The sequence below is a fragment of the Zea mays genome, chromosome 3 (genome assembly GCF_902167145.1).
Source record: "Zea mays cultivar B73 chromosome 3, Zm-B73-REFERENCE-NAM-5.0, whole genome shotgun sequence".
Classification (NCBI taxonomy): Eukaryota; Viridiplantae; Streptophyta; class Magnoliopsida; order Poales; family Poaceae; genus Zea; species Zea mays.
Window position 1 is genome coordinate 8760512 of NC_050098.1, and position 143258 is coordinate 8903769.

Consider the following 143258-nt stretch of genomic DNA (forward strand, 5'->3'; position numbering starts at 1 on the left):
GTATACCTGAGGTCGCGGTGGAGTCAGACAACCTCCTATCTACGAAAAATAACATAGCAATATCAGTAAAAAAATCGGTAGCACCTTCCCTATATGGCAAAGTTTCTAAAATCTGCAAAGAAATGAATAACATGATGGTTGACATGCACACTCACCAATAGAGAAAACAACACGATGACTGACATACATATGCACATTCACTAAATATACTAACAACTAAATAGCTAGTTAACTATATATACTAACAACTAAATAGCTAGCTACTATACTATATTCACTAAATATACTAAACAAACGAAATAACAAAATGTGCTAACTAACTATATACTAACCTAAGTAACTAAACTAACAAACTAAAATAACTATATACTATACTAAACTAACTAAATACTAACTAAACTAAGTACTAACTAAATCTCTACTACACCATATGTATGTAGCGAGGGCGTTCACCCGGCCTCACCACGCCCCCACCCCATCCCCGCATAGGTCGCGTCTGTGCCCTCGCCGCACGCCATCACGTCCATGGCCCACATGCTCCGCCATCGCCCCCTCCCCGCCATTCTTGACGCACCGCTCGCCATCCCCGTAGGCCATCATTGCTAGCGCGCCCATGCCCCCCGCCTCGGTAGCCCCCCGCCCCTGTCATCGGCGCCAGAAACCGCCCCCCTCGCACGCCGGTCCTAGCTCCCAAATCCACCCCAGATCCCTACGGCGGGATGCGAGGGAACGACAACCACGCGGCCTCCCGTCCTTAGCGCCTCAAATCTGATGCCCCCTCCCCAAGCCATTCCCTCGGCCACGACATCGACGACAACGAGCATGGCCCCTCTACCTCCCCCGCCTTGCTGTTTGTGGCCTTCGCACCGCCCCAACGTCGACCCCTCCGTCCCCCCCCCCTCTACTCCCAGCGCAGCGCCACCGCGTATGCGCTATCCCACTCGATGGACGTGTTGCCGCCTCTGCAGCACGCCCTGTCGCTGCCGACCCCGCCCAGCCATGCATTTGGAGTTTACAATGTGGAGACATGGTTTATCCACCGGACGGCGAGGTTGGTGCGTGGATGGCGAGGGAGGACCTCCATTGGGCCTACTCCGCACCTCTTCGTGTCTACCGAGGCCGAGCACATGAAGGACCTGCTCCGCTGTCGGGCACTCCTGAGCCAGCGACTACAAAATCCACTCTAGCTCTCTACTTCACCCTCCATATTACAATATGTACTCTATAGATGTGAGATGAGACACTCAAGCAGTCAAACTAAACACTATTGTCCAATCCCCTCTTCCAAATTCATTACAATCCTATTAGCATGCAGATATTTAATTTGATGCAATGTTTTGATTTGTACTACGTTTTTACTAGCTTTGCAGATGCTTCAGAAGGTTATGGTAAGTGACTTTTTCTTTTCAAATTTGTTAGAATATACACGTAAATTTGGATTTCTCTCTTGTAATGTTGTTAGCATTGGTCTTAATTTTATTTGCTGTTGTTAGGAGAGGATTTGATTATCATGATCAGTACAAGATATCAATCATTAAATAGCAAATCCACTCTAATTTCTAGCCCCCATTTTTCTAAGTACCATGTTGCTGCTCTCTTTCCGCTGGATGAACATTTGAACAGTGCACTGAATAGTGATCTTATAGTGCTGGCCCGCAACACATGGGGTGATTCTGTTCTTTTACCCATTGAAATGTTATGGATCTTTTTCTAATCTAAAATTAGAAGTATGGTCGTGATACTATTTCGCTATAATCTATGAATGTTTTTCTGTAAAAACCAATCTGTTTTTGCTTTAGATTACCAAACTAAACCACCTCTATGCTTTTCTGTGGGTGATTTTGTTGGAACCCTACAGCCGTGATGGCATGGGAGGCTGGCAAGCCGATTCTTTGTATATAGTTAGTAGTACAAAACTACATGCTATGAGGGTCCGGATAAATTGACGATGAGGAGCAGCTAGAGGTCGTGGTGGAGAAGGGCTAGAGAAAGGGATGACGAGGGACAGTTGCAAGTTGTGGTGGAGAAGGGCGACGACCCCATGACAACATGAGGTGAATTTCTATATCAGTTGCCAATCATAAGAAACAAATCTTATTATTGCACTCTAGGTATTATGCACAAGCTTTGGAGTTCTTGATGTTTCATGTTTGTGTAAACTCAAACGTCGAGGATTTTATTGAAGCAATAAAAGGGCCAGATGCTATTATTGATGGCTATATGAGACAGTTTGTCATCAAGCCTTTGTTTGGATTCCTTTTTGGCACTCTTATGGAGTACTAAGCCACACTGAAGAATTTGGGCTTAAGGTCAGCATTAGTCCCATCTTAAATGCTTATGTTCACATTGATCTTTATGGCTGTATTATTTCAATTGACAGCCTGCACCTAATCTTCTTTAATCTGTGAACAAAAAGGTTTCTCATTGACTATTGTCTACTGCAGAGTGAGGTTTTGAAGGTGACTCTTGCAACTGACGTCGTGAACTTAGTGTGAATATCTGTTGGATGGGCAAGCAAGTTTCCAACCCCATGCCCTCCCATCGATTGTGCTGCCTGATCCGGCTAGAGTTTATTAGGACTCGCAGCTAACTCGGAGTTCACTGCTGTAAATATGGGTAACACCCTGCCAATGCACGATATGTCGGAATCCACAGGTAAAATCGAATCTATGTTGCTTCAAAAGTTATTCCCTTTTGTCTGTTCTCGGCTAGAACAAGGTCTGGTCAAAATAAGAATGTTTTTTGTTCCATTTTAGTTGGAGTTTGGGTTTTCAAATCTAGGCCAGATTAGTTGGATTTAATAATTTGGTTTCTAAGGTGCAGCAGCCATATGATCTCCCAACAAGGAGGATCTTGCAACAACGACATTGATCAAGAATTGGATGTTGGAAATTATGGTTTGGCATTGTTACTTCTCTTACTCCTGTTTCATGTCCCAATCTGAGGTGACTCGTGTTGGTAATCATGTAATTTTTCCTTCGTGCTTCTATTCTTCCTATACGCTTTAGGCATGGCATGTTGTGCACTAACATTTTGATTAACAATACAACACATGGTCATACATATGGTATTGTTGCACTATTTTTTTGTTGCAACGCACGAGTATTCAACCAGGGCATCTTAGATTGGGAGTGGGAGGAGGACGAGGAGATGATTTGGTGCTACCAGGGTCAGGCCCCATCTCCTAGAAATGGATCTTCCTCCTTTGCATGGGCAGCTTGTGCATCGGGCTACTCTTCACCAACAGGTACCCTCATCCTCCCCCTTCTTGTGGCTCTTGATTTAGTGTTTTCAACTCGTCTCTATGGTTTGTTCTTGCAAAATCTCATAACACATGGTCACAAATACACTGACATCAATCTGTCATGACATGCCTTTATTTGCTAGACAAAGATCGTTTTATCCCGTGTGTTTGCAGAGCGGGCAGCCCGTCTCCCGCTGACAACACAACCACAGTAGTAGTGCACTACGCCCTGTGCTTTTTCACTCTCACCGAGCTTGCTCAACGACTGAGTCATCTACAATTGAGTGACAAAATAAAATCAGTAAAATTGCAAAAGAGCATTACATCCATATTTTTAGATAAAACATGTTACCAAAGACATTATTGTATTCAGGCGTTAAACAACATGTATCTTGCAGATTTACCATTATCCAGGCTTAATCTTTACTACTCTATAAGAGAGCAAACTAGGCATCCACCTACTTCACCGTGCCTCCGCTCCCGTGATTCGCGTGCCCCCGCCCCCGTGATCCATCTTCGCCCGATGCCCGCATGTGCTCCTTCGTCCTCGCCCGCCGTCCTTCCGTCGTCCTCCCCCGTGATTCATCTTCGCCCGCATGTGCTCCTTCGTCCTCGCCCGCGCCGCCACACCTCCCCCGAAACCTCGCCGCCACCCCTCCACACGCTCCTTATCACCCACATCCTGCCTCCCTCATCTCCAGTGCTTCTCTCGCCTCCTCTGTGCACACCTCGCCGCAGGGTGCGTCCTCAAGCTCGATCCCTCCCCGGCCTGTTCGTCATGACCTCTCGCCCTGCCGGCAACGGCGCTGGCTCCCCGCGCACCGCATCCTCATCATCCCGAGCCTCGCCACAGGGTCCTTGTCCTTCGGCTGCGTCCTCTCATCGCTCTCCTCCCGCGACATCCACACCGTGGCTCTCGACCTCCCCGGTCAAGGCCTCTCTCCATCGCCGACTGCTGCGCCCGGACAAGCGCGCTCCACGGCATCATGAACTGTGGCATCTTCCACGCATGTGCGGTCTCCTTCCTCGCCCCCGCTCAAGCCCAAGCCCACAGCAGCATCGCCCCCGACGCCCCTCCCCCCGCCCTCGAGCCCCGAGACGCCATCCTGCCCCCACCCACCACACCCGCCTCCCGAGCATCGAGGTGGTGGTCGAATCGACAGAGGTCGTGTCCCCGCCGCCCGCCTCCTCGCTAGCTCCATCCGCCCCTCGCAGCCCTCTGGCCTCGCCCAGCCGAGCTCCCTCCTACTCGTCGCCTCGTCTAGGGCTAGGGTCGTCGTCTCTGCCCTGCGGGCACTGAAGCCCTCTGTGGTGCCACTCAGCGCCCCCATCGACCAATAGTGTTCCTATAAAGCTAATCAGAAAGATGTAAATGTTGAACAGAGGCTGTCTTTGGAGATCCGGGTTCACAGGGAGCGCTGGTCCGTGCTTAGTTTATCCATTTATTGTGTAGTTTACCTTTGAGAGAATCATGTCCCTCCTTTTTGCTACTTAATATTAGGTTCATGTTATTTTGGTATTGTTAGATACTTGGATTGGCCCTTAAGGCAAAATCGTGTGTTTGTGATACATGATGTGTGAAAGCAGTTAGGCAGTTCAATTAGGCACAAGTTTTTTTTACCTAAAAAAGTTAGCCCTTAGCACGATGTGACAAGCTACGATTGTGCATTTGTGCTTCTTCCATATTGTTCTCGATAATTTAGCTCTTCCTCAATGAAGTGCTGCAAATTATTAGATTCTTGTGGCAGTGTCCACAATGGGGCTTGTGATTTCTGCAGTGTGAACTGATTCCACATTTCTACTAGCTTTTGAGTTGCAGAAATTACAGGTCAACTAATACAACAAGGTTTATATGAAGCTTAAACAGCCTCATAAAAAATCCATTGTAGGCTTGTATACAAATTAATGCCACAGTTCAGGCGACATAGTGATTGAGTGAATGGGGATAGAGGAACCACGCCGACGTCTAAAGCCTAGTTCGGCGTCAAGATCTATGGTGCCGAGCTAGGTGCCACGTCAGTGGGGCCAGTATTTCGGCATCATGGATTGTGGCGTCGGTGTGTTCGGCATCAAGGCCATGACGCCGAGCAGATGATCCAAAACTGAGAAATAATTCTTTCAGGAGGCTAGATGTAAAATTTCTTCGAAAAAGGGCTAAACTGTAAAATTTTGGGTCACGGCCTCCCTCGAAACCCTAGGCCACAAGCAAAACTCTGCTCCTCGCTTAAACCCGCGAGCCTCCGGACCCGGATGTTGTTCCGGTTCCGCCCGGCCCCCTCGTAGCCATCGCCTCCTTTTAGCGCCGCCATCCCACCTCGCCGGCGGCCATGGCGACCCCGTCTTATGCGGCGGTGAAGTGCCTCAACACGTCCTCGTCCAGCCGCAAGCGTTTCTCGGTACGCCTCTTCTCCGACTGCTGGCTGTTCCGCTAACACAGAATCCAGCTCGCGGAAGAGTTTTATGGATGCTAATGAGCTATGTGTTTCTTTCCGCAGTTTAAGAGCTTCTCGCAGCGGGTGGAGGAGATCGACATCGATGTGTACCGCAGCCTCCACACACTGAAGGCGGAGCCATCCAGCGGATCGTCCTTCTTCCTCGACGCAATTGTGGAGTGGAGGGTATGCGACCTTTTCTTTTTCTTGCCTCGTTTATTTCAATCTCTGTCATCTCTAGATACACTTTGGAAGTAACATGGGAGCTTAATTTGGTGCTTAGAGCATCAGAAAGGGTTTAATTGCCTTAATCGTTGTCTGCTGTGTTGCCCTGAGTGTTATATTGTGTAATATAGTCAGGATTACATCCAATAAAAATGGAAACATCTTCGAAATTCCACTCAGTGTGGAATGGACCTTAGTTCCATCTATTTTGTTTATTTCTTTTGATTGAAGAATTAACAGAATTCAAGGCTGTTCACAAACTGCACAAGGCCATGGGCAAAATTTTGTTCACAAATCGCACAAGCACAACTTTTGCTAACTCTATCTAGTAGAAGCATAGAATACCTAAAAGTTTGAGGGCATGTTTGGTTTCCTACCTAAGGCGCCACAATCTGCCTAACCTTAGGCGCTCGAATTGAAGAACTAAGGTTAGGCAGAAAAGTTTGGCACATTGTGGCGTCTTAGGCACCAAACCAAACAACCCCTGAATCCATCCTGCTGCCACGCTGCCACCCCCTCCCAAACAATTGATTTACTTAACTTTTTTGTACCTCAGCATTCCCCAGCATTCTCTGTTGCCATGCTTAAGCTGCATCATGCCTCAATCACCTTACTGGCCAATGCCTGCTCCATGGTTGGCTAGGTTTTTTTCTGCCCCGTGTCTTGGTCCACCACTATGCATGGCTTGAGTGAAATGCAACACTCTCGACTCGAATTCCACCATTGGATTGCTCCCACCATCGTACTCACCTCGCATCACCTGCTACTGACAAAATCACACCACCATATATGTTTTCACTTCATACTTGCACTTTGTGTGTGTGTTACAGTTCGATCAACTTCTGTGGCTTCCATCATATTTGATGCAGGGCACAGAGGTGCCAATATGGAAAAGGGCAGTGAACTCAATCATATTGTTAATTTCTAGCCAATAGATTAGTCTTCCTAGCTGTCATCAATGTACTCTCTCCGTCCCAAAAATAGGACACATCCCACTTTTCGAGGAGTCAACCAATCTCAAGTTTGACTAAATATATGCAAAAAGGTACTGATATTTATGATATCGAGTAACTATTATTAGATTAACCATGCAATATATTTTTCATAATAAACCCATTTGGAGATACAAACGTTGAAAATATTTTCTTTAAATCTTGTCAAACTTAAAATTAATTGATTCCTCAGAAAGCATTATGTGCATTCTTAGAGGGACATAGGGAGTATGAAGTTGCAGTAGGTTCCTTCCAGTGTTCCTTTTAATTCTTATATAGAGTTATATAAATATGCCAACCCCCACTCCAGAGTCGATGCTAATTTTATATATATAGAGCGGGGAGCAAAACTGGGCTTCCCGCCTGTCCACGTCTACATTTTTTTCTCCACCCCAAGATCAAGATCCGACGGCGCAAGCGTCTCTGCCCTTTTCTCTGTTCATCTCTCAGCCAAGCGCTCCGTCCGGAAAAGCACCTTCTAAAAGCAATATAATATATTATTCTCTGTCCGGTCTCCATCCATAGCGTCACGGGAATTAGGATGGGCTGTGTCTGTACCACACGTGCATGCAGCTACTTCTATGATTATAAATGGTGTGGTATGTGGTATGTGGCATAATCATGGTGTGGTATGTGGCTTGACATTGGGCCAAGGGTGTGATGGTGCTGAAGGTCCAACACATGCACCAGCACAACTCTTTTGGTCTTGTGATGGAGTCCTGACTGGGCTTCGAACTTAGCCAGCTAGGTGCTAGGGGGTCTGATCTGTTTTCTTTTTTCTCTTTCTGGCTGGTCCTATTGTTTTGATCTGTACTTGGGGAGGACCTCTTGGTCATCCTCGTTGGTTCCTCTTCTTTCTTAATGAAATGACACACAGCTCTCCTGCGTCGTTCGATAAAAAAGATGGAGTTAAGCGCGTGATATAAGCTGAGCAGTTTCAGCAAATGCATGAAGTGGGCTGTGTGGGGGCATATCTGGAAGGAGTTTTGAGTTAAATCGTTGCTAGTTTTCTGGTGTTGAAAAATGCACTAGCAGGTCTCGCTTTGGATAGTGCCATATTGATGGAAGTTAGGGTTTGAAGTAGACCAAGTACAACGGCGGAGGCCGGGATTGTGCCCAGCATGGGCACATCTAGAAGTTTTGTTATCTTATCTAGGCCATGTGGGAACTCAGTTCTTTCTATTGCAAATAGATTAGCTATAGTTATATGCAATTATTTGACACTTATTTCTTTTGTTCCTTTCTTATGTTAATCCAGGAGCTTAATACTGCAGAAGACTTCATCTCATTTTATGAGGAGATGATACCATTGGTACAAACACTTCCTCAAATTGTCTTGCACCGGGACAAGCTCTTTTCCGCACTTCTACAAAGGGTAAACATGAGTGCAAGATTGTCCCTGGAGCCAATACTCATGTAAGTATATCACAGATTTATGCACTTAGTTCAAATGTGATGACTTCAACTCTTCTTTGTATGGTATGTGTTATATGCTGTCATTCCTTTCCTTATTTGTCTGACCTACATATGCGAATGATGCATGATCACTCAAGTTTGGGGTTTGTGTAACAATTTTCAAAAACAATTTGTACAATATAATAACAATAAAAATTGGAAACAAACTCAAGTTTGTCATTCTTCATATCTGATCATCTGACAAAACTTGCTGTGCAGGAGATTGTTCTGTTGGGCTGTAAACGAACCTACCTATGTGTGTACTTGATTCTAGATGTTTTGTTATATCTTTGTTGGAATGGCTACTGGATCAGCATACAACTTTTAAGCAACCTTAATACTAGGCGATCCCATAGTGTGTTGCTCTCGACAATTGTTTTTTGTGTATGGAGGCACGGGGAGTTGAAGAGCCTCAGTTTATTGATGTGTTGCACACATGCCCTATTTTCTATTTGTTCTATTATATGTACTCAGTTCTATTTTGCCTATTGCAATCCTTGGTTTTGAATTAAATGTACTGTTGAGTAATGGGCTATAGTACATTGTAGCATCAGAATTTCAGTTCCACTATGTCACTAGTGGAATCCTACTTTATGTTTAATATTCAATAACTCATGTTTGGTTTGTGATGATTTAGCAACTATTGCTTATCTAACTGATTTCTTTTTGAAATGCAGGTTGATTGCAGCTTTCTCCAGGGATATTCTAGAAGATTTTTTGCCGTGAGTTTCGGAGCTCCAATTCAATAAGCGCTCCTCAGCATGGTTGTTGGTCTGTAGCATTATAGTGTTGTGTAGGCCCTGATCGTTATGATTTGCTTGTTTTGTTTTTGTTTTTGTTATCTCAAAGATGATTACCTTGGTCCATTTTCCCCCAATGAATTAAATTAAATCAACCTAAGAGGATTGTAATCTCTATTGTTTTGCTGCAAGAGTTGACTGAGACCTCATTTTCATACAGAATGAAAGATTTCAGAGTCCCTTATCCTCGTTATGCTTGACTTTTTTTTTTACTGATTACAGTTTTTTAGGAAGACATGCTAGTGCACTTTTATCTCTTCTTAACGACGGAGGTGATCGCGACCCTGAAATCTTGGAGCAGGTTGGTCTGCTTTTTGTGATTCACAAGTCTTGCTTGGGGTTAAGTAGAACTGTAGAAGTCAAATGATCTGTTGTATTTCAGGTCTTCACATCCTGGTCGTATATAATGATGTACTTGCAAAAGTATCTAGTGAAAGATACTGTCCAAATTCTTAGGTGAGTTTTCATCTTTAAAAATGAGGCCTATGTATGCTATTGGCTCAAACCTTGTTTAATGGCCTTTGCCCCATGATTAGCTAAACCAGTTGCATTTGTTGTTATCCAATATAAAATCAGTTGCATTTGTTGATAATTTGATATCCAAATTCAGCTATCTAACTGATTGCCAAATGCCAACTCATTATCATTGTTGAAGGATCACAGCAGCGTTGAGATATTTCCCGAAGGACTATGTTAGAGAATTTATGGCAGAATCTGTTTCATTTTTGCTGAGGAATGCACCTAATAATCAGCTAACGCAAGGTATTTTTCTTTTCTCACTTGTGTTCTTTTACTATAGTATATTGTATATATTATGTTTCTGAAAGGTATGGATCCTTTTTGTTCTCTTCAACTTTTGGTGTTAGTTTCAATGATGCTTTGGAGCCACTAGCTTTCATATTTGGTCCAAAATTAACCTTTGTGGTATCTGGCTGTGGGCTCAACTTAAATATTATTTTTCTTGAAAATGCAGGAGAACTGCTCCTTTTTATATATTAAGAAGAAAGGTAACAAGGTCTTAAAGAAGGCCGAAGCAAATACAAGGCACTCTTTACGGAGGCCAAAACATGCATACAAAAAAGAGTCCATAGAATCCTGAACTGCCACTGCTACTCCAAAGATAGCATCCCTTAGGTATCAGGCAAGGAAACTGCCAGATATGCTAGTCCCTTGGTGTCAGGGCCTAAGGAGGCCCACGGAGGGGCTGCGGTAGCAGCAGCCATAGGCTCTCCAAGGGGATTAGATAAGGATAGTTAGAGATAAGACTAAAAGATTAGTTGAGATTATTTAGGAGATTAGTTGAGATTATCTAGGAAAGTTATCAGTTAGTAGTTTGTTGAGAGTTTTTAGGAGAGTTTTAATGAGATAAGGATCTCTAGTTAGATAGGGGCAGCCAGCTGGCCTATTTATGTAATCAATGGACGAGAAATAAAGTAGGCAAGAATTAGAAGGGAAAAACCCTCCTCTTGCTCGGCCGTGGGCAGAGGCCCTCGGCCGACGTTCCTGCCCATCGATACCCCTCTCCAATCCCTCACCGATCTAGCGACCATAACACTTGGCCCCTGCAATTTCCCACATTCTCCTCTCTTCATCCTCAAGCCTAAGGATTAGAGGCAAGCTGGGTGTCCAGTTATCAAAAACACATCTATTACGGTGTTTCCAAATCATCCAGGCCCCTAGAATGATGAGGGAGTCAATACCTTACCTGACAGGCCCATTCACCGCCTCTGAGACTTTTTCCCACCACTCAAGAAAGGATGTGGCACCTGGTTGGGGCTAAAGAATGCATGCCAAACTTCCTCAACATCATGTACCAGAATGATCTTGCAAATACGCATGACACAAGCAAATGATTTATAGTTTCAGCTTCCTGGTCACATAAAGTGCATTTGCTTGGATTATTCAGACCTCTTAGCCAGTCTGCTAGCCGTCCAAGGTCCAACACGGGCAACCAGCCAAATGAAGAATTGACATTTTGATGGGGCCCAAGATCTCCACACCCTTCTGTAATGTCCAAAGGAGCTTGATCCCAAGAAAAGACTCTTATAAGCAACCTTTGCAGAGTATCTTCCATCTGAAGCAAAGCTGAAAATATGCTTATCCTCTATATTGGGCTGCAGGTCAATATCTGAGAGAGCTCCCCAAAGATGAAGATAGTCAATTAGAGCTCCAACTGTGAGAGCCCCTTTAATATCTGAAATCCATCTCCTATTTGATAAGGCATCTTGGATAGTTCTCTTGTTACGAACTCTCTTTGGTATTAGGTCATACAATCGAGGTGCCAAATCAGAAATTCTTCTCCATGAAGCCACTTATCTGTCCAAAACATGGTGTTTGCTCCATCCCCAATCTCAGAGATCAAGGCCCTGGAAAAGAAAGCCCGAGCCTTACTAGGAACATAGATAGGTAAGCCAGACTAAGGGCGATCAAGGCCAGTTTTTTGCAACCAAAGCCATCTCATCTTGAGAGCCCAGCAGAGCTCCTGGAGATTAGAAATACTCAATCCACCCAGCTGTAAAGGTCGGCACACCTTTTTTTCTCGAAAGCAAGGTCGGCACACCTTTCCCCATGACACCAAACAGTGACCTCCTCTTGCTTCCTTTCGACCCCTCCAGAGGAAACCTCTCCTTATCTTATCAATAGCATCCAAGACCCATTGGGGGATGTCAACAGCCATCACTACATAGATGGTCATGCCTTGAGGACATGCTGCACTTGAATCCTTCTTCTTGCCGTGGTCATTAAATCAGCCTTCCTGTTTGGAAGCTGATCATCAACCTTTTCCACAAAAGGCTGAAAGTGTTGCCTGCTAAACTTACGTAATGATAATGGGAGCCCTAAATAACGGCAAAGGAATGCTGCAATCCCACATGGCAGCAAGGTCTGAACCTCCAGTAAGGTCTCCTTAGGGCACTTGATTGGAAAGATGTTGGATTTATGTGCATTATTATAAACGCCAGAAGCATCACCAAAGAGCTGGAGGATGTCTAGGGTCACAGAGATATCCGATGTTGTTGGATGCAAAAATAAGACCACGTCATCTGCGTACATAGAGATCTGTTGTAGCCTTTTTCTGCTTGATAGCTGCTGGAGCAGACCTGCGTCCTCTGCCTTGTTGAACATAATTTCCAGAATATCCATTATAAGAATGAATAACATCGGGTGTAGCCTTTTTCTGCTTGATAGCTGCTGGAGCAGACCTGCGTCCTCTGCCTTGTTGAACATAATTTCCAGAATATCCATTATAAGAATAACATCGGGAGAGAGGGTCTCCCTGCCGGAGTCCTCTCCTATGCCTGATGTACTCTCCTGGGAACCCATTGAGTAAGGCTTGAGTTGAAGAAGAAGCCAACAAACCACTAATTATATCTCTCCAAATCTGTCCAAAACCCATCTGCTCCATGACTTCTATTAGGGGAAGGGACATGAAACCGAATCAAAAGCCTTGGTTATGTCTAATTTGAACAATAACCGAGCCAATTGTTGCTGGTGCAAGAGCCTTGAGGTTTCCAACATAAAATTGTCCTAGATAAACCTTCCCTTTATGAAGGCACTTTGATTAGGGGAAACCATCTCGTTGAGCTTTTTGGCTATCCGGTTAGCAAGGATCTTTGTGACCAGTTTAGCAAATCTGTGCACAAGACTAATTGGTCGAAAGTCTTTTACCTGATCAGCCCCTTCATGTTTGCTGAAATTCCAAAACCTCCTGCTCCAGACCGCCGATGCTGCAGCCATGACATCTTTTTTCATAATGTTCCAGCAAGCTTTGTAAAACCTACCTGTGAAGCCATCTGGCCCTGGGGCCTTATCTGGGGTAAATCTCTAATGGTCTCCCACACTTGTTGCTCTGAAAAAGGGGTGTCTAAATTGGCCCTGTTGTGTTTAGGTACTGCAAGGGCTTCCAAATCAATCACCCTGGTTCTATCTCTGCACAGACCAATGAGTTTGGAGGAATAATCATCCACAACTGCAGCTTTCTCACTATGATTGGTAAGGATATGATTACCATCCACTAATTTGGCTACAAAATTCTTTCTTTTACGGTGTCGGGCATGCAAATGAAAGAATTTTGTGTTAGCATCGCCCTCTTTGAGCCATGAAATTCTAGATCTTAATCTTGCCATAGTGCGCTTGAAGGAGGACAACAGCAAGGTCTGTTTCTTAAGTCTGTTCATGAGCCATAATTCAGCTGGGGAGAGAGATCTCTCATCTTGTGTCATCTCTAACCTGTGTAAGATTTCTTTTGCCAATGCTAACTGTGACTTCACATGGCCAACATGTTTTTCACTCCAAGCTTGCAGCCTTTTAGCCGTTTCCTTCAGCTTCCTTTCAAGATTCAGAAAAGGACAGTTTGCCACTTCTATAGATTCCCAAGCTGATTGAACTAGCTCGTGAAACCCGTCAAGCTTGGTCCAGAACTGCGCCTTTGAGAGAACATCTCCAACAGTGTGCTTCGGTGAACACTGTGGCGACGGCAATTTGCCTTGCCATGGTTTCACCTTGATCCTTGAAGAGGACCTCAAATATGGAGGATACAACATGTGCCTCGGCGTTGGCCCTGGTCCCGACCTGCAGACTCCATGGGCACTCTCACCTGCCTCCATCAACATATCTTCCCACTGCGACTTTGACGGAGCAGAGACAACCAGGCTGTCTGCCGACTTCTCCAATCTCGGAACCAGTCCTAAGAACAGAGAACCGAGACCCGGAGCTTGACGGCGCTGAGCACGCACTGGTTGTAGTTCCATGTTGATTACTTGCCAACAGGTTCTCAGCCTCCAGTCCTCCACCGACAAAGCACGAACGACCTCCACCTCCGTAGGTGCAAGTCTTCCGAGACGACCCTTCCTCGCATTCAAGTGTTTTTGATGATTTGCTCTCTGCTATCCCACTTATGAGGCCCTAGGACACACATGCATTCAAGTACTAATGGATGGAGTTTTAACTGCACAGATTGATTTTGCCTTTCCCCCCACTGGCTTCCTATCTTTTGCAACTATGCAGTGTTTTCTGTTTGCTGAGGCAGAAACCCCTTATGCAGTGTTTTCAGTTCCATATAAAGTTGTGTTATGTAGCTTCATCAATACTCCCTCCGTTCCAAATTGTAAGTCATTTTGGCTTTTCTAGGTACATAGCTTTTGCTACGCACCTAGATATACATTATGTCTAGTTGCATAGCAGAAGCTATGTATCTAGAAATACCGGAACAAGTTACAATTTGGAACGGAGGGAGTACGGGTACTAAAAAGGTTTAGGCTGAGCTACCATCAATGGTAGTGGGAAGCTAGGCTGTCATGCTTGTTTAAATGAGGTATCTAATTTATTTTAACTTGCATTTTTCTTGATTGGCCCTTAGGTCTACTGAAAGTTCTACTTGAGGCTGCTAAACAACCATCACCTGCACGGATAGACGGGGTGGTCTCTTTGCTGTGGCATGTCATGAAAGGAACTTCCACAAAGCTACACTCAAAAGCTGGGCAGGTCTTGAAGTTCTTGTTGAGCAAGTCAATTGTTTCCACTCTCCGTGATAAATTTCCTGATGGTCAGAACTTTCTGCGGATGACACATTTTTTTTTTGCATTGCCCTTATTTATGTTCCATATGTTCAACTTATTGCTTGTTTTCATTGGGCCACCTCATTTCGCATTATGGTTTTGCTAGATTGATCAGTGTCTCATTATTATAGTTAACAAGTGAGTTTTTGTCCTCCACATTTTATCTATTCTCTGATGGTGAGACGACTTTCTGCCAAATTCCCAATGGCATTTACTATTGTGATTTTCTTAATGTTAGTTGCACTTGTCCTTATGTTTCATTTGTTCTATCATTGCTTGTGTTCATTGGCTAACCTCATCATGTATCACCATTTAACTGAATTCATCAGTGCCCCATCATAATTCTTGAGATTTAGGCCTCTACATATTTCAGAACCATAATGCAAGTTCTAACATCATTTTTTGTGCATAATCATGTCAGGAAAAATATGTTTAGAAAGCTGCTCTTTTACACACTTCTTTTTGTTGTTCAATAATAATCACTGCATAGTACAAAACACAGGGTCTTCTACTGTTCATGCCGTCATGACAGGGCTGATTCAAAGATTATGCGATGAAGTGGATCCAAAAGAATTACCATTGATGTATACTTGTTTATGTGAAGAAATCAACTGCTGTCTTGAGGATGGCTGTTTGGAGCATTTGAAGTGCTTGATTGTTTTTCTTGCATTTGCTTTACAAAAGAAGCAAAACAATGCATTCGGTCAGATTTACCAATTCATTGTCAATATCCTTTCGCTGCTTGAATTTATTGTTAGGTCAGATTAGATGATTAGTAGATTCTTCTCTATTTTGCCACAGATAAGGTGAAGATGATTAAACTTGTTGAGTTGCTGGTTAGTAGATATGTGTTCCCTGGTAGCAACATAACAGGATCTTCTTCAATTGAGGTTCTTGGAAGTATTCTTGACTTTATGCTTTCTGTTCTGGATGTTCCAACCATTTTGGGCAATTTGTCCATCATATCACCTTTCTATGCCCCAGTGTTCAAACTTAAAAATCCGAGGTAAATTTGTTCTTGCTGATGGTGTCTGTTTACTTTGTTAACTCCTGGACATTTTGCTTCTTACCAAATGGTAGTGATCTAGCACCTAATGCCCATTCAACTTTGTATCCAGGGTGATTGTCTTTATAAAGAAACTTTTGGTAAAAGGTCCCCAAGTTGCACAACATTTTGAAAGTCAAATATTAAGGTATGCAATATATTTTCTTCTATTCCTTAAAAGAGTTATGTGTATTAACAGTTCACACCCAAAAGGTTTGACCATGCAATTTTATGCTTTGCAGTGCAATGGATAATTTCATTGTAAGTTCACCCGAGGATGTCATATTTATCCTTTTAAATTTCTTTAAAGGATCAAAGAAGCAAATATTTCTTTGTAGCACTGATGGAAATCATCTGGATTCAGTGGAGAAAACTTGCAAGTTCTTTGAATCAAAATTTTCTTTGTGGATAGAGTTATTAGATGATACAGCCGGCACTGGTAATCGATCTAGTAACCAGGTCAGTGAGAAGGAAGCTGCTATACTGTGGGGATCTTTTTTCTGCTACCCTAACATGAAAGGTGTACATCAAGATAGTTTGTCACTGCTGAGGAAGTTAATCATCAACTTTGATCGGTTGCTTGAAGTGGGAGAAGGTGATTTTACTTGAAGATTTCTTTATATTACTATCACTGCAGTTGGTTTTTCTAAATGGCATAAATTCAAAGGATTTACATGCAGGGAACATGAATGGTCTTCCAATGACTACCTGGAGAGGTCTACTTGGTGCAGCATTGTCATCGTACCACAAACTACTGTTGGTCAACACCAGCAGAAATTCAGAATTTAGTTTTTTCTTATCGCTTGCCAAGAGTCACAGTACATGCCCACAAGTACTGTCTGCTGTAGCTGAATATTTGGATTCCCTGCAAGGGTAAAGCTAGATATACTTTTTAGTTTTTACCCTGCACTTTTATCATTTGTCTCCTTAATATATTTGATTAAGGTGATTCTTCATTTTTTTTTGTATGCTTCTATGAGCAGAGTATCATCCATGGAAGTGACAAAAGAATTTGATCCACAAAATCTCTTGGAGCTGTTCTCCATCTTTGCTTTCAATTTGAGCAGTCCAACCAAGGATGTTCGGATTTTAACATTGAGGATTCTATCATATTTTGTGAAGATGGATCAACGTCTAATCACAGATGAGGAGCGACCACACAAGAGGCAGAGAACAGAAGTTTCTGGAGAGGAAGCTGTTGCTAAATACGCTAATGTATGTCTTGTGAACTAATACTTTTATTTGCTATTTTCTTGGCATGCCTCTAATGTTTCATTGAAATCAGGTTGTGGATATTCTTTTGATTATTGAGTCAATGCCAATTTCAGTATCTACTAGCCGTAAAATTGCTATCTTCATTTCTCGGATACAAATGAGTTTATCTTCCAAGATGGTTCATGATGATTACATACCTCCTCTCTTACATGGTATTATTGGCATATTGTACAATAGATTTAGTGATCTATGGCCACAAACACTGGATTGCCTTGCTGTTCTCATTAGAAAACACAAGGAGCTTGTTTGGGGTCAGTTTGTTCCGTTCATTGCAATTCACCAATCAAAAGGACTGACTGTGAAAAATCAGGAGAAGCTGGAAGCTGCAACCCAACCACAGTGTATGTATCTTCATTCTCAGTCAGACAATCCAGAGTTTGTAGTAACTGGTAACCGTTTATCTAATGTGTTTTTGTCATTGTTCTTCTAGAAACCCACATATTAAACAATCCAGAGCCTCTAATAACCGTTTGCATGTGTCTTCATCCTCTACATGCACATATTTGTGATTTGAATTGCTCTTTTCATGTCCTTTGCTGCTGTCTGGTCATATTCCTAATTCTGCTTAGAAGTTCTTGACACTTTATGGGTATTTTGTATCGTATTTCAAATGGTGCATTTGCAGGCTGTGTGAATGTAATATTATTGCCAAACTATTGCCAGAAAATTTGGCAGATAAGCTATGTCTCTGATGGCAAAGTTCTGATGTAATATGCTTTTAGTTACAGCTGATGGTACTTTTGAGGATACTGAAGTAGTGAAGTCTAATCTAGTAATCTTACCTTCTGAATTATCTACCTGTGCTGACTTTCTAACTTAGTGTTTTTCATCCTTTTACATTAAGAACAAATGAACAATAGTTTTGGGGTGAATAGAGAAACCCTGATTCATAAATGAACTGCAGTATTACAATTGTACATATAGTCTACGCCTAATGGGCTGGGCTCGAGGCCCATAACACACACAAGCAGCAAATAGTTCCTTCTGTTCAACTCGGTTTACATATTGAAAAATTAATTTGTTGGTTTTCACATATTTGTGATTTACTTGTAATTGGCCTACATAAATGCTTTTTTAAAAATGCTTAGTAGTAATTTTGGAAAGCAACCGATTTGAAGCAGAAAGAGTTGATGATGTATCTTGACAATATTCTGATATTATCGAGTATTCTTGTATCCATCCTCCTTTGGCTCTGTTTTTTTTTTCTTTTGTACTGCTGTTTCTTACTCCATGTTTGGTATTGCAGCTATTTTTGACTGCTTCAACTTGTATCTTGCTATGGACTTTGATTGCACACCAGCTGTGACCGTGGCTACCTTATTGCTTCAATCGCTCCAAAGGATTCCTGATGTTGCTGAATCCCGCTCTCGACAACTTATACCGCTATTTCTCAACTTTATGGGCTATGATGATAGCAGCATCTTTAGGTATTTAGATGCTAAACTATCTTACTTATACAATTTCGAGTTTTGGAAGTTCGATCCTTTTTTGTACATTTTCTGAACTCTGACTTATGCAGTGCTGATTCATATATGCCTGAAAAATGTAAAGGCAAACAATGGAAAGCGATTCTAAAAGAATGGTTAAACTTATTGAGGTTAATGCACAATGCAAGATCGTTATATCAGGGCAATTTTCTCCAGGAAGTACTAACTAAAAGGTCTGTGAATAAATAGTAATATATGTGCTGCTGCGACCTGCAGGTGAATTAATGTGTTTTGTGTGTTATAAATTGTGTATTAATTGACAATTTGTTCCCAGGGTTCTTGATGACAGTGATCCTGAAATACAAGCAAAAGCATTGGATTGCCTTTTGAACTGGAAGGATGAATTCTTGATCCCGTACAGTCAGAACCTTAAAAATCTGATTGATGTAAAGACTCTTCGTGAAGAGCTGACCACATGGGCAGTTTCACATGACTCCTTGTCAATTCTGAAAGACCATAGAAGTCGTGTGGTTCCTCTGGTTATCCGCGTGTTGGCACCGAAAGTAAGGAAACTGAAGCTACTAGGTTCTCGAAAGGTTTGTGTTTGGTTACTGCTTATCTATCCACCATAATGACATTTGTAATTTTTGATTTGCTTTGTGCTTGACCTCATCATTATTTTTTGCATTCTGCCAGCACACAGGTGCCAGTCATCGAAAGGCAATTCTTCGTTTCCTTTTGCAGTTTGATTCAAATGAACTTGAGCTTTTTTTTTCTTTACTTCTGAGGTCCTTGATCCCTGGCAGCCTCCAGCTTAAAATGTTTGGTTCTCAGCCAGACAACCTTCTTGGAAGTTTCTCTGACATTGTTGGAACTTCAACAGAAATTTGTGTAGAGAATTTTACATGGAAAAAGGCAAATGGTTTCATTCATCTGGTTGAAGAAATTTTTGGTACTTTTGATATGCCACATATAAGCCCATTTCTTAATGTTTTATTAATCATTGTCGCTCGCTTGCTGGAGAGTTGCATGAGGAATCTTAGAAATGAGAGTGATGGGAAATATCCTTGCAACCAAACAAATGACCATGGTAATGGTTGTTCCATAAATTCTGAAGTGGGCAATTCTGTGAACGTGGATGAATGCTTTAAAGAAATGCATCTAGAAGGCCATATGGAGGTGCGCCACATTATCACCTTTATGGATGCTCTTATCTTTCAGTTTTACTCTAGTACCATATGTGGCATCTTTTGCTGAACTCCCAAAGTAGCTTTGTGTTACTCTGGCAGTCAAGCTCAGAATGCCAAATTACTGAAATAACTAGGATATCTGAAGATATTATAGGGAAGAACTAGTTACATATAGCAAATTATGTAGATGATTGTGTCAGATTTTTACTTCAAGTACTTATTTGTAAGCTTGTGTCATTATTTATTATCATGAAGCTACTTTGCATTTTATTCAACAACAACAACATGCATTTTATTTGCCAAATGTTTATATCTTCTCTTAACTAATTGCAACAGCAACCTCACTCTATCACGCAGACAAGTGTATCCATCAAGCAGTTGAAGGATTTGAGGTCTTCATGTATTAGAGTTGTCTCGTCAGCCCTTAGTCACTATGAAAGCCATGAGTTTGGAGAAAACTTCTGGGGTGTTTTTTTTTCTTCTGTGAAACCTCTGATAGACTGCTTTACACAAGAGGCTTCCAGTAGTGAGAAACCAAGTTCATTATTTGCTTGTTTTATGGCTATGAGCCGGAGCCCAAAATTAGCACCACTGTTGGGGTCAAATAATCTTGTACCAGCTATTTTTTCTATTTTGACTGTGAAGACAGCGTCAGGATCCATCACCACCTATGCACTTGAGTTCATTGAGAATCTGTTGAGGTTGGATATTGATTTGCAGCAGCAAGATGAACATTTAGTGAAGAAAGTTCTTCTTCAACATATGGATGTTCTTATCCATAGTCTCCATGATTTTGTTAATCATCGCAAAGAGCTCAACAGGTTACTCACGCCATCACTATTGTAATACTACTGTGCAGAATGCAAAACCTTGACCACTTCAATATACTAAAATACTTCTTTCACTGTACTTGTTCATGACACCGGGGGAATGTGATTCGGTATATTTTTAAAAAGGGCAGACCTAGTGCTGGAGGCTCTCATATGAGTGGGATCTGGGGAATGGTAAGCCAAGGCAAGCCTTCCCTCCGCAAATGCGGAGAGGTTGCTTCGAACCCACAGTCTGGTGACTAAGTGAGACAGTTCTCACCACTGCACTATGCCTGCCCTACTATTGAAGAAATCAAATGCATAGTTATTGTGATGTTTCCACTCTACCCCCAATTAAATGCCTTGAAGGAAGAAGATTATTTGTAGCATTCTATTTAATTGGGTTATGGATGGTGATTTCACAGTGAGTTTTGCTTTGAACTATTTGCTTGGTTAGTGCACATTTTTTGGGCTATGGACAAGCACAGTCTATCAAATGAGAGTGATCTTAAAAATTACCAATATGTGAGTCATTTAATTTATTGTCCATGGATATAAAATGTATTTGTGGATCTAAAACTGTTAAAAAGAATCACACCGTGGATATTAGCCTTTTATAATGTTTTGTTCATCTATTATGGTGGTTAAACATCTCTTATGAGAGACTCAGGACTTCAGTGACATTTTTTAGATGTATCTGTTTTATCAAGCAAGCGTATAAATTTTCTTAGACTCTTCATTGCTTGGGCCGATCCTCTCTTTAAAATTTTTGTTCCACATTGCGTCACATTAATCTCTTCGGACATGTTTACAGCATATTTGGGAGCATATGCATGAGACTTAATAAGCTTGAATGAATTTCCTGCATTCTTAATATATACAGGAGATCTGGTACATGGCTTGGGCAACGTGAACTTAGGCTGTTCAAATTATTGCTAAATTACATCACAGATCCCTCAGCTGCTGATAACTTCATAGACCTTATTCTTCCATTTTTCAGCAAGAAAGATTTGAACTCCGGTAAGCCTTTTATTGATTAGCCTGCATATCAAATTATTGTTCTTTTTTTTTTCTTTGCAAATGCCCAACCTTGACATGGTATGGCCTTTTTGTCTCATCTTTTATATCACAGACGATTGTTTGGAAGCACTATGTGTTGTGAGGGGAATAATTCAAAATCTGAGATGCAAAGTATCTGAAAAAGTTCTAAATGCACTGAACCCATTACTTGCAATTGTTGGATTGGAACTGCGACTATGTATCTGTGATATTTATGCTGGGTTGTCATTGAATGATCCTTCGATGTTGTTTCTGGTAATTATCACTCTATTTGTGATGTCAATTATGTAAACTTCGCCATGTTGCCTGTTCCTGTTTCACAGTTTCTTGTGGCAATTTGCATTTTTAACAGGCTGGGTTAATAGGAGATCTGAATGCAGTTTCAGCTTCAGAACTTGGTGAACTAGATTATGACACAAGACTTAACACCTATGATAAGGTTAGGCCACAATTGTTTCTTGGCTTGACAGAAGAGCATGTGGGCGCCATATTATCTCATTGTGTGTATGATATGTCATCTGAAGAATTAATTTTGCGGCAAAGTGCATCTAGGGCTCTGCAGTCGTTCCTGGACTTTTCCGCCTCAGTTATGAATAATGATGTGTCCAAATACTCTATTGATGATAAATTTAGAGAGAATAATACCAGAAGCATTTGCACGATGGGCTGTATTCAGAAGATATTGGAAAAAACTTATCTGCACAATATGGGAGTAGCAATGACTAAAGATGTATCAATTCAAAAGGTGCGCATATATATATTTTTTATTTTGTAGTCTATCAAACTGTTGGTTGAAGGGCTGCAATTGATGTTGTATTCAGGAATGGATTATTTTACTTAGGGAGATGGTCTCCAATTTTAATCATTTAGCATCCTTAAGCTCATTTAGGCCTCTCTGTAAGGTGGATATAGAAGAGGATTTTTTCCACAACATAACTCATTTACAGGTAATGTGCTTGGTTCACTTATACCAAAGGTCAGATGATGGACTGTAAAGCTCATTTATATTTACTAATGCAGGCTGGTAAAAGATCAAAAGCACTGTTGCTTTTTAGACAGGGAATCAAGGAAAACAACTTTTCAGAGGTAAATGATGAGAGAATACTCTAGTTGATGTCAGTATGATATGTGCATATTTGGAAATTAATTTGCTGACAGTTGATCATTTGTTTCATCTGTTGAATTGAAAAGATAATACTTGTTTTGTGGACCCGTGATGCTAGTACCAGGTTTTTTCTTTAAAAAATAGATACTTTGTCTCTTTGCTTTGTCAAGCTAGTATGGCTTCGCAAATGTTTATATAATATTGCTGAAGGGATGTGAGCCTATTTTCCCCTTTACCTTAAAGGTCCTAGGAGATTGGTGTCACATGCCAGCTTTTCTTTGAAACTGTGCAACAGTGTACTGATCTTGCATCACAGGCAACAGAAATTTGTCTTCTAAGGGCAGTACAATTCTGTCTTGCAATACTGTGTTAACAAAGGAAATCTTAATAGTTGATGACTACGGGTGTGTTTGGTTGGATGTACATGGTGGGATGGGAGGGGGCGGCCACAGTTTCTATAGTGTTTGGATGAGAGTCACGTAGGGGCGAGGTAAACACAAGAGTAGTTTTTGGTGGCGACGTGATCCCAAAAAATCGAGGGACGGTGTCGCCCTCGTCTCATCCCACTTTGACCTCAAACCAAACACATACTACAAGAATGTTAATGTGTTATGGCCATCTAGTTTGTTAGCACTCAGCAGTCAGCACTTAGAAAAATGAGATGTTCAAAGAGTACATTTTTCTGTAAAGAAAAACACTTGCTGCTACAGTGTATTTGTTTCCACCATTGTTTCTTGCATTTGCAGAAAATCTACCAGCAAAATTGATGGCATTTTCTTTTTGTTTAGATGCATTTTTTACTTTACATAAAAAGCATTCTGCACATAAATCACAGCTCACCAATCTTCGTTTCATGCACCTGTTGCATAACTAAATAGTAACTTGTGCAGGTAGTGTCCAGTGAACTGAACTCGTTATATTCTCCGGTTTATTTTTTCATTAACATCACTTCTTGTGCTTTCATTTAGGATATCACTATGAAAGTCTTTGTTCCACTATTTTTCAATATGTTTTCTGACGTAAAAGCTGGGAATTGTTTCTTGCATTTGCAGAAAATCTACCAGCAAAATTGATGGCATTTTCTTTTTGTTTAGATGCATTTTTTACTTTACATAAAAAGCATTCTGCACATAAATCACAACTCACCAATCTTCGTTTCATGCACCTGTTGCATAACTAAATAGTAACTTGTGCAGGTAGTGTCCAGTGAACTGAACTCGTTATCTTCTCCGGTTTATTTTTTCATTAACATCACTTCTTGTGCTTTCATTTAGGATATCACTATGAAAGTCTTTGTTCCACTATTTTTCAATATGTTTTCTGACGTAAAAGCTGGGAAAGGCGAACAAGTCAGAGATATATGTTTGGATACACTATCTGCTGTTGCTGCCAAAGTGCAGTGGGAACACTATAGAACAATATTGAAGAGATGCTTCCGAGAATTAAACCTTAGACCTGATAAGCAGAAGATCATATTGAGGCTGATTTGTTCCATATTAGATGCATTCCATTTCATGAAACCTGCAAATGATGCCTCAGGAAATTCTGATGCTTTGAGTGAAGATATTGATTCTTCCCTTACATTCTCTTTGGTCACAGTCTCTTCTGATAAGCAACAGTACATGCAAAAGGTAGTGTTTCCACAGGTTCAAAAGTTGTTAGGATCAGATCCAGAGAAAGTCAACGTCAACATAAACCTGGTAGCACTGAAAATACTTAAGTTGCTACCGGTGGATTATTTTGAGTCCCAACTTTCAAGCATCATTCATCGAATCTGTAACTTCCTCAAGAATCGTCTTGAAAGCATACGTGATGAAGCTAGGTCTGCTTTAGCTGCTTCTGTTAAGGAACTGGGGATTGGGTATTTGCAGTTTGTGGTCAAGATATTAAGAGCTATACTTAAAAGAGGTTTTGAGTTACATGTTCTGGGCTACACACTTCATTATTTGTTGTCAAAAAACATTACTGCTGATATGTATGGTAGGCTTGACTACTGTTTAGAAGATTTGTTGGCAGTGGTTGACAGTGATTTACTTGGAGATGTTGCAGAACAAAAGGAAGTTGAAAAACTTGCCTCCAAAATGAAAGAGACAAAGAAGAGAATGTCGTTTGAGACTCTTAAGCTGATTGCTCAAAGTATTACATTCAAGACCGATTTACTGAAGAAGATAATCTCACCTGTTTCTTTACATCTTCAGAAGCAACTTACTCCAAAGTTGAAAACCAGACTTGAGATGATGCTACACAACATAGCCTTAGGGATTGAGTGCAACTCATCTACTGAAACATCAAACTTGTTTATCTTCGTATATTGTCTTATTGAGGATACTATTACAGGAAGCAGATCTGAATGCAAAGAGAATACACAATCTAGTCCTGATCAAGACAGTACTGTAAGAAAGACCTTCCTGGGACTAGGTGAGAGTGGATCACAGAATTCTTATATACTTACCAAGTTTGCACTTGACTTACTTCGTAATCGTCTGAAGAGCATCAAGCTTGACAAGGAAGATGAACAACTCGTGAAGATGTTGGATCCTTTTGTTGACCTTCTGCGAAAGTGTATGAGTTCGAAACATGCAAGTGTCCTCTCAGCCACATTTAGATGTTTTGCCTTGTTGGTGAAACTTCCGTTGCCATCTCTGAGGGACAATGCAATTACTATAAAAAATGTACTTATGGAGATTTTACAGAGAGCTGGAAACTCCAATGGTCATTTAGTCACATCTTGTTTTAAGCTACTTGCTGATCTACTTAGAGGATTCAGGATTTCACTTTCAGATAATGAGCTTCAGATGCTTGTTCATACCCCTATGTTTGTAGATCTTCAGACAAACCCTTCCCCTGTTGCCTTATCGCTTCTCAAAACAATAGTCAGGCTAAAATTGGTTTCTCACGAAATTTATGATATAGTTGTTAAGATAGGAGAGTTGATGGTAACAACATTAACTGAATCTATACAGCAGCAATGCATTCAAATTATGCTACAATTTTTTCTGAACTATCCACTTTCTGAGAAGCGCTTACAGCAACATATTGACTTTTTCCTGGCAAACTTAAGGTATGATGAATATCCATAGTTACTTTATCATGATATCTCACTGTATGCTAACACTCTGGAAAATTGCAGTTATGAACATCCTTCAGGAAGAGAAGCAGTGCTTGAAATGCTCCATGACATTCTTACCAGATTTCCCCAGAGGATTATTGATGAGCAGGGTCAAACCTTTTTTCTTCATCTTGTAGTTGCTCTAGCCAATGAACAGCATCAGAATGTGTCTTCAATGATCCTTAGAGCTATTCAAAAGCTGTTAGGACGCATTGGTGGTCAGGGAAAGAGTTACATTTATGAGTATTCACTTTCGTGGTACACTGGTGAGAAGAAAAGTTTGTGGAGTGCTTCAGCTCAGGTTACCATTTAGTAGCTTTGCTATATTTTTGCATATACTAAAAAAAGATATATTGTACATCAGCAGTGGACTGGGTTGGTGGTTGCAATTTGCTTTTGCATTTGGGTGTTATTGAAGTACTTACTACTTAGCCCCTTTATGCTTATGTTTCAAAGTACTATTGTCCTTTTACATCAACTGTTGAAGTGGTTCTTGTGCTTTATAGGTTATTGGTTTACTTGTTGGCGATCACACATTACAAATGGGCAAGCACCTTAAAAGTATTCTGGCTGTTGTTAAGAAAATAATGGAATCATCTATTATTGCTTCTGGAGCTATACAATTAGGCTTATCTGATGAAGCTGCCCTGCCATTGTGGAAAGAGACTTACTACTCTGTTGCCATGATGGAGAGGTTACTTCTTCGCTTTCCGGAGTTGTATTTTGAGAAAAACATGGAGGTATGATTACCTTCGTGCACTACTACTATATCAAATTGCAGATGTATGTATTTTGTTTTTTTATCTAGATCTTGCCATGTGAGGGGCAGGCCTGGTGCAGTGGTGAGGGCTGTCTCACTGAGTCGCCAGGTCGTGGGTTTGAAGCAGTCTCCATACATTTGCTAGGGCAAGGCTTGTCTTGGTTTATCCCTTTCTCAAACCCCACTTGCCATGTCTGCCGTTTATCTCGATCTTGCCATGTGAGAGCCTTTGACACAGAGTCTGTCCCCTAGATCTTGCCATGTCTTTTATGTTGCTTTATCTCATGCCTCAGTTGCTTAAACGTAAGGCAATAGTCAACCGTCACGCCTCGCTTTACTGCTTTGATAATGTTGTCAAACAATCATATTCTTTATCTCCAGCATTTTTTTTGCTGCCATGTCTTTTTACCAATTTAATGAGATTTATACTAGTTGACTCAAGTATTCAAGGCACTTGTTGACCATTTACTTAAGTATTGGGGCCTCAGATTTATTTGTTCTTAAACATAGTATTTGTTTCAAGCCTTGAACTGGTCATGTCGGTTGCAACATCAAGTTTATGACACCAATTGTAATTTGCAGGACATATGGATAATATTATGCAAGTTGTTGATCCATCCTCATTCGATGTTGCGTAGTATTTCAAGCTCTCTGGTAGCATCATATTTTGCTACAGTGGAGAAGAGGAAACATGAACAGAAATTGGATGCCCCATCATGGTTGCTTGTTCAACCGAGCAGGCTATTCATAATAGCTGTTTCCTTGTTGAAACAATTGAGGAGTGAGCTGAGTGATACTACGGCAAATAATCTGATTGTACAGAATGTTGCATACTCAGTCTGCAACTTGCATATGTTGATTAGGCAATCGACCTCCACACATCAGTTTTGGTCTAGCATTAGTTCTGATCGTGGTGCTTTCCTTGAGGGTTTTGAATTGCTTGGTTCAAGAAAAGCAAAAAATATATTTCTCCTTTGTACTTCAACATCTAGTGATGTATCTGGATCTAGCCTCGACACCAACGAAGAGCCTACATCTTTGTTAGTTTCGTCAATCCTAAAGAAGATGGGAAGAATTGCAATGCAAATGCAGGATACACAGGTAAGCTCCATTACATCAGCCAAGTCATTCCCTTGTATGTTTCTCAGGATGGTGGCTTGCAATTCATATGTATTACTTATTTTTCATCCATATGCAGATAAAGAACGTGTTCAATTGCTTCAATATGATTTCATCAGCTCTTGGTCCTGATGAATCACTAACCTATGCTGATCACCTCTTGGCCCCATTGTATAAAGTTTCTGAAGGATTTGCTGGGAAAGTTGTTAGTGGTATGTTAATATTCCTGTCTTGGTATTGTTCATTATTTGTTTTCAGCATATCGGAGGTGTGTAGGCAAGTTCAGTGCTTGGGCTTGCCATCTGTCTGAGTACCGTTCTTTTGTTGTGGTTTCAGATGAAGTGAAGCAACTGGCCCAGGGGGTCCAGAACAAGTTACGTGACCTGATTGGTTCCGAGAAATTTGTTGAAGTCTACAAGAGCGTTCGGATGGGCCTGAAACAGAAGCGGGACGGTAGAAAGCAGGCACAGAAGATTGTTGCAGCCGTGGACCCAGAACGCAATGCCAAGCGAAAGCAGCGAATGGCAGCCAAGCACCGGGAACACAAGAGGCGAAAGATAATGGCGATGAAGATTGGCAGGTGGATGAGATAGCTTGGTATTTAGGCTCTGCGGAATTCGGTGAATCATATAATTGTAGAGGATAATTTTTCGTGCTACAAGTGCTGGCATAAAATTATGTTTCTGTTTTATATGCTGTCTCACTGACTTACTGCCCGACGTAATTTTATTGTTGAGTTACCGAACCATACCGTAAGTAAAAATTAAGAGGCATAAGCAATGAAGACATAGAATTGATTGAATTATATTTTTTTGGGGTGGATGGATAAGTAACAATATATTATTAAATGTGCAATTAAGAGTTTTCTGGCTGAGGTTTGCAACTCGCGCCATCTGACACTCCGGTTCGATCAATCGGTAAAAATGCACCGGTGAAACTGATACAAACGAGGATCAACGTAGTCTGCTGCATCCTCCTTGAAAATATCAAGCCGTACCGTACAAAATTACTGTCCGGACTTTTAAAGTTCCCTTTCAATGATGGATTTTCATGTGACATGTAGACGATCCAGGCCTATTAAAAGTAGATCATGATTTAAAAGTTTTTTTTTATAAAATGTTGAGTTTTAAATAAATTTTAGTTTAAAAATTAATAGAAATTGAGCTTCAACTTAATCCGATCCTTAAATCTTAGGGTTAGTTTGAGTCATAAAATCAGAGGGATTGGAGGGATTAGAATCCTTTTCTTATTCAATTTTGAATAAGAAGAGAATTTTAGTCCTCCAATTCCCTTCGGTTTTGTAGGTTCCAAACTAGTCTTGTCGGCGTTTCGAGACAGGGGGGTCCCTAAGCCGACGAGTGAGTGTGCTGCGTGCCCCAGCCCAGATGGGTCGAGCGCGTGGGCGAGCGCGAAGGGGGGAGAGGCGAGGTGGCCGGAGCCGAGCGTGAGAGAGGTGGAAGTCCCGCGGCCTTCGTGTTCGTCCCGCGCCCAGGTCAGGTGCGCTTGCAGTAGGGGGGTTACAAGCGTCCACGCGGGTGAGGGAAGCGAGCGGCCCCAAGAGAGCGCCTGTCCCGTCCTCGGTCCCGCGCGGCCAACCTTCCCTGAGAAGGCCCTGGTCCTCCCTTTTATAGTCGTAAGGAGAGGATCCAGGTGTACAATGGGGATGTAGCAGAGTGCTACGTGTCTAGCGGAGGGAGAGCTAGCGCCCTAGGTACATGCCGATGTGGCAGCCGGAGAGATCTGGGCACCCTGCTGGCGTGATGTCGTGGCTGTCGGAGGTGCGGCGGAGCCTGATGGAGGGACAGCTGTTGGAGCGGTCGAGTCCCTGCTGACGTTGTCCTGCTTTCGTAAGAGAGCTGGGGGCCGCCGTCGTCATAGAGCTTGTGGAGCGCCATCATTGCCCCTCCGGCAGAGCTGGCCGGATGAGACGCCGGTCTTGTTCTCCGTGACCCGAGTCGATTCGGGGTAGGATGATGATGGCGCCTCCTGTTGACGTGGCGGTCTGTGCCCTAGGCAGGGCGACGTGGGGGTTCCTCCGAAGTCGAGGTTGAGTCTGCCTTTTGTTGCCGTGGCCGAGCCCGAGCCAAGGGGTCGGGCGAGGCGGAAGTCGTTCGGCCGAGGCCAGGGCGGAGTCCGAGCCCTGGGGTCAGGCGAGGCGGAGTTTCGTCGTCTTCCGGGCGTTAGCCCGAGTCCGAGCCCTGGGGTCGGGCGGAGCGGAGTTCGCCGTCTTCCGGGTCTTAGCCCGAGTCCGAGCCCTGGGGTCGGGCGGAGCGGAGTTCGCCGTCTTCCGGGTCTTAGCCCGAGTCCGAGCCCTGGGGTCGGGCGGAGCGGAGTTCGCCGTCTTCCGGGTCTTAGCCCGAGTCCGAGCCCTGGGGTCGGGCGGAGCGGAGTTCGCCGTCTTCCGGGTCTTAGCCCGAGTTCGAGCCCTGGGGTCGGGCGGAGCGGAGTTCGCCGTGGCGCCTTTGGCAAGGCCTGTCTGCCTGTCAGACTCACTCTGTCGAGTGGCACTGCAGTCGGAGTGGCGCAGGCGGCGCTGTCCTTCTGTCAGACTGGCTAGTGGAGCGGTGGAGTGACGGCGGTCACTTCGGCTCTGCCGGGGGCGCGTGTCAGGATAGAGGTGTCAGGCCACCTTTGCGTTAAATGTCCCTGCAATTTGGTCAGTCGGTGTGGCGATTTAGTCAAGGTTGCTTCTGAGCGAAGCCAAGGCCTCGGGCGAGCCGGTGATGTGTCCGCCATAAAAAGGGGGCCTCGGGCGAGACGGAAGTCTCTCGAGGTCGGCTGCCTTTGGCCGAGGCTAGGCTCGGGTGAAGCGTGATCGAGTCACTCGTGTGGACTGATCCCTGACTTAATCGTACCCATCAGGCCTTTGCAGCTTTATGCTGATGGGGGTTACCAGCTGAGAATTAGGCGTCTTGAGGGTACCCCTAATTATGGTCCCCGACAGTAGCCCCCGAGCCTCGAAGGGAGTGTTAGCACTCGCTTGGAGGCTTTTGTCGCACTTTTTTGCAAGGGGACCAGCCTTTCTCGGTTGCATTTCGTTCCGGTGGGTGCGCGCGAGCGCACCCGCCGGGTGTAGCCCCCGAGGCCTCGGAGGAGTGGTTACACTCCTTCGAGGTCTTAATACTTCGCTTAACGCTTCGGCTGGTCTGGTCGTTCCCTCATGCGAACTGGCCGTAGCCCGGGTGCACGGTCGGGGCCCAAACTCTCGGGCTGGTATGTTGACGCTGTCAACGATTCGGCCGGAGCCGGTTTTTGCGAGAGCAGCCCCCGAGCCTCTGCACAGGGCGAGAGGACGATCAGGGACAGACTCGACTTTTTACATACGCCCCTACGTCGCCTTTCCGCAAGGAGGAGGGGGGGAGTGCGCCATGTTACCCTCGATGGGCACCGAACATGGTGTCTCCGGTGAGCTGCAAGCGGGTAATCCGAGTGGACGTCCGTGCCCCGTTCGTTGGGGGTCGGCTAGGGGCCCAGAGGCACGCCCAAAAGTACCTGCGGGTGATTTGCCGGACCCGGTCCCCTGGCGACGGGGTCCGAGGGCTCGATGCCTCCCTCCGATGGGATTCCGTTACAAGATCGTTCCCGCTGGTCTCGGAAATGTCCTAGGGTACCTCGGGAGCGCAGCCCGAGCCTCGGTTATGTATCGAACGTACCCCTGGTCATCCCTCGCTCGGTGTCTGAGGCGACTGTGAACCCTTCGGGGGCCAGCCTTCGAACCCCTGATCAGTAATGGGCGCGGAGCCCGAGTAGCCTGAGGCGGCCATGGAGCCCTTCGGGGGGCTGGCCTTCGAACCCCTGACCAGTAGTGGGTGTCGGGCCCACGCGATCTGAGGCGACTGTTGAACCCTTCGGGGGGGCCAGCCTTCGAACCCCTGATCAGTAATGGGGGGCTCGGAGCCCGGTTCCTTCGCGGAGAAGGATCCCTTTCGGGGTATCCCCCTTTCCCGGTCCCTGTTGCAAGAGATAGAGAAAGAGGAAAACGGAAAAGGATACGAAATAGGACGACGTGGCGTACCTTTTCCGACGCGTTTATTACGGCGAAGGTGAAGCGTCGCGCGCTCCTCCTGCCAGAGGCGCCGCGTGTCCCGCCGCGGAGTTAATGCGACGGGGCGAGTGGTTGGCGGGGCGGCCGTTACGCGTGTGCGAGCCGTTTCGAGGAACGGCTGTGCCGCTTCGCGCTTTTCGAATCCTGCGTCCGGTCCAGGCGGCGTGCTGGAAACGGTTTCGCCCTGGCCTTCATATACTTGAGAGGGAGTCCGGTGACGGTTCTTCACTCTGCTCCCTTCTTTTCCCTTTAGGTTTTCGCAACCCGGGAAACTTCCGTCGGAGGAGAGAGAAAACCGCCCTCCCTGCCCCCCGCGCCGCCATCCTCTCCATCTTGGTGATGGCGGACCGAGTGACCATAATCCCCCGCGCGATTCGTGGCCCTTCTCCACGGTGACGGCGAGTGATCTGGAGGAGCTGGTCGGCGAAGGTTTGCTCCGCCCCCTCACCGACAAGCAGCGGCCAGAGTGGATTCCTCCCGTGGGCGGAGCCGCTCCGTCCCCGCCGCCGGGGTATGTCGTGAGCTTCGTCTCCTTCCATGAGCGGGGATTTGGCGCGCCGTCGGGCCGCTTTATGCGGGCCATTCTATTCCACTATGGGGTGGAGTTGCACAACCTCTCCCCCAACTCTATCTCGCAGGCCGCTATTTTCGTAGCGTTATGCGAAGGGTACTTGGGGATCGCTCCTCATTGGGATTTGTGGACTTACTTCTTTCTCGCCGAGCCTTTCGCCTTGTCGACGGGGGAGAGGAGGATCCGTGCAGCGGTGCGGGCCGGCGGCTGCATTCTCTTATTGAGGCAGTCGCGGGCGTTGCAGTACATTCCTGCCATTCTCGCGTCTTCGAACAAGGGATGGCAGCGCCGGTGGTTCTACCTCCGGAATGACGGTGAGTTGCTCCCACCGTTTTCCCAGCGAGTAGTTACGGCTGCCACCGACGCCTGGCGCCACGGGACCCCGCACGAGAGGCAGAAAAATCTCGAGCCCCTTCTCCAGGCTCTGAAGGAGTTGCGGGAGGGGGGACTTACCGCTGCGGGAGTGATCGCCGCCATCCACCGTCGGAGGGTGCTCCCATTGGCGGAGCGGCGGCTGTCGCTCTGGGAGATGACCCCGGAAGCCGACTGGGAGGGCTCACGAATGTCCCCTGATCCTCTCCCCTTCGACGCCCTCCAATGGCGGGTGTCGGCCGCGATGGGGAAGCCGGACCCCCATGCATACTCCCAGCTTCGGATGCGCCCCGACCAGGGGTGCGTGACTTTGGTGAGCGTTTGCTCCTCCCTTCTTCGTATATCTGGTTGCTCCGGGTCCTTATGATCGGGTTCCTTTCTCCCCTCCTTTTAGGATGTGGGGTGTCACAAACCCTCCCTGCCACGGGTCCCGGAGGACGCGGTGGACCGTGCAGCGCGGCGGGTCGCCGCGGAGGAGAAGAAGAAAAAGAAGGACGCGGAGAAGGCCCGGGCCCGCGAGCGGAGGCGGGCTCGGGACGCCTTGGAGAAGCGCCGCCGCCAGCAGGAGAGGGACGGTCTCCCGAGGGAGCCGTCGCCGGAGACGCCCGACGACGATGACGGCGATGATGATGATGATGATGATGATGATGATGATGACATGGCCGCCCGTCTCGGCCTCAGCCTCGGCCTGGGGTGTGGCCAGGAGCCGTCGAGCCAGCCCCCGAGCGGACCGACTCCGTCAGCCCCCGAAGTCGGGGCGTCGGGCTCCCGACCCGAGGCGCGGGGGCGAACCGAGAGGCCACCTGACCCCCCGCCGGAGGAGCTGAAGTAGCTCCGGAGGTCCAGACCAAGGCGTCTGTTCCCCAGAGGCCGCCGCTTGTGCTGGAGGCGGATGGGAGTGACCCTCAGGTCGTCGCGGCCGCGCCCGGGGAACCTGCCTCCCAGGCGCCCCAAGCGCCGGCGAAGCGGACCTCGGCGGCCGTTTCGAGAGCCGGGATTCAAGAAGGCTCTCCCCAGGCGCGGTGGATCATGGCCCGGAGTGGGTGAGTACCTCGGAATGTCTTCGTCTTGGCCTCCCATTCGTATGTTTCGGTTGTGATCCCCTTCCTTTTTTTTTATCCAGCAAGCGAAGTCACGGCCAGACCGACCTGGCACCCCGGAAGGCCCTCAAGACGGCGCCGAACCGTGTGGCCAGCGCCATTCAACCGACCCTTTCGCGGGGTACTCCGACATCGGGGGCTCGGGCGCCGCCAATCTCGGAGGAGCGGGCTCCCGAGGCCGGCTCTTCAGCCGAGGCGGCGATCGTGGTTGAGGAGGCGGCTGACGCCCACGCGGCTCTGAGTTCGCCTGTCGTGCCGGTCATGCCGGCGCCTGCCACCGCCGAGGTTGCCGCCGTCCTTGTCGAAGGGTGTCCAGCCGCCGCCAGCGCCGGGATGGCTGATGCGTCGGTGCCCAAGACCCCAGAAGAGGTGGGCGCGGTCGCGCAATCCGCCCAGCCGGGCGACAGCCTCATCGCTGTGCGGCGGAGCCCCGAGGCCCGGCGCCCGTTGCTCCGATTCCGGACCCGCGAGGCCTCGGACCCCGTCTTCGTTCTCGATGATGAGCAGGAGGACCAGTCCTGGGGTGAGCTCCGCGAGTGCGCAGAGGCGGCGGTGGGGTCGCTCCGGTCGTCGCTGGAGGTTTTCTGCAGAGACGTCCCCAAAATCCTCCAGGTAACGGTTTCGGGCATACCTTTTTTCCTTCTGTGTGATACTCGCTGTGACGCCCTGTTTCCTTTTCCCAGGATCTGACGGACCGGAGCGCCGCTAAGTCGTCGTTCATCCGCCGTGAGGTTGATGTCTGGGGCTCGCTGCGATCCCTGAGGTCTTCGCTCGCCGGGGCTACCACGCGCCTTTCTCAGCAGGATGCCAAGGTGGCGGACCTCCAGCTGCTATGCGCCGACCTGAGAGCCGAGGCGGCAGCGGCGCGTGCGAAGGCGCAACAGCAGCGATCGGAGCTCGCCCAGGTCGTCGAGGAACGGAACCGACTTCAAGGTCGGGCTGCCGAGGCCGAAAGCTGAGCCGAGACCCTCGCGGCTGACTTAGCTGCGACCCAAGTCGCGGCCTCGGAGCACCGTGCCCGAGCCGGAAGTATGTCTTGGTCCTCCCCAGTTCTTTTTCTTGTCCGTTTCCCTTGCTCGTGCTTGAGGTATTTCTCCTGGCTACTTGCAGAGCTTGAGTCCGCCCTTGACGAGTCCGCCAAGGCGCTTGCTGAGGCGCTTGCCGGAGCCGCCGAGCAGAGGGAGGCGGACCTCGCGGCCATGTCCGAGGCCGTCTCGGACTTTTATCGTGCCCTCGGCTCCAATGACGTCCCTTCAGGAAGCTCCCCTCAGAGCCGCCTTCGAGCCTTGGGTGGTCACGCCCGCGGCAGAGTCCGCGAAGCGCTACACCACGGCGTCAGGCGGGCCTTCGCCGTGCTCGCTTCTCACTACGTTGTGGACCTGGAGCGGGTTAGTGAGGGGTACTGTCTTCCTGACGAAGACGATGCTGCTCTGGCGGAGGTGCAGCGGCTTGACGCGGTTGCCGCCGTCCCGAGCGCAGTGCTGGCGACCACCTTTGAGGCGGAGGTCCTTCCTCCTGCGACGTCACCGGAGGCTGAGATGGACCCCACCGATGGCGGGGGTGGAGCTGAAGGCGCGGCTCCTTCCCAAGGCGGCGCCTGATTCTCGTTTGAACAGTTTCTTGTTGAACGTGTGTCTCACCACGGCCGCTGAGGCCTAAACACTTTTGTCTTTCTTGCATGGAGTCGTACTCTCCTTTCTTTCCATCTGCATGTTCGTCCTAGCTCGTCAATAATAGAGCGGCTTCTCGAGTTGGGCCATTCTTCGTGGCAGGTGATGAGTGAGGTATCCCTAACCCGGAGGTACGGGAGTTCCTCGGCTCAATCGGCCTTGCCATTTTCATGTACCCGCGTTCGCTCCTCGAGACCCGGCTTCTGACATAGCCAGGAGAGCGTAGCTGGGAGAACGTAAGAGGCCCCCTTTTTTGATTTAAAAAGATCTTGACACAGAGGGGTTCCCCCTTTTTAGCCCCCGAGGGAGGGTCGGGCTCCGCCATGGCGAGGCCGACCCTTCCTTGATGATCGAGGCGCAGAGGCTGCTTGACGGATCGGGCCCCGGCCCGAATATCCAGCGAGTGTTTGGCGACACCCCTCGGCACGCCGGGCACGTCCGAGGGACTCCGCGCAAAGACGTCGGCGTTTGCGCGGAGAAAGTCGACGAGCACTGCTCCCTATTTGGGATCGAGCCCGGAACCGATCCGGATCTGCTTGGTGGTGTCGCCACTGGGGTCGAGGGGGACGGCCTTGACCGTCTCCGCTGGCTCGAAGTTGCCGGCGTGGCGCTTCACGTCTGGCACCTCCTTGGAGAGGTTCTCCAGGTCGGCGATGAGGGCCTCGGACTCGGCGAGGGCCTCGGCGTACTCCACGCACTCCACGTCGCATTCGAACGCGTGTTTGTACGTGGGGCCGACGGTGATGACCCCGTTGGGGCCCGGCATCTTGAGCTTCAGGTAGGTGTAGTTGGGGACGGCCATGAACTTCGCGTAGCATGGCCTCCCTAACACGGCGTGGTAGGTTCCTCGAAACCCGACCACTTCGAACGTCAGGGTCTCCCTTCGGAAGTTGGAGGGTGTCCCGAAGCAGACTGGGAGGTCGAGTCGCCCGAGGGGCTGGACGCGCTTCCCAGGGATGATCCCGTGGAAGGGCGCAGCGCCTGCTCGGATGGAGGACGGATCGACGCGCAGGAGCTTGAGGGTCTCGGCGTAGATGATGTTGAGGCAGCTGCCCCCGTCCATCAGGACCTTGGTGAGCCTGACATCACCGACAACGGGGTCGACGACGAGCGGGTATTTCCCCGGGCTCGGCACATGGTCGGGGTGGTCGGCCCGGTCGAAAGTGATGGGCTTGTCGGACCAGTCTAGGTAGACTGGCGCCGCCACCTTCACCGAGCAGACCTCCCGGCGCTCTTGCTTGCGGTGCCGAGCCGAGGTATTCGCCGCATGCCCTCCATAGATCATGAAGCAGTCGCGGACCTCGGGGAACTCCCCTGCTGGGTGATCTTCGTTCTTGTCGTCGTCGCGGGCCCTGCCACCCTCGGCGGGTGGCCCGGCCCTGTGGAAATGACGCCGAAGCATAACGCACTCCTCGAGGGTGTGCTTGACGGCCCCCTGATGGTAGGGGCACGGCTCCTTGAGCATCTTGTCGAAGAGGTTTGCACCTCCGGGGGGCTTCCGAGGGTTCTTATACTCGGCGGCGGCGACAAGGTCCGCGTCGGCGGCGTCGCGTTTCGATTGCGACTTCTTCTTGCCTTTCTTCTTGGCGCCGCGCGGAGCAGACGCCTCGGGAGCTTCTTCCGATGGGCGGCCCTGGGGCTGCTTGTCCTTTCAGAAGATAGCCTCGACCGCCTCCTGGCCGGAGGCGATGTCCATCAGCTCGCTCGCCCTGGTGGGGGTTTTGCGACCCAACTTGCTCACCAGGTCGCGGCAAGTGGTGCCGGCGAGGAACGCGCCGATGACATCCGAGTCGGTGATGTTGGGCAGCTCGGTGCGCTGCTTCGAGAATCGCCGGATGTAATCCCGGAGCGACTCCCCCGGCTGTTGCCGGCAGCTTCGAAGGTCCCAGGAATTCCCGGGGCGCACGTATGTGCCCTGGAAATTGCCAGCGAAGGCTTGGACCAAGTCGTCCCAGTTGGAAATCTGCCCTGGAGGCAGGTGCTCCAACCAGGCGCGAGCAGTGTCGGAGAGGAACAGGGGGAGGTTACGGACGATGAGGTTGTCGTCGTCCGTTCCACCCAGTTGGCAGGCAAGGCGGTAGTCCGCGAGCCACAGTTCCGGTCTCGTTTCCCCCGAGTACTTCGTGATAGTAGTCGGGGGTCGGAACCGGGTCGGGAATGGCGCCCGTCGGATGGCCCGACTGAAGGCCTGCGGACCGGGTGGCTCGGGCGAGGGACTCCGATCCTCCCCGCTGTCGTAGCGCCCCCCACGCCTGGGGTGGTAGCCTCGGCGCACCCTTTCGTCGAGGTGAGCCCGACGGTCGCGTCGATGGTGCTCGTTGCCGAGGTGGCCCGGGGCCGCAGGCGCGGTGTTGCGCGTACGCCCGGTGTAGACCGAGGCTTCCCGCATGAATCGGGAAGTCGCGACATGAGGTTCTGAGGGATATCCTTGCCTTCGGGATGCAGTGCTCTCGGCCCGCCGGGCCGCAGCGCCTTCCAGGAGATTCTTGAGTTCTCCCTGGATTCGCCGACCCTCGGTGGTTGACGGCTCCGACATCGCGCGGATGAGCATTGCTGCGGTTGCCAGGTTCTGACCAACCCCGCTGGATGCAGGCGGCGGCCTGATCCTGACATCGTTGGCGGCGCGGTGCTGGAGACCTTGGGGCAGATGACGTATTTCTCCGGCCAGGGGTTGGCCCACCCATGCCTGTCCGACGTCCCGACGGATCGGCTCAAGCGCTCCTGTTCCCTCGTTGAGCCTGGCCTGCGCCTCGCGGACTTGCTCGAGTTGTGGGTCGTAACCCCCCGCCGGAGCGGGGACCACAGCTAGCTCCCGTGGGATGTCGGCGCGAGGCACCGGCCTAGGGAGATCACCATCCTCCGGCATGCCAAGATGGTTGCCTTCGGTGGGATCCCCTAGCTCGATGTGGAAACATTCGCGGCTCGGGCCGCAGCTCTCGTTGCCAAGGCTGCGGCTTCCATCGGAACAGTCGGATAGGCAGTAGTCACATGCGGTCATGAAGTCCCGCACGGCACTGGGGTTGCCAAGTCCGGAGAAATCCCAACCGATGCTGGGATCGTCATCTTCCTCGGACCCAGAGGGCCCGTAGGTCGAGACGTCCGTCAGTCGGTCCCAAGGCGACCGCATACGGAACCTCAGTGGGGTTGCACTCGCCTCAATGAGAGCGCCCGCCAAAACGAGGTCGTTTGGCGGGTTGAGGCCGAGTCGAAATGACGCAAGATGGGAGTTAGTCGGTACCTTTTGGTCGACGAGGAGCGACGTAGTCACATCGGGGACTGGTCGCACCGTCATCTCTGGTTCGAGGGCGACGTCCTGCAGGCTTTCCGCGAGCGCGCCGGCGTCGTCTTCTTGCTCAGGGTCAGCGTGCCGCGGGGGGACGGCGCTTGCCTCCGTCTTGAACGCGGGGTCGACGTCCGGCGTGCCTTCCGTCGGGGCGTCGGGGGCGTCGATTCGCTCGACGGCCGACGAAGCGCGGCCTCCCGTCCGGCCTTGACGGCCCGGCCTCCTCCTCCGTTGGCGGGGGAGAGGACGGAGCGAGCCCGAATGTTGCTCTTCCACCACGCGGGGAAGACATCGTCGATTCCGCCGCCGGCGGGCGGGTTGTCGGCCGCCATTGTCGTAGTCGCGCGGCGGTGGAAGGAGTATCATGTCGTAGCTGCCATCGAAGGACATGAACTCAAGAGTCCCGAAACGAAGCACCGTCCCAGGCCGGAGAGGTTGCTGGAGACTGCCCATCTGGAGCTTGACGGGGAGCTATTCGTCAGCACGCAGCGTGCCCCTACCTGGCGCGCCAACTGTCGGCGTTTCGAGACAGGGGGTCCCTAAGCCGACGAGTGAGTGTGCTGCGTGCCCCAGCCCAGATGGGTCGAGCGCGTGGGCGAGCGCGAAGGGGGGAGAGGCGAGGTGGCCGGAGCCGAGCGTGAGAGAGGTGGAAGTCCCGCGGCCTTCGTGTTCGTCCCGCGCCCAGGTCAGGTGCGCTTGCAGTAGGGGGGTTACAAGCGTCCACGCGGGTGAGGGAAGCGAGCGGCCCCAAGAGAGCGCCTGTCCCGTCCTCGGTCCCGCGCGGCCAACCTTCCCTGAGAAGGCCCTGGTCCTCCCTTTTATAGTCGTAAGGAGAGGATCCAGGTGTACAATGGGGATGTAGCAGAGTGCTACGTGTCTAGCGGAGGGAGAGCTAGCGCCCTAGGTACATGCCGATGTGGCAGCCGGAGAGATCTGGGCACCCTGCTGGCGTGATGTCGTGGCTGTCGGAGGTGCGGCGGAGCCTGATGGAGGGACAGCTGTTGGAGCGGTCGAGTCCCTGCTGACGTTGTCCTGCTTTCGTAAGAGAGCTGGGGGCCGCCGTCGTCATAGAGCTTGTGGAGCGCCATCATTGCCCCTCCGGCAGAGCTGGCCGGATGAGACGCCGGTCTTGTTCTCCGTGACCCGAGTCGATTCGGGGTAGGATGATGATGGCGCCTCCTGTTGACGTGGCGGTCTGTGCCCTAGGCAGGGCGACGTGGGGGTTCCTCCGAAGCCGAGGTTGAGTCTGCCTTTTGTTGCCGTGGCCGAGCCCGAGCCAAGGGGTCGGGCGAGGCGGAAGTCGTTCGGCCGAGGCCAGGGCGGAGTCCGAGCCCTGGGGTCGGGCGAGGCGGAGTTTCGTCGTCTTCCGGGCGTTAGCCCGAGTCCGAGCCCTGGGGTCGGGCGGAGCGGAGTTCGCCGTCTTCCGGGTCTTAGCCCGAGTCCGAGCCCTGGGGTCGGGCGGAGCGGAGTTCGCCGTCTTCCGGGTCTTAGCCCGAGTCCGAGCCCTGGGGTCGGGCGGAGCGGAGTTCGCCGTCTTCCGGGTCTTAGCCCGAGTCCGAGCCCTGGGGTCGGGCGGAGCGGAGTTCGCCGTCTTCCGGGTCTTAGCCCGAGTCCGAGCCCTGGGGTCGGGCGGAGCGGAGTTCGCCGTCTTCCGGGTCTTAGCCCGAGTCCGAGCCCTGGGGTCGGGCGGAGCGGAGTTCGCCGTCTTCCGGGTCTTAGCCCGAGTCCGAGCCCTGGGGTCGGGCGGAGCGGAGTTCGCCGTGGCGCCTTTGGCAAGGCCTGTCTGCCTGTCAGACTCACTCTGTCGAGTGGCACTGCAGTCGGAGTGGCGCAGGCGGCGCTGTCCTTCTGTCAGACTGGCTAGTGGAGCGGTGGAGTGACGGCGGTCACTTCGGCTCTGCCGGGGGCGCGTGTCAGGATAGAGGTGTCAGGCCACCTTTGCGTTAAATGTCCCTGCAATTTGGTCAGTCGGTGTGGCGATTTAGTCAAGGTTGCTTCTGAGCGAAGCCAAGGCCTCGGGCGAGCCGGTGATGTGTCCGCCATAAAAAGGGGGCCTCGGGCGAGACGGAAGTCTCTCGAGGTCGGCTGCCTTTGGCCGAGGCTAGGCTCGGGTGAAGCGTGATCGAGTCACTCGTGTGGACTGATCCCTGACTTAATCGTACCCATCAGGCCTTTGCAGCTTTATGCTGATGGGGTTACCAGCTGAGAATTAGGCGTCTTGAGGGTACCCCTAATTATGGTCCCCGACAAGTCTTTATAATGTAAAATTTATAGGGTGTTTGGTTTGAGGAATGAACTAGTCCATCATCTTCTCACTCCTCACTATTTTTGTTTGGTTTGTGGAATGGAATGAGTTGATCCATCACCACCTCATTCCTTATAGTTAGTTAGTTAGTACTAATATGAGGAATGAGGTCATCCCACTAAATTTGAGGAATGAACCTATGATGCACCACCTCAATTTGAATGTATTGATTCCTTAAACCAAACAACCCCTTAAAGTCTATTGTAATCCCTAATTGGAAGATATTAGGTTTGTTCCAAGTCAAACATTACTATCTCTAACCACGTATACCACTTATTTTGAAAAAAAATCTTATTGTTTTACAATCCATAAACCTTATATTATAAATGTATTTCAATAGTGAATTTAAAGATAATAAATCTAATGTCATGAACCTATCTTACTTTTTAAGAATCAATGATTAAATATATAAATATTAAACTTAGGACAAAACTAATAAAATTTGTAAATAAAAACTAAGGGAGTAGAAGAGGGTATCTATCATTGCAGCACAATTCTGTAGAAAATTACTAGGTTAGTTTGTCTTTTTCTGAACGAAAAAGTTGATTTAATCTATGAATATAGGTTTTTTTCTAGTTCCATAATTTAACACTACAAGTTTGGCTATCGGAACGTGATTTGCACGTTGAAGACATGACATTACTCTCTTGGTACCAGAAAGAGGATTATTAACTTCAACCAAATATGTAGTGAGTATTAATATTTCAAGTATATATTAGTGTTATTAGATTAATCATTTAATATATTTTTTTATAGTAAAGTCATTTGGAGGCATAAATAGTGCTACTATTTTGTATAAATCTAGATAAATTTAAGAAAGTTTGTCTTTCTATTTGTCTTTCTCTCTTTTTTAAAAACAACATCATATTAATTTAATTATTGGCTACAATTTATGGCATATTTGATTTCTAGAGGCTCCTAACACCAAATTGCCATTAAATTAATGGGTTCATCTGGTTACACTCAGCTCCAACCAGATTTATAATTCAGCATGTCTAGAGTTGTTATCAAGGCACTAGTTAGAGTTATACAGCTTTATTTTAATTATTATGTAATTATTGTTTTTTAAAAATATTATAATTATCATGTAATTTATGGGTGTTTGAAATTTAATAAAAATATTTGGTCTCACCATTTTACGTGTTTGAAATAGAGGATATGAAATGGTTAATGAAAGGAAAATGAGCTTAAACATTTTCTATAAACATTTTTGGTGGTTGACATCTATCACAAACCACGTGGACTAACTAGTTTGTCTAGTTGTCATTTATCTCAGGTGCATAAAGTTCAACATAAACCAACAAAGAAAATAAGTTGGGGGACTCTACAAGTTTAGAGCAAAGACAAGCATTGGTGCTGCTAGTGGCGCACCGGCCGGTGCCCAGGCCAAAGCACCCACGAACTGGCCGCTCACGGGTTTTTTCAGAGTTACTCCGCTGTTGGGACTATGCTTCGTCGCCGAAGGTCTTGTAGGAAGAAGCAGTTTTCGGCTGAAGCTGTTCGTATGAGATGACTGAAGGTTCCTCTTCATGAAGCTTCGGAATTTACAAACCGACATAAAAGTAGAATGACCTTTTAGTCCTTAAATCTTTGAGTCACCGTTGTAATCCCTTATGAGGGGCATAGTTGTAATTCCTCACAGGCTACGCCCTGTGCCTATAAATAGGTGAACAGTACCTCTGTACTGTCCACGCAATCTTGTAATCACTGGCACATTACGCTGGAATTATTGCTTTCTGCTAAGACGAAGGTATAAATGTACCTAAATATTATGTTTCAATATTTAGGTTCATATAATAAAATATATGTGAATATTGTTATTCATTTTCGGTATGTCTTTCTATAATGCCTTATGTTTTATATTTTATTTCATATTGTTTCTCAAGTCTGATCACGAAGGTATGACCTTCGTGATATTTTGTTTATGGCCTTCGTCCGAAGCTCATTAAATCCTTGGGGAGATAATGCTTCCGCGGACGAAGGACATTAATATTTAACATTTTTATGTTGCCTTGTTCTTAATTCATAGCATTTGAGAACAAGTCCCCAACATTGGCGCCCACCTCCGGTGAACTCACTTCCACTTTTTTGAGCTGATGGCTTCGTTCAACGATCGAGCTGGAGCTGCTTCGGCTCCGAAGCTGGTGCTCCCGATAACAGGTGGTTTGTGCTCAGAACCAGCCAACAAAAAGCAAAAGAAAGAGGCGCAGAGAAGGGTACAACATGTTGGAGTGCAGGGACCCTTCATCAAGTCAAGGTGGTCCCACATTCCAATCACCTTCTCCCAGGAGGACCTTCAGCTCAAGGATTTTCCTCATAACGATGCTATGGTTATTTCTTGCGTTATCAAAGGGTTTCTGGTCCACAATGTCTTGGTTGATACAGGCAGTGCGGCTGATATCATATTTGCTAAGGCCTTCAGGCAAATGCAAGAGCCAGAAGATAAGATTCATGATGCTACACACCCTCTCTGTGGCTTCGGAGGAAGACAGATTGTAGCACTGGGCAAGATCACCATGCCAGTGACCTTCGGATTCATCAACTACACCAGAACTGAGCAAGTTGTGTTTGACATTGTTGACATGGAATACCCTTACAATGCAATTATTGGTCGTGGCACCCTCAATGCTTTCGAAGCAATTATTCATCCTGCTTACCTTTGCATGAAGATACCTTCGGATCAAGGACCCATTGCTATTCATGGGAGTCAGGAAGCTGCCAGAAGGGCTGAGGGAAACTGGACTGACTCAAAAGCAATCCATAACATAGATGGAGCTGAAGCTTGTGAACAGTACAAATTCAGAAGGGAGAAAGCAGCTTCAGCAGATCAGCCGAAGCCCATGCTCTTATGTGAGGACATAGCAGAGCAGAGGGTGCTGTTGGGCTCTCAATTATCCGAAGAGCAGGAGAAAACCTTGATAAGGTTTTTGTTCAACAACAAAGATGTTTTTGCATGGTCAGCCAATGATCTTTGCGGAGTTAACAGGGATGTTATTGAACACTCGCTCAATGTTGACCCATCCTTCAGACCCAGAAAGCAGAGGCTTCGGAAAATGTCTGATGACAAGGCCGAAGGTGCTCGTAATGAAGTCAAAAGGCTCCTCAGTGCAGGAGTTATCAGAGAAGTAAAGTACCCAGAATGGCTAGCTAACACTGTTATGGTAAAAAAGGCCAATGGCAAATGGCGAATGTGTATCGATTTTACAGATCTCAACAAGGCCTGTCCGAAGGACGAATTCCCATTGCCAAGGATAGACTCCTTAGTTGATGCAGCAGCTTCGTCAGAGCTTATGAGTCTTCTCGATTGTTATTCAGGCTATCATCAAATTTGGATGAAGAAGGAGGATGAACCAAAGACCAGTTTCATAACCCCTAGTGGAACATATTGTTACCTTCGGATGCCTGAGTGGCTCAAGAACGCTGGAGGAAGTTTCAGCAGAATGACTGCGAAGGTTCTCCAATCTCAGATAGGCAGAAATGTGCTAACTTATGTTGATGATATCATTGTAAAAAGCACGAAACAGGAAAATCACATTGCTGATTTGCAGGAGACCTTCGCCAGTTTTAGACAAGCTGGCCTAAAGTTGAATCCAGAAAAATGTGTCTTCGGAGTAAAGAAGGGGAAATTTCTTGGATGCTTGGTTTCAACAAAGGGAATTGAAGCTAACCCAAGTAAAATTGAAGCTATACTTCAAATGGAGCCACCAACTACAAAAAAGGGGGCCCAAAGATTGACAGGGAGGCTGGCATCTCTTAATAGATTTATATCCAGATCAGCAGAAAGAAATTTACCATTCTTCGAAGTGCTGAAATCAGCCGAAGTCTTTCAATGGGGACCAAGCCAACAAAAAGTCTTCGAGGAACTGAAGCAATATTTGATAGATTTAACAACATTAACTCCACCAACGCCAGGGGCTCCTTTGTTATTATATGTGGCAGCTTCGCACTCAGCGGTAAGTGCAGCACTTGTTCAGGAGAAGCTTGATGGCCAAGTCAAGAAGCAGGTCCCAGTGTATTTTGTATCTGAAGTTCTTAGTATATCAAAGAAAAACTATACAGAATTGGAGAAGGTGTTATATGCTGTTTTGATGGCATCCAGGAAGCTTCGACATTACTTTCAAGCATACAATATTGTTGTTCCTTCTTCGCAGCCGTTGAAGGATATTATGAGAAATAGAGAAGCTACTGGGCGGATTGGAAAATGGGCTGCATAGCTCAATGAATTTTGCATTGATTATGTGCACAGATCTTCGATCCAGTCTCAAGCGTTGGCAGATTTTATCGCCGATTGGACGCCAGGGGCTCAGGATGAAGAAACAAATAAAGATGCCGAAGTATGGACAGTGTTTTGTGATGGGTCTTGGGGAACCTTCGGAGCAGGAGCAGCTGCTGTGTTGGTCTCACCATCCAAAGTTAAAACTTGTTATGCGGCAAGACTCGATTTTAGTTGTACAAACAATATTACTGAGTACGAAGCCTTGCTTTTGGGACTTCGGAAGTTAAAAGCAATGGGAATCAGAAGGGCCATTCTTAAAACTGATTCCCAGGTTGTTTCGGGTCATATCGACAAGAGTTGCAAGGCTAAAGATCCGAAGCTTGAAAAATATCTAGACACGGTCCGAAGAGTCGAAGCTTCCTTCGAAGGATTTTCTGTCAAAAATATCCCTCGAGGACAAAATGAGCATGCTGATTTGCTAGCTAAGTCAGCAGCACAGGGGCTGCCCTTACCTTCGGATGTGTTCTTCGAAACAATAACAGCACCTTCAGTAGAACTTCTTGAAAGAGCAGTCCTCAATATATCTCCTGTTTATAGCGAAGACTGGAGAACTGAGATCATCTCTTACCTCCAGGGTAAATTCCTTTCAGATGACAAAACTTATAACAGGAGGATAGAGGCAAGAGCTCGTCCATATGTCATGATAGAAGGGGAGTTGTACAAGCATGGAGTTTGTGCTCCACTACTCAAGTGTTTATTTAGAACTGAAGGCATAGAATTGATGAAAGAATTACATACAGGCCTGTGTGGATCTCACATTGGATCTAGGCCGTTACTTGGAAAAGTTTTCCGTCAAGGGTTTTATTGGCCGAAGGCAGCTTCGGATGCAGCAGAATTAGTTCAAAAGTGCGAAGGTTGTCAGAAATGTGCAAGAGATCAAAAACAACCTTCGTCCTTAACCCAGCTCATACAACCCATCTGGCCATTGCAAAGGTGGGGCCTTGACTTGTTAGGTCCGTTACCACCGGCCCAAGGGAACTTAAGATATGTTGTAGTGGCTGTGGAATATTTTTCTAATTGGATTGAGGCAAAGCCTTTAGCCACAATAACTTCGGTCACCATTCAAAAGTTTTTCTGGCAGAATATTGTTTGTCGTTTTAGGGTACCAAAGGCCATCACTGTAGATAATGGAACACAGTTCGACTCCGAAGCTTTCAGAGATTTCTGTGATCAAATTGGTACGAAGATCCATTTTGCATCAGTCAGGCATCCGGAGTCAAACGGACTCGTTGAAAGAGCCAATGGCATTATAATGACAGGAATAATGAAGTTAATCTTCAATCAACCCAGGGGAAAGTGGCCAGATCAATTAATCAAAGTGGTATGGAGCCACAACACAACAATATCAAGGTCAACAGGCTTTACTCCATTCAAACTATTGTTTGGTGACGAAGCAATAACTCCGGAGGAAGCCAAAACTGGATCAATAAGAGTAGTAGCTTCGGCAGAATCAGATTCTGAAGCTGTTTATTCCGTGGAAAAAGATGTTATAGAAGGGATCAGGCTTCAAGCTGTGGAGAACATCAATAAGTATCAAGCCGAAACAATCAAATGGCGTGATAGAAAGGTTCAGCTAAAGAATATTGAGCCAGGACATTTGGTGCTTCGGCGAGTGGCTAACCCAGATACAGTGGGCAAGTTGCAGTTGAAATGGGAGGGACCTTTTTTGGTAGCATCTTCGTCAAGACCCGGTTCATACAGATTGAAGGATATGGACGACAACGACATTCCTAGATCTTGGAATGCGGATGAGCTTCGGCGATATTATGTGTAACTTGATGTAATTTTTTATATTTTTTCTTTCATGGCACCTTTTTCCTTTCTGAAGGGGGAGAAAGGTTTTTAATGGGGCCATCATATGTAATTTCCTTTTTTAGTTCTATAAGAGCAAAATCCCCCAAGGATGTAAATGTAAAAAGCTGAGAACGCACCATCGAGTGCCGAAAGTAAAAGGCGAAGAAGCTCCAAAGTCGTTCCTAAGGGAATGCAGGGCTTACAGCGAAAAGTTGAAAGTTGCCTAGAGGGGGGGGGGGGGTGAATAGGCAAGTTAAAACTTTTTCAACAAAAACTAGAAACAAACTAGGTAAAACCGTCCGGTGTCAAAAACCGGTGCAACTGGTTTGAACGAGCTCAACTAAAGAATGAGATATAAAACTGAATTGATCTCGAAATTCACCTAGTTAACTTTGGAAATGAGATGTTCTAAATGATCCACAGGGTTCAAAGTAGTAGATCTGAGAAGGGCACTTCTCAAAATCCACACACCAAAAAGATATGAACAAATCTTTCATGGAAGGGTGAGAGAACGAAGAACACAAACAAACACAATGAACAAGAACACAAGAGACACAAGATTTATCCCGAGGTTCGGTCACACCACCAAGGTGCCCTACTTCCTCGTTGAGGCGCCCACAAAGAGCCGGGTCTCTTTCAACCCTAATCCCCCCTTTGCCGACCACAAAGGTCAAGCTCACACACTAATCTTTGCTCAAACGAGCGGGTAATACAAACTTTCTTGTGGTCTTCCACAAGATTTGGAGACTCACAAGAGACACCTAGTCGTCTAGGAGCTAGAAGCTCCAAGAGTAATGAATCCACAAAGAACTCGATGTAGTACCAAAGCTCGAATGAAGAAGAGCAAGAGAGATTTGGAGACGAAGCATAAAAACCACAGATCTCAAACTCACTCAAAGATTTCTCTCCAAAGATTTGAAATGGGAGAGGCAAGAGATGTGTGAGAGAGAGTGGGAGGTGTTCTTCAAGTTAGAAATGGAGTTTGGGTCGTGCTCTCGTGTGTGGGGAGAGAGGTAGGAGTGAGTATATATAGGTGGAGCTCAAAACTAGCCGTTGGGCAGATTTTTCTGTTTGAGACCGATTGAACCGCCCCCTAGGGCGGTTGAACCGCCCCTGGCAGGTCAGGCAGACTGTCTGCCAGTCTAACTGTCAGACTGACTAGCAGATTGACCTGCAGACTGGTCAAGTTGACCAAGACCGGTTGAACCGCCCCTAAGACCGGTTCAACCGCCTGGGGCAGGCTGACAGACAGTCTGCCAGTCAGACCGGCAGACTGCAGGTCAGACTGCAAAAATAGGTCCTAACACCGGTTGAACCGCCCCTAGGGCCGGTTCAACCGCCTGGGGGTCACACTGGCAGTCAGTCTGCCAGTCAGGAGGTCAGACCGGTCAGGTGACCCTGACACCGGTTGAACCTCCCCTAGGACCGGTTCAACCGGTTTTGACCAGTGAGGTCCGGGGAAAATACCCTGGTTGAACTTTCCCTGGACACCGATTGAACCTCTCTGGACCCCGGTTGAACTTGCCCTGGACCTCGGTTGAACCTGTCTGGCCCTCGGTTGAACTTGAAGTTCAGCTGGAGTTGAGAAAGCTCAACTCAGCTGAAGTTCAGCTCAGCTGCATCTGAAAAAGCTCAACTCAGCTGAAGTTCAGCTCAGCTGAAAAGCTCAGCTACAATTGAAGAAGTTCAGCTGCTTTTCAACAAGAACACTCTAGGTTTCTCAAACCTAACCGCGGTCAACCATAGAACGTTCAAGAGATTTTTGGTTTTCAAAAATAGCTTTTGAATATAGAGGCTTGAGCTTTGGCAAACACCAACCTTCTTTTTGGATCCCTCTTTATAGTACGACGATTCCTATACTCAAGTTAAATAAAATATAATTAAGTAAACTCCTTGAGTAATTGGCATCTCATGTGTGATTTCTCCATGGCGTTGCTTCATAAGGATCACAAACATCTTTGTCTCACCTTTTGAAGCAAACATAAATCAAACCCTGTGACTTGTACCATATCACCATGTATGAGTTCAAATCATGGCTTCAAGTCACCTTGCTGATGCATCAACATGTTATAACTCTTCATAGCTGATTAGTTCATCGACTTAGTGCAAGTACTCTCTTCTTCACCTTAGCCATGGTACCTCGGTCCACAAGCCGTCGCTTGGCCTTCACCTTCGCTTAGTTCCTCGAAGCCCTTTCCTTGCTATCTTCACCCTATCAAGCCATTCTTGAGTCACATCATTTTGAGCATCCATTGAGAGAATCATTTCTTCAATATTGTGAACCTTGCTTGAATGTCTTCTAGATATAACTGTTAAGATTAATCAAGCTCTAGTTTGATTCTCATAGAAGCATATATGGATCGATAGTAATATGGTCAAGCCAATTCACGATTCCTCATATCTTATTCACTTTGGCTTGACCTATCCTCTTAATCACTTCATCCTCTTTTCTGATCATATGTATGTAGTGATTTCTCAGGTCTTGTCCATATATTCAAACCAATGTAGAGATCATATTATATCTATTTGCATTGTCTCATTGGTTATTTAACCTCGTGTTGAACCTTTGTTCACTGATCATTATACACTATTCAAGTATGTTCATCATACTGAATTTCCTGTTCAACACTTAGCAAACTCGTTAGACCTTTAAATGTGTTGTTATCCAAATCACCAAAACTCACAAAAAGGGATGAATGCACTTTCAAAAGTCAACGCTGATTCCGCCGAAAGTAAAAGGCGAAGAAGCTCCAAAGTCGTTCCTAAGGGAATGCAGAGCTTACAGCGAAAAGTCAACGCTGATTCCGCCGAAAGTAAAAGGCAAAGAAGCTCCAAAGTCGTTCCTAAGGGAATGCAGAGCTTACAGCGAAAAGTCAGCGCTGATATATGATTGTTTCTAAGAAAATAACGGCTGTGATTATGGCTTCGGATATGTGTTTGGACATTCATTTGCACATCACATTACATCATAACATTTGCATTCATAAACATTCATCCAGGCATATGTAGGATAACCATCATCATAGCATAAGTGGTTGCTTCGGCAAAAAGAAAAAACTGTCTTTTGTACTTCTTCGTGTACGAAAAAAGAGCTTCGGAAGAAAGGGAAATGTTGTTTTTTATGCTTCGCTGTGTACGAAAAGAAGGGAAGGTGTTTTTTCGCTTTCGGCTCAAAAAGATAATTTCATCCACATCAAAGCACCTCTCATACATTAATGGAAGGGTAAGAACATATTACAAGGTATGAACATAATTTATTAAGAACAAGTTTAGTCACATTTACAAAAGTTATCTCAAAAGTTTCTTGAGTCTGTCTACAGTCTACTCCTATTTAATCTTCAAGGGACCTCAGCTTCGGCATCATTCTCTTTAAGCATCGGCCTCGACTTCGTCATCCTACATGAATTAAGTTGTTGTAAGTCAAAATCGAGCTTGAAGGAAGAGGTAAGCACAAGGTATGATTTCTTACTGGTTCAAGATGACTCCGAGCTTCGTCTCCAGCCTTTTCTCGCCCGCCTTTTGTCCATATCATCTTTACAAATCTATTAGAAATGCTTCGGGCGAGATCAGGAATGTCATCTAGAATTGATGGTGATAGAGTGAAATTGGGCCTATTGACAATTTTTCCATGATCGCAGCTAGCTTTTAGGAAAGCTGCAGCAGTGCCCCGAGAAGCTACCCAGGCGCAGAAGTCACCGTGCCCGGCTATAACTTCGTCAAGCTCATCAATTTCACCTTCAATATGTTCGAAGGTCTTTGGTAAATCTTCAGCTGACGGGGTGAATTTCTCACTGCTAGCTCCAACTGAGTGGAAAATTTTTCTTAGTCGTTGAATACATTTGTTGCTAAATTCCAAACATTTGTCTTGAAAGCCCGCCAATAGTTTTTTCAAATCTGAATTTTGTTGGACTTCGGCTTCAAGTTTTGCATTAAGTTCTTGCTTTTCTTGTTCAAACTGTCCAGATTGGCAGAGAAGCTTCGTGTTCAGTTCTGATATTTTAGCTTCGGCTTCCGCCAATAAGCCTTCAGTTGCTTGAAGCTCGAAGTTCTTCTTTTCAATAGTAGCTGATTGCTCTTTTATTTTGCTTTCTAAATTTTCAATTATAACCTCGTGTTTCTTGTCTTCCAGATCTTGCTACATTTTCAAAGCTTTGCTTAACAGCATACTCTGCACGAAAACAACCTTCGTTAGACATGTCTTCATTATTAAAAACAATAAAAGTCAAGGGAAAAGTAGTTCACCTTGAAATTTGAATAAAATAAACTACCAACGATATGTTGTCGTCGGTAGCGGCTAATGTCCGTTTCTAGCTTCGGAAAACCGATACTCTTTGACAGAGTACCGATAACCTTAGCTCCAGTTTGATCCCGGATACAGTCTAATTTTTCATCATCAATACCTCCGAAGAGGAGTGCTCCTGGTTTATATCCGCAAGATTTGGCATACTCTTTAAGCTCCTCTATTTCGGTTCTTGACAATTTTTCTCCAACTAAATTTTGAAACATGAAGGCCTCGTCCTCTGAAGCTTCGTCAGCAATTTCCTTTTCTTTCCCCGACACTGCGGCCATGGCCTCTTCGGCGGCAGTAGTAGCTTCTTCTGTGGCCATGTCTAGCAGCATTTTGTCGATGTGTTCGATTGTGCTTTCCAAGTTCAAATCTTCAATTGAGGTAGCTTCGGCAGCCGCGACCTCCGAAGGTGTGATTTCAATATTTGTTATTTCCTCAGCCGCTGGTATCTTCTGAGCTGAAGCTCTCGGTGGTGTCTTGTCAATGACCTCTGTCACAACGATGATTCTTTGTCTCTTTGCTTTAGTCGTTTTCTTCGTTTTTTCGGGCTCCTTTTCCTTCTGAAAAAACTTTGTCAGTTGAGGCCCCAATGGACTTAGCTTCGCAGGCAGGGATTCAGTCATTACCTTCAAAATTTCCTCCACGTCAGTGGCAGAGCGTGATGCGGGACTTTCTTCTTCGTCGGATACTTTTTGCTTCGGAGAAGACACTTTCCTCTTCTTCGGAATTTTCTTCTTTGATGGTTCTTTCTCATCTTCATTTAAGGCTTCGGTTATCCTTTTCCTTTTCCGGCCTCCGACACCTTTATTCAGATTTTCGTAGTCAGGGTATTCAAAACCTAAGGCGTCCAGCACTCGATTCAGTCTTCGCTTCGGACGGGTGCCGAAGGCCGCAGTCATCAACTGATCTTCTTTTTTGGAGTAATTGCCAAGTATTTCATTGCACATTATTTCAATTGTTTCCAACCACTCTTGGCAAGGTGTTTTAAAGTATTTCTTAAACTTGTAATAGTAAGGTAACCGCACAAGTTCACCTTCTTTCTTCTCCCCCTCTAGCTTCGGCATTTCCCATTCTTTTAAACTAGGAAAAACCCTGAAAGCCAAAAACTCCTGAACCAGGTCTCTTGTACTGATATGCTCTGCAATAATTCTGAATTCATCCAACGCTTGTTGGGTTGGACCTTCTGGTGTCATGTTGCAACGAGGTCGGGTTTCTCCGAAGATTAGTTCAAGTGGACTTTGCACAAGCTTCTCCTTGTCGTCATCAACCTTGACATAGAACCACTCCGACTTCCAGCCTGCTGCCCATTTGCTTCGGTAGCTGATTACAGGAAACTTTGTGGTTTTCCGATAAGCAAAATTATAGCAACCAAAATTGTCATGCAATCCATCTTTTCTAGCCTTCGTCTGATAGTGCAGCTCGTGAACTCGACAAAAGCTGTCCGCAAACGGCTCGACCGCTTGGCTTCGGAGGGCCCAGATATAAACACTAAGCCTAACGATAGCGTTAGGAGTCAACTGATGAAAGTAGATACCAAACCTCTTCAGTACCTCTGCAATAATCCCATGTAGGGGGAATCTTAATCCAGCCTTTAGAAAGCTCTTGAAAATAACTATTTCATTCTTCTCCGGCTTTGGGGTAGTTTCTTCCCCCCCGAAGCGTAGTAGCTTCTTCTGACTTTCACTGAAATAACCCGACTTTACCATCTTGGAGAGATCAGCCTTTGAAACAGTAGACTTTCCGAAGTCCAAGTGGCTGGGTTTACTTGGCATGGCAATACGATAATCATTTTCGGGATCAGTTTCCTCAATGTTTTCTTCTTCTGCTTCAGTAGTTGTTTGTTCTGCTTGTTCTGCATCAGCACTGGGGATTTTGTCTGAAGTTACCAGCCCGGATCGTTGCATCGCTTCGGAGATGGGAATAGTCTCCGAACCTTCAGCTTCGCCTCCCTCACGCTCAACCCTAGCGGTAGAACGCACTCTGGCCATTTAATTCTGAATTTGTGGGAATTAAATACTTTTTCTTCCGAAGTTTTTTCTTCTGACGAAGCAGGCTTCAAGCTGGAGCTTCGTTCGATTCCGAGAGTCAAGCTTCGGCTATGGTTAAAAATTTTGGCAGCAAAACAGTGCAAATAGCAATGAATGCTGTGGTAACTTCACACCTACTCGTCTGTTTATATAGTACTGCAGGTAAGAAGGCGAAGCGCCAGGATTTTTACACCAGGCGGACAGCCGCTTGCACTCGCTGCGCGGTGGACCGCAGAGACCAAACAGTAACTCTGCAAGGTGGGACCGCTATGCGCTGGGAAACTGAATCGTTTCTCGACAACGAGCTCAGGGAAGGTGTTTTTTGGACCTTCGGCTTCCTGAAGCTTAGGAGACTTTTTTCACGGATCAAGCTCGTTACGAAAAACGATCTAGCGCCGCGAAAGGGGCTACTGTTGGGACTATGCTTCGTCGCCGAAGGTCTTGTAGGAAGAAGCAGTTTTCGGCTGAAGCTGTTCGTATGAGATGACTGAAGGTTCCTCTTCATGAAGCTTCAGAATTTACAAACCGACATAAAAGTAGAATGACCTTTTAGTCCTTAAATCTTTGAGTCACCGTTGTAATCCCTTATGAGGGGCATAGTTGTAATTCATCACAGGCTACGCCCTGTGCCTATAAATAGGTGAACAGTACCTCTGTACTGTCCACACAATCTTGTAATCACTGGCACATTACGCTGGAATTATTGCTTTCTGCTAAGACGAAGGTATAAATGTACCTAAATATTATGTTTCAATATTTAGGTTCATATAATAAAATATATGTGAATATTGTTATTCATTTTCGGTATGTCTTTCTATAATGCCTTATGTTTTATATTTTATTTCATATTGTTTCTCAAGTCTGATCACGAAGGTATGACCTTCGTGATATTTTGTTTATGGCCTTCGTCCGAAGCTCATTAAATCCTTGGGGAGATAATGCTTCCGCGGACGAAGGGCATTAATATTTAACATTTTTATGTTGCCTTGTTCTTAATTCATAGCATTTGAGAACAAGTCCCCAACATCCGCTATAATTTATTGGACTGTCCGGTGTGAATCGGACATGTCCGGTGAGCCAACGGAGCAACGGTCAACTGCGCCCAACGGTCGACTGCTGTGAACAGTGAACAATACACAGTGCAGACGTCAGAAGTCAGAGCTGCGAAGTCAGAACGCACCGGACTGTCCGGTGCCGCAAAATGACAAATGACTTCAACGGTCAACCGCTCTAAACCCAAACGATATGCTGATATGGCAGGCACCGGACAATGAACAGTGTCATATCCGGTGCACCATCGGACTGTCCAGTGTGCCCATCGACGACAACAGTTGGAATAGTGGTTGGGGGCTATAAATACCCCCAACCACCACCATTCAAGGCATCCAAGTTTTCTGAACTCCACATTCAATACAAGAGCAAAAGCCTACACTCAAAGCACAATCAAAAGATCAAATTCTCTCCAAGCCTCAAAATCAACTCAGATGCTTAGTGAATTGAGAGAGTGTGTTTAATGTTTCTTTTGTTGCTCTTGTTGCTTGAATTGATTTCTCTTTCTCATTCTAATTCTTCTAAGTGTTTTGTAAAGCTAGCAAGAGACACCTAACTGTGTGGTGATTCTTACGGTGTCTTAGAGATCCAAGTGATCAAGGAGAAACACTCGACCGGTTTGTGTGACCTATTGAGAGAGAGAAATGGTTGGAGTAGACCCCTCTAGGCGACTATTGAGTGTTCAAAGTTTATAATTTTCATGTTTCGTCTATTCACCCCTCTAGGCGACTTTCAGTTAAATCTAGAGGAGAAAAGTTGGCGTGGCTGTTAGACGAAAATGCAGATGACTGATGACGTGACAATGACTTGGACTAAACAATAGTGAATTAAGCGGGTGATACCAATGCAAGCGATCCGTTTTTATTTCTCCTTTTAAAATGAACTAGGAGCCCGTAACTTGACCAACCACACACTATAGAAGAAAAGAAAAGCAAGAGATGTTTGAAACTACGCTAAACAATTTTATCTTGTTCCTGTTAGCAAGGAACAACGGTGACAGTCTGAATCTATAGCATTTCAGATAACGTGCCGTCAGCAAACACAAACAAAATCCGGTGATAATTGGAATCGTTAGCAAATTCCTACATTCTAACATGGTTGATATGGGAAAGTAAGTACATAAGAAACTGGCGGCAGCGTGCTCTCTAGCAAATTCATGGAGCCCTTGGCCGCGTCCTGGCACGAGCGAAGATGATGACGGCGCTGAAGAGGATCCACGGCGCAAAGATCCCGTTGGCCAGCCTCGACGACCGCAGCGGCTCCGGCACCCCGTTGGCCGCAACCGCCGCCATCACAGCGAGCACCAGCAGGCCGGCGACGATCACCGACACCGGCTTCGTCCACGACTCCTACGGCAACGAAAAGGGAGGCCGTGGGGGTTGGTTCCGCGAAATCCACGTGCCGCGAGGTGCAAACCGTAAAAAAAGGAATGGAGAGGAACACGACCAACTCAACTCACCCCGGGCTCGCCATCGAGGGCGATGGCGGCGCCGTCGCGGAAGGGCAGCGCGGAGTAGCCGGCGGCCGGGTCGCACCTGATCCGGAGGCCACGGCCGCGGCGGGATCCCTCGGGCCTGAAGGCGAACAGCGCCCGGAGGCCGTGGCTCGCCTGGATGCGGCGCACGTCGAGGCGGTCCCGCCGAGGGCCCGCCAGGTCCGACCGGAAGATGGCCACCGGGCCGGCGCCCCGCCGGTACAAGTGCACCTCCACGGACGGGACGCGCTGTCTCGCCGTCGCGGTCGACTCCAGTGGCGGCGCAGCCAGCGATTCCTGTTCCGCACGCGCCATCGCCACCCTCTAGCCGCCGGCCTCCTCCGCTGCTCGCTTGGCAACTACTGCGATGTCTGGATGCGAAAAATTTTGATACCCGGACATAGCTTTGTACGGCAGCTTGGTCAATATTCAGTACAGCGAGATATATACGTGAACACGTTCATGTCTTGTGGATTCCAATTGAGAAGTGGAAACACGTTCATGTCTTGTTGATATCAAGTTCAGTCACTAAGGTCATATTCGGAAGCAACACAGTCTTTAAGAAATCAATTTTTATCTTTCAGTTATGACAGATTAGCTTCTTAGTTTTTAAGAAACTGATAATCAAATTTCTATAAACTGAGATATAGATCAGTACTAGTCGGTTGCTCATGCGTTGCGACGGTTCACAATAATATTCATGTAAACTATTCACCAAAAAGATCTCAAGTTTTTTTATTGATTGTCTTCGCTCTCTGCATAATATTTTTTTGGTTTGACTAACTAATGTTGTTGTTTACCACATACAATATGTCTTGGTACAACACGATCAATAAAGAGAGCGATTATAAGAGAGTTCACAACGACTGAATAAACGATCAGAGATTATAAAATGACATAATTCCACCATACAGAGACCAAATAAGAGTAAGTTTGTGAGCTCAAGTTTCTAAAATAAGTCACATGAACTCAAACTTATAAAAAAGATAGATCAAAAAATGGAGTGATTGCTAAATTCAGACATCAATAAAAAATGGATGTGCTCCATACAAATTATGGTAATTAGTAGCAATTACTAACGTTTAAAACCAACAAATAACATTTCTTTTACTGTTAGCGTGACAAATCATTGCTGCTCCATCTAATTCAGCAACCTCAAACACCATGGAGTCCATTACGCTAATGTGGTCTCAGAAATGACCTAACCTAATACATGCAAGAGCCAAAATACAAGGGGCCAGCATCTTATGGTAGTGCCTGCATGGATCTCCAAATCTTAACACATATTTTGTAGGATCCATGAGCCATCATTAGAAGAACACAAATCACGTGCAGACAATAAATAAAGTACTAACACACCTAAATTATGTCCGGTCCTTAGCACAATAAAAAAGTAACACCCAAAATAATAGAGGAACAACACAATATTTTTTGCAATGACAGAAGGATAGGTGACATGTACATAGAAGTGGTAGAAGCATACCGAGTCGACACCGTGGTAAGAAAAAAACCATGTAGACAGGCGATGGCGAGCCATCGAACAAGTACCATAGGCAGCAAATCAGGGACCTCATCCCTCGCCTTCCACACTTCCAAGGTTTCGTAGAGCAGGAAGAGAAGGGAAGATGCGGACATACCTGTTCGTTGCCGGAGAAGGACATGACGAAGATCTGGGCATCTGGAGGTGATATAGGTAATATACCGCTAGATACATATATAGAGAGAGCACACAAGCGGAGAAAAGAAGTCCAGCTGGAGCATCTCTAAACCTAGAGGCACCCGCATCCGGCGTTAGTCCGAAAAGGGCGAGAGAATGCGAATGCCTTCACAACCCTGAACCCATCGAGGCGACACAACAACAACACCAACTCCGTAGCATATACTGACTGTTGTCGTTTTATAGGCCTTGGTTGTCTAATATCTCAGACATGGACTCCTCGTCGCCAAGATAACCTAAGCGCGGTAAGTGCCACCGTATCCTCCTCGGCGGCACGCATGGAGAAAGCCAGAAGCAAGACCGACTCGCCTCGTACTCGCGTCGACGAGCGTCAGTCGGCTCGTGGCTGCGACCATGGGCGGGGGTAGCAGGTTGGATAGGAGGCCGGGAAGACGAAGGGGACGTCTGACGATGACGAAAACGATGGTGCATGCATGCTGTGAAACATCTTCGTAGACGTGCAATAACTACTACATGGGTCGGTGTCGGCACCGGTGTCAGACGAATATGGGGAGGAAGCGCCTGCTCCCACACCCTCTGCCGAGAATGTGGTGGCACGGAGGCGGAAGCATGAGACGCCTGCTCCCACACCCTCTTTCGGGATAATTCATAGTTTTATCTCTTCACAGTCATAGGGATGAAATTCCTTTTTTTTGTCTTATAACTACACATCCGAAGTTGTACTTACACCCGGTAACACTCTCTGTTATACGATTTATTTACTTGGATGAATTTGTTGGGACCATCAGCTTTAATTTGTGTATATTTATGCCAAAGTTTACTTTAAGAGCAGCTGTTTGGTCACGCTCACCATCGGCCTGATTGGTTGCCTGTCCTTGAGGCGCCTGGCTAGTGCGGGCCTAGTTCCCCAGCGAAGATCATTTCCAGCTTCTCCATGTATGCAGGCTGAGCAGTGGAAAAAAACTAAAGTGCGTGCGCGCGTGCAGTTCGGGAGACGTGGGGCACGACAACCAAACACCCGCTCGCACCTGGTCAACGCATGCCACAAGCCTGGACGGTTAGGATCTGGCAACCAATCATGCGGCATATGTCCACGTCGACTCGTGCTAGGAATGCTGACTGCCGTGTCTGCCTCAGAATGGCTCAACCATCCGCTCCGTCCATTATCTCTACTACTCTATCTTTTACTACTTTATAACGCTCTACAATGACACAATATAAAGAGTTTATCTAGGATTTACTACTCTATCTTTGGAGAATATTGAATATGAGAATATAATTGAGGAATTCATGTTAAGAAACACTAGAAGAATGATGTTGTTCAAATAAAAGAGTTTAATAAACATGTGTGTTTCGTGATATATCCAAAGCATTACAATATTTTAAAACAATTATTGCATTATTAACATTAAGAGCTAGTTTGAGAACTCTATTTTTTTCTAGGAACTTTATTTTTCCAAGAAAAAAATGAACTAATTTTTCTCTTAAAAATGAAAATTCCTTAAAAAATATAGTTTCTAAACTAACCCTAACAGTATATTGTTCTATCTAAAGAAAGGCCTCATTTTAGTTTTTTTTACCGGGCCGCCCTGCCGACGTGGACAGGGACACAGATGGAACCAGCAGGAGGCACGTGGCTGTAGCCACAAGATACTGACATATGGGCCCAGAAAACCCCACTGTCTGTGCAGAAAGAGCACCCAAGGTACAGTGACTCTATTTTATTCCGGACTCTTCCGGAATCCCAACAACACAGGGCAGGGACGCCTCCGCCTCGCCGCGCCAGGCAGCCCGAGCACACTCCACCACCTTTCAGAACCTTCCATCGCCTTCCAGAAGCCCATCCCTCACCACCCATATAAACCGCCCCCTCCGGCCTCGTCACTCCCCACACCAAGAAAGAATCACACAACAGCAGCTCAAAAACCTAACACACCTCAACAAGCAGAGCAAAGACCCGGGATTCGCCGGCGCGGTAGCGAGAGCGAGAGATGGACGGGAGGATGTTCGGTCTCGAGACCCCCCTGATGGTGGCGCTGCAGCACCTTCTGGACGTGCCCGACGGCGACGCCGGCGCGGGCGGCGACAAGGCGAGTGGTGCCGCGGCGGGCGGCGGGCCCACGCGCACCTACGTCCGCGACGCGCGCGCCATGGCGGCCACCCCGGCCGACGTCAAGGAGCTCCCGGGCGCGTACGCGTTCGTGGTGGACATGCCGGGGCTGGGCACGGGCGACATCAAGGTGCAGGTGGAGGACGAGCGGGTGCTGGTGATCAGCGGCGAGCGGCGCCGGGAGGAGCGCGAGGACGCCAAGTACCTGCGCATGGAGCGGCGGATGGGCAAGTTCATGCGCAAGTTCGTGCTGCCGGACAACGCCGACATGGACAAGATCTCGGCGGTGTGCAGGGACGGCGTGCTCACCGTGACCGTCGAGAAGCTGCCCCCGCCCGAGCCCAAGAAACCCAAGACCATCGAGGTCAAGGTCGCCTGAGGTGGGACTAGGTCGACCGATCGTGGCTCTGAAGATGTGGGAGCAGTGCCAGCGAGTTGTGAGGACCTCTACCTGTGTGGAATGTGGCGAGGAATAATCGTAGTCTGTAGTGGGGGTGCTTCTGGTGTGCGTGTTTGCGTTCCTTCGGTCTCGGTGTCTGTCTACCAATTCCTATCTGATGTATCGGCTTCGGTTTCGTATGAACCATGCCGGATGCTTTCAGTATGTTCATCTACCTGTGTCTTTTGTCTAAATAATCCGTAGTCTTCATTGACAGAAAGACTACACACGTTATCCTGACAAGACACGAAATCCCAATAAAGTTTAAATTCAGGCTACTACCAAGAACCCAAAAAAATTATAATCAAAATTTCAAGGGCAGAGTCCGGAAGTGCAAAGCAAAATGAACCAATAGTTCAAATTCAGGCTATTACCACCAAGGATATAAGTTTTACAAGCAAATTGTTTAAGTGCAGAGCAAAATGAACCAACAATTTAAAGGCGAAGGCAGGAGTAACTTGCTGTAGGATTATAGAATTTCAATTCAACGAAGGAACATGAGTTTCGTCTACAGCTATGAGAAACAGTAATATGACTAGAAAAAATCATTCTGGACCACAAAGCCACACAAAGGAGTATTGAGTTCATCCACACAGCTGCCATTGCGATAATGTTGGCGTGGACGCCGGTTGCTTCCAAATACGGAGTATTTCTTATTCAACAACTGTATTCCTAGCCAAGCGGCTTGCACACGCTAGAACTACGTATACATGTATCGTATTACAAAACTGGTCAAAGAGCTTGAAATAAGCGATCCTCCATGTCTTCTTGAACAACATGGCACAAAATACTATCCAGAGGCCCACCACAAGACCTAAGACAAGACCAATATAAAAAGGCAACGGTTCATTTTCTTGCTTGTAGCCTGTACCGTTGCCACTGATGGTACTTCCGTTTCCTGAACATTTCGTTTCAAGAGGAGGCCCACAGAGTCCAGTGTTGCCTATGTACATCATTGAAGGGTTGTCAGCACTGAGGGTGTCAAGTTGGCGCCCCGAGGGTATCCTTCCTGACAAATTATTGTAGGACAAGTTCATGTAGCTCAGAGATGTCAGATTCGACAAACTTGGTGGTATTTCGCCTGAAAGCCTGTTCTCGGATAGATCGAGGGATTCTAACGCGTTCAATGCGCCAATCTTGTTAGGAATCCTTCCTCTTAGATGGTTTGATGATAGATTCAAATTTATTAATGCATCCAGAGATGTGATGTTACTTGGAATTTCGCCTGATAAGGAGTTTTCTGATAGATCAATACTCACGAAGTAATCCAACCCTTTGCTATATTTCAGTTTCTGCCCCTTTGTGATTACCAAGAAGACTTCCTCGAACTGTTCGTCTATACTGATATCATTCTCGCCGTTTCCCCTTATATAACCCAATGGTATACTTGATATGTCCTGACGATTGCCCATCAGTGTCGTCATACCGGTTAATTTCTCCAGATGCCAAGGTACAGCACCAGACAAGTTGTTGCTGGACAGATCCAAGAACTGGAGGCTGCTGAGATTTAGAATTTCAAGGGGGATATTCCCAGAAAACATATTGTGGCCAAGTCGCAGGAAACTTAATCCTGTTAGCTCTCCTATCCATGTAGGTAACCGTCCGGAGAGCTTATTCCATGAAAGATCCAACATCTTCAGATTCGTGCTGTTTCGTAGAACCGTGGGAAAACTTCCTGCCAAACTGTTATTGCTCAGTAGAAGGAAATCTAGTTGCATGGTTGCAAAGCACCGAGGAATTCCGCCCTCCAAAAGATTGCTTGAGATATCCAGGTCCGACAATAACGGCAAATTGCACATCGATTCTGGAATGCTGCCACCGATCTTATTTGAGAACAAAAGCAAGACGTTGAGTACAGGAGCTTCCAAGGACAATGGTAGTGTACCAGAAAATGAGTTGAAGGATAAGTCTAGCATTCCAACGTTTCTTGGAAATGTCTGTACTGGTCCAGTGAGATTGTTTGAACTGAGATTGAGGTGTACAAGGGCCATGTCACCAAGATGTGCTGGCAGATTGCCAGTTAATTCGTTGCCAGACATGTAAAGATATTTGGCCTCCGAGAATGTATGCCAAAACCAATCAGGAATCTTGTCCTTCACACCTGTTCTTGAAATGTCTAGATAGATAATTGACGCTTGCTGCTGAAGCCAAGCTGGAAACCGAGGGCCAATCTGGCAAGATGCGAGAACTCCGTATTCCAGTCTGAATGGAGGAAGCCAACCATCTTCCACGGTAACCTTCAAATCATTATTATAGGACAGTCCTAGTTCCTTTAAGCTTGTTAGTCCTTTGAAGTGTTCTTTGGTGATCACACCACTGAGCTGGTTGTAGCTTAGATCCAATGAAGTTAACTTTGAAAGGACACCGATCTCAATTGGTACGCTTCCATTGAGGTGGTTGCTTCTGATGTGAAGGGTGCTTAGACGTGTACAGTTTCCAAGCGCTGGTGGGAGTCTTCCACCAAGGCTGTTGCCATCGAGCTCAAGTGTTCTCAAGCTGGTAAAGTGCCCTATCAAATGTGGCAAGGCCCCCGTGAAACTATTGCCACTGAGATGCAGCTCCTGCAACTCACCCCATGCGCACTGCGGCAAACTCTCCATGAACGCGGTTATGTCACCACTCTTATAACTATAGCTGAGGTCTAGGATTTGCAAGCTACAAAGATTCTTCAAGTTCCCTATCATCTGCAATGTGTAGTAATGATCCGTCACCTTTTCTGATGTCTGCCAACGTGACAAATCCAGGGCTTGAAGGGATGTCATGTTTTCCAACGCGTCGTTGAGCTGGCCGAATAAACTGGTCTGCCCAAGACTGAGGAACTTGATGCTTGTTGCTTTCCAAAACCAGCAAGATGTGATTGTATGGTTAAAATCGTTCTCATAAAGGTTAAGCTTCTCGAGTTTTGTGAGATTAAGGTACGGAAGCGACTGGTCTGCTCTTTGAAGCTGACAGTAAGAGAGATCAAGGGCCCTTAGAGATGGGATCATATTGATCTTTTGAGGCCAGTCGACTATCAGCGAGAGATCGATTTGGCTCAGGGTAAGGTATTGCAGCATAGGTAGATTTCGAAACAATGTGAGGTCGTCGACCGTGTCCACAGTGGCACTAAGGTCGAGATACTGCAATTTAGAAAGGTTGCCAAGTTCTGGAGGCACACTACCAGCAAACTGTATGCCAGAGAGGTTTAGATATCTCAAGTTTTCCATGGATCCCAAGAACCGAGGCATAGGGCTTCCTGTTTCCCCTCTTCCTCCTCCCAAGTAGTTCATGCTGAGGTCTAGGTACTCAAGATGCTGCAGGGAAAGCAGAGAGGGACTTATCTCACCAGCCAGAATATATGACTCAGCATGGTTTGTTCTGGAGTCGATGTCTGGATCTGGATTCGCAAGATGAAGCTTGAGGACGTGGCCGGTCCGGTTGCTACATGAGACGCCTCTCCAGCTGCAACAGTCCCAACCACGCCATGAGGAGAGGAGGTTGCCAGGATCACTCGTGATGCCCTTCTTGAAGGAGAGCAAGGCGGCCCTCTCGGAGGGCCAGCATGCTCCGCCGCCTGGTTGCTGCAGCGCGCCACCTCTGAAGAACGAGGTGACTACTATGATGGTGAAGCTCAGTATCAGGGGAGGATTGGTTGGTGTGCGATGCATGCCTCAAGATACAAAGTGGTTGTTGCTGCCAATCAACCATGCAGGCTCAATGAATTTATAGCAAAAGCAGCTTAAGTCTACGGTCCAAGTTTCTGCCTTTTCCATCCTATTAGATAAGTGATCACGCCACGCGTGTTGTGATTGACCTAGGCCTAGTCTCCTTTCTGAAATGAGGAACAAATACAACAGATTCAGACTAAGTAGTTGTGGAAGGTGACATTCAGGACATAATTTAAAAGAAAACAAAGAGAGAAAATGTAAGTGTAACAACCAGTTTTTTTCTCTCAAAAGTTGGCATCAAAAGCTTGCCGTGCTAATTTTATTAATGGTATATCTCTCATATTAGAGAATACAAAAAAAAACAAGCTATGTAAACAACCAGCGGAAAACCTGCAAAGAAAGAAAGAAAAAAAAAACACAACTAGGACAACAACTAAAACAATAGAAAAGACGACACAGGACTACCAACCGACCAACAGCAAAAGATGACAAAACAACACCGTCACATCCTGCTTGAACAGGCATCTTGACTCTTTCTACTTCTCTCCATCCAAAGATGCCACCAGAATTACAAGATCACTGTTTACATCGAAATTCCTGCTTTGTTTTAAATGGCTCGCGACCCACGTGAGTCCTTGTCCGCGGCGTCTATATAGTTAAAAGATCGCCATTGTGAATATATAGGAGCAACAATATATATAGATATGTGCGCATAGAAGTGGTATATACATGTACCAAAGCAACAAAATATTAGTCTTGATGACCACAAAATAATGATGTGTTTTAAAAATACTAAATGGTTCGTAGTAATTGTATTTTTTGCACTAACAAATTACTGTGCTTACTGATAATTACTGAAATCGAGCGACAAATGACTAAAATAGCACAACAGTTACTATGCTTATTGATAATTACTTTCTCCATGAACTTGCTCATCCTATCTCCCATCTCATCTATTATTTCAAACTTTATTATGTGAAAAGTGCAACATACAGTGCAAAACTGTGTTTTACAAGGCCATGTGGCCATATACACGACCTACTGGAGGCAGCCTTACTACTATTCTCCGTCTGGTCACACACCTCTCATGTAAAGAGAGGGACAACTATTCTCCTGTTGAAGAATAGTTATATGTTGTCAAAAGTAATCTTGTCTTGTAGGGGGTCATATGGTTCATGTGATGATATGTGGTGGTTGTGAGTTTGTTTAGGGGGGGTATGAATTCATAGAAGCTATGATTGTCAATATGTGTGTGTTTTGATGTCTTTAGTTTGTTAAGGGCTTGTTCAGAAACATATAACTTTTTATTAATTTATGTTTTTGAAGTAGTTTGATATATAATTTAGATGGAGATGCATAAATATAAAATGAGAATGGTGCATAAAGACCCAAAGAAGACCTTAGGGGGCGTTTTGTTCCCCGATGCTAAAATTTAGTCATTGTCTTATTGGATGTTTAGATGCTAGTTAGAACCATTAAATATAGTCGAATTACAAAACTAATTACATAGATGGAGACTAAACGACAAGACAAACTTATTAAGTCTAATTAGTTCATGCGCCCATGTGATGCTACAGTAAAAATTTGCTAATCATGGATTAATTAGGCTTGAAAATTTTGTCTCATTATTTAATCTTTAGCTATGTGATTAGATTTATAATTAGACTATGTTTAATAGTCGTAATAAGAATTTATTTAAATATTCGATATGACATGGGCTAAACTTTAGTCTCTACAACAATACACCCTGTTAGGTGGGGTTATAAATTAGTGGTGATTATGATTGTGACTTGTGGTTTTACGACAACTTTCATATATGCTGTTGAGGAAACCCAGTCATGATATCTCATTACTATCCGCACGATTGGTTGCATGCTCCTCGAAAATCAGCCTCTACGCGTGCGTTAACTGCTCCCCAACGTTTGATTGGAAGCCTGTATGTGAACGGTGGCGCCTGTCTGTGTGGATGCAGTATAGGCTAAATTAAAAAATTTCGGTTGCACACACGCTAACAGAGAAAAACTATGTTTGTGGAGGGACAGACTCGCAGAGCCATGTGCTGGTTGTGCAACCAACCAATCATGCGGTATGTGTACAATACATGGGATGCCCAATAACAAACAGTGGTGTACCAAGATATAAAAAATTATTGTTTTTTTAAATTACAATATACACGCAGATACTCATATAAGTATAGTACATACATACCTTTGTAATTACATTAAAAAAACTGATTCAATTGAACCTAAATTTCCACGTCACCTATCACTACAAAATAACACCATTAAATCATAAAAACACCCAAATAAATCTTATACCCACGTCTTTGCCAATTATTTGTCTAATTCGGTCGGTAAGCCCAATTATTAATTGTTATCGCACTTACTCCGTTTATCTATCGACCAGCCTATTCACAACTCATTATTTCTGGTTACGATATCCAAAGTTACCATATCATATTGTACTATAGAAGATATAGTTGTTCTAATGTATACTAGGGACATTTCACTATATATCATTTCTAAGGAGGTGGACCTAAACAACATCATTGGTAAGATGAGGGGTCTAAGATATACCACTCTTTCTTTAAATAATACCAAGATACCAATTAATCAATATCTTTCTCTATACTAATCAATTCAAAGGCAAAAGCAAAGGGAGTAACTTGCCACAGAATTATAGTATTTCAATTCAATGAATCCAGGAAGTTGCATTCAGATCTCCGTGACTACTAATTTGACAGAGGAGTTGCACAGCACAGGTTACATATCTAATCTTAGGAGCTGGAGGCAACCGCTGGCAGCCTGAAACTACAGTCCGGTTCATGCTCTCCGGGTCAGAAACCAGCAAACACAGGTCTATCTCCGACACTGCCTGCGCCAACATCACCCAGCATACAAATCCCTTTCTGATATCTTGTGAAGCACATTCGTCGACATGTAGGGGGACACACATCCGCGGACCTGCATTGGAAGGGGGACGAAATCTGAAAGCTTTGCGTCTAAAACGAGTCTCATGTCTTTCGTCTACAGCTATGAGAAACAGTAATTTTATCGCTTGAGAAGCCTCCTAACGTTTCAAACAAGTCTTATGATTACAGCTTCCTTCGTAAGCAATGTCTCTCAAAACACATGCAGGCCATCCATTACCTAAACACTATAGAATATGTGATCATTATAACATGCATTAGTTACTGGTCTCCTTGACAGAATCTCGTTCTGCCTTTCTGGAGAAATCCAAGCCTATTAGGTGGTGAAGCTAATAACCAAAAAAAAGGGGGGGGGGGGGGGCATGTTGTTACCTGCAAAAGAGCAGTAGGTATCTCAATGAGACCCTGTTGCAAAAGATCAACGCATTGCAGGCGCTGGAGAGGAACAGGAGTTATTAAATATAACAGGCCTTTTTGAATATCGACGCCCCTTATGATGCCTGCCCAAGTACATAACATCATCGTTAGTATTTGCGCACACAGCTCAACACAGATATCAGAGGATGCATTATGGGCTGCTGAACCCACATTATTCTGAATAAACCAGACTTTGGACATGTTTGTTTCCTTGCAGGATTACATAATCCAGCTTATTTTATATAGATTATATAACCTGGATTATATAATCCAGTTTATATAATCCTATTAGAGATGTTTGTTTATACAAATTATTAGATGTTTGTTTACACAAATTATTAGTGGGTAAAAATCCTAACAATAATTTAAAATAAGCACCTAATGACCTGTTTATGGATTATCATAATCTAGGTACCTAGATTATATAATCCGCTCCAATAATTTGCATTGTTTGTATGCCTCTTAATTTATTTAAACTGGATTATGTAATCTAGAGGGTAAATAAACAGGGCCTTTATTCACAGACATGCATGCTCTATCAAGATGAACTTGCTCCAGCTGAAAATTACATAACACTTAGGGCTAGTTTGGGAGCAAAGGAATTGAGGGGGTATGAAGGGAATTTTAGCCCCCCCCCCACCGTGACCATGGAATTGGAGAGGATCCATGGGGAGGAAATCCCTCATGGATCCCCTCGAATTCCCTGGTGACCAAATCAGCCTTGATCCCCTCCAATTCTCTTGCTCTCAAACTAGCCCTTATGGGTCCAACTCCAAAATGAACTTACTGCTAACCAGATGCAGGATGCTTTCACAGTGAACTAATACAACAACAAAGCCTTTTAGTCCCGAACAAGTTGGGGTAGGCAACATTGAAACTAATAACCAAAAAAAAAGGCAGTCAACAGAAATATTACCAAGCCCAACACAGTAAGGGATTGATCTGGTTCCCTCAGATGCATTGGAAACTGCCAAACCAACTATGGTTGCATTCAGACTATGCCATATCTCACCAGCAGGTACCTGGGCAAAGAGTAACCATGTTTATGTTCAGGATTTTCACTAACTGTTGAAATACAAGCCAAACTGCAACCACATTTTCTGATTACTCCCTCCGTTCATAAATATATGACACCATTGACTTTTAAAAAAAACTTTGACCACTCGTCTTATTCAAAAAAATAATGAGTTATCATTTATTTTGTGATTTGTTTTATCACTTAAGGTAGTTTGTAAGGTAGTTTGTGCTTGACTTAAAATTTTAAGTTTTTGAATAAAATATTTTGAATAAGACGATTGGTCAAAGTTTTCGAAAAAAATCAACGGTGTCATATATTTGTGAACGGAGGTAGTACTATACAATCTCATGGAAATTTGAGCATGCTATCCATGATGCTGATTATATCATACCAAAGGCTGCACATCTAATCTTTGTCAATCACTAATTGGTAATAAATAAAACTTATGGCAAGAGCATATGTAGCTGCATGTTTAGAATGCTATATAAGGAATGCTATGTTATAAATTTGCACCTGTCTATAATCATTTGTTTGAAACTTGGTTTCTATGTAGAAAATGATTTATAAGAATTGTCCACATAATTTTCAGCTTCAGGTGCGTTAATCCTTGGCATTTCATCATAGGAATGGAAGGCAGGAGACTAAACACGTCGTTTCATTCGAAATCTGAATTCTGAAAAATGTGGATAGCAAATATAGAAGCAATGGGAAAGACAACTGACCTTACAATGAAGATGCACAATTGCAACATCTGAAAATGGTACTTGATAAGGTGGAAGTGAAGCTAGGGCATAAGCAAGCTCCTTATTAGTTGAAAGAGAGATGTTGCTTGGAAAACATTGTTTCAAGTACTCTACAAGTCGGCGTTCACGCATTCCACATGAATCTTTCTGAATTAACAACCTTGCCAATAGGAAGATGATGTCAGAGTTTGTTTCGTTAGAAGCTCCTGTTAGCACTTCTTTTCCCCAAAAGAAACCTAGAGAACATGTAAACTTCAACTTCCCAAATGCAACTATCTACGAATGGTGCAGATACAGGTCTGAGTATAAACAGAGATAAAAATGGCTTCATGTTCTTAGGTATGAGATTGCATATATATATTTCCAAGTACGAGGATGATAACTATTGAATTTCTAACTAAATAAGTTACTTACGATCTATTTGAGGCATCATGAAATGCAGCATCGATGTTAATCATCATAGGTCCTGTTTGCCCACCATCTAACCAAAACCCTCCATCAGGGAGATTTTTGTTCTTGATTGTGATGCGTATCTGAACAACTATTGTGGGGCAGATATACCTTAGCATCTCTACGAGCATATCAAAGCCAGCACCTGCATTAAATAAAGAAAAAACGCATAATATTTTCAGTGAAACAGGCATGTGGTAAGATAAATCAACTCTGCAATGACTAACAAATACCTTTTACCCATCCAGGTGTATTGACAATTAGTGGCAGCATTTCATTCTCATCGCATCGATATTTTCCAACAAAGTAGTCATACGAATGGAATAGACAATTCAGATATGCTTCTGGATCTCTTTTCGATGAAATGTCACCAAAGAAGTAGCACCTGATTGAATTTGTAAATGGCACTAGTGAAAGCCAAGCAGGGATGACATAAAAGGTTGCAAATATTAAACAAAACATCTGCTCCAGCAAAAATTAAAAAGTTACATGATCGCTAACACACTGACTGACGCGAGTCTGCAACTGTTTCAGTAAACAAACAAAGAAATTCCACAATAAAATTGTGCATAAATTCCTAAAGTGGAGAAACAAAGTGAAATAACCACACTACAATCAGAACTTCAGTATGCAAATAACAAATGAGAGGAGAGATTTTACACCTTTCAGCTTCCCGTAGGCTTGGGTTCATCAAATCTGCACAGAAGCCCCCAAAAAATCATCTTGTTACTTGTTAGTGACGAATGAACAAAAGACTACTGCCGCATTTGAAACGAAAAAACACCAGCACTGACGCCCAACCAGCACAAGCGTATGTACTAACCTGCAATAGCTTCGTCGAGGACATTGAACGAGAGGCATCCCGGCGGCCCGAACTCTGGCTGCCCCACGTCGGTGTCCAGATAAGCAACCTTACCATGCCTGCAAAGCACCACGACACTATCAGTTTATGAGGACCACCAGCATCGCCAACAGAGTCGTCGCTCGTCAGGGTCAGAGGGGCTTGGCTCTGTGGTGGTGGCTTGCCTGGGGAGCAGCGCGTTGAGGAGGACGCGGGAGAAGGTGGACTTGCCGCTGTTCTTGGGCCCGCACACGACGACCACCGGGGGCGAGGGGTGGGAGGAGACGGTCGATACAGCGGAGTCCCAGTCCGGCGGGACTACCGCCTCGGTGCGGGGCGCCGGGGAAGACGACCGCGGAGGTGTTCGCGTCGGCGTCGCGCGGCCGCGGGCGCCGGCCATGTCAGGAAGACCTCGTCGTGGTTCGCAGAGGGCAGAGCGCGGAGCGGCGCGAGCCCAAGTTCATCACTCCTGCTTCCTCCGGCAGCAATCTGGTCCGTTCAGATCAGGATCGGATGGCGTCAGGGCTTGCTACTTGGGCCCTTCCTCTTTTGTACGGCCCATTAACCCTTGGGCCTGAAAAGGCCCTACGTTACTATACTAGTGTCATGGGATGCATATAGCCCGACGATATACATCCATGCATACGGAAAGGTTCGAAAAAAACAAAAATAAAATGTTACACATAAAGGACCGGTTCAACACTAATTCGTACTCTCCAAGTAAGGTGATGAGGTTGTCTCCAGCAACGTCCTCTAAATTTCATCCTCTAAAGAAATATTTTGTGTCCTTTACAACACTCTCTAAAATATTTCGTCCTCTATATCTTTTTCTACTCCAGCAACGTCCTCTAAATTTCATCCTCTATATAAATAGTGTTACCAGACTTTATTTTCTACATTCTTTTTTCCGCATTGGACACGCACAGAAAAATATCATTTGTATATCTCGTATTAAAATACGATGTATATTAATTTTTTTCTTCACCTAAAATAGTATACCTTTTTATTACAAAGTTTCCTTGGCAAATCTTAAAAAATTACTATACATATTTGAGCAGACACCTAATAGTATTGCTTGCTGCTACTTATTCTTCATTAATTCAGCTACAATACTTATTCTATTGCATGTTGTTGTACATTTCTAGCGGACCTGAAGTAGAGAGACACGAATAGAGGAGCCGCTGCATTTGGAGGTGGTTGAGGACGTCCTCTATTTTATCAGACCCTTTAGCGCACGTTGTTGGAGAGAAAAAGTTGATCACCGTGCGCTAAATATAGAGTAGAGGAGCATATAGCGCACCTTGCTGGAGAGAGTCTGAGAAGCAGATTGATGGATACTCCTTTCGATGCAGAGTTACTGAGTTAGATGTCGTTTTAGACGACATTTTGGATATCAAGGAATGAGTAATAGAGGGTTAAATTTCCAGTCATACCCATATTAAATAGGAGTCCAACATCCTCTTTAGTATGCGGGTAGCGAGCCATGCATGCAGAAGCTAGGAGTAAAATTGGACAATACTACTTTTATATCTAGAATGACATCTTTTATTATACTATTCAGACAGAATGACATCTAATACTATAACGGACGGAGTACATGCAATATGTTCAGTGCAGCAACAGCTCGAGAGAGAGAGGCTGGAACTATAACGCAGAGATGATGTGAGCTAGATGTGATTTTAAATTCTGAAACTAGGGTTTACAATTTCGGACGGAAATTTCTGAAATTTCCTTGATTTCGGTGATGTCCGAAAATTATATATTTCCAAATTTGGCATTTGTTATTATAAATTATATCATTTTTTGTTTAAAAAAATAAATCTATTTGATTTTGATCTAGAATTCCCGAAATTTCCTGTTTTCCGTTGGGGCCGAAATTTTTTCTTTTCTGAACTGTAAACCTGGTAAGACAACCCCAAGCATTATATTAAGAAGGTTTTCTCAGGTAGGTCGAGAAAACCTCTGAACCCATGCCTCACCCATACAAAGAGTCATCGTAGCCCATGTGAAAAACGACCGATTTTTTTAATCACAGTCTAAAATTCGCTCTCACAGTGAGTCAAACCTAGGACCTGAGGAGTGCTACTTAGACCACCTAACCAACTCGGCTAGAGATCTTTTCGTTGATTTTAAATTCCGGTTCTTTTTCTTTTTTATAATATATATAGATAACGTTGGCCTCGACTTGGACAACATTCTCTCCAAATCCGTCCTTATTTGTGTTTCTCCTTTTCTGTGTTAGGATCCATACTTGTATAAACAAATGACTAAAATAAGGAAAAATGTGTTGTGGTTGTACATACAGCACCAAAAAAACAGAATATTTATCAAATTCTTAAAAGTTTATGGTGATCGGATCATCTTTGTTGGAGCTTCAATTATCATTAAAGAGTTTCAGCTAACATCTGGTACCTAAGCAGTACGAGTCAGTCGTTACTCTGCTCCACTGTATGGTGGTCATGGAGGGCAACGAGATCACCATATCTCGTCCTCGCCAACTCAGCGTAGAGGGCGTCGTGAGGTTATGATCTATCGGGCATCCGTCATATCATAAGCAGGCAATGTCGATGCATATGATAATATGAACTTAGAGGCGTCAGGGTGTGGCACACCGTTGAACCAGAGGAAGGCTAGCATATTGTCTACTGCCACGACCGTATAACGCTTGCTCCACCCGATATGTTGGCTTGTCTTTGGGAGAGAAAACCGACATCAACAAAGTAGGTAATCCCTCCGTTTCGTTTTAGTTGTCGCTGGATAGTGCAAAATTTAACTATCCAGTGACAACTACAAAGAAACAGAGAGAGTAGCAATTAAGCAGGTCCATATCAGGGTCCAGCGAATGCGTGAAGCGGGGAGAGTTCATCTTCTTAGTATGGACTTAGATTTGCGCCGTCCTCAACCTCCTCAAGAACTCGGATTATTATTAGACTAAAATTTTCGCACTATGTATGTTTCAAATTTGTGATTATACTTCTAGGCTATAATAATAAGACCATGTTTATGTTTGAGATGCATATGTGTATATCTAATATCAATTCCAATAAAATATTGACAAACGACGGATGAAAGAAACAATACAATTTATTCATTACTATTGTTTGTTTCACGATAGCAGACAGTTCGAATGGAAAAAAAAAGAATGACGATATTTGCCTAATCTATGGTGTTGCAATTGCAATACATACACCGATACCCGCGGACATTGGATTCACTAGACCTTCTCCTCCGGGGACACCCGGCCGGGCAAAGCCGACTCGGGTTGGCGAGCGCGGTGTTGGCGCCTTTGCGGAGGAAAAGGAAGTAGAACCCGAGCCCGTGGAGCACGATGGAGACAGCCCACACAACCAGCTTCAGCGCCAGCCCGTGCACCGCGTCGGCGACGCGCAGCGTGGCCGCGATGCCGAGCGCCGTCGAGACGACCCAGGCGGCGATCCTGACACGCCGCATCTGGGCCTCCGTGGCGGCCGGGTCGCGCCGCAGCTGCTGGAGCTTGGCGAAGCAGCACGCGAACACGACGACGAGGAAGTAGGTGACGATGGCGAACACAAGGTCGCGCTTGTTGTGGTTGTGGCACGCGCGGTAGATGGCGAACGCAAAGCCGACGGTCACGCCGAGGAAGAGGAGCAGCCGGGCGACCACGGCGCACGGCACCCTGCCGACGCGCCAGACCCGACGACCCTGGCCCTCCATCTGCCCCGGCCCATGCTGCGGCGCCGGCGCCGGCGCCATTACCGGTGTCTCGTAACCATGCACGGCGGGCGAGGGGATCTTCAGAGAGCGAGGTCCAGCTGCTTGCTGCAGCTGCGGGTGACGTGGATCGACGACCGTGTGTGTATTGCGTTCGCAGGTGTTTCTTTGTTGCATGCACTGCACTGTGAGCTCTACAGGACGCCCACCCTATCTTTTATATAGGCAGCACCGCAGCAGCCAGTAGGCCGCCGGAATCCCTGAACAGGCCGGAGAAATTTCGGAAAGTGCAGAGCAGCGTCGCGTCCCGCCGTTGTAGCCATGCAAGCGCGTGTTTTCCTGCCTCCGTTTCCAGTTTTCTACGGCAGATACTTCTTAGTTCTGACCAATTCATAGAGCAATTGAAAGCGCTTGAATTTAGGTAGAGGTGAGTAGGTGACGACGTGTTTGTATTTTTTTAATGGTTGACTGATCTCCGCAGAAGGATGAGAGAAGCATGTTCATACAGGTCTAAGTTCTAACGTAAATTAACCGCGTTTTTCTGTCTTACTGTCTAGTTGAGTTTGTCACTCATAAACGACATGCTTGATTGTGGAGCTAGCCTAGCCAGGCGATGCTAACCTTGCATGCATGTTGAGGTCTTGATGATAGTTAGTCTGGCTAGCTCGAAGCATCTCCAGGAATTATGTATAATAATTCAATTGATTTTTTTAGTGAAAAGCCAAGAAAAAAAAGTGTCCTCCAAGGCTTCAACAGTTTGCTAAAAGAGTTTCTTGTGTCAAATTTTCTCCTCAACTAAATAGATAGTGTACGATACTAAATAAGTGCACCATGAAGATATATTTCTTCATTCACCAACCATGCCCTTTCTATGTTTACATTTGTCGGGGACCATAATTAGGGGTACCCTCAAGGCTCCTAATTCTCAGCTAGTAACTCCCATCAGCATAAAGCTGCAAAGGCCTGATGGGTGCGATTAAGTCAGGGATCGGTCCATTCGAAGGACGCGATCACGCCTCGCCCAAGCCTAGCCTCGGACAAGGGCAGCCGACCCCGGAGGATTTCCATCTCGCCCGAGGCCCCCCTCCAGCGGCGAACACATTTCCGGCTCGCCCGAGGCCCTGTCTTCGCCAAGAAGCAACCCTGACCAAATCGCTGCACCGACCGACCAAATCACAGGAGCATTTAATGCAAAGGTAGCCTTACACCTTTATCCTGACGCGCCCCCCAGCCGACAGAGCCGAAGTGACCGCCGTCACTTCGCCGCTCCACTGACCGGCCTGACAGAAAGACAGCGCCGCCTGCGCCGCTCCGACTGCGGTGCCACTTGAAAGAGTGAGGCTGACAGGCAGTCAGGCCCGGCCGCAGGCACCATGGGAAGCTCCGCTTCGCCCGACCCAGGGCTCGGACTCGGGCCAAGCCCCGGAAGACGGCGAACTCCGCTCCGCCCGACCCAGGGCTCGGACTCGGGCTAAGCCCCAGAAGACGACGAACTCCGTTCCGCCCGACCCAGGGCTCGGACTCGGGCTCAGCCCCAGAAGACGACGAACTCCGCTCCGCCCGACCCCAGGGCTCGGACTCCGCCCTGGCCTCAGCCGACGGTCTCCGCCTCGCCCGACCCAGGGGCTCGGACTCGACCTTGGCCACAGGAGACAGACTCGACCTCGGCTTCGGAGGAGCTTCCACATCGCCCAACCTAGGGCGCACACCAGCCACGTCGACAGGAGGCGCCATCATCACCCTACCCCGAGCTGACTCGGGCCACGGGGGACAAGACCGGCGTCCCATCTGGCTCGCTCCGCCAGATAGGCAATGATGGCGCCCCGCATACTCTGTGACGACGGCGGCTCTCCGCCCCCTTACAGAAGCAAGAGGACGTCAGCAAGGACTCAACAGCTCCGACAGCTGTCCCTCCGCCAGGCTCCATCGCTCCTCCGACGGCCACGACATCACACCAGCTGGGTGCCAAAATCTCTTCGGCTGCCACAACGGCATGTACTTAGGGCGCTAGCTCTCCTCCGCTAGACACATAGCACTCTGCTATACCCCCCATTGTACACCTGGATCCTCTCCTTACGCCTATAAAAGGAAGGACCAGGGCCCTCTTAGAGGAGGGTTGGCCGCGCGGGGACGAGGACGAGACAGGCGCTCGCTTGAAGCCGCTCGCTCCCTCTCCCGCGTGGACGCTTGTAACCCCCTACTGCAAGCGCACCCGACCTGGGCGCGGGACGAACACGAAGGCCGCGGGATTCCCACCTCTCTCACGCCGGTCTCCGGCCACCTCACTTCCCCCCTTCGCGCTCGGCCTCGCGTCGACCCATCTGGGCTGGGGCACGCGGCGACATTCACTCGTCGGCTTAGGGACCCCCCGGTCTCGAAACGCCGATAGTTGGCGCGCCAGGTAGGGGCCTACTGCGTGTTGCCGAACAGCTTCCCGTCAAGCTCCAGATGGGCAGTCTCCAGCAACCTCTCCAACCCGGGACGGTGCTCCGTTTCGGGAGTCTTGAGTTCGTGTCCCTCGACGGCAGCTACGACATGATACTCATTCCACCGCCGGGCGACGACGGCAATGGCGGCCGACAGTCCATCCGCCAGCGGCGGAATCGACGACGTCTTCCCCGCGTGGAGGAAGAACAACCTTCGAGCTCATCCCGCCCTCTTCCCCGCCGACGGAGGGGAAGGCGGGGCAACCAAGGCCAAGCAAGAGGCAGCGCCTCGTCGGCTGTCGAGCGAGTCGACGGCACCGGCACCCCAACGGGGGGCGCACCGGGCATCGACCTCGCGCTTGAGACGAAGACGAGCGCCGTCTCCCCGCGACACGCCAATCCCGAGCAAGCGGACGATGCCAGCACGCTCGCGAAAGGCTTGCTGGACGTCACCCTCGTACCTGAGACGACGGTGCAGTCAGTCCCCGACGTGACTTCATCACCGCCCGTCGACCAAGAGGTACCGACCGATTCCCATCCCACGTCATTTGGATTCAGCCTCAACCCGCCTAGCGGCTTCGCTTTGGCGGGCGCTCTCGTAGAGGCGAGCCCAAACCCTCTGGGGTTTCGTATGCGGTCACCTTGGGACCGGCTGACGGACGTCTCGACCTACGGGCCCTCTGGGTCTGAGGAAGACGATGAGCCCAGCTTCTGTTGGGATTTCTCTGGACTTGGCAACCCCAGTGACGTGCGGGACTTCATGACCGCATGCGACTACTGCCTTTCCGACTGTTCCGACGGTAGCCGTAGCCTCGGCGGCGAGGACTGCGGCCCAAGCCGCGAATGTTTCCACGTCGATCTAGGGGGTCCCTCCGAAGGCAACCATCTCGGCATGCCGGAGGACGGTGATCTCCCTAGGCCGGTGCCTCGCGTTGACATCCCACGGGAGCTAGCTGTGGTCCCCGTTCAGGCGGGGGGCCATGACCCATAGCTCGAGCAAATCCGCGGGGTGCAGGCCAGGCTCGACGAGGGAGCAGGAGCGCTTGAGCCAATCCGCCGGGACGTCGGGCAGGCATGGGCGGGCCAACCTCCGGCCGGAGAAATACGTCATCTACCCCAGGGCTTCCAGCACCGCATCGCCGACGACGTCAGGGTCAGGCCGCCACCCGCATCCAGTGGGGTCGGCCAGAACCTGGCTGCAGCAGCAATGCTCCTCCGCGCGATGCCGGAGCCATCAACCACCGAGGGGCGGCGAATCCAGGGAGAGCTCAAGAATCTCCTGGAAGGCGCCGCGGTCCGACGGGCCGAGAGCTCCGCCTCCCGAAGGCAGGGGTACCCCTCGAAGCATCATGTCGCGACTTCCCGATTCATGCGGGAAGCCTCGGTCTACACCGGGCGCACGCGCAACACCGCGCCTGCGGCCCCAGGTCGCCTCGGCAACGAGCACCATCACCGCAACCGCCGAGCCCACCTCGACGAGAGGGTGCGCCGAGGCTACCACCCCAGGCGTGGGGGACGCTACGACAGCGGGGAGGATCGAAGTCCCTCGCCCGAACCACCCGGTCCGCAGGCCTTCACCCGGGCCATACGACGAGCGCCGTTCCCGACCCGGTTCCGACCCCCGACTACTATCATGAAGTACTCGGGGGAGACGAGACCGGAACTGTGGCTCGCGGACTACCGCCTGGCCTGCCAACTAGGTGGAACGGACGATGACAACCTTATCATCCGCAACCTCCCCCTGTTCCTCTCCGACACCGCTCGCGTCTGGTTGGAGCACCTGCCTCCGGGGCAGATCTCCAACTGGGACAACCTGGTCCAAGCTTTTGCCGGAAATTTCTAGGGCACGTACGTGCGCCCTGGGAATTCCTGGGACCTTCGAAGCTGCCGACAACAGCCGGGAGAGTCTCTCCGAGACTACATCCGGTGATTCTCGAAGCAGCGCACCGAGCTGCCCAACATCACCGACTCGGATGTCATCGGCGCGTTCCTCGCTGGCACCACCTGCCGCGACCTGGTGAGCAAGCTGGGTCGCAAGACCCCCACCAGGGCGAGCGAGCTGATGGACATCGCCACCAAGTTCGCCTCCGGCCAGGAGGCGGTCGAGGCTATCTTCCGAAAGGACAAGCAGCCCCAGGGCCGCCCATCGGAAGATGCCCCCGAGGTGTCAACTCAGCGCGGCACCAAGAAGAAGGGAAAGAAGAAGTCGCAAGCGAAACGCGACGCCGCCGACGCGGACCTTGTCGCCGCCACCGAGTACAAGAACCCTCGGAAACCCCCCGGAGGTGCCAACCTCTTCGACAAGATGCTCAAGGAGCCGTGCCCCTATCACTAGGGGCCCGTCAAGCACACCCTTGAAGAGTGTGTCATGCTTCGGCGCCACTTCCACAGGGCCGGGCCACCCGCGGAGGGTGGCAGGGCCCACGACGACGACAAGAAGGAATATCACCAGGCAGGAGAGTTCCCCGAGGTCCGCGACTGCTTTATGATCTACGGTGGGCAAGCGGCGAACGCCTCGGCTCGGCACCACAAGCAAGAGCGCCGGGAGGTCTGTTCGGTGAAGGTGGCGGCGCCAGTCTACCTAGACTAGTCCGACAAGCCCATCACCTTCGACCGAGCTGACCACCCCGACCATGTGCCGAGCCCGGGGAAATACCCGCTCGTCGTCGACCCCGTCATCGGCGACGTCAGGCTCACCAAGGTCCTCATGGACGGAGGCAGTAGCCTCAACATCATCTACGCCGAGACCCTCGGACTCCTGCGCGTCGATCTGTCCTCCGTCCGGGCAGGCGCTGCGCCCTTCCATGGGATCATTCCCGGGAAGCGCGTCCAACCCCTCGGACAACTCGACCTTCCCGTCTGCTTCGGAACGCCCTCCAACTTCCGAAGGGAGACCCTGACGTTCGAGGTGGTCGGGTTCCGAGGAACCTACCACGCGGTACTGGGGAGGCCATGCTACGCGAAGTTCATGGCCGTCCCCAACTACACCTACCTGAAGCTCAAGATGTCGGCCCCAACGGGGTCATCACCGTTGGCCCCACGTACAAACACGCGTTCGAATGCGACGTGGAGTGCGTGGAGTACGCCGAGGCCCTCGCCGAGTCCGAGGCCCTCATCGCCGACCTGGAGAGCCTCTCTAAGGAGGTGCCAGACGTGAAGCATCATGCCGGCAACTTCGAGCCAGCGGAGACGGTTAAGTCCGTACCCCTCGACCCCAGCAATGACGCCTCCAAGCAAGTCCGGATCGGCTCCCAGCTCGATCCCAAATAGGAAGCAGTGCTCGTCGACTTTCTCCGCGCGAACGCGGACGTCTTCGCGTGGAGTCCCTCGGACATGCCCAGCATACCAAGGGATGTCGCCGAGCACTCGCTGGACATCCGAGCCGGAGCCCGACCCGTCAAGCAGCCTCTGCGCCGATTCGACGAGGAGAAGCGCAGAGCCATAGGCGAGGAGATCCACAAGCTAATGGTGGCAGGGTTCATCAAAGAGGTATTCCATCCCGAATGGCTTGCCAACCCTGTGCTTGTGAGAAAGAAAGGGGGGAAATGGCGGATGTGTGTAGACTACACTGGTCTGAACAAAGCATGTCCGAAGGTTCCCTACCCTCTGCCTCGCATCGATCAAATCGTGGATTCCACTGCTGGGTGTGAAACCCTGTCTTTCCTCGATGCCTACTCAGGGTATCACCAAATCAGGATGAAGGAGTCCGACCAGCTCGCGACTTCTTTCATCACACCCTTCGGCATGTACTGCTATGTCACCATGCCGTTCGGCTTGAGGAATGCGGGCGCGACGTACCAGCGGTGCATGAACCATGTGTTCGGCGAACACATTGGCCGCACGGTCGAGGCCTACGTCGATGACATCGTAGTCAAGACGAGGAAAGCCTCTGACCTCCTTTCCGACCTTGAAGTGTCATTTCGATGTCTCAAGGCGAAAGGCGTCAAGCTCAATCCCGAAAAGTGTGTCTTCGGGGTGCCCCGAGGCATGCTCTTGGGGTTCATCGTCTCCGAGCGGGGCATCGAAGCCAACCCGGAGAAGATCGCGGCCATCACCGGCATGGGGCCCATCAAGGACTTGAAAGGCGTACAGAGGGTCATGGGATGTCTCGCGGCTCTGAGCCGCTTCATCTCACGCCTCGGCGAAAGAGGTCTACCTCTGTACCGCCTCTTAAGGAAGGCCGAGTGCTTCACTTGGACCCCCGAGGCCGAGGAAGCCCTCGGGAACCTGAAGGCACTCCTCACGAAGGCGCCCATCTTGGTGCCCCCAGCTACCGGAGAAGCCCTCTTGGTCTACGTCGCCGCGACCACTCAGGTGGTTAGCGCCGCGATTGTGGTCGAGAGGCAAGAAGAGGGGCATGCATTGCCCGTTCAGAGTCCAGTCTACTTCGTCAGCGAGGTACTATCCGAAACCAAGATCCGCTACCCACAAGTTCAGAAGCTGCTGTATGCGGTGATCCTAACGCGGCGGAAGTTGCGACACTACTTCGAGTCTCATCCGGTAACTGTGGTGTCATCCTTCCTCCTGGGGGAGATCATCCAGTGCCGGGAGGCCTCGGGTAGAATTGCAAAGTGGGCGGTGGAAATCATGGGCGAGACAATCTCGTTCGCTCCTTGGAAGGCCATCAAGTCCCAGGTCTTGGTGGACTTCGTGGCTGAATGGGTCGACACTCAGCTCCCTACAGCTCCGATCCAGCCGGAGCCCTGGACCATGTTCTTCGACGGGTCGCTGATGAAGATAAGAGCCGGCGCAGGCCTACTCTTCATCTCGCCCCTCGGGAAGCACCTACGCTACGTGCTACGCCTCCATTTCCCGGCATCCAACAACGTGGCCGAGTATGAGGCTCTGGTCAACGGGTTGCGAATCGCCATCGAGCTAGGGGTCTGACGCCTCGACGCTCGTGGTGACTCGCAGCTCGTCATCGACCAAGTCATGAAGAACTCCCACTGCCACGACCCGAAGATGGAGGCCTACTGCGATGAGGTTCGGCGCCTGGAAGACAAGTTCTACGGGCTCGAGCTCAACCACATCGACCGACGCTACAACGAGACTGCGGATGAGCTGGCTAAAATAGCCTCGGGGCGAACAACGGTTCCCCCGGACGTCTTCTCCCGAGACCTGCATCAACCCTCCGTCAAGATCGACGACACGCCCCAGCCTGAGGCACCCTCGACCCAGCCCGAGGTACCCTCGGCACAGTCCGAGGCGCCCTCGGCTCAGCCCGAGGCACCCTCGGACCAGCCCGAAGTACCCTCGGCACAGTCCGAGACACCCTCGGCTCGGCTCGAGGCACCCTCGGTTCGGCCCGAGGTAACCTCGGCCCCCGAGGGCGAGACGCTGCAAGTTGGGGGGAGCTAAGTGGGGTCGCGCCTGATCAAAACTGGTAGACCCCGTACCTGCAATATCTCCACCGAGGAGAGCTACCCTCCGACCAAGCCGAAGCTCGACGGGTGGCGCGGCGCGCCAAGTCGTTCGTCTTGCTGGGAGATGAGAAGGAGCTCTACCACCGCAGCCCCTCAGGCATCTTCCAGCGATGCATCTCCATCGCCGAAGGTCAGGAACTCCTGCGAGAGATACACTCGGGGGCTTGCGGCCATCACGCAGCGCCTCGAGCCCTTGTCGGGAATGCTTTCCGACAAGGCTTCTACTGGCCCACGGTGGTGGCCGACGCTACCAGAATTGTCCGCGCCTGCGAAGGGTGTCAGTTCTACGCAAGGCAGACCCACCTGCCCGCTCAGGCTCTGCAGACAATACCCATCACCTGGCCCTTTGCTGTGTGGGGTCTGGACCTCGTTGGCCCCTTGCAGAAGGCACCCGGGGGCTACACGCACCTGTTGGTCACCATCGACAATTCTCCAAGTGGATCGAGGTCCGACCCCTAAACAGCATCAGGTCTGAGCAGGCGGTGGCGTTCTTCACCAACATCATCCATCGTTTTGGGGTCCCAAACTCCATCATCACCGACAACGGCACCCAGTTCACTGGCAGAAAGTTCCTGGACTTCTGCGAGGATCACCACATCCGGGTGGACTGGGCCGCCGTAGCTCACCCCATGTCAAATGGGCAAGTAGAGCTTGCCAACGGCATGATTCTACAAGGGCTCAAGCCTCGGATCTACAACAACCTCAACAAGTTCGGCAAGCGATGGATGAAGGAACTCCCCTCGGTGGTCTGGAGTCTGAGGACAACGCCGAGCCGAGCCACGGGCTTCACGCCGTTCTTCCTAGTCTACGGGGCCGAGGCCGTCTTGCCCACAGACCTGGAATACGGCTCCCCGAGGACGAGGGCCTACACCGACCAAAGCAACCAAGCTAGCCGAGAAGGCTCGCTGGACCAGCTGGAGGAGGCTCGGGACAAGGCCTTACTACACTCGGCGCGGTACCAGCAGTCCCTGCGACGCTACCACGCCTGAGGGGTCCGGTCCTGAGACCTCCACGTGGGCGACCTGGTGCTTCGGCTGCGACAAGACGCCCGAGGGCGGCACAAGCTCACACCCCCCTGGGAGGGGCCGTTCGTCATCGCCAAAGTCCTGAAGCCCGGAACGTACAAGATAGCCAACAGTCAAGGCGAGGTCTACGACAATGCTTGGAACATCCAACAGCTACGTCGCTTCTACCCTTAAGATGTTTTCAAGTTGTTCATATACCTTGCTCCCACACAAAGTTTAGTCATCAAGGAAGGGTCAGCCTTGCCTCGGCAAAGCCCGACCCTCCCTCGGGGGCTAAAAGGGGGAACCCCCTCTGCGTCGAAATTTTCCTCGAAAAAAAAAGATCTTTTCTGCTAGAATGTCTTTCGTGCTTTTTGACTACTTCGAAAGTGGATCCTGAAAACGACGGAGTACACGTAAGCAGCCAAGGCTGACCGAGCCGAGGGACTCCTACGCCTCCGGGATACAGATACCTCACTCATCACCTTCTGCGATAAGTAACTCACGTTCAAATAAGTGATTCCGCGGACCGAACAAGTCTTCACGTTCGGAAGCCCTTCTGCCGAAGCGATTCTTCGAGCCTTCTCGACTGCGTCGGTGACAGAACCCCATGGACGGGTAAGAGTGCGCGTAAGCGGCAAGGCCGACCGAGCCGAGGGACTCCTACGCCTCCGGTATACGGATACCTCACTCATCACCTTCCATGAGAAGCAACTCTCGCTCGCACAAGCAATTCCGTTACCGACAAAAAAGTCCAGATACTCGAAACAAGAGGAGAAGAGACGCAGCTTTACAACACAGCGAGGGTGTGTTTTGGCCTCGGCGGCCGCACGAAACACACGCTACAAGACAATCCGATCCTGCAGGCTCGGATCTTGACGCTTGAAGGGAGCAGCAGCACCCTCGGCGTCGACAACACCTTCGGCGAGGTCCGACCTAGCCTCGGACGGCGACGCGGTCCGAAGATCTCCACTCTGAAGGATGACGTCATCACCAAGCCCGAGCCATCGCCGCCAGGGTCTTCTCCGAGAATCTGGCCCGAGCAGGCGGCTCGGCTGGCCAATCCGAGGCCTCGGCCAGCTGTCCCCCGAGGACGTCAGCCCGACCCGAGGCCTCGGCAGGTCAATTCAGGCGTCGGTCCCGCTAACGAACGACCCGGCCAGGCTCCGGCCGACCAGGTCTTTTTACCGAGCCAACTCTGCCTCTGTTCGCGCTGACACCGCTGCCCCTGGCCTCGTCTCATCGAAGAGCGACCGAGGGGTTCCTTTAGCTGAGCAAGAGAAGCCTCGGGCAACAAGGCTGACCGAGCCGAGGGACTCCTACGCCTCCGGGATACAGATACCTCACTCGTCACCTTTACACGAGGCGACTCATGCTTGGTGATGCGGTTCAGACAACCAACAGGCGAGTCTTAGTGCTCGAAAATGAGGAAAAACACGGCTCCGTGCCAAAATTACATACATGTTCGGGCCTCGACAGCCACAATGAACAAAAACACTGGCATTCAAAGTGCCATTACAAACGGAACTCCGGTTCCACCTCCGCAGGTACGAACAACCCCACTCGATGGGGGGGCCTGCGGAGCAACAGAAGACTGACGGGCGGCTCGCCGTCGCCCGCTCCGGCAGCAGCAACAACGACTCCCGCTCTGGGTGGCCGAACTGCAGCAGCGTAGGCCTCAGGGCGGGTGCTGCTGCAATCTTGCCCTCGCCCACGCCGACGCTCGAGGGGCGAGAACTAGTACAAAGAGCCGGAGGCCCGAAGCGCGGATGGTGGCGGTGATCCCGTCGGCAACGGGGACTTCTCGAGCCGCCTCCACCTCGGCACCGACGACAGGGGCCGTTAGCCCTCCGGCAGATCCCCACTCAGATCCTCCCGGACGAGTGGGGCACCGACCTCCGCGCGGAGGTGCCGTACCGGTGCAAAGGCAGGACCGCCCCAGAACACGAACGCCGCCCTAGCAGCGCGCGACATCTTGGGCGGTCCTCCCGTGCACACGGCGCGGCAGCCGCCTTCCGGCAGGAGGGGGCACCGGGAGCCAAGCCGACGAGCCCGACGCGCTGAGGCTGACGACGCCCGCCGTCGACCAGCCCCGCGTTGTCGAAGTCCGACCCGCCCGCAGGGCCAGTGAGCGCCCTCTCCCTCAAACGCCGCAGGAGAGGCTGACCCACGGACCCGCGCGGGAGGTAGAGCTCCGGCTCAGCCCGGCCTCCACCCCAGCGAGGATGATGAACATCCTTGAAGCTGAGGGTGGGACCAAGATCGCAGCCCGGCTTGCTTCTCCCCACCCAGGGGCTGGTGGTCACCGTCTCGGGTGACCGCCGGTGGAGGGGTACAGCCGGGCTGGCTGATGAAAATCCTTGAAGCCGAACGATGGCTGAAAGGTACCAACTCCCACGGAGTTGCGTTCCCCCAACGACGAGGTGGAAAGACGGCGGGTATCCCCCATCCGGGGGCTTGGAAGGTGGAAAGACACGATGCATAAGGGAGCGCGAAGACATGGTCGCCTTCCAAGGGGGTCACCCTCCTTTTAAAGGCGGCTCTCCCTACTTGCGTCCCCAGCCGTCGTGGGCTGAGTCTTCTCCAACACACTCCAAGGTCCTCCCCTACGGCACGGGGGCTGGGTCCCACACGTCATGCAAGCCGGCTCAGAGCAGAAGAAGCCAAACCGCTGTGCGCGGTGTGTACAACCGCCCAGCGGTTACAAGCGGCTCTCCACTTTTGCCCAGACCAGCGGGCGAAGGGGCGGGCAGCCATGCAGGCGGCATGCAACCGCGCCAAGTGGGCGCACTTCTCCGACTCCCAACACGCCCAGCATGGAGGCCCAGGCCCACGTGTCATGCAACTGGCGCGCCGAATGCTTCGTGCATGCAACTACACCGCCACTCGTGCCACCACCGCGCCTCCTCGACTGCGGAACCAATACCGTGACTCGAGGCGACCCAGCGCACGACCCAGCAGCGCCAGCCTGGCGCGACGGTCAATGCGGCCAAAAATGGGCCGGCAGTAATGGCGGTGGCAGGCGGGCAGGAGCAGCGGCCCCGTCGTCAGCCAAGCTCACGTCCCATCCGGGGGCAGCAAGAGAACCCTCTCTCACGGTGTGAAGACAACGCGCCCGTGTTCCATTCCTCGAACGGCTCGCGCACGCGCAACGGCCGCCCCGCCAACCACTTGCCCCGTCGCATTAACTCCGCGGCGGGACAGGCGGCGCCTCTGGCAGGAGAAGCGGGCGACGCTTCGCCTTCGCCATAATGACCGCGTCAAGAAAGGTACGCCGCGTCGTTCGATTTCATATCCTTTTCCTTTTTTCCTCTTTCTCTCTCTTGCAACAGGGACCGGGAAAGGGGGATACCCCGAAAAGGATCCTTCCCCGAGAAGGAACCAGGCTCCGAGCCTCCCTACTGATCAGAGGTTCGAAGGCTGGCCCCTCGGAAGGGTTCGACAGCCGCCTCAGATCGCGTGGGCTCTACACCCACTACTGGTCAGAGGTTCGAAGGCCGGCCCCTCGGAAGGGTTCCACGGCCGCCTCAGGCTACTCGGGCTCCGCGCCCATTACTGATCAGAGGTTCGAAGGCTGGCCCCCGAAGGGTTCACAGCCGCCTCAGACGCCGAGCAAGGGATGACCATGGGTACGTTCGATACATAACCAAGGCTCGGGCTGCGCTCTCGAGGTACCTTAGGACATTTCCGAGACCAGCGGGAACGATCTTGTAACGGAATCCCATCAGAGGGAGGCATCGAGCCCTCGGACCCCGTCGCCAGGGGACCGGGTCCGGCAGATCACCCGCAGGTACTTTTGGGCGTGCCTCTGGGCCCCTAGCTGACCCCTAACGAACGGGGCACGGACGTCCACTCGGATTACCCGCTTGCAGCTCACCGGAGACACCATGTTCGGCGCCCATCGAGGGCAACATGGCGCTTTCCCCCCCTCCTCCTTGCGAAAAGGCGACGCAGGGGCGTATGTAAAAAAGTCGAGTCTGTCCCTGATCGCCCTCTCGCCCTGTGCAGAGGCTCGGGGGCTGCTCTCGCAAACCCGGCTCCGGCCGAACCGTTGACAGCGTCAACATACCAGCCCGAGAACTTGGGACCCGACCGTACACCCGGGCTACGGCCAGCTCGCATGAGGGATGACCAGACCAGCCGAAGCATTACGCGAGGCATTAAGACCTCGGAGGAGTGAAACCACTCCTCCGAGGCCTCGGGGGCTACACCCGGCGGGTGCGCTCGCGCGCACCCACCGGAGCAAAACGCAACCGAGAAAGGCTGGCCCCCTTGCAAAAAAGTGCGACAAAAGCCTCCAAGCGAGTGCTAACACTCCCTTCGAGGCTCGGGGGCTACTATCGGGGACCATAATTAGGGGTACCCTCAAGGCTCCTAATTCTCAGCTGGTAACCCCCATCAGCATAAAGCTGCAAAGGCCTGATGGGTGCGATTAAGTCAGGGATCGGTCCATTCGAAGGACGCGATCACGCCTCGCCCGAGCCTAGCCTCGGACAAGGGCAGCCGACCCCGGAGGATTTCCGTCTCGCCCGAGGCCCTGTCTTCGCCAAGAAGCAACCCTGACCAAATCGCCGCACCGACCGACCAAATCACAGGAGCATTTAATGCAAAGGTGGCCTGACACCTTTATCCTGACGCCCCCCCAGTCGACAGAGCCGAAGTGACCGCCGTCACTTCGCGGCTCCACTGACCGGCCTGACAGAAAGACAGCGCCGCCTGCGTCGCTCCGACTGCGGTGCCACTTGACAGAGTGAGGCTGACAGGCAGTCAGGCCCGGCCGCAGGCACCATGGGAAGCTCCGCTTCGCCCGACCCAGGGCTCAGACTCGGGCCAAGCCCCGGAAGACGGCGAACTCCGCTCCGCCCGACCCAGGGCTCGGACTCGGGCTAAGCCCCAGAAGACGACGAACTCCGTTCCGCCCGACCCAGGGCTCGGACTCGGGCTCAGCCCCAGAAGACGACGAACTCCGCTCCGCCCGACCCCAGGGCTCGGACTCCGCCCTGGCCTCAGCCGACGGTCTCCGCCTCGCCCGACCCAGGGGCTCGGACTCGACCTTGGCCACAGGAGACAGACTCGACCTCGGCTTCGGAGGAGCTTCCACATCGCCCAACCTAGGGCGCAGACCAGCCACGTCGACAAGAGGCGCCATCATCACCCTACCCCGAGCTGACTCGGGCCACGGGGGACAAGACCGGCGTCCCATCTGGCTCGCTCCGCCAGATAGGCAATGATGGCGCCCCGCATACTCTGTGACGACGGCGGCTCTCCGCCCCCTTACGGAAGCAAGAAGACGTCAGCAAGGACTCAACAGCTCTGACAGCTGTCCCTCCGCCAGGCTCCATCGCTCCTCCGACGGCCACGACATCACACCAGCTGGGTGCCAAAATCTCTCCGGCTGCCACAACGGCATGTACTTAGGGCGCTAGCTCTCCTCCGCTAGACACGTAGCACTCTGCTATACCCCCCATTGTACACCTGGATCCTCTCCTTACGCCTATAAAAGGAAGGACCAGGGCCCTCTTAGAGGAGGGTTGGCCGCGCGGGGACGAGGACGAGATAGGCGCTTGCTTGAAGCCGCTCGCTCCCTCTCCCGCGTGGACGCTTGTAACCCCCTACTGCAAGCGCACCCGACCTGGGCGCGGGACGAACACGAAGGCCGCGGGATTCCCACCTCTCTCACGCCGGTCTCCGGCCACCTCACTTCCCCCCTTCGCGCTCGGCCTCGCGTCGACCCATCTGGGCTGGGGCACGCGACGACATTTACTCGTCGGCTTAGGGACCCCCCGGTCTCGAAACGCCGACAACATTCTTAGCCAAAAGTTGCTTCTTTTAATTAAACTAGTCGGTTGTCCGTGTGTTGCGACGGCTTACAACAATACCCACGTAAAATATCTACTAAAAAGATCTCAAGATTTTTTATTAATTGTCTCCATTCTTCGCATAATATTTTTTATTTGACTAACTGATGTTGTTTACTCCATCTAATATGTATTGATATAACACAACCAATGAAGGGAGCGATTGAAAGAGAGTTCACAACTACTGACTGAACGTACATAGATTATATAATGACATAATTCCACCATACAGAGACCAAATAACAGGAAGTTTGTGAGCTCAAGTTTATAAAATAAGTCACATGAACTCAAACTTATAAAAAATATAGATCAAAATATGAAGTGGTTGCTAAAGTCAGGCATCAATAAAAACTGGATGTGCTCCATACAAATTATGGTACTTCGTAGCAATTACTAACGTTTAAAAACCAACAAATAACCTTTCCTTTTATTGTTAGTGTGATAAATCATTGTTGCTCCATCCAATTCAGCAACCTCAAACACCATGGAGTCCATTGCGCCAATGTGGTCTCAGAAACGATCTAATGCTTGCAAGAGCCAATGAACACAAGGGACAAGCACCCTGTGGTAGTGCCCGCATGGATTTCCAAATCCTAACACATATTTTGCAGGATCCATGAACCATCATCAGAAGAACACAAACCATGTGCAGACAATAAATAAAGTATTAACACACCCAAATTATGTTCAGTCCTTAGCACAACAAAAAAACCAACACCCTAAACAACAGAGGAACAACACTATAATTTTTGCAATGACAGAAGGATGGGTGACAGGTACGTAGAAGCAGTAGAAGCATACCGAGTCGACACCGTGGTAAGGAAAACACCATATAGGCAGACAATGTCGAGCCATCAAAAGGATACCATAGGAAGCAAATCAGTGACCCCCATCCCTCGCCTCCCCACTTCCAAGATTTCGTAGAGCAAGAAGGGAAGGGAAGAGGCGGTCATACATATTCTTTGCCGGAGAAGGACACGACGAAGACCTAGGCATCTGGAGGCGACATAGGTATTATACTGCTAGATACATGTAGGGAGATAGCATGCAAGCGGAGAAAGGAGCCCATCTAGAGCAGCTCCAAACCGAGAGGCACCCGCACCAGGCGTAAGTCCGAGAAGGGCGAGAGAATGCGAGTGCCTTTCCAGCCTTGGACCCGTCGAGGCGACACAACACCACCACCAACTCCGTAGCATATACCGACTACTACCGCACTACGGACCTTGATTGTCCAATATCTCAGACCTGTACTCCTCATTACCAAGATAACCTAAGCGTGGCAGACACCACCGTGTCCTCCTCGGCGACACATGCGAAGAAAGGTCAGGAGCAAGACCGACTTGCCCAGTACCCGCGTTGAAGAGCATCGGTCGGCTCGCGACTGCGACCGTGGGTGGGGAGCAGTAGGTTGAGTACGAAGAACAGAGTGAAGGCCGAGAAGATGAACGATACGTCCGATGACGGTGAAAATGATGGAGCGCGCATACTGTGAAACGTCCTCGTGGACGTGCAATAGCCACTGCGCGGGTCGGTGTCGGGGCTGGTGTTGGACGAATACGGGGAGGAGGCGCCTGCTCCCACACCCTCTGCCGAGAATAGGGTGGCGCGGAGGCATGTCAGGAGAGAGAAAAGAAGCAGGATGGCGAACGATGTGGTGGCAACTGAGGCAAGAACCATCATTACCGTACGGAGGTATAGATGGTCAAATGAGTCGTGTTTGACGGGCCGGCTCGAGGCACGACCCATTTAATAGTGTCTGGGCCAGCCCGACACAAGCGTTGTGTCGTGCTTGGGCTGTAGCCTCGGCCCGTAGTGCTGGTCCGACCCGACATGATTATATATTTTTATTTACAAAAAACGTATATACATATGTACAATTTATATTCAATATTAAAAACACATGAGCATAATGTTCTACTGGTTAACCAACTTCACCTAGTGTCTCCCGCCCTTCTCCCAACAGGACGTGGGTTCGACCCCACCTTCTGCATCGCTTTTTTTAATTTTACGTTGATTTAATCAAATGACCTGACGGGTTAACGGTTCGGGCCAACACACGTTTGACCATCTATATATGTGGAGGTTGGTTGCGCAGAGCGAGCAGATATGCAGCAGGTTAATTTGAAATAGATGTGAGAGGTTGTTTGTAAAAAAATGACACGGGACGACCGTTGAAACTGGTACTTTAATATAGTGTGTATATATACACACACAAACGGTTCTAGTTTGGTAATTAATAAATTCGAACTTCTCTATTTTCAAAAAATATTTATAGAATAATATATTATCATCTGCGTTCAAAATTATAGTTTGTTTTAGCTTGTTTGAAGTTGAACTTCTTTGTTTTTGACTAAAATTATTAAAAATGTTTCGGTAACTAAAATATCAACTTTGTTTCGTTGAATTCTCCGCAGAATATCTTCACACGGCATACTTTTGGAAGCTATATGCGCTGACTTGTTTCTTTTACAAAATAGTCAACGTTAGATAAATCTGAATTTCAACTGAACTACAATAAATTATAATTTGAACAAATGATGTACCATGTTAAGAACATCTCCAACAATATCTTAAACTGGTGCTTTAAATTGAAATTAGGTATGTGACCGTGCGTTGCTACGGTAGATTAAAATTTGGTTCAAAATAGTGATGCAAAAATAACGGGTGCACATGACAACCAATAGTCAAATACTCGAATGATGTTGATCCCAGAATAATTGTAACATTAACATGTGACTAAACAAGAAGACACGAAGACAAATTCCAAGAACATTAGTCGTGATTGCACCCCCGTTCGAGGTTGGCCTCGGACCGCCTGGGGCTAGCCTCGGTCGAGTTGTGACTGCATCTCCCGTCCAGGATTGACGTCGGGCGAGTCGTGACTGTGTCTGCCGCCGAGTAGCTGAAGGAGTCGTCATGGGATAGACGAGGAGTGTCAGGGATAGATGAGGAGGCGGAGATTTGGTTCGTTCCAGTTGCGATAGCTTCGTGATTAAATAGCCTACGCATTAACAACATTATTTTATCATATAACATGTTTTTTTAAAAATGAATAACTTATCTGACCTATGTTTATTAAAGTAATCCCCTAATCTAAGATAAGATAGCATTTTAATTTGGCCCATCTATAACTTCACTAAAATATGATCCCTACTCCAGTTGTAACTTAGATTAAAATAGAATCAGTTATTTATTTACAATATTCATCTCACATGATTTATATCGATCAATGTAGAATATAGATTTATTGTTTAATCACCTAAAACTTCATAAAACCATATCTTATTAACTGTAACTCTGATCTTATTCGTTCTCGAACCTACGATCTCATAGCAACGCATAGAATATTTTTGTCGGGGACCATAATTAGGGGTACCCTCAAGACGCCTAATTCTCAGCTGGTAACCCCCATCAGCATAAAGCTGCAAAGGCCTGATGGGCACGATTAAGTCAGGGATCAGTCCACACGAGTGACTCGATCACGCTTCACCCGAGCCTAGCCTCGGCCGAAGGCAGCCGACCTCGAGGGACTTCCGTCTCGCCCGAGGCCCCCTTTTTATGGCGGACACATCACCGGCTCGCCCAAGGCCTTGGCTTCGCTCAGAAGCAACCTTGACTAAATCACCACACCGACTGACCAAATTGCAGGGGCATTTAACGCGAAGGTGGCCTGACACCTCTATCCTGACACGCGCCCCCGGCAGAGCCGAGGTGACCGCCGTCACTCCACCGCTCCACTGGCCAGTCTGACAGAAAGACAGCGCCGCCTGCGCCACTCCGACTGCAGCGCCACTCGACAGAGTAAGTCTGACAGGTAGTCAGGCCTCGCCAAAGGCGCCACGGCGAACTCCGCTCCGCCCGACCCCAGGGCTCGGACTCGGGCTAAGACCCGGAAGACGGCGAACTCCGCTCCGCCCGACCCCAGGGCTCGGACTCGGGCTAAGACCCGGAAGACGGCGAACTCCGCTCCGCCCGACCCCAGGGCTCGGACTCGGGCTAAGACCCGGAAGACGACGAAACTCCGCCTCGCCCGACCCCAGGGCTCGGACTCCGCCCTGGCCTCGGCCGAACGACTTCCGCCTCGCCCGACCCCTTGGCTCGGGCTCGGCCACGGCAACAGAAGGCAGACTCAACCTCGGCTTCGGAGGAAACCCCACGTCGCCCGGCCTAGGGCACAGACCGCCACGTCAACAGGAGGCGCCATCATCATCCCACCCCGAATCGACTCGGGTCACGGAGAACAAGACCGGCGTCTCATCCGGCCAGCTCCGCCAGAGAGACAATGATGGCGCTCCACAAGCTCTATGACGACGGCGGCCCCTAGCTCTCTTACGGAAGCAGGACAACGTCAGCAGGGACTCGACCGCTCCAACAGCTGTCCCTCCATCAGGCTCCGCCGCACCTCCAACAGCCACGACATCACGCCAGCAGGGTGCCCAGATCTCTCCGGCTGCCACATTGGCATGTACCTAGGGCGCTAGCTCTCCCTCCGCTAGACACGTAGCACTCTGCTACATCCCCATTGTACACCTGGATCCCCTCCTTACGACCACCTAACCAACTCGGCTAGAGATCTTTTCGTTGATTTTAAATTCCGGTTCTTTTTCTTTTTTATAATATATATAGATAACGTTGGCCTCGACTTGGACAACATTCTCTCCAAATCCGTCCTTATTTGTGTTTCTCCTTTTCTGTGTTAGGATCCATACTTGTATAAACAAATGACTAAAATAAGGAAAAATGTGTTGTGGTTGTACATACAGCACCAAAAAAACAGAATATTTATCAAATTCTTAAAAGTTTATGGTGATCGGATCATCTTTGTTGGAGCTTCAATTATCATTAAAGAGTTTCAGCTAACATCTGGTACCTAAGCAGTACGAGTCAGTCGTTACTCTGCTCCACTGTATGGTGGTCATGGAGGGCAACGAGATCACCATATCTCGTCCTCGCCAACTCAGCGTAGAGGGCGTCGTGAGGTTATGATCTATCGGGCATCCGTCATATCATAAGCAGGCAATGTCGATGCATATGATAATATGAACTTAGAGGCGTCAGGGTGTGGCACACCGTTGAACCAGAGGAAGGCTAGCATATTGTCTACTGCCACGACCGTATAACGCTTGCTCCACCCGATATGTTGGCTTGTCTTTGGGAGAGAAAACCGACATCAACAAAGTAGGTAATCCCTCCGTTTCGTTTTAGTTGTCGCTGGATAGTGCAAAATTTAACTATCCAGTGACAACTACAAAGAAACAGAGAGAGTAGCAATTAAGCAGGTCCATATCAGGGTCCAGCGAATGCGTGAAGCGGGGAGAGTTCATCTTCTTAGTATGGACTTAGATTTGCGCCGTCCTCAACCTCCTCAAGAACTCGGATTATTATTAGACTAAAATTTTCGCACTATGTATGTTTCAAATTTGTGATTATACTTCTAGGCTATAATAATAAGACCATGTTTATGTTTGAGATGCATATGTGTATATCTAATATCAATTCCAATAAAATATTGACAAACGACGGATGAAAGAAACAATACAATTTATTCATTACTATTGTTTGTTTCACGATAGCAGACAGTTCGAATGGAAAAAAAAAGAATGACGATATTTGCCTAATCTATGGTGTTGCAATTGCAATACATACACCGATACCCGCGGACATTGGATTCACTAGACCTTCTCCTCCGGGGACACCCGGCCGGGCAAAGCCGACTCGGGTTGGCGAGCGCGGTGTTGGCGCCTTTGCGGAGGAAAAGGAAGTAGAACCCGAGCCCGTGGAGCACGATGGAGACAGCCCACACAACCAGCTTCAGCGCCAGCCCGTGCACCGCGTCGGCGACGCGCAGCGTGGCCGCGATGCCGAGCGCCGTCGAGACGACCCAGGCGGCGATCCTGACACGCCGCATCTGGGCCTCCGTGGCGGCCGGGTCGCGCCGCAGCTGCTGGAGCTTGGCGAAGCAGCACGCGAACACGACGACGAGGAAGTAGGTGACGATGGCGAACACAAGGTCGCGCTTGTTGTGGTTGTGGCACGCGCGGTAGATGGCGAACGCAAAGCCGACGGTCACGCCGAGGAAGAGGAGCAGCCGGGCGACCACGGCGCACGGCACCCTGCCGACGCGCCAGACCCGACGACCCTGGCCCTCCATCTGCCCCGGCCCATGCTGCGGCGCCGGCGCCGGCGCCATTACCGGTGTCTCGTAACCATGCACGGCGGGCGAGGGGATCTTCAGAGAGCGAGGTCCAGCTGCTTGCTGCAGCTGCGGGTGACGTGGATCGACGACCGTGTGTGTATTGCGTTCGCAGGTGTTTCTTTGTTGCATGCACTGCACTGTGAGCTCTACAGGACGCCCACCCTATCTTTTATATAGGCAGCACCGCAGCAGCCAGTAGGCCGCCGGAATCCCTGAACAGGCCGGAGAAATTTCGGAAAGTGCAGAGCAGCGTCGCGTCCCGCCGTTGTAGCCATGCAAGCGCGTGTTTTCCTGCCTCCGTTTCCAGTTTTCTACGGCAGATACTTCTTAGTTCTGACCAATTCATAGAGCAATTGAAAGCGCTTGAATTTAGGTAGAGGTGAGTAGGTGACGACGTGTTTGTATTTTTTTAATGGTTGACTGATCTCCGCAGAAGGATGAGAGAAGCATGTTCATACAGGTCTAAGTTCTAACGTAAATTAACCGCGTTTTTCTGTCTTACTGTCTAGTTGAGTTTGTCACTCATAAACGACATGCTTGATTGTGGAGCTAGCCTAGCCAGGCGATGCTAACCTTGCATGCATGTTGAGGTCTTGATGATAGTTAGTCTGGCTAGCTCGAAGCATCTCCAGGAATTATGTATAATAATTCAATTGATTTTTTTAGTGAAAAGCCAAGAAAAAAAAGTGTCCTCCAAGGCTTCAACAGTTTGCTAAAAGAGTTTCTTGTGTCAAATTTTCTCCTCAACTAAATAGATAGTGTACGATACTAAATAAGTGCACCATGAAGATATATTTCTTCATTCACCAACCATGCCCTTTCTATGTTTACATTTGTCGGGGACCATAATTAGGGGTACCCTCAAGGCTCCTAATTCTCAGCTAGTAACTCCCATCAGCATAAAGCTGCAAAGGCCTGATGGGTGCGATTAAGTCAGGGATCGGTCCATTCGAAGGACGCGATCACGCCTCGCCCAAGCCTAGCCTCGGACAAGGGCAGCCGACCCCGGAGGATTTCCATCTCGCCCGAGGCCCCCCTCCAGCGGCGAACACATTTCCGGCTCGCCCGAGGCCCTGTCTTCGCCAAGAAGCAACCCTGACCAAATCGCTGCACCGACCGACCAAATCACAGGAGCATTTAATGCAAAGGTAGCCTTACACCTTTATCCTGACGCGCCCCCCAGCCGACAGAGCCGAAGTGACCGCCGTCACTTCGCCGCTCCACTGACCGGCCTGACAGAAAGACAGCGCCGCCTGCGCCGCTCCGACTGCGGTGCCACTTGAAAGAGTGAGGCTGACAGGCAGTCAGGCCCGGCCGCAGGCACCATGGGAAGCTCCGCTTCGCCCGACCCAGGGCTCGGACTCGGGCCAAGCCCCGGAAGACGGCGAACTCCGCTCCGCCCGACCCAGGGCTCGGACTCGGGCTAAGCCCCAGAAGACGACGAACTCCGTTCCGCCCGACCCAGGGCTCGGACTCGGGCTCAGCCCCAGAAGACGACGAACTCCGCTCCGCCCGACCCCAGGGCTCGGACTCCGCCCTGGCCTCAGCCGACGGTCTCCGCCTCGCCCGACCCAGGGGCTCGGACTCGACCTTGGCCACAGGAGACAGACTCGACCTCGGCTTCGGAGGAGCTTCCACATCGCCCAACCTAGGGCGCACACCAGCCACGTCGACAGGAGGCGCCATCATCACCCTACCCCGAGCTGACTCGGGCCACGGGGGACAAGACCGGCGTCCCATCTGGCTCGCTCCGCCAGATAGGCAATGATGGCGCCCCGCATACTCTGTGACGACGGCGGCTCTCCGCCCCCTTACAGAAGCAAGAGGACGTCAGCAAGGACTCAACAGCTCCGACAGCTGTCCCTCCGCCAGGCTCCATCGCTCCTCCGACGGCCACGACATCACACCAGCTGGGTGCCAAAATCTCTTCGGCTGCCACAACGGCATGTACTTAGGGCGCTAGCTCTCCTCCGCTAGACACATAGCACTCTGCTATACCCCCCATTGTACACCTGGATCCTCTCCTTACGCCTATAAAAGGAAGGACCAGGGCCCTCTTAGAGGAGGGTTGGCCGCGCGGGGACGAGGACGAGACAGGCGCTCGCTTGAAGCCGCTCGCTCCCTCTCCCGCGTGGACGCTTGTAACCCCCTACTGCAAGCGCACCCGACCTGGGCGCGGGACGAACACGAAGGCCGCGGGATTCCCACCTCTCTCACGCCGGTCTCCGGCCACCTCACTTCCCCCCTTCGCGCTCGGCCTCGTGTCGACCCATCTGGGCTGGGGCACGCGGCGACATTCACTCGTCGGCTTAGGGACCCCCCGGTCTCGAAACGCCGATAGTTGGCGCGCCAGGTAGGGGCCTACTGCGTGTTGCCGAACAGCTTCCCGTCAAGCTCCAGATGGGCAGTCTCCAGCAACCTCTCCAACCCGGGACGGTGCTCCGTTTCGGGAGTCTTGAGTTCGTGTCCCTCGACGGCAGCTACGACATGATACTCATTCCACCGCCGGGCGACGACGGCAATGGCGGCCGACAGTCCATCCGCCGGCGGCGGAATCGACGACGTCTTCCCCGCGTGGAGGAAGAACAACCTTCGAGCTCATCCCGCCCTCTTCCCCGCCGACGGAGGGGAAGGCGGGGCAACCAAGGCCAAGCAAGAGGCAGCGCCTCGTCGGCTGTCGAGCGAGTCGACGGCACCGGCACCCCAACGGGGGGCGCACCGGGCATCAACCTCGCGCTTGAGACGAAGACGAGCGCCGTCTCCCCGCGACACGCCAATCCCGAGCAAGCGGACGATGCCAGCACGCTCGCGAAAGGCTTGCTGGACGTCACCCTCGTACCTGAGACGACGGTGCAGTCAGTCCCCGACGTGACTTCATCACCGCCCGTCGACCAAGAGGTACCGACCGATTCCCATCCCACGTCATTTGGATTCAGCCTCAACCCGCCTAGCGGCTTCGCTTTGGCGGGCGCTCTCGTAGAGGCGAGCCCAAACCCTCTGGGGTTTCGTATGCGGTCACCTTGGGACCGGCTGACGGACGTCTCGACCTACGGGCCCTCTGGGTCTGAGGAAGACGATGAGCCCAGCTTCTGTTGGGATTTCTCTGGACTTGGCAACCCCAGTGCCGTGCGGGACTTCATGACCGCATGCGACTACTGCCTTTCCGACTGTTCCGACGGTAGCCGTAGCCTCGGCGGCGAGGACTGCGGCCCAAGCCACGAATGTTTCCACGTCGATCTAGGGGGTCCCTCCGAAGGCAACCATCTCGGCATGCCGGAGGACGGTGATCTCCCTAGGCCGGTGCCTCGCGTTGACATCCCACGGGAGCTAGCTGTGGTCCCCGTTCAGGCGGGGGGCCATGACCCATAGCTCGAGCAAATCCGCGGGGTGCAGGCCAGGCTCGACGAGGGAGCAGGAGCGCTTGAGCCAATCCGCCGGGACGTCGGGCAGGCATGGGCGGGCCAACCTCCGGCCGGAGAAATACGTCATCTACCCCAGGGCTTCCAGCACCGCATCGCCGACGACGTCAGGGTCAGGCCACCACCCGCATCCAGTGGGGTCGGCTAGAACCTGGCTGCAGCAGCAATGCTCCTCCGCGCGATGCCGGAGCCATCAACCACCGAGGGGCGGCGAATCCAGGGAGAGCTCAAGAATCTCCTGGAAGGCGCCGCGGTCCGACGGGCCGAGAGCTCTGCCTCCCGAAGGTAGGGGTACCCCTCGAAGCATCATGTCGCGACTTCCCGATTCATGCGGGAAGCCTCGGTCTACACCGGGCGCACGCGCAACACCGCGCCTGCGGCCCCAGGTCGCCTCGGCAACGAGCACCATCACCGCGACCGCCGAGCCCACCTCGACGAGAGGGTGCGCCGAGGCTACCACCCCAGGCGTGGGGGACGCTACGACAGCGGGGAGGATCGAAGTCCCTCGCCCGAACCACCCGGTCCGCAGGCCTTCACCCGGGCCATACGACGAGCGCCGTTCCCGACCCGGTTCCGACCCCCGACTACTATCATGAAGTACTCGGGGGAGACGAGACCGGAACTGTGGCTCGCGGACTACCGCCTGGCCTGCCAACTAGGTGGAACGGACGATGACAACCTTATCATCCGCAACCTCCCCCTGTTCCTCTCCGACACCGCTCGCGTCTGGTTGGAGCACCTGCCTCCGGGGCAGATCTCCAACTGGGACAACCTGGTCCAAGCTTTTGCCGGAAATTTCTAGGGCACGTACGTGCGCCCTGGGAATTCCTGGGACCTTCGAAGCTGCCGACAACAGCCGGGAGAGTCTCTCCGAGACTACATCCGGCGATTCTCGAAGCAGCGCACCGAGCTGCCCAACATCACCGACTCGGATGTCATCGGCGCGTTCCTCGCTGGCACCACCTGCCGCGACCTGGTGAGCAAGCTGGGTCGCAAGACCCCCACCAGGGCGAGCGAGCTGATGGACATCGCCACCAAGTTCGCCTCCGGCCAGGAGGCGGTCGAGGCTATCTTCCGAAAGGACAAGCAGCCCCAGGGCCGCCCATCGGAAGATGCCCCCGAGGTGTCAACTCAGCGCGGCACCAAGAAGAAGGGAAAGAAGAAGTCGCAAGCGAAACGCGACGCCGCCGACGCGGACCTTGTCGCCGCCACCGAGTACAAGAACCCTCGGAAACCCCCCGGAGGTGCCAACCTCTTCGACAAGATGCTCAAGGAGCCGTGCCCCTATCACCAGGGGCCCGTCAAGCACACCCTTGAAGAGTGCGTCATGCTTCGGTGCCACTTCCACAGGGCCGGGCCACCCGCGGAGGGTGGCAGGGCCCACGACGACGACAAGAAGGAATATCACCAGGCAGGAGAGTTCCCCGAGGTCCGCGACTGCTTTATGATCTACGGTGGGCAAGCGGCGAACGCCTCGGCTCGGCACCACAAGCAAGAGCGCCGGGAGGTCTGTTCGGTGAAGGTGGCGGCGCCAGTCTACCTAGACTAGTCCGACAAGCCCATCACCTTCGACCGAGTTGACCACCCCGACCATGTGCCGAGCCCGGGGAAATACCCGCTCGTCGTCGACCCCGTCATCGGCGACGTCAGGCTCACCAAGGTCCTCATGGACGGAGGCAGCAGCCTCAACATCATCTACGCCGAGACCCTCGGACTCCTGCGCGTCGATCTGTCCTCCGTCCGGGCAGGCGCTGCGCCCTTCCATGGGATCATTCCCGGGAAGCGCGTCCAACCCCTCGGACAACTCGACCTTCCCGTCTGCTTCGGAACGCCCTCCAACTTCCGAAGGGAGACCCTGACGTTCGAGGTGGTCGGGTTCCGAGGAACCTACCACGCGGTACTGGGGAGGCCATGCTACGCGAAGTTCATGGCCGTCCCCAACTACACCTACCTGAAGCTCAAGATGTCGGGCCCCAACGGGGTCATCACCGTTGGCCCCACGTACAAACACGTGTTCGAATGCGACGTGGAGTGCGTGGAGTACGCCGAGGCCCTCGCCGAGTCCGAGGCCCTCATCGCCGACCTGGAGAGCCTCTCTAAGGAGGTGCCAGACGTGAAGCATCATGCCGGCAACTTCGAGCCAGCGGAGACGGTTAAGTCTGTACCCCTCGACCCCAGCAATGACGCCTCCAAGCAAGTCCGGATCGGCTCCCAGCTCGATCCCAAATAGGAAGCAGTGCTCGTCGACTTTCTCCGCGCGAACGCGGACGTCTTCGCGTGGAGTCCCTCGGACATGCCCAGCATACCAAGGGATGTCGCCGAGCACTCGCTGGACATCCGAGCCGGAGCCCGACCCGTCAAGCAGCCTCTGCGCCGATTCGACGAGGAGAAGCGCAGAGCCATAGGCGAGGAGATCCACAAGCTAATGGTGGCAGGGTTCATCAAAGAGGTATTCCATCCCGAATGGCTTGCCAACCCTGTGCTTGTGAGAAAGAAAGGGGGGAAATGGCGGATGTGTGTAGACTACACTGGTCTGAACAAAGCATGTCCGAAGGTTCCCTACCCTCTGCCTCGCATCGATCAAATCGTGGATTCCACTGCTGGGTGTGAAACCCTGTCTTTCCTCGATGCCTACTCAGGGTATCACCAAATCAGGATGAAGGAGTCCGACCAGCTCGCGACTTCTTTCATCACACCCTTCGGCATGTACTGCTATGTCACCATGCCGTTCGGCTTGAGGAATGCGGGCGCGACGTACCAGCGGTGCATGAACCATGTGTTCGGCGAACACATTGGCCGCACGGTCGAGGCCTACGTCGATGACATCGTAGTCAAGACGAGGAAAGCCTCTGACCTCCTTTCCGACCTTGAAGTGTCATTTCGATGTCTCAAGGCGAAAGGCGTCAAGCTCAATCCCGAAAAGTGTGTCTTCGGGGTGCCCCGAGGCATGCTCTTGGGGTTCATCGTCTCCGAGCGGGGCATCGAAGCCAACCCGGAGAAGATCGCGGCCATCACCGGCATGGGGCCCATCAAGGACTTGAAAGGCGTACAGAGGGTCATGGGATGTCTCGCGGCTCTGAGCCGCTTCATCTCACGCCTCGGCGAAAGAGGTCTACCTCTGTACCGCCTCTTAAGGAAGGCCGAGTGCTTCACTTGGACCCCCGAGGCCGAGGAAGCCCTCGGGAACCTGAAGGCGCTCCTCACGAAGGCGCCCATCTTGGTGCCCCCAGCTACCGGAGAAGCCCTCTTGGTCTACGTCGCCGCGACCACTCAGGTGGTTAGCGCCGCGATTGTGGTCGAGAGGCAAGAAGAGGGGCATGCATTGCCCGTTCAGAGTCCAGTCTACTTCGTCAGCGAGGTACTATCCGAAACCAAGATCCGCTACCCACAAGTTCAGAAGCTGCTGTATGCGGTGATCCTAACGCGGCGGAAGTTGCGACACTACTTCGAGTCTCATCCGGTAACTGTGGTGTCATCCTTCCTCCTGGGGGAGATCATCCAGTGCCGGGAGGCCTCGGGTAGAATTGCAAAGTGGGCGGTGGAAATCATGGGCGAGACAATCTCGTTCGCTCCTCGGAAGGCCATCAAGTCCCAGGTCTTGGTGGACTTCGTGGCTGAATGGGTCGACACTCAGCTCCCGACAGCTCCGATCCAGCCGGAGCCCTGGACCATGTTCTTCGACGGGTCGCTGATGAAGATAAGAGCCGGCGCAGGCCTACTCTTCATCTCGCCCCTCGGGAAGCACCTACGCTACGTGCTACGCCTCCATTTCCCGGCATCCAACAACGTGGCCGAGTATGAGGCTCTGGTCAACGGGTTGCGAATCGCCATCGAGCTAGGGGTCTGACGCCTCGACGCTCGTGGTGACTTGCAGCTCGTCATCGACCAAGTCATGAAGAACTCCCACTGCCACGACCCGAAGATGGAGGCCTACTGCGATGAGGTTCGGCGCCTGGAAGACAAGTTCTACGGGCTCGAGCTCAACCACATCGACCGACGCTACAACGAGACTGCGGATGAGCTGGCTAAAATAGCCTCGGGGCGAACAACGGTTCCCCCGGACGTCTTCTCCCGAGACCTGCATCAACCCTCCGTCAAGATCGACGACACGCCCCAGCCTGAGGCACCCTCGACCCAGCCCGAGGTACCCTCGGCACAGTCCGAGGCGCCCTCGGCTCAGCCCGAGGCACCCTCGGACCAGCCCGAAGTACCCTCGGCACAGTCCGAGACACCCTCGGCTCGGCTCGAGGCACCCTCGGTTCGGCCCGAGGTAACCTCGGCCCCCGAGGGCGAGACGCTGCAAGTTGGGGGGAGCTAAGTGGGGTCGCGCCTGATCAAAACTGGCAGACCCCGTACCTGCAATATCTCCACCGAGGAGAGCTACCCTCCGACCAAGTCGAAGCTCGACGGGTGGCGCGGCGCGCCAAGTCGTTCGTCTTGCTGGGAGATGAGAAAGAGCTCTACCACCGCAGCCCCTCAGGCATCTTCCAGCGATGCATCTCCATCGCCGAAGGTCAGGAACTCCTGCGAGAGATACACTCGGGGGCTTGCGGCCATCACGCAGCGCCTCGAGCCCTTGTCGGGAATGCTTTCCGACAAGGCTTCTACTGGCCCACGGTGGTGGCCGACGCTACCAGAATTGTCCGCGCCTGCGAAGGGTGTCAGTTCTACGCAAGGCAGACCCACCTGCCCGCTCAGGCTCTGCAGACAATACCCATCACCTGGCCCTTTGCTGTGTGGGGTCTGGACCTCGTTGGCCCCTTGCAGAAGGCACCCGGGGGCTACACGCACCTGTTGGTCACCATCGACAATTCTCCAAGTGGATCGAGGTCCGACCCCTAAACAGCATCAGGTCTGAGCAGGCGGTGGCGTTCTTCACCAACATCATCCATCGTTTTGGGGTCCCAAACTCCATCATCACCGACAACGGCACCCAGTTCACTGGCAGAAAGTTCCTGGACTTCTGCGAGGATCACCACATCCGGGTGGACTGGGCCGCCGTAGCTCACCCCATGTCAAATGGGCAAGTAGAGCTTGCCAACGGCATGATTCTACAAGGGCTCAAGCCTCGGATCTACAACAACCTCAACAAGTTCGGCAAGCGATGGATGAAGGAACTCCCCTCGGTGGTCTGGAGTCTGAGGACAACGCCGAGCCGAGCCACGGGCTTCACGCCGTTCTTCCTAGTCTACGGGGCCGAGGCCGTCTTGCCCACAGACCTGGAATACGGCTCCCTGAGGACGAGGGCCTACACCGACCAAAGCAACCAAGCTAGCCGAGAAGACTCGCTGGACCAGCTGGAGGAGGCTCGGGACAAGGCCTTACTACACTCGGCGCGGTACCAGCAGTCCCTGCGACGCTACCACGCCTGAGGGGTCCGGTCCCGAGACCTCCACGTGGGCGACCTGGTGCTTCGGCTGCGACAAGACGCCCGAGGGCGGCACAAGCTCACGCCCCCCTGGGAGGGGCCGTTCGTCATCGCCAAAGTCCTGAAGCCCGGAACGTACAAGCTAGCCAACAGTCAAGGCGAGGTCTACGACAACGCTTGGAACATCCAACAGCTACGTCGCTTCTACCCTTAAGATGTTTTCAAGTTGTTCATATACCTCGCTCCCACACAAAGTTTAGTCATCAAGGAAGGGTCAGCCTTGCCTCGGCAAAGCCCGACCCTCCCTCGGGGGCTAAAAGGGGGAACCCCCTCTGCGTCGAAATTTTCCTCGAAAAAAAAGATCTTTTCTGCCAGAATGTCTTTCGTGCTTTTTGACTACTTCGAAAGTGGATCCTGAAAACGACGGAGTACACGTAAGCAGCCAAGGCTGACCGAGCCGAGGGACTCCTACGCCTCCGGGATACAGATACCTCACTCATCACCTTCTGCGATAAGTAACTCACGTTCAAATAAGTGATTCCGCGGACCGAACAAGTCTTCACGTTCGGAAGCCCTTCTGCCGAAGCGATTCTTCGAGCCTTCTCGACTGCGTCGGTGACAGAACCCCATGGACGGGTAAGAGTGCGCGTAAGCGGCAAGGCCGACCGAGCCGAGGGACTCCTACGCCTCCGGTATACGGATACCTCACTCATCACCTTCCATGAGAAGCAACTCTCGCTCGCACAAGCAATTCCGTTACCGACAAAAAAGTCCAGATACTCGAAACAAGAGGAGAAGAGACGCAGCTTTACAACACAGCGAGGGTGTGTTTTGGCCTCGGCGGCCGCACGAAACACACGCTACAAGACAATCCGATCCTGCAGGCTCGGATCTTGACGCTTGAAGGGAGCAGCAGCACCCTCGGCGTCGACAACACCTTCTGCGAGGTCCGACCTAGCCTCGGACGGCGACGCGGTCCAAAGATCTCCTACCCTCAAGGCTCCTAATTCTCAGCTGGTAACCCCCATCAGCATAAAGCTGCAAAGGCCTGATGGGTGCGATTAAGTCAGGGATCGGTCCATTCGAAGGACGCGATCACGCCTCGCCCGAGCCTAGCCTCGGACAAGGGCAGCCGACCCCGGAGGATTTCCGTCTCGCCCGAGGCCCTGTCTTCGCCAAGAAGCAACCCTGACCAAATCGCCGCACCGACCGACCAAATCAAAGGAGCATTTAATGCAAAGGTGGCCTGACACCTTTATCCTGACGCCCCCCAGTCGACAGAGCCGAAGTGACCGCCGTCACTTCGCGGCTCCACTGACCGGCCTGACAGAAAGACAGCGCCGCCTGCGTCGCTCCGACTGCGGTGCCACTTGACAGAGTGAGGCTGACAGGCAGTCAGGCCCGGCCGCAGGCACCATGGGAAGCTCCGCTTCGCCCGACCCAGGGCTCAGACTCGGGCCAAGCCCCGGAAGACGGCGAACTCCGCTCCGCCCGACCCAGGGCTCGGACTCGGGCTAAGCCCCAGAAGACGACGAACTCCGTTCCGCCCGACCCAGGGCTCGGACTCGGGCTCAGCCCCAGAAGACGACGAACTCCGCTCCGCCCGACCCCAGGGCTCGGACTCCGCCCTGGCCTCAGCCGACGGTCTCCGCCTCGCCCGACCCAGGGGCTCGGACTCGACCTTGGCCACAGGAGACAGACTCGACCTCGGCTTCGGAGGAGCTTCCACATCGCCCAACCTAGGGCGCAGACCAGCCACGTCGACAAGAGGCGCCATCATCACCCTACCCCGAGCTGACTCGGGCCACGGGGGACAAGACCGGCGTCCCATCTGGCTCGCTCCGCCAGATAGGCAATGATGGCGCCCCGCATACTCTGTGACGACGGCGGCTCTCCGCCCCCTTACGGAAGCAAGAAGACGTCAGCAAGGACTCAACAGCTCCGACAGCTGTCCCTCCGCCAGGCTCCATCGCTCCTCCGACGGCCACGACATCACACCAGCTGGGTGCCAAAATCTCTCCGGCTGCCACAACGGCATGTACTTAGGGCGCTAGCTCTCCTTCGCTAGACACGTAGCACTCTGCTATACCCCCCATTGTACACCTGGATCCTCTCCTTACGCCTATAAAAGGAAGGACCAGAGCCCTCTTAGAGGAGGGTTGGCCGCGCGGGGACGAGGACGAGATAGGCGCTCGCTTGAAGCCGCTCGCTCCCTCTCCCGCGTGGACGCTTGTAACCCCCTACTGCAAGCGCACCCGACCTGGGCGCGGGACGAACACAAAGGCCGCGGGATTCCCACCTCTCTCACGCCGGTCTCCGGCCACCTCACTTCCCCCCTTCGCGCTCGGCCTCGCGTCGACCCATCTGGGCTGGGGCACGCGACGACATTCACTCGTCGGCTTAGGGACCCCCCGGTCTCGAAACGCCGACAACATTCTTAGCCAAAAGTTGCTTCTTTTAATTAAACTAGTCGGTTGTCCGTGTGTTGCGACGGCTTACAACAATACCCACGTAAAATATCTACTAAAAAGATCTCAAGATTTTTTATTAATTGTCTCCATTCTTCGCATAATATTTTTTATTTGACTAACTGATGTTGTTTACTCCATCTAATATGTATTGATATAACACAACCAATGAAGGGAGCGATTGAAAGAGAGTTCACAACTACTGACTGAACGTACATAGATTATATAATGACATAATTCCACCATACAGAGACCAAATAACAGGAAGTTTGTGAGCTCAAGTTTATAAAATAAGTCACATGAACTCAAACTTATAAAAAATATAGATCAAAATATGAAGTGGTTGCTAAAGTCAGGCATCAATAAAAACTGGATGTGCTCCATACAAATTATGGTACTTCGTAGCAATTACTAACGTTTAAAAACCAACAAATAACCTTTCCTTTTATTGTTAGTGTGATAAATCATTGTTGCTCCATCCAATTCAGCAACCTCAAACACCATGGAGTCCATTGCGCCAATGTGGTCTCAGAAACGATCTAATGCTTGCAAGAGCCAATGAACACAAGGGACAAGCACCCTGTGGTAGTGCCCGCATGGATTTCCAAATCCTAACACATATTTTGCAGGATCCATGAACCATCATCAGAAGAACACAAACCATGTGCAGACAATAAATAAAGTATTAACACACCCAAATTATGTTCAGTCCTTAGCACAACAAAAAAACCAACACCCTAAACAACAGAGGAACAACACTATAATTTTTGCAATGACAGAAGGATGGGTGACAGGTACGTAGAAGCAGTAGAAGCATACCGAGTCGACACCGTGGTAAGGAAAACACCATATAGGCAGACAATGTCGAGCCATCAAAAGGATACCATAGGAAGCAAATCAGTGACCCCCATCCCTCGCCTCCCCACTTCCAAGATTTCGTAGAGCAAGAAGGGAAGGGAAGAGGCGGTCATACATATTCTTTGCCGGAGAAGGACACGACGAAGACCTAGGCATCTGGAGGCGACATAGGTATTATACTGCTAGATACATATAGGGAGATAGCATGCAAGCGGAGAAAGGAGCCCATCTAGAGCAGCTCCAAACCGAGAGGCACCCGCACCAGGCGTAAGTCCGAGAAGGGCGAGAGAATGCGAGTGCCTTTCCAGCCTTGGACCCGTCGAGGCGACACAACACCACCACCAACTCCGTAGCATATACCGACTACTACCGCACTACGGGCCTTGATTGTCCAATATCTCAGACCTGTACTCCTCATTACCAAGATAACCTAAGCGTGGCAGACACCACCGTGTCCTCCTCGGCGACACATGCGAAGAAAGGTCAGGAGCAAGACCGACTTGCCCAGTACCCGCGTTGAAGAGCATCGGTCGGCTCGCGACTGCGACCGTGGGTGGGGAGCAGTAGGTTGAGTACGAAGAACAGAGTGAAGGCCGAGAAGATGAACGATACGTCCGATGACGGTGAAAATGATGGAGCGCGCATACTGTGAAACGTCCTCGTGGACGTGCAATAGCCACTGCGCGGGTCGGTGTCGGGGCTGGTGTTGGACGAATACGGGGAGGAGGCGCCTGCTCCCACACCCTCTGCCGAGAATAGGGTGGCGCGGAGGCATGTCAGGAGAGAGAAAAGAAGCAGGATGGCGAACGATGTGGTGGCAACTGAGGCAAGAACCATCATTACCGTACGGAGGTATAGATGGTCAAATGAGTCGTGTTTGACGGGCCGGCTCGAGGCACGACCCATTTAATAGTGTCTGGGCCAGCCCGACACAAGCGTTGTGTCGTGCTTGGGCTGTAGCCTCGGCCCGTAGTGCTGGCCCGACCCGACATGATTATATATTTTTATTTACAAAAAACGTATATACATATGTACAATTTATATTCAATATTAAAAACACATGAGCATAATGTTCTACTGGTTAACCAACTTCACCTAGTGTCTCCCGCCCTTCTCCCAACAGGACGTGGGTTCGACCCCACCTTCTGCATCGCTTTTTTTAATTTTACGTTGATTTAATCAAATGACCTGACGGGTTAACGGTTCGGGCCAACACACGTTTGACCATCTATATATGTGGAGGTTGGTTGCGCAGAGCGAGCAGATATGCAGCAGGTTAATTTGAAATAGATGTGAGAGGTTGTTTGTAAAAAAATGACACGGGACGACCGTTGAAACTGGTACTTTAATATAGTGTGTATATATACACACACAAACGGTTCTAGTTTGGTAATTAATAAATTCGAACTTCTCTATTTTCAAAAAATATTTATAGAATAATATATTATCATCTGCGTTCAAAATTATAGTTTGTTTTAGCTTGTTTGAAGTTGAACTTCTTTGTTTTTGACTAAAATTATTAAAAATGTTTCGGTAACTAAAATATCAACTTTGTTTCGTTGAATTCTCTGCAGAATATCTTCACACGGCATACTTTTGGAAGCTATATGCGCTGACTTGTTTCTTTTACAAAATAGTCAACGTTAGATAAATCTGAATTTCAACTGAACTACAATAAATTATAATTTGAACAAATGATGTACCATGTTAAGAACATCTCCAACAATATCTTAAACTGGTGCTTTAAATTGAAATTAGGTATGTGACCGTGCGTTGCTACGGTAGATTAAAATTTGGTTCAAAATAGTGATGCAAAAATAACGGGTGCACATGACAACCAATAGTCAAATACTCGAATGATGTTGATCCCAGAATAATTGTAACATTAACATGTGACTAAACAAGAAGACACGAAGACAAATTCCAAGAACATTAGTCGTGATTGCACCCCCGTTCGAGGTTGGCCTCGGACCGCCTGGGGCTAGCCTCGGTCGAGTTGTGACTGCATCTCCCGTCCAGGATTGACGTCGGGCGAGTCGTGACTGTGTCTGCCGCCGAGTAGCTGAAGGAGTCGTCATGGGATAGACGAGGAGTGTCAGGGATAGATGAGGAGGCGGAGATTTGGTTCGTTCCAGTTGCGATAGCTTCGTGATTAAATAGCCTACGCATTAACAACATTATTTTATCATATAACATGTTTTTTTAAAAATGAATAACTTATCTGACCTATGTTTATTAAAGTAATCCCCTAATCTAAGATAAGATAGCATTTTAATTTGGCCCATCTATAACTTCACTAAAATATGATCCCTACTCCAGTTGTAACTTAGATTAAAATAGAATCAGTTATTTATTTACAATATTCATCTCACATGATTTATATCGATCAATGTAGAATATAGATTTATTGTTTAATCACCTAAAACTTCATAAAACCATATCTTATTAACTGTAACTCTGATCTTATTCGTTCTCGAACCTACGATCTCATAGCAACGCATAGAATATTCTTGTCGGGGACCATAATTAGGGGTACCCTCAAGACGCCTAATTCTCAGCTGGTAACCCCCATCAGCATAAAGCTGCAAAGGCCTGATGGGCACGATTAAGTCAGGGATCAGTCCACACGAGTGACTCGATCACGCTTCACCCGAGCCTAGCCTCGGCCGAAGGCAGCCGACCTCGAGGGACTTCCGTCTCGCCCGAGGCCCCCTTTTTATGGCGGACACATCACCGGCTCGCCCAAGGCCTTGGCTTCGCTCAGAAGCAACCTTGACTAAATCACCACACCGACTGACCAAATTGCAGGGGCATTTAACGCGAAGGTGGCCTGACACCTCTATCCTGACACGCGCCCCCGGCAGAGCCGAGGTGACCGCCGTCACTCCACCGCTCCACTGGCCAGTCTGACAGAAAGACAGCGCCGCCTGCGCCACTCCGACTGCAGCGCCACTCGACAGAGTAAGTCTGACAGGTAGTCAGGCCTCGCCAAAGGCGCCACGGCGAACTCCGCTCCGCCCGACCCCAGGGCTCGGACTCGGGCTAAGACCCGGAAGACGGCGAACTCCGCTCCGCCCGACCCCAGGGCTCGGACTCGGGCTAAGACCCGGAAGACGGCGAACTCCGCTCCGCCCGACCCCAGGGCTCGGACTCGGGCTAAGACCCGGAAGACGACGAAACTCCGCCTCGCCCGACCCCAGGGCTCGGACTCCGCCCTGGCCTCGGCCGAACGACTTCCGCCTCGCCCGACCCCTTGGCTCGGGCTCGGCCACGGCAACAGAAGGCAGACTCAACCTCGGCTTCGGAGGAAACCCCACGTCGCCCGGCCTAGGGCACAGACCGCCACGTCAACAGGAGGCGCCATCATCATCCCACCCCGAATCGACTCGGGTCACGGAGAACAAGACCGGCGTCTCATCCGGCCAGCTCCGCCAGAGAGACAATGATGGCGCTCCACAAGCTCTATGACGACGGCGGCCCCTAGCTCTCTTACGGAAGCAGGACAACGTCAGCAGGGACTCGACCGCTCCAACAGCTGTCCCTCCATCAGGCTCCGCCGCACCTCCAACAGCCACGACATCACGCCAGCAGGGTGCCCAGATCTCTCCGGCTGCCACATTGGCATGTACCTAGGGCGCTAGCTCTCCCTCCGCTAGACACGTAGCACTCTGCTACATCCCCATTGTACACCTGGATCCCCTCCTTACGACTATAAAAGGAAGGACCAGGGCCTTCTCAGAGGAGGTGGGCCGCGCGGGACCGAGGACGGGACAGGCGCTCTCTTAGGGCCGCTCGCTTCCCTCACCCGCGTGGACGCTTGTAACCCCCCTACTGCAAGCGCACCCGACCTGGGCGCGGGACGAACACGAAGGCCGCGGGACTTCCACCTCTCTCACGCTCGGCTCCGGCCGCCTCGCCTCTCCCCCCTTCGCGCTCGCCCACGCGCTCGACCCATCTGGGCTGGGGCACGCAGCACACTCACTCGTCGGCTTAGGGACCCCCCTGTCTCGAAACGCCGACAATTCTCACATTGTTTGTTCTCATGTTTGGTGTAATATTATTTTTATGTACTCCTTGTCTATTTGTATGTATTGCTACGCGTAGCAGTGAGGTCATGAGAAACTTGAAGACCGCCTTAGTAAAGTATCTGGAAACTCGAGTCACAGGCAAGTTGTGCCCTTTATCACTCTTCTTTACTGAATATGTTTCTGTTAATCACGGTGACATGCTTAGATTAATTTGATGGGATCTAATAGGTTTCTCTAGTATTGTTTATCCCACACCTTGCGAACAAATGAACTATTGGATATTATTGTTATTGTTCTACCTGGTTTTAGGATTAATGATATATTGAATTATGATCATGTTCCAATATTGTTGTGGATTTAATTATTGTTCATGAAAAGACGATTGTGTTAATTGGAACAAGGAGATTAACTTGAGATAACAGTGCTACCACAAGGGTGGAATGGGACGCCCTTGGCCAATTAATTAGGAAAGTTAGGGAGAGATTACCTTACCCGAAAGGGCAAGCGGGGAGGCGTCGCTGCAGAGTATAGGGAGGTCCTCGAGTCGAACTGTTGCGATAGCTTTTCGGACGAGGGATTCCTATGCTTCATTCTTCCTGAATCCATAGTGGGTTTTCTCAAACTAGTGGAACTTTGGAAAGGTCTCATAGTGCTACCCTACCTCACCTCCTCGGTAGAGGTGTATAGGATCCATGACCCCGTGGCACATGGGTAACACGACTTGTGGGTAAAGATGTCAGAGTGTAAAACTGGTATATCAGTCGTGCTCACGGTCAAGAGCGACTTGGGACTCTCGCATTATTAACTTATGGAATTAAACTTAATTTATCATTTGCATTGCATTGTGGGTGTTATTATTAATTGTGATCTCTTATTTATTTGGGTTGGTATCTACTTACACTTAGTAACTGCTAATAAAATTTTGACCAACTCTAAAAACAATGCTCAACTTTAACCATCTCCTTTGGTAAGCCTTGCACTTTACATGAGCCCCACTGTAAGTGAGCTCATGCACATTATTTCCCACAACTTGTTGAGCGATGAACGTATCTGAGCTCACCCTTGTTGTACTCACACTCACAGGTCAAGGACAGTTACCACAGGATAAGGAGCATGAAGGATACCGTGATGAGTTCGTGAGAGGTCTAGGTCGTCGTCTCCCAGTCAACTATGGTTGTTGGATCGTTGTCTTCGTATGATGTGATTATTTAACTATTTTGTACATAAGTTCATTATACATTAAAGATGTGATATTCGTTTCTGTATCATGAGTCATCATATGTGTGAGACTTGATCCTAGCATACATTTGATTAGTGCCCATATTTGACCCTTAAATCCAGGTGTGACGATCCTACAGGCCCCATCGCCTAGTGCTTGCTAATGATTGGAAGATCCACACCCAAATAGAGACGGACTCCATTGGCGCCCCAACGACCACCGGATCTGACAATACTCCATTGCAGGGCAACGGTGGCAACCCTCGAGGTGGCGACGATGGTGGTCAAGTCCCTCCACCTCCACCACGCCAAGATCAGCCCCACATCTACAATGCGCGTGGGAGCTTCACTGGACACGTCAACTACACCAACCTCGCCCTTAACAAGGGTAAGACGGTATGAACTCATATTCCCGTCTGTGTGTTTACGGTGTTTGAGTACGATTAGATCCACTCTATGTTGTTTAAAGCTCTCGGGTTAACCAAGTTTAAGGACACTATAAGAGATCCTAGAACTAAAATATATAACATCATTTCTAATAAAAGATTGAACATCATTTCTAATAAAAGATTGACAAACGACGGATGAAAGAAACAATATGATTTATTCATTACTATTGTTTGCTCCATGATCAATATGATCTACCAAATTGTTCAAATGAAAAAAAAGAAAGAATGACGATATTTGCCTAATCCATAGTATTGCAATTGTAATACATACGCGCGGACATTGAATTCACTAGACCTTCTCCTCCGGGGACACCCGGCCGGGCAAAGCCGACTCGGGTTGGCGGGCGACGTTGGCACCTTTGCGAAGGAAAAGGAAGTAGAACCCGAGCCCGTGGAGCACGATGGAGACAGCCCACACAACCAGCTTCAGCGCCAGCCCGTGCACCGCGTCGGCGACGCGCAACGTGGCCGCGATGCCGAGCGCCGTCGAGACGACCCAGGCGGCGATCCTGACGCGCCGCATCTCGGCCTCCGTGGCGGCCGGGTCGCGCCGCAGCTGCTGGAGCTTGGCGAAGCAGCACGCGAACACGACGACGAGGAAGTAGGTGACGATGGCGAACACAAGGTCGCGCTTGTTGTGGTTGTGGCACGCGCGGTAGATGGCGAACGCGAAGCCGACGGTCACGCCGAGGAAGAGGAGCAGCCGGGCAACCACGGCGCACGGCACCCTGCCGACGCGCCAGCCCCGACGACCCTGTTCCTCCATCTGCCCCGACCCATGCTGTGGCGCCGGCGCCATTACCGGTGTCTCGTAACCATGCGCGACGGTGAACACGGGCTCCATGCACGGCGGCGAGGGGATCTTCAGAGAGGGAGGTCCAGCTGCTTGCTGCAGCTGCGGGTGACGTCGATCGACGACCGTGTCCGTGTGTGTATTCTGTATTGCGTTCGCAGGTGTTTCTTTGATGCATGCACTGCACTGTGAGCTCTACAGGACGCCACCCCCTGGCTTTTATAGGCAGCAGAGCAGCCAGCAGGACGCCGGAATCCCTGAACAAGCCGGAGAAATTTCACAAGTGCGGAAGCAGCGTCGCGTCGCTGTGGCCAAGCGCGTCTTTTCCTGTCTATATTTCCAGCTTTCCACGGCAGATAATACTTCTTAGTGCTGACCAAATCATAGAGCAATTGAAAGGAGCAGATTCACAGTACACAAATCTCAAGAAAGCGCTTGAATTTCGGTAGGCGACGACCTGTTCATATTTTTTTAATGGTTGACTTATCTCGACAGAAGGATGAGGAGCATGTTCATACAGGTCCACCCAGCTTCCGCGTTTACCTGTCTTACTGTCTAGTTGAGTTTGTCATAAACGACATGCTTGCTTTTGGAGCTAGCCTAGCCAGGCGATGCTAACCTTGCCATTGGTAACTTTCCATTGATCTTTTTAGCAAAAAGCCAAAAAAAATGTCCTCTAAGAGCAGCTCCAGCGGCCTCGTCAGAGATACTGCGCTCGGTAAAAAAAAAGAGAGTGTGCAGAAAAATCGGATCCAGTAGCCTAGCCATGGACCTCGGCAGAGACGGATCTAAAAGGGGGACAAAGTGGGCCATGGCCCCCTCAATTTTGTACACCCTTTTATACCTAATGATTATTTAGTATTAAATGTGTAGTACATACTCTTGTATGTTATGGCATACTAGCGGAAACAAAGATGTTTCTATCCTCGAATTTGATATGAAAGACACGGGATAAGCCTCCTATTCACAGGGACAGAACGAGGGGTATTAGAACTCTCTTAGAAGGCATACATAGAAAATGTACTAAAGAGATACAATATGCACTAGTCTAAGCCTTTGTCTGCACCAATAGTCAAGGGCAATAAGTTTAGGAATCATCAGTGTCCTTAGAATTAGTATCAGAAAGATCAGATAAATGCACTACTATATGCTTCTACTATCAGAAGCATTATGTATGCTCAAATTTATACTTGCCCTGACTTAGCATTCACTATTGGGATGCTTAGGAGATATCAGATCAACCTAGGCATAGAACAGTGGAAAGCAGTTAAGAATGCTCTAAAGTACTTGTTAGGTACCAAAGGTCTCATGCTAACAAACAAAGGATCTAGTTTCTTTGAGATAGTTGGTTATGCAGATGTTGACTGGGCATGCTATAAATATACATTGAAGTCAACTTCACGGTATGTACTCACACTTGCTAGGGAAGCTATTTCTTAGAAAAGCTGCAAACTGACATGTGTTGCATTGTCGACAATGCATATTGAGTTTGTAGCTACTGTAACGCCCAAAATCCTATTCTAAGATTTATAAATATTTCTTTATAAGATTTAGGGTTAAAAGGTATTTTAATATAAGATTTCTCATTTTTAAATGTTATTCTGAGAAGAAGAAAAAACATAAAATTAAAGGCTTGGAACCATAAACACAAGAAAGATGTTTATCTATTTATTATTCCTTTTATGAACTATATACAAATGCACTCCTTAAAAAAGAGGTTAAAATGAGATAACTTATGGAAAGAAATATATTGTGTGGGTTGCATAATTGAATCATTATTCTTTTGCATGAATAAATGAATTAATTAATTAATATAAACTATACCTGCATCATGTTGGAGATTTGCTCGTGCATAAAAAATTGAAATTTAGAATTCAAACATGGTTTGAATTGGATTGAAAATAAGAAAGGAAAATAGAAAATAAAATGAAAAGGATATAGAGCGCAACCTCGGTTTGGGCCAAATTCTAGCCTCGACCCAACTCCCTCCCTACCCCGCCAGCCCACTTATGCGCCCTGCTTTACTTCGCTGCCATGTGGGCCGCAAATGTCAGCCTCTCGGCCGCCCGCGTGTGGAGGATTACTGCCTGGGCCGCGCTCCAGCTTTCCTTCCACGCGCGTTGGTTCGCTCTGCTGACGCTGTCACCCGGGCCCCACTTGTCATCTTCTTCGTCCACGCCCGCATACTTGAACGGAGCCGCGCAACAAACCAAACGCAAAACGATGGAGCTCGCGTGGATCTCGCCGACCGTTTCTCACCTCGGACTCTGTTGCCACCCTATAAACCGCGGATCACAACGCGACACCCGAGAGTTGGGGACCGCCGCCGCCGCCATGGACCATTGCATGCTGGGGCGACTAATGCGTGGAAGATGGCTACGGGGCTTCACCAATCCGTCGCGAAGCCCATGATGGCGGTTGAAGGCTTGAGGAATCACTAGTGCACCGGTAATTTGTCACCGGAGACCGTGCTCCACCGCAGGGCCTCTTCCGGGCGTGTCCAAGCCTTCCGCCGACCCCCTTTTCTGGTATGAAGCACTCCACAGTATTCGCGTTCACCTTCGCTACGTTTAGCACCCAACCATGTCTGATTTGGTGCGCTAGGGCCGTGAATTGCCTGTGCTCCGGCGAGGTTACACCGTAGCGCCGGTGCGCGCCACCGTGACCTGCTGGGTTTGGAGTGGAATGTCTCCCTCCGTCAGATCCGTGTCATGCGGTGCGGATGGGGATGACCTATTCGCGCGACTCTGGGTGGTCAATCTGCTGATCGACAGTTCGGGTCGGATCCCGCCTTGATAGGTTCTAGGCCGTTAGATCTGAATCTAATGGCTTCGCGCGGTGACCGTAGATCTAGAGATGGAGGGTCCAGGGTGTGTGCAGGCTTGTCAGTGCACCGGGATCTAATCGTGGCCACAGATGGTCGATCGGGCGGCCATGGTGTGCGGATACCTCTTCGGCCCGACCTTTATGCAGAAAAGCCCCTTAGTTTTCAGTGAATCAACCCGCAGTCTATCTCGGGTTTGCACTCAGTCTTGGGGAGTTTGCAATCTAGCCCCTGGCCATTTATGTATTAATGCGCACAGTCCAAGGATCAACAAAATAGTGGAAAAGAAATTAGAAAAGGGGATTTTTAGCTCAAAAATAATTCTAGAAACTTGGAAAATTCATATTAAATTTATTTTAACTCCGAATTGACTCGTTCGAGTTGCGTTAGCTTCGTATAAATATTTACTACGCAGTAACAACATTGATTATACCGTGTCTCATACTTTTATAGTTAGACATTTATTTATCCTATGTCTACTAGATTAACTTTTCCAAACCAAAGCTAACCTATCCATAATTATAATGATTAAAATATGATGTCTAGTTAATTTATAATTAAGATTAAGATTGAATTAGTTATTTCTTCATACAATTTTTGACATGATTAATGCTAATTAACATAGAATGTATTCTACTATTTAATCACCTAAAGCTTCAGAAAACCATAACTCCTTAACTGTAACTCCGAATTTAGCGATTCTTATTCCCACGATCTCGTAGCTTCGTGTAGATCATTATTATGTAGTTTATTCTTGTCGTGGACCATAATTAGGGGTACCCTTAAGGCTCCTAATTCTCAGCTGGTAACCCCCATCAGCATAAAGCTGCAAAGGCCTGATGGGTGCGATTAAGTCAGGGATCGGTCCATTCGAGGGACTCGATCATGCCTCGCCCGAGCCTAGCCTCGGACAAGGGCAGCCGACCCCGGAGGATCTCTGTCTCGCCCGAGGCCCCCCTCCAGCGACGAACATACTTCCGGCTTGCCCGAGGCCCTGTCTTCGCCAAGAAGCAACCCTGACCAAATCGTCGCGCCGACCGACCAAATCGCAGGAGCATTTAATGCAAAGGTGGCCTGACACCTTTATCCTGACGTGCGCCCTTCAGTCAACAGAGCCGAAGTGACCGCAGTCACTTCGCCGCTCCACTGACCGACCTGACAGAAGGACAGCGCCGCCTGCGCCGCACCGACTGCAGTGCCACTTGACAGAGTGAGGCTGACAGGCAGTCAGGCCCAACCTCAGGCACCATAGGAAGCTCCGCACCGCCCGACCTAGGGCTCGGACTCGGGCTAAGCCCCGGAAGACGGCGAACTCCGCTCCGCCCAACCCAGGGCTCGGACTTGGGCTAAGCCCCGGAAGACGGCGAACTCCGCTCCGCCTGACCTAGGGCTCGGACTCGGGCTAAGCCCTGGAAGACGGCGAACTCCACTCCGCCCGACCCAGGGCTCGGACTTGGGCTAAGCCCCGGAAGACGGCGAGCTCCGCTCCGCCCGACCCAGGGCTCGGACTCGGGCTAAGCCCCGGAAGACGGCGAACTCCGCTCCGCCCGACCCAGGGCTCGGACTTGGGCTCAGCCCCAGAAGACGACGAACTCTGCTTCGCCCGACCCCAGGGCTCGGACTCAGCCCTGGCCTCAGCCGACGGTCTCCGCCTCGTCCGACCCAGGGGCTCAGACTCGACCACGGCCACGGAAGACAGACTCAGCCTCGACCTCGGAGGAGCCTCCACATCGCCCAACCTAGGGCGCGGACCGACCACGTCGACAGGAGGCGCCATCATTACCCTACCCCAAGCTTACTCGGGCTACGAGGAACAAGACCGGCGTCCCATCTGGCTCGCTCCGCCAGATAGGCAGTGATGGCGCCCCGCACGCTCCCTGACGACGGCAGCTCTCCGCCCCCTTACGGAAGCAAGAGGACGTCAGCAGGGACTCGACAGCCCCGACAGCTGTCCTTCCGCCAGGCTCCGGCGCTCCTCCGACGGCCACGACATCACACGAACTGGGTGCCAAAACCTCTCCGGCTGCCACGACGGCATGTACTTAGGGCGCTAGCTCTCCTCCGCTAGACACGTAGCACTCTGCTACACCCTCCATTGTACACCTGGATCCTCTCCTTACGCCTATAAAAGGAAGGACCAGGGCCCTCTTACAGAGGGTTGGCCGCGCGGGGACAAGGACGAGACAGGCGCTCGCGTGAGGCCGCTCGCTCCCTCTCCCGCGTGGACGCTTGTAACCCCCTACTGCAAGCGCACCCGACCTGGGCGCGGGACGAACACGAAGGCCGCGGGATTTCCACCTCTCTCACGTCCGTCTCCGGCCACCTCACTTCCCCCCTTCGCGCTCGGCCTCGCGCCGACCCATCTGGGCTGGGGCACGCGGCGACATTTCACTCGTCGGCCCAGGGACCCCCCGGTCTCGAAACGCCGACAGTTGGCGCGCCAGGTAGGGGCCTGCTGCGTGTTGACGAACAGCTTCCCGTCAAGCTCCAGATGGGCAGTCTCCAGCAACCTCTCCGGCCCGGGACGGTGCTCCGTTTCGGGAGTCTTGAGTTCATGTCCCTCGACGACAGCTACGACATGATACTCCTTCCACCGCCGTGCGACAGCGACAATGGCGGCCGACAGCCCGCCCGCCGGCGGCGGAATCGACGACGTCTTCCCCGCGTGGTGGAAGAACAACATTCGAGCTCACCCCGTCCTCTCCCCCGTCGACGGAGGAGGAGGCGGGGCAACCAAGGCCAAGCGGGAGGCAGCGCCTCGTCGCTGTCGAGCGAGTCGATGGCACCAGCACCCCAACGGGGGGCGCGTCGGGCATCGACCTCGCGTTTGACATGAAGACGAGCGCCGTCTCCCCGCGACACGCCAATTCCGAGCAAACGGACGATGCCAGCACGCTCGCGAAAGGCTTGCTGGACGTCACCCTCGTACCTGAGACGACGGTGCAGTTAGTCCCCGACGTGACTTCATCACCGCCCGTCGACCAAGAGGTACCGACCGATTCCCATCTCACGCCTTTCGGATTCAGCCTCGACCCGCCAAGCGGCTTCGCTTTGGCGGACGCTCTCGTAGAGGCGAGTCCAAACCCTCTGGGGTATCGTATGCGGTCACCCTGGGACCGGCTGACGGACGTCTCGACCTACGGGCCCTCTGGGTCTGAGGAAGACGACGCGCCCGACTTCTGTCGGGATTTCTCTGGACTTGGCAACCCCAGTGCCATGCGGGACTTTATGACCGCATGCGACTACTGTCTTTCCGACTGTTCCGACGGTAGCCGTAGCCTCGGCGACGAGGACTGCGGCCTGAGCCGCGAATGTTTCCACGTCGATCTAGGGGGTCCCTCTGAAGGCAACCATCTCGGTATGCCGTAGGACGGTGATCTCCCTAGGCTGGTGCCTCGCGTTGACATCCCACGGGAGCTAGATGTGGTCCCCGTTCAGGCGGGGGGCCATGACCCATAGCTCGAGCAAATCCGCGGGGTGCAGGCCAGACTCGACGAGGGAGCAGGAGCGCTTGAGCCGATCCGCCGGGACGTCGGGCAGGAATGGGCGGGCCGACCTCCGGCCGGAGAAATGCGTCATCTACCCCAGGGCTTCCAGCACCGCATCGCCGACGATGTCAGGGTCAGGCCGCCACCCACATCCAGTGGGGTCGGCCAGAACTTGGCTGCAGCAGCCATGCTTCTCCGTGCGATGCTAGAGCCATCAACCACCGAGGGGCGGCGAATCCAGGGAGAGCTCAAGAATCTCCTGAAAGGCGCCGCGGTCCGACGGGCCGAGAGCTCCCCCTCCCGAAGGCAGGGGTACCCCTCGGAACATCATGTCGCGACTTCCCGATTCATGCGGGAAGCCTCGGTCCACACCGGGCGCACGCGCAACACAGCGCCTGCGGCCCCGGGTCGCCTCGGCAACGAGCACCGTCACCGCGACCGTCGGGCCCACCTCGACGAGAGGGTGCGCCGAGGCTACCACCCCAGGCGTGGAGGACGCTACGACAGCGGGGAGGATCGGAGTCCCTCGCCCGAACCACCCGGTCCGCAGGCTTTCAGCCGGGCCATATGACGGGCGCCGTTCCCGACCCGGTTCCGACCCCCAACTACTATCACAAAGTACTCGGGGGAGACGAGACCGGAATTGTGGCTCGCGGACTAACGGCTGGCCTGCCAACTGGGTGGAACGGACGATGACAACCTCATCATCCGCAACCTCCCCGTGTTCCTCTCTGACACCGCTCGCGCCTGGTTGGAGCACCTGCCTCCGGGGTAGATCTCCAACTGGGACGACCTGGTCCAAGCCTTCGCCGGCAATTTCCAGGGCACGTACGTGCGCCATGGGAATTCCTGGGACCTTCGAAGCTGCCGACAGCAGCCGGGAGAGTCTCTCCGGGACTACATCCGGCGATTCTCGAAGTAGCGCACCGAGCTGCCCAACATCACCGACTCGGATGTCATCGGCGCATTCCTCGCCGGCACCACCTGCCGCGACCTGGTGAGCAAGCTGGGTCGCAAGACCCCCACCAGGGCGAGCAAGCTGATGGACATCACCACCAAGTTCGCCTCTGGCCAGGAGGCGGTCGAGGCTATCTTCCGGAAGGACAAGCAGCCCCAGGGCCGCCCACCGGAAGATGCCCCCGAGGCGTCAACTCAGCGCGGCGCCAAGAAGAAGGGCAAGAAGAAGTCACAAGCGAAACGCGACGCCGCCGACGCGGATCTCGTCGCCGCTGCCGAGTACAAGAACCCTCGGAAACCCCCTAGAGGTGCCAACCTCTTCGACAAGATGCTCAAGGAGTCGTGCCCCTATCACCAGGGGCCCGTCAAGCACACCCTTGAGGAGTGCGTCATGCTTCGGCGCCACTTCCACAGGGACGGGCCACCCGCGGAGGGTGGCAGGGCCCGCGACGAAGACAAGAAGGAAGATCACCAGGCAGAAGAGTTCCCCGAGGTCCGCGACTGCTTCATGATCTACGGTGGGCATGCGGGAACGCCTCGGCTCGGCACCGCAAGCAAGAGCGCCGGGAGGTCTGTTCGGTGAAGGTGGCGGCGCCAGTCTACCTAGACTGGTCCGACAAGCCCATCACCTTCGACCAAGCCGACCACCCCGACCACGTGCTGAGCCCGGGGAAATACCCGCTCGTTGTCGACCCCGTCATCGGCGACGTCAGGCTCACCAAGGTCCTCATGGACGGAGGCAGCAGCCTCAACATCATCTACGCCGAGACCCTCGGGCTTCTGCATGTTGATCTGTCCTCGGTCCGGGCAGGCGCTGCGCCTTTCCACGGGATCATCCTCGGGAAGCGCGTCCAGCCCCTCGGACAACTCGACCTTCCCGTCTGCTTCGGAACACCCTCCAACTTCCGAAGGGAGACCCTGACGTTCGAGGTGGTCGGGTTCTGAGGAACCTACCACACGGTACTGGGAAGTCCATGCTACGCGAAGTTCATGGCTGTCCCCAACTACACCTACCTCAAGCTCAAGATGTCGGGCCCCAACGGGGTCATCACCGGCCCCACGTACAAACACGCGTTTGAATGCGACGTGGAGTGCGTGGAGTACGCCGAGGCCCTCGCCGAGTCCGAGGCCCTCATCGCCGACCTGGAGAGCCTCTCTAAGGAGGTGCCAGACGTGAAGCGTCATGCCGGCAACTTCGAGCCAGCGGAGACGGTTAAGTCCGTCCCCCTCGACCCCAGCAGCGACGCCTCCAAGCAAGTCCGGATCGGCTCCGAGCTCGATCCCAAATAGGAAGCGGTGCTCGTCGACTTTCTCCGCACGAATGCCGACGTCTTCGCGTGGAGTCCCTCGGACATGCCTGGCATACCGAGGGATGTCGCCGAGCACTCGCTGGATATCCGAGCCGGAGCCCGACCCGTCAAGCAGCCTCTGCGCCGATTCGACGAAGAAAAGCGCAGAGCCATAGGCGAGGAGATCCACAAGCTAATGGCGGCAGGGTTCATCAAAGAGGTATTCCATCCCGAATGGCTAGCCAACCCTGTGCTTGTGAGAAAGAAAGGAGGGAAATGGCGGATGTGTGTAGACTACACTGGTCTAAACAAAGCATGTCCGAAGGTTCCCTACCCTCTGCCTCGCATCGATCAAATCGTGGATTCCGCTGCTGGGTGCGAAACCCTGTCTTTCCTCGATGCCTACTCCGGGTATCACCAAATCAGGATGAAAGAGTCCGACCAGCTCGCGACTTCTTTCATCACACCCTTCGGCATGTACTGCTATGTCACCATGCCGTTCGGCTTGAGGAATGCGGGTGCGACGTACCAGCGGTGCATGAACCATGTGTTCGGCAAACACATTGGCCGGACGGTCGAGGCCTACGTCGATGACATCGTAGTCAAGACGAGGAAAGCCTCCGACCTCCTTTCCGACCTTGAAGTGACATTCCGATGTCTCAAGGCGAAAGGCGTGAAGCTCAATCCCGAAAAGTGTGTCTTCGGGGTACCCCGAGGCATGCTCTTGGGGTTCATCGTCTCCGAGCGGGACATCGAAGCCAACCCGGAGAAGATCGTAGCCATCACCAGCATGGGACCCATCAAGGACTTGAAGGGCGTACAGAGGGTCATGGGATGTCTCGCGGCTCTGAGCCGCTTCATCTCACGCCTCGGCGAAAGAGGTCTGCCTCTGTACCGCCTCTTAAGGAAGGCCGAGTGCTTCACTTGGACCCCTGAGGCTGAGGAAGCCCTCGGGAACCTGAAGGCGCTCCTCACGAATGCGCCTATCTTGGTGCCCCCAGCTGCCGGAGAAGCCCTCTTGATCTACGTCGCCGCGACCACTCAGGTGGTTAGCGCCGCGATTGTGGTCGAGAGGCAAGAAGAGGGGCATGCATTGCTTGTTCAGAGGACAGTCTACTTCCTCAGCGAGGTACTGTCCGAAACCAAGATCCGCTACCCACAAGTTCAGAAGCTGCTGTACGCGGTGATCCTGACGCGGCGGAAGCTGCGACACTACTTCGAGGCTCATCCGGTAACTGTGGTGTCATCCTTCCCCCTGGGGGAGATCATCCAGTGCCGAGAGGCCTCGGGTAGAATTGCAAAGTGGGCGGTGGAAATTATGGGCGAAACAATCTTGTTCGCCCCTCGGAAGGCCATCAAGTCCCAGGTCTTGGCGGACTTCGTGGCTGAATGGGTCGACACCCAGCTACCAACAGCTCTGATCCAACCGGAGCTCTGGACCATGTTCTTCGACGGATCACTGATGAAGACAGGAGCTGGCGCAGGCCTACTCTTCATCTCGCCCCTCGGGAAGCACCTACGCTACGTGCTACGCCTCCATTTCCCGGCGTCCAACAATGTGGCTGAGTACGAGGCTCTGGTCAACGGGTTGCGGATCGCCATCGAGCTAGGGGTCCGACGCCTCGACGCTCGCGGTGACTCGTAGCTCGTCATCGACCAAGTCATGAAGAACTCACACTGCCGCGACCCGAAGATGGAGGCCTACTGCGATGAGGTTCGGCGCCTGGAAGACAAGTTCTACGGGCTCGAGCTCAACCACATCGCTCGACGCTACAACGAGACTGCGGACGAGCTGGCTAAAATAGCCTCGGGGCGAACAACGGTTCCCCCGGACGTCTTCTCCCGAGACCTGCATCAACCCTCCGTCAAGATCGACGACACGCCCGAGCCCGAGGCACCCTCGGCCCGGCCCGAGGTACCCTCGGCTCAGTCCGAGGCATCCTCGGCTCGGCCCGAGGCACCCTCGGTTCAGCCCGAGGTACCCTCGGCCCCCGAGGGCGAGACGCTGCACGTCGAGGGGGAGTGAAACGGGGTCACGCCTGATCAAAACTGGCAGACCCCGTACCTGCAATATCTCCACCGAGGAGAGCTACCCCTCGATCGAGCCGAAGCTCGGCGGTTGGCGCGGCGCGTAGGGATGGCAACGGGCACATTTTACCCGCGTGCCCGCGGGTAAAAACCCTATAGGGTGCGGGTTTGGGTGTGAGTTTGTACCCGCGGGTACGGGTGCGGGTTTGATTCTCAACCCGACGGGTTTTTTCTCGCGGGTTTGTATATGTAATTTTATATGTGTGTATATTATATATATACATATTTGTATATGTATAGTTATATGTGTGTATAAATATATGTATATATAGATGATATATGTATAAATATATGTGTCTAATTATGTGCCCGCGGGTTTGTGGCACCCGCGGGTCGCGGGTATGGGTAGCATATTGTACCCGTCGCGGGTAACGGGTACGGGTGCGGGTTTAATATTAAACCCGCGGAGGCGGGTTTGAAAACCATCTACCCGCGGGTTTCAAACCCGTTGCCATCCCTAGCGGCGCGCCAAGTCGTTCGTCTTGCTGGGAGATGGGAAGGAGCTCTACCACCGCAGCCCCTCAGGCATCCTCCAGCGGTGCATCTCCATCGCCGAAGGTCAGGAACTCTTACGAGAGATACACTCGGGGGCTTGTGGCCACCACGCAGCACCTCGAGCCCTTGTCGGAAATGCCTTCCGACAAGGTTTCTTCTGGCCGACGGTGGTGGCCGACGCCACTAGAATTGTCCGCACCTGCGAAGGGTGTCAGTTCTACGCAAGGCAGACCCACCTGCCCGCTCAGGCTCTATAGACGATACCCATCACCTGGCCTTTCGCTATGTGGGGTCTGGACCTCGTCAGCCCCTTGCAGAAGGCGCTCGGGGGCTACACGCACCTGTTGGTCGCCATCGACAAATTCTCCAAGTGGATCGAGGTCCGACCCCTAAACAGTATCAGGTCCGAGCAGGCGGTGGCGTTCTTCACCAACATCATCCATCGTTTTGGGGTCCCGAACTCCATCATCACCGACAACGACACCCAGTTCACCGGCAGAAAGTTCCTGGACTTCTGCGAGGATCACCACATCCGGGTGGACTAGGCCACCGTGGCTCACCCCATGACGAATGGGCAAGTAGAGCGCGCCAACGACATGATTCTACAAGGACTCAAGCCTCGGATCTACAACGACCTCAACAAGTTCGGCAAGCGATGGATGAAGGAACTCCCCTCGGTGGTCTGGAGCCTGAGGACAACGCCAAGCCGAGCCACAGGCTTCACGCCGTCCTTTCTAGTCTATGGGGCCGATGCTATCTTGCCCACAGACTTAGAATACGGTTCCCCAAGGACGAGGGCCTATGCTGACCAAAGCAACCAAGTTAATCGAGAAGACTCGCTGGACCAGCTGGAAGAGGCTCGGGACAAGGCCTTACTACACTCGGCGCGGTACCAGCAGTCCATGCGACGCTACCACGCCCGAGGGGTCCGGTCCCGAGACCTCCAGGTGGGCGACCTGGTGCTTCGGCTGTGACAAGACGCCCGAGGGCGGCACAAGCTCACGCCCCCCTAGGAGGGGCCGTTCGTCATCGCCAAAGTTCTGAAGCCCGGAACGTACAAGCTGTCCAACAGTCAAGGCGAGGTCTACAGCAACGCTTGGAACATCCAACAGCTACGTCGCTTCTACCCTTAAGATGTTTTCAAGTTGTTCATATACCTCGCTCCCACGCAAAGTTTAGTCATCAAGGAAGGGTCGGCCTCGCCTCGGCAAAGCCCGACCCTCCCTCGGGGGCTAAAAGGGGGGAACCCCCTCTGCGTCGAATTTTTTCCTCGAAAAAAGATCCTTTCTGCCAGAATGTCTTTCGTGCTTTTCGACTACTTCGAAAGTGGATCCTGAAAACGACGGAGTACACGTAAGCAGCCAAGGCTGACCGAGCCGAGGGACTCCTACGCCTCCGGGATACGGATACCTCACTCATCACCTTCTGCGATAAGTAACTCATGTTCGGATAAGTGATTCCGCGGACCGAACAAGTCTTCACGTTCGAAAGCTCCTCTGCCGAAGCGATTCTTCGAGCCTTCTCGACTGCGTCGGCGACAGAACCCTATGGACGGGTAAGAGTGCGCGTAAGCGGCAAGGCCGACCGAGCCGAGGGACTCCTACGCCTCCGGGATACGGATACCTCACTCATCACCTTCCGCGAGAAGCAACTCTCGCTCACACAGACAATTCTGTTACCAACGAAAAAGTCCAGATACTCGAAATAAGAGGAAAAGAGACGTAGCTTTACAACACGGCGAGGGTGTGTTTGGGCCTCGACGGCCGCAGAAAACACACGCTACAAGATAATCCTATCATGTAGGCTCGGATCTTGACGGTTGAAGGGAGCAGCAGCACCCTCGACGTCAACTACGCCTTCGGCGAGGTCCGACCTAGCCTCGGACGGCGACGCAGTCCGAGGATCTCCACTCTGAAGGACGACGTCATCACCACGCCCGGGCCATCGCCGCCAGGGTCTTCTTCGAGAATCCGGCCCGAGAAGGCGGCTCGGCTGGTCACCCCGAGGCCTCGACCAGTTGTCCCCCGAAGACATTAGCCCGGCCTGAGGCCTCGGCAGATCAACTCCGGCGTCGGTCCCGCTAACGGACGACCCGGCCAGGCTCCGGCCGACCAGGTCTTCTTTTCGAGCCAACTCTGCCTCTGTTCGCGCTGACACCGCTACCCCTGGCTTCGGCTCATCGAAGAGCGGCCGAGGGGTTCCTTTAACTAAGCAAGAGAAGCCTCGGACAGCAAGGCCGACCGAGCCGAGGGACTCCTACGCCTCCGGGATACGGATACCTCACTCGTCACCTTTACACGGGGCGACTCACACTTGGTGAAGTGGTTCAGACAACCGACAGGCGAGTCTTAGTGCTCGAAAATGAGGAAAAAACATGGCTCCGTGCCAAAAATACATACATGTTCAGGCCTCGACAGCCACAATGAACAAAAACACTGGCATTCAAAGTGCCATACAAACGGAACTCCGGTTCCACCTCCGCAGGTACGAACAACCCCACTCGATGGTGGGGGCCTGCTGAGCAATAGAAGACCGACGAACGGCACACCGTCACCCGCTCCAGCAGCGGCGACGACGACGACTTCTGCTCCGGGGGGCTGAACAGCGGCAGCGATGACCTCAGGGCGGATGCTGCTGCCAGGAGGCCCCCGCCCATGCCCAAACTCGTGAGGCAAGGACGAGCAGAAGGCCGTAGAGTTGGAGGTTGGACCGTAGGCGGCTCCGGCTATCTCGTCGGCGGAAGAACCTCTTCCAGCTATCGTGGCGGAAGCCGGCGCCGAGAGCGGCTCCGAAGCCACTCGGGTCCGAGAGCCAGGCACGCGGCAGCTGCCAGCGCCACGAACAGCAATCGCCCTTCCCCCCGATCACTGAGGGAAGGAGCGGGCCACTGCCCACTCAGGGGCCGACCCCAACTCGACACTCTCCCCTCCCCAGCACTGGTGATGAAAATCCTTGAGGCTGAGGGAGGGGCAGAGGCCGCAGCCCGGCTCGCTTTCCCCCACCATCAAACTGGAGGTCACCATCTTGGGTGACCGCCGGCGGAGGGGTGCAGTCGGGCTGCGTGATGAAAATCCTTGAAGCCGAACGATGGCTGAAAGGTACCGACTCCCACGGAGTTGCGTTCCCCCAACGACAAGGCGAAAGGACTGCGGGCATCCCCCATCCGGGGGCTTGGAAGGTGGAAAGACACGATGCATAAGGGAGCGCGAAGACATGGTCGCCTTTCAAGGGGGTCACCCTCCTTTTAAAGGCGACTCTCCCTACTTGCGTCCCCAGCCATCGTGGGCTGAGTCTTCTCCAACACGCTCCAAGGTCCTCCCCCTACGGCGTGGGGGCTGGGTCCCACACGTCATGCAAGCCGGCCCAGAGCGGAAGAAGCCAAACCGCCGCGCGCGGTGCATGCAACCGCTCAGCGGTTACAAGTGATCCTCCACTTTTGCCCAGACCAGCGGGCGAAAGGACGGGTAGCCATGCAGGCGGCATGCAACCGCGCCAAGTGGGCGCGCTTCTCCGACTTCCAACACACCCAGCATGGAGGCCCAGGACCACGCGTCATGCAACCGGCGCGCCGGATGCTGCGTGCGAGCAACTGCACCGCCACCCGCGCCACGACCACGCCTCCTCGACTGCGGAACCAGTACCGCGACTCGAGGCAACCCTACGCACGACCCAGCAGCGCCAGCCTGGTGCGATGGTCAATGCGGCCAAAAATGGGCCGACAGTAATGGCGGTGGCAGGCGGGCAGGAGCAGCGGTCACGTCGTCAGCCAGGCTTACGTCCCATCCGGGGGCAGCGAGAGAACCCTCTCTCACGGCGTGAAGACGACGCGCCCGTGTTCCGTTCCTCGAACGGCTCGCGCACGCGCAACGGCCGCCCCGCGAACCGCACGCCCCGTCGCATTAACTCCGCGGCGGGAAAGGCGGCGCCTCTGGCAGGGGAAGTGAGCGACGCTTCGCCTTCGCCATAATGACCTCGTCAAAAAAGGTACGCCACGTCGTTCAAATTCCGCATCCTTTTCCATTTCCTCTTTCTCTCTCTTACAACAGGGACCGGGAAAGGGGGATACCCCGAAAAGGATCATTCTCCGTGAAGGAACCAGGCTCCGAGCCTCCCTACTGATCAGAGGTTCGAAGGCTGGCCCCTCTGAAGGGTTCAACAGCCGCCTCAGAGCGCGTGGGCTCCACACCCACTACTGGTCAGAGGTTCGAAGGCCGGCCCCTCGGAAGGGTTCAACGACCGCCTCAGGCTACTCGGGCTCCACGCCCACTACTGATCAGGGGTTCGAAGGCTGGCCCTCGAAGGGTTCACAGCCGCCTCAGACATAGAGCGAGGGATGACCATGGGTACGTTCGATACATAACCAAGGCGCGGGCTGCGCTCCCGAGGTACCCTAGGACATTTCCGAGACCAGCGGGAACGATCTTGTAACGGAATCCCATCAGAGGGAGGCATCGAGCCCTCGGACCCCGTCGACAGGGGACCGAGTCCGGCAGATCACCCGTAGGTACTTTTGGGCGCGCCTCTGGACCTCTAGCCGACCCCTAGCAAATGGGGCACGGACGTTCGCTCGGATTACCCGCCAGCAGCTCACCGAAGACACCATGTTCGGCGCCCACCGAGGGCAACATGGCGCTTTCCCCCCTCCTCCTTGCGGAAAGGCGACGCAGGGGCGTATGTAAAAAAGTCGAGTCTGTCCCTGATCGTCCTCTCCCCCTGTGCAGAGGCTCGGGGCTGCTCTCGCAAACCCGGCTCCAGCCAAACCGTTGACAGCGTCAACATACCAGCCCGAGAAACTTGGAACCCGACCGTGCACCCGGGCTACGACCAGCTCGCATGAGGGAACGACCAGACCAGCCGAAGCATTACGCGAGGCATTAAGACCTCGGAGGAGTCAAACCACTCCTCTGAGGCCTCGGGGGCTACACCCGGCGGGTGCGCTCGCGCGCACCCACCGGAACAAAACGCAACCGAGAAAGGCTGGTCCCCTTGCAAAAAAGTGCGACAAAAGCCTCCAAGCGAGTGCTAACACTCCCTTCGAGGCTCGGGGGCTACTGTCGGGGACCATAATTAGGGGTACCCTCAAGGCTCCTAATTCTCAGCTGGTAACCCCCATCAGCATAAAGCTGCAAAGGCCTGATGGGTGCGATTAAGTCAGGGATCGGTCCATTCGAGGGACTCGATCATGCCTCGCCCGAGCCTAGCCTCGGACAAGGGCAGCCGACCCCGGAGGATCTCCGTCTCGCCCGAGGCCCCCCTCCAGCGACGAACATACTTCCGGCTTGCCCGAGGCCCTGTCTTCGCCAAGAAGCAACACTGACCAAATCGCTGCGCCGACCGACCAAATCGTAGGAGCATTTAATGCAAAGGTGGCCTGACACCTTTATCCTGACGCGCGCCCTTCAGTCAATAGAGCCGAAGTGACTGCAGTCACTTCGCCGCTCCACTAACCGACCTGACAGAAGGACAGCGTCGCCTGCGCCGCACCGACTGCAGTGCCACTTGACAGAGTGAGGCTGACAGGCAGTCAGGCCCGACCTCAGACACCATAGGAAGCTCCGCACCGCCCGACCTAGGGCTCGGACTCGGGCTAAGCCCCGGAAGACGGCGAACTCCGCTCCGCCCGACCCAGGGCTCGGACTTGGGCTAAGCCCCGGAAGACGGCGAACTCCGCTCCACCCGACCTAGGGCTCGGACTCAGGCTAAGCCCGGGAAGACGGCGAACTCCGCTCCGCCCGACCCAGGGCTCGGACTTGGGCTCAGCCCCAGAAGACGACGAACTCCGCTTCGCCCGACCCCAGGGCTCGGACTCAGCCCTGGCCTCAGCCGACGGTCTCCTCCTCGTCCGACCCAGGGGCTCGGACTCGACCACGGCCACGGAAGACAGACTCAACCTCGACCTCGGAGGAGCCTCCACATCGCCCAACCTAGGGCGCAGACCGACCACGTCGACAGGAGGCACCATCATTACCCTACCCCAAGCTGACTCGGGCTACGGGGAACAAGACCGGCGTCCCATCTGGCTCGCTCCGCCAGATAGGCAGTGATGGCGCCCCGCACGCTCCCTGACGACGGTAGCTCTCCGCCCCCTTACGGAAGCAAGAGGACATCAGCAGGGACTCGACAGCCCCGACAGCTGTCCTTCCGCCAGGCTCCGGCGCTCCTCCGATAGCCACGACATCACATGAACCGGGTGCCAAAACCTCTCCGGGTGCCAAAACCTCTCCGGCTGCCACGACGGCATGTACTTAAGGCGCTAGCTCTCCTCCGCTAGACACGTAGCACTCTGCTACACCCCCCATTGTACACCTGGATCCTCTCCTTACGCCTATAAAAGGAAGGACCAGGGCCCTCTTACAGAGGGTTGGCCGCGCGGGGACAAGGACGAGACAGGCGCTCGCGTGAGGCCGCTCGCTCCCTCTCTCGCGTGGACGCTTGTAACCCCCTACTGCAAGCGCACCCGACCTGGGCGCGGGACGAACACGAAGGCCGCGGGATTTCCACCTCTCTCATGCCCATCTCCGGCCACCTCACTTCCCCCCTTCGCGCTCGGCCTCGCGCCGACCCATCTGGGCTAGGGCACGCGGCGACATTTCACTCGTCGGCCCAGGGACCCCCCGGTCTCGAAACACCGACAATTCTTATGTTTGGTGTGATGTTAATTTTGCCTATACATGTTTGTCTGTATTGCTATGTTTAGCAGTGAGGACACGTGTCATCTGAAGAGCAAGTTGGTACCAGAAATCTCAAGTCTCAGGCAAGTTATGCCCTTGATCACTTCTTTTTACTCAATCATGTTCTGATTAATCATAATGATCTGTATAGGTTAATTTTGATGGGACCCAATAGGTTACCCTAGTTTGAATATCTTTATACCTTATTTACCACTGAATTTTTGGGTAGTACCTGCTATTGCTTTATGTCGTTCTAGGTATAGAGATACACACTGTTCATGATTATACTTTTATTATCAGTTGTTATTTACCGTTCATGTTAAGATCGTTATATTAATTGGAACATGGAGAACCACCCGGGAAAACAGTGCTACCACAAAGGTGGTATGGGACGCCTTTGGCTGACTAATTAGGAAAGCTAGTGGAGGACTACCTTACCCGAAAGGAGCAAGGGCAGTAGGGGAGTGGTCAGTGTAGGGAGGTCCTTGGGTTGATTTTGCTGCGATGGTGGTCAGGCGAGGGATCCCTACATTGGAGCTTCTTATAAACTGTAGCGGGTTTTCTGAAGCTAGTGGAACTTTGTAAAGGCCTCGTAGTGTTACCCTGCCTCGCCTCCTCGGTAGAGGTGTATGGGATTGGTCGTCTCTTGGCAGATGGGTAACATGACTTGTGGGTAAAGATGTGCAACCTCTGCAGAGTGTAAAACTGGTATATCAACCGTGCTCACGGTCATGAGCAGCTCGGACACTCACATGATTAATTTATGGAACTAAATTCAATTTGTCATATGCATTGCATCGCAGGGGTTGTTATTACTTTTGTTCTACTAATTAATTGGGTTGGTATATACTTATACTTAGTAATTGCTAATAAAATTTTGACCAACTTTAAAAGCAATGCTCAGCTTCAACCATCTCCTATGGTAAGCCTTACACTTCACGTGAGCTCCCACCTTTGGCGAGTTCATGCACATTATTCCCCATAACATGTTGAGCGATGAACGTATGTGAGCTCACTCTTGCTGTCTCACACACCCCCACAGGTCAAGAACAGGTACCGCAAGATGAGGCGCAAGGAGGATGCTGTGACGAGTTCGTGATAGGTCTAGGTCGTCGTCTCCCAGTCAACTTTTGGGTTGCTGGATCGTTGTCCCCATATGATGTAATTATTTATTTATTTTGTACATAACTCTATTATATAGTAAAGATGTGACATTTGTTTCTGTACCACTATTCATCATATGTGTGAGACTTTGTCCCAGCACACCTGGTGTTTATTTCGCGCTCGGGTTTTGGACCCCTAAAACCCGGGTGTGACAGCTACGTATGAGACAACTAGTTAGATGATGTGGACAAAGAAATTTGTATCCAGATTGAGAGTGGTTGGTAGCATAGAAAAACCATTGAGAATTTACTATGATAATGAGCCAGCAATATTCTACTCCTATAACAAGTCAAATGGTGCTGCCAAGTTCATTTACATTAAGTGTTATGTTGTTAAGGAGAAGATTCAGGATCAAATCATAAAAGTTGAGCATATAAGAACACGACAGATTCTAGCGGATCCGTTCACAAAAGGCCTACCTCCAACGTGTTCAAACAACACGTAGCCGATATGTGTTTAAGGGAGAGCCTATGATTTTGAATCATAGGGGCTACATAATGCAACCTAGTAAAGCTATTTCATTCTGAGGCAGGGGAGCATGTTGTAAACAACGAGTGTGGTGACTCTTAATCGGTTACATTACATGTTGATCTTGCTGTGTAAACTTGTCAAGAGATAGAACCCAGAAAAGCTAAGTACAAGAAATTTAAAGAACAAAGAAAAGAATGTTTGGATATATCATCTACAGGCGGTCAAAAGGGACCGAAATGGTCTTAACCTAACTAACTCACCCCTAATCCGTGCCATTGATTGGGAGGGCCACCCTAACCCTGGTTGCAGCCCCCGATCCCACAAGCGCTATATAAACGGATCAAAGGGATTGGCCGTTGTGCCAACGCGATTAGCTACGTCTAACTCTAATCATACAAGCCCCCATAGTCTAGTGCTTGCTAGATTGGAAGATCTACACCCAAATAGAGACGGACTCCACTACGGCCCCAACGACCACTGGATCCGTCACTACTCCACTGCAGGGCGACGGTGGCAGCCCTCAAGGCGGCAGCGATGGCGGTCAAGTCCTGCGCCAAGATCAGACCCACATGTACAAGGCGCTGGACACATACGGTCAACTACACCAACCTCGCCCTTAACCAAGGGCAAGACGGTTTGACCTCATAATCCCCTCTGTGTGTTTACGATGATTAAGTACGACTAGATCCGCTCTATGTTGTTTAAAGCTCTCTGGTTAACCAAGTTTAAGGACACTCTAAGATATCCTAGAAATAAAATATATAACATCAGAGATCTAATAAAAGATTGACAAACGACGGATGAAAGAAACAATACGATTTATTCATTACTATTGTTTGCTCCATGATCGATATGATCTACCAAATTGTTCAAATGAAAAAAAGAAAGAATGGCGATATTTGTCTAATTCATAGTATTGCAATTGCAATACATACGCGCGGACATTGAATTCACTAGACCTTCTCCTCTGGGGACACCCGGCCGGGCAAAGCCGACTCGGGTTGGCGGGCGGCGTTGGCACCTTTGCGAAGGAAAAGGAAGTAGAACCCGAGCCCGTGGAGCACGATGGAGACAGCCCACACAACCAGCTTCAGCGCCAGCCCGTGCACCGCGTCGGCGACGCGCAACGTGGCCGCGATGCCGAGCGCCGTCGAGACGACCCAGGCGGCGATCCTGACGCGCCGCATCTCGGCCTCCGTGGCGGCCGGGTCACGCCGCAGCTGCTGGAGCTTGGCGAAGCAGCACGCGAACACGACGACGAGGAAGTAGGTGACGATCGCGAACACGAGGTCGCGCTTGTTGTGGTTGTGGCACGCGCGGTAGATGGCGAACGCGAAGCCGACGGTCACGCCGAGGAAGAGGAGCAGCCGGGCGACCACGGCGCACGGGACGCGCCAGCCCCGACGACCCTGGCCCTCCATCTGCCCCGACCCATGCTGCGGCGCCGGCGCCGTTACCGGTGTCTGGTAACCATGTGCGACGGTGAACACGGGCTCCATGCACGGCGGCGAGGGGATCTTCAGAGAGGGAGGTCCAGCTGCTTGCTGCAGCTGCGGGTGACGTGGATCGACGACCGTGTGCGTATTGCGTTCGCAGGTGTTTCTTTGTTGCATGCACTGCACTGTGAGCTCTACAGGACGCCCACCCTATCTTTTATATAGGCAGCACCGCAGCAGCCAGTAGGCCGCCGGAATCCCTGAACAGGCCGGAGAAACTTCGGAAAGTGCAGAGCAGCGTCGCGTCCCGCCGTTGTGGCCATGCAAGCGCGTGTTTTCCTGCCTGCATTTCCAGTTTTCTACGGCAGATACTTCTTAGTTCTGACCAATTCATAGAGCAATTGAAAGCGCTTGAATTTCAGTAGGCGACGACGTGTTCGTATTTTTTTTAATGGTTGACTGATTTCCGCAGAAGGATGAGAGGAGCATGTTCATACAGGTCTAAGTTCTAACGTAAATTAACCGCGTTTACCTGTCTTACTGTCTAGTTGAGTTTGTCACTCATAAACGACATGCTTGATTGTGGAGCTAGCCTAGCAGGCGATGCTAACCTTGCATGCATGTTGAGATCTTGAGGATAGTTAGTCTTGCTAGCTCGAAGCATCTCCAGGAATTATGTGTAATAATTCTATTGATTTTTTTTGTAAAAAGCCAAGAAAAAAAGTGTCCTCCAAGCCTTCAACAGTTTGCTAAAAGATTTTCTTAGCCAAAAGTCACTTCTTAGTTCTTTTTATTAAATATACAAGTGGTTCTAGTTTGCTAATTTTAATAAGGTCGAACTTCTCTGTTTTCACCAAATATTTATATAATAACTAGTCGATTACCCGTGGATTGCGACGGCTCACAACAATACTCACGTAAATTATCCATCAAAAAGATCTCAAGATTTTGTATTGATTGTCTTCGCTCTTCGCATACTATTTTTTTATTAACGCACGGGTACCATAGGCAGCAAATCAGAGACCCATATCCCTCGCCTCCCACACTTCCAAGGTTTCGTAGAGCAGGAGGAGAAGGAAAAAGGCGGATATACCTGTTCGTTGCCGGAGAAGGACACGACGAAGACCTGTGCATCTGGAGGTGACATAGGTAGTTGTCGGGGACCATAATTAGGAGTACCCCAAGACTCATAATCTCAGCTGGTAACCCCATCAGCACAAAGTTGCAAAGGCCTGATGGGCGCGATTCAGGTCAAGGCTCCGTCCACTCAAGGGGACACGATCTCGCCTCGCCCGAGCCCAGCCTCGGGCAAAGGCAGCCGACCGAGGAGGATTCACGACTCGCCCGAGGGTCCCCTCAAGCAACGGATGCACCTTCGACTCGCCCGAGGCCCAGCTCGGACAGGCTTCGCGGAGAAGCAACCTTGGCCGGATCGCCACGCCAACCGACCGTATCACAGGAGCATTTAATGCAAGGATCGCCTGACACCTTATCCTGACGCGCGCTCCTCAGTCGACAGAGCCGAAGTGACCGCAGTCACTTCGCCGCTCCACTGACCGAACTGACAGGAAAACAGCGCCGCCTGCCCCGCTCCGACTGCTGTGCCACTCGACAGAGTGAGACTGACAGCAGCTAAGTCCAGCCTCGGGTGCCATAGGAAGCTCCGCCTCCCCCGACCCCAGGGCTCGGGCTCAACCTCGACGCCGGACGACGGACTCCGCCTCGCCCGACCCAGGGCTCGGACTCAGCCTCGACCTCGGACGACGGACTCCGCCTCGCCCGACCCAGGGCTCGGACTCAGCCTCGACCTCGGAAGACGGACTTCGCCTCGCCCGACCCAGGGCTCGGACTCAGCCTCGACCTCGGAAGACGGACTCCGCCTCGCCCGACCTAGGGCTCGGACTCAGCCTCGACCTCGAAAGACGGACTCCGCCTCGCCCGACCCCAGGGCTCGGACTTAGCCTCGACCTCGGAAGACGGACTCCGCCTCGCCCGACCCCAGGGCTCGGACTCAGCCTCGACCTCGGACGACGGTCTCCGCCTCGCCCGACCCTAGGGCTCGAGCTCAACCTCGACCTCGGAGGAGTCACCGCCTCGCTCGACCCCGGGCTTGGACCGACCACGTCACAGGGGGGCCATCATTACCCTACCCCTAGCTAGCTCAGGCTACGGGGAACAAGACCGGCGTCCCATCTGGCTCGCCCCGGTAAACAAGTAATGATGGCACCCCGCGTGCTCCATGACGACGGTGGCTCTCAGCCCCTTACGGAAGCATGGGGACGTCAACAAGAATCCGACAGACCCGACAGCTGTACTTCCACAGGGCTCAAGCACTCCTCCGACGGCCACGACATCACATGAACAGGGCGCCAAAACCTCTCCGACTGCCACGACTGCATGTACTTAGGGCTCTAGCTCCTCTCTGCTAGACACGTTAGCACATTGCTACACCCCCCATTGTACACCTGGGCCCTCTCCTTACGCCTATAAAAGGAAGGTCCAGGGCTCTCGTACGAGAAGGTTGGCCGCGCGGGAGAACGGGCTGGCGGACAGTCTCCCTCTCTCTCTCCCTCGCGGACGCTTGTAACCCCCTACTGCAAGCGCACCCGGCCTGGGCGCAGGACAACACGGAGGCCGCGGGTTTCCCCTTTGCCTGTTTCTTCCCCCCTTTGTGCTCCGTCTCGCGCCGACCCATCTGGGCTGGGATACGCGGCGACAATTTACTCGTCGGTCCAGGGACCCCCCGGGGTCGAAACGCCGACAGTAGTATACCGCTAGATATACAGGGAGAGAGCACGCAAGCGGAGAAAGAAGTTCAGTCGGAGTAGCTACAAACCGAGAGGCACCCGCACCAGGCGTCAATCCGAGAAGGGCAAGAGAATGAGAGTGTCTTCCCAACCCTGAACTTGCTGAAGCGACACAACACCACCACCAACTTCGTAGCCTATGTCGACTGCTTCCATGTTACAGGCCTTGGTTGTCCAATATCTCTGACCTGCACTCCTCATCGCCAAGATAACAAAAGCATGACAGGCGCCACCATGTCCTCCTCGACGGCACACACAGAGAAAGGCTAGAAGCATTACCGACTTGCCCCGTACCCGCATCGACGAGCGTCGGTCGACTCGCGGCTGCGACCGTGGGTGATGGCAGCAGGTTGGGGAGGAAGAACAGGGCGAAGGCCAGGAAGACGAACGGGACGTCCGACGACGGCAAAAACAATGGTGCGCGCATGATGTGAAACGTCCTCATGGACGTACAATAGCCACTACGCGAGTCGGTGTCGAGGTTGGTGTTAGATGAATACGGGGAGGAGGCGCATGCTCCTACGCCCTCTGCCGAGAATGGTGTGGCGCGGAGGTAGAGGCATGAGGGAAGGGAGAAAAGAAGTAGAATGACGAACGAGGTGGTGGCAACTGAGATGAGGGCCATCATTATCGTGCGGAGATATAGATGACCAAATGGGCTGTGTCTGGCGAGCTGGCCCAAGGCACGACCCATTTAATAGTGTCTGGGCCAACCCGACATGGGTGTCGTGTTGTGCTTGGGCCATAGCCTCGGCCCGTAGTGCTGGCCCGGCCCGACACGATTATTTTTTATTTTACAAAAAATATACATATGTACAATTTATATTCAATATTATAAATACCTAAGCATGATGTTCTACTGGTTAGATAGCTTCGTCCAGTGTCTCCCACCCTTCTTCCATCACGATGTGGGTTCAAATCCCACCTCCGACATCGTCTTTTAACATAACCCTCTACACCGTTTTTAACATTTTACGCTAAGTTGATTTGGAAGAAATGTAGGGACTTTTTCATAAAAAGATGACACAGGACGACCGTTGAAACTGGTGCTTGATGGAAGAAGGGCGGGAGACACTAAGCGAAGACGTTTAACCAGTAACACATCATGGTCAAGTGTTTTTAATATTGAATATAAATTGTACATATGTATATATGATTTTTTGTAAAATAAAAAAATATAATCGTGTCGGGCCAGGTCCGCACTATGGGCCGAGGCTACGGCCCAAGCACGACACGACGCTCATGTCGGGTTGGCCCAGACACTATTAAATAGGTCGTGCTCCGGACCAGTCTGCTAGACACGACCCATTTGGCCATCTATACCTCCGCATGATAATGATGGTCCTTGCCTCAGTTGCCGCCACCTCGTTCGCCGTTCTACTTATTTTCTCTCTCCCCTCATGCCTCCGCTTCGCGCCACCCATTCTCGGCAAAGGGCGTGGGAGCAGGCGCCTCCTCCCCGTATTCGTCCGGCATCATCCTCGACACCGACCCACGCAGTGGCTATTGCACGTCCACGAGGATGTTTCACAGCATGCACGCACCATCGTTTTCGCCGTCGTCGGATGTCCTGTTCGTCTTTCCGGCCTTCACAATGTTCTTCCTCCCCAACCTGTTGCCCTTGCCCACGGTCGTAGCCGCGAGTCGACCAACGCTCGTCGACATGGATACAGACAAGTCGGTCTTGCTCATGGCTTTTCTTCGTGTGTGTCGCCGAGGAGGACACGATGGCGATGACGAGTCCATATATGAGATATTCGACAACCAAGGCCTTTAGCACGGCAGCGGTCGGCATATGCTACGGAGTTGGTGGTGGTGTTGTGTCGCCTCGGCGGGTCCAGGACTGGAAAGGCACTCGCATTCTCTCGTCCTTTTCGGACTAACGCCTGGTGCGGGTGCCTCTCGGTTTGGAGCTTGTTGGGGACTTGTTCTCAAATGCTATGAATTTAAGAACAAGGCAACACAAAATATTAAATGTTAGTATCCTTCATTCTTCGAAGCATTATTTCCCTAAGGATATAATGACTTTCGAACGAAGTTCATGAAGGACATACCTTCATAAGATTATTATATAGTGACGAAGGATAAAATGTAAAGAATATAAGAGACAACATAAATAATTATATATTAATCATCGGGCATAAACAAAGACATTATTGAATTACAAGTGTACCTCCGATTGAAAGGAAATGAAAGTACAAGCGTGACGCAAAAAGCAAATGTCCAGTCAGCGTGAACAGTACGGGAGTACTGTTCACCTATTTATAGGCACGGGACGCAGCCCGTACAAAATTACATTAATGCCCTTTACACTTGATAATAAACATATAGTACTCTGTCGAGGCCTTAATAGCCTTTTCATCTTTAAGTCGGTTCCAACTGCTGCTGTCTCGCCGAAGCTTTCCTGCTTGCACCTTCGGCGCTTCACCAACCTTCGTATTATTCTGGTCTACAGTGATGTCTGACTCGAGTCCGAAGATACCTGTTCACACATTATACTCCAGAAACACTATTAAATCCTGTTTTTGAGGACCTTCGAATGCCGAAGGTCCCCAACAGTAGCCCCTCGCAATATTAATTTGTTCAAAATAATAAATTTAGATTGCGATCTGGACGAAGGCTATGCGCCGAAGGTCCGAAAAAACACCTTCCCTTTGCTAGAATAGCAATATTCACTGACAAGCGGGGTCTTTCAATTTTCAACGCACTTGGCGTATAAATAGGGCCATACCGCAAACGCATTTGACACGCTCTCAGGCCAACTGCTTCCACTTACTCAAGTTTTAGCTCTTGCGCACTACGATTTGCTTAAGCTTTTAGTTTTGAAGCTTCGGCTTTGAAAATAGTTTTTAGTGTCTCCGAAGATGTCCGAAGATAAGAAGGCTGCTGCTGAGACGAAACTAAGCCTCGACGAAGAGAAAAATTTGGGGTTTCTTATAGCGATGTCGAAGACCAACACAGAAAAAATCACTAAGGAGATTCTGGAAGGTTTGTCTGAGGATACTGGTGATAGTGACAGCTATGATGTGGACAGTGGTGGAGAAGACTCCGAAGATCGCCCTTGGCGACCAAGTCATGCGGTTTTCGGCAAATCAGCTATCAAAGAAAGCCATCTTGCCAACATGAGGGGAAGGTATTTCCGGGATCTGTCCATTGTGAGGGCGGACGAAGGGGAAAGGACTTGTCCACACCCTGAAGAGAATGAAGTTGTGGTATACCGAAGCTTTTTGAAAGCTGGATTGCGATTCCCCCTGAGCAGTTTCGTCGTGGAGGTGCTAAAAATCTTCGAAGTTTATCTGCACCAACTAACCCCCGAGGCAATCATAAGGCTGAATATCTTCGTTTGGGCCGTGAGAAGCCAAGGTCTGAAGCCTGACGCAAAAAGCTTCTGCAACATTCACGAATTATCATATGAAACAAAACCTTGGGGTAAGGAACAGTACCATAATAATTTTGGCTGCTATAGTTTCGTTTCCCGGTCCGGGTCAAGCTGCCCCGTGCCAACCTTTCGGAAGAGATGGCCCGGAGATTGGATGACAGAGTGGTTTTATGTGAAGAATGATCTGTCAGTACGAGAAGATATCAAGGGTATAATCATGCGCCCTATTTGGCAAAGCTTCGGCCTTCGGAGGCCGAAGGTTGAAATGAATGATGCTGCCGAAGAATGCCAGAGGGCCTTCGGAGTTATCTGTTCCTTTATTGGAACGAGAGACTTAGTACACGAACACATTGCCTTCAGGGTATGGCCACTCGCAGAGAAATGGGAAATGCCACAAGAAACCGTAAAAGAGGCCGACGAAGGTGGACTTATCAGGTTGAAGTACACTTTTAAATTTGGGGATAAGTTTGTTGAGCCAGATGATGACTGGTTAAAAAGTATTGAAAATTTAAGTGATGAACTGCTTGGGGCTTATTCAAAAGCCGAAGACACTGCGATGTCAGCAGCCTTCGGAGGCCGAAAAAAGAAGAGGCTGAATCGGGTATTTGATGCAATCGGGTTTGTCTACCCTGACTATTGCTATCCCATTCGAAGGCAGAAGAGGAAAAACACACCCTCTGCAAAAGAAGAAGCTGCAACTGCTCCTAGCGAGCCAGAACCGAAAAGAAAGAAGTTAAAGGTCCTTACACATCGGCCGCGGTATATTGAACCAGCTTCGGTGCCTGAGTTTACCGGAGAAACTTCTTCGGCCACCGAAGCTAAAAAACCAATCGAGCCAACCTTGTTGCCAGAAGTCGCAGAAACGGCCGAAGTGCCAACAAAGATAGAATTAGAGCAATCAAAAGTTTTGCTATCAGAAACGAAGGAAAAGGCCGAAGCGCCGTTCTCAGAAAAAATGGAAGAGGTAAAAGTAGCAACTGAGGGATCCAAAACATCAGAAGTTTTGAGTCCTGCGGCAAACATTGAGACAATAAAAAATCCAAAAGTGCCAGCAGTGACTCCAAAAAGAAAGAGAATGGCTAATGTGCTAGATGTACTGGAAACGATCAAATCTTCAAACACACCTCCGAAGAAGGCTGCTATCATTCCTGAAACAACAACTGAAATTTCTGGTACCGAAGCTCCAGAGCAAAAAACTGAAGCCGAAGCTGAGCCTTCAGAGCCCGCAAAGATAAAATCCTTGGAGAGTGAGGTAGAAAAAATAACAAAGCCAGCTTTTGTTGAAGAAATCGGTGTCATTGCCCCCGAAGCATCCCCAAAAGTCCGTGATTACATTGTTCGTCATGCTTCGGGGAGAAAATTATCAGAAAAAGAAGAGCAAGAGGCCCAGCACTATGCCCGAAAACTGAAGTATCCGAAGGGGGCATTAATATTCAATGGCAGTGGAGAAGAAGACTTCTTGTATTGTCTCCCTAACAGCAAGGAGATTTCTGTCTGTCGGGAGATGAGCAAGAGCTTCGGATTCCCAACCTTAGAAGACGGGCTCTCGGTACTGTCGAAGAATGATCTGGCCGACAGCCTGGCTTACAATAGCTTAAAGGTGCGACAAATGCAATCCTTGTACTTTTGTTGAGTCAAAAAATTTTTGTTTGATTAATCCTACTGACACACACATATTTCTCTGTGTAGGGCCTGATACTTAGCAATGCCCTCAGGGCGCAGAAAGATGCTGAAGACGAAGGGTGTTCTATAGCCCTGAGCAACCTTCGTTCCGAAGTCATTGAACTAAGGAACGAAGGTCTTGAAAAAGATAAAATATTACACTCATTGATAAATAAAATAAAGGAAGACGAAGCTGCTTTCAAAGGCCAAGCTGAAGCTCAAAAACGCGAAATTGAAGATCTTCGGAAACAACTGGCCAGAGCTAAGGAAGAACGCATGCTTGAAGAAACAAGGCGAGAACTCAGCGACCAATGGGCAGATCACCTAGAAGCAACTGTTGAAGAGCTTCGTTCGTCCAAAAAGAGATGCTACAATAAATCTATAGAGTGTGTTAAGAAGTTAAAAACTAGCTTCGCCAGAGTCGGCGCGTTCTCAAGCGAAGAAAACTTTACAAGAGGCAATCCCGAAGGTCCCATCGAGTGGATCGACCACGAAGTTGAAGCCTTCGAAGAAATTTTAAATAGCCGTGGAGATATATGTGCCTTCTCTGGCGCCAGAGGACTTGCCACCATCTTAGAGAAGAAAGGCTGTGAACATGTAAAAATTTTAGCACAATCCGAAGCTGCTTTGTCTTTTGAAGATGCAAGAGATCCTTCGGCCGAAGCTAGTATAATTGGTGGAAAATTTTTTACCGATATTTGGGATAATGGTGGCCGAGAAATGGCCGGGGAAATTATTAGAAGGAGTGAAAAGGGAATTCATGATGCTAGAGAAGTAGCTGAGGCTGCTGAAAGGAGCGCAGAGGCCGAAGGTCAATTAGGTATTAACTGATAGTTTTATTGTGTTGTAATCTTAGACTTTAAGATTTGTTTGCGATTTGTAATAGCACTGTATCCGTATCCTATCTTACTTCAGATCCTGCTAAAGCGTCTTCGGGCCCTCAGCCGAAAGGAGACGACGAAATTAAAAAGATGGCTGAAGATATTATGGACGAAGTCGTCAATCAGCTCCTAAACGAGGCTGCCGAAGTCGTTTTGAGAGAAGATTAAGTATTTTTGTAAAACAAAAACTTCGGAAATGTAATATACTGTAACATTTGGTGACCACAAATGTAATATACCTATTTTTGCTAGTCAATTCTTTACGATGCATGAAACTTTACACATACCACTTTTGAGTCTTTGACGAAAAAACACCTTCC

At 50.7% G+C, this 143258-nt stretch overlaps 5 protein-coding genes across 6 annotated transcripts; 2 read left to right on the top strand and 3 right to left on the bottom strand.

The window, feature by feature from the left end:
• The first annotated feature begins 5364 nt into the window (after positions 1-5364).
• LOC103649658 (small subunit processome component 20 homolog) lies at positions 5365-28406 on the top strand. Of its 2 annotated transcripts, none has more exons than XM_035966143.1 (31): positions 5365-5640; positions 5740-5862; positions 8152-8309; positions 9026-9070; positions 9371-9449; positions 9531-9604; positions 9804-9910; positions 14505-14690; positions 15206-15406; positions 15505-15709; positions 15822-15896; positions 15991-16343; positions 16429-16621; positions 16732-16963; positions 17034-17364; positions 18270-18450; positions 18543-18683; positions 18785-19046; positions 19147-19629; positions 19977-20461; positions 21333-21469; positions 21582-21763; positions 21861-22253; positions 22330-22455; positions 22529-22594; positions 23888-25674; positions 25744-26023; positions 26229-26462; positions 27065-27583; positions 27681-27813; positions 27938-28406. In XM_035966143.1, exons 1-31 carry the CDS (start codon positions 5572-5574, stop codon positions 28192-28194), a joined length of 8097 nt encoding a protein of 2698 aa, XP_035822036.1. In that variant the 5' UTR covers positions 5365-5571; the 3' UTR covers positions 28195-28406. The 2 variants fall into 2 exon arrangements, with proteins under 2 accessions (XP_035822036.1, XP_035822037.1); XM_035966144.1 differs by having other exon boundaries at positions 5433-5640; positions 19998-20461.
• A 26930-nt stretch (positions 28407-55336) lies between these two features.
• LOC100277349 (uncharacterized) lies at positions 55337-56233 on the bottom strand. The gene is made up of 2 exons (NM_001150940.2): positions 55842-56233; positions 55337-55731 (listed from the first exon to the last, which is right to left on the bottom strand). The coding sequence occupies exons 1-2, from the start codon at positions 56169-56171 to the stop codon at positions 55537-55539; spliced, it is 525 nt and encodes a 174-aa protein (NP_001144412.1). The 5' UTR covers positions 56172-56233; the 3' UTR covers positions 55337-55536.
• A 3187-nt stretch (positions 56234-59420) lies between these two features.
• Positions 59421-60359, top strand: LOC542723 (heat shock protein18f). Its single transcript, NM_001112235.2, has one exon. It carries the CDS (start codon positions 59526-59528, stop codon positions 60021-60023), a length of 498 nt encoding a protein of 165 aa, NP_001105705.2. The 5' UTR covers positions 59421-59525; the 3' UTR covers positions 60024-60359.
• A 174-nt stretch (positions 60360-60533) lies between these two features.
• Positions 60534-64146, bottom strand: LOC103649659 (receptor-like protein EIX2). Its single transcript, XM_008675391.4, has one exon. It carries the CDS (start codon positions 63728-63730, stop codon positions 60737-60739), a length of 2994 nt encoding a protein of 997 aa, XP_008673613.1. The 5' UTR covers positions 63731-64146; the 3' UTR covers positions 60534-60736.
• Positions 64147-66387: 2241 nt separating this feature from the next.
• On the bottom strand, positions 66388-70506 carry LOC100191258 (Polynucleotide 5'-hydroxyl-kinase NOL9). The gene is made up of 9 exons (NM_001136692.1): positions 70314-70506; positions 70111-70208; positions 69950-69983; positions 69521-69672; positions 69252-69432; positions 68817-68997; positions 67993-68098; positions 67032-67159; positions 66388-66693 (listed from the first exon to the last, which is right to left on the bottom strand). Exons 3-9 carry the CDS (start codon positions 69976-69978, stop codon positions 66616-66618), a joined length of 855 nt encoding a protein of 284 aa, NP_001130164.1. The 5' UTR covers positions 69979-69983; positions 70111-70208; positions 70314-70506; the 3' UTR covers positions 66388-66615.
• Positions 70507-143258: the final 72752 nt, after the last annotated feature.

Bases quoted from the DNA above. Each gene is read 5' to 3' on its own strand.
- LOC103649658 (XM_035966143.1), top strand. From the start codon at position 5,572: ATGGCGACCCCGTCTTATGCGGCGGTGAAGTGCCTCAACACGTCCTCG. The intron at 19,047-19,146 runs GTTTGTGTTTGG...GCATTCTGCCAG, and splicing joins AGCTACTAGGTTCTCGAAAG to CACACAGGTGCCAGTCATCG. The intron at 22,595-23,887 runs GTAAATGATGAG...GCTTTCATTTAG, and splicing joins AGGAAAACAACTTTTCAGAG to GATATCACTATGAAAGTCTT.
- LOC100277349 (NM_001150940.2), bottom strand. From the start codon at position 56,171: ATGGCGCGTGCGGAACAGGAATCGCTGGCTGCGCCGCCACTGGAGTCG. The intron at 55,732-55,841 runs GTGAGTTGAGTT...TCGTTGCCGTAG, and splicing joins CCCTCGATGGCGAGCCCGGG to GAGTCGTGGACGAAGCCGGT.
- LOC542723 (NM_001112235.2), top strand. From the start codon at position 59,526: ATGGACGGGAGGATGTTCGGTCTCGAGACCCCCCTGATGGTGGCGCTG.
- LOC103649659 (XM_008675391.4), bottom strand. From the start codon at position 63,730: ATGCATCGCACACCAACCAATCCTCCCCTGATACTGAGCTTCACCATC.
- LOC100191258 (NM_001136692.1), bottom strand. From the start codon at position 69,978: ATGAACCCAAGCCTACGGGAAGCTGAAAG. The intron at 69,433-69,520 runs GTATTTGTTAGT...TATTTAATGCAG, and splicing joins TACACCTGGATGGGTAAAAG to GTGCTGGCTTTGATATGCTC. The intron at 66,694-67,031 runs GTAACAACATGC...CTTCCAATGCAG, and splicing joins TACCTACTGCTCTTTTGCAG to GTCCGCGGATGTGTGTCCCC.